Source organism: Diuraphis noxia, unplaced genomic scaffold (assembly GCF_037042655.1).
Source record: "Diuraphis noxia isolate RWA-SAM2 unplaced genomic scaffold, SU_Dnox_SAM2 contig0002, whole genome shotgun sequence".
Classification (NCBI taxonomy): Eukaryota; Metazoa; Arthropoda; class Insecta; order Hemiptera; family Aphididae; genus Diuraphis; species Diuraphis noxia.
Genome location: NW_028301712.1, coordinates 49,482,880 through 49,594,858, shown reverse-complemented (window position 1 = coordinate 49,594,858; position 111,979 = coordinate 49,482,880). Strand labels below are relative to the sequence as shown.

General features: G+C 30.2%; 3 protein-coding genes across 4 annotated transcripts; 1 reads left to right on the top strand and 2 right to left on the bottom strand.

Moving 5' to 3' along the window:
- Window positions 1-2,790: 2,790 nt before the first annotated feature.
- LOC107165369 (tyrosine-protein kinase transmembrane receptor Ror-like) lies at window positions 2,791-83,507 on the bottom strand. Of its 2 annotated transcripts, XM_015513567.2 has the most exons (16): window positions 83,111-83,507; window positions 20,362-20,464; window positions 20,247-20,290; window positions 18,017-18,379; window positions 13,479-13,548; window positions 11,402-11,501; window positions 7,957-8,193; window positions 7,740-7,896; window positions 7,424-7,663; window positions 7,196-7,350; window positions 6,977-7,133; window positions 6,592-6,912; window positions 5,075-5,210; window positions 4,493-4,625; window positions 4,177-4,426; window positions 2,791-3,464 (listed from the first exon to the last, which is right to left on the bottom strand). In XM_015513567.2, the coding sequence occupies exons 1-16, from the start codon at window positions 83,241-83,243 to the stop codon at window positions 3,442-3,444; spliced, it is 2,622 nt and encodes an 873-aa protein (XP_015369053.2). In that variant the 5' UTR covers window positions 83,244-83,507; the 3' UTR covers window positions 2,791-3,441. The 2 variants fall into 2 exon arrangements, with proteins under 2 accessions (XP_015369053.2, XP_015369052.2); XM_015513566.2 differs by having other exon boundaries at window positions 2,791-4,426.
- LOC149058606 (uncharacterized) lies at window positions 8,734-9,717 on the bottom strand. Its single transcript, XM_089220120.1, has one exon. It carries the CDS (start codon window positions 9,656-9,658, stop codon window positions 8,888-8,890), a length of 771 nt encoding a protein of 256 aa, XP_089076246.1. The 5' UTR covers window positions 9,659-9,717; the 3' UTR covers window positions 8,734-8,887.
- Window positions 83,508-103,601: 20,094 nt separating the features above from the next.
- On the top strand, window positions 103,602-107,849 carry LOC149058605 (uncharacterized). The gene is made up of 2 exons (XM_089220565.1): window positions 103,602-104,026; window positions 104,805-107,849. Exon 2 carries the CDS (start codon window positions 106,464-106,466, stop codon window positions 107,847-107,849), a length of 1,386 nt encoding a protein of 461 aa, XP_089076691.1. The 5' UTR covers window positions 103,602-104,026; window positions 104,805-106,463.
- The last annotated feature ends 4,130 nt before the right edge of the window (window positions 107,850-111,979 follow it).

Genomic DNA, 111,979 nt, shown 5'->3' with positions numbered 1-111,979 from the left:
CTGAATTAAAAAAAAAAAACTACGCTATATACATATATGTATATATATACAATTAATTATTTATTGAAGTATATTTTCAATTTATAAGTATTAATTAAAATTATCATAATTATAAACTATGTTTTTGAATGTATGTAATATCTGGTTCTTAGATTTTATAACGACAAGTTGTTGTAAAGTTATTTTTCCTCATATATTTATGATTATATATATTATTGATTGTTATTTCATATTTATCATAACATATAGTCTGATTCTTAATGTTGTAGCTCAACTTATCTTAAGTTTTAGATATTTTACCTAATTGTTATTTTATTAATGAAATTACAATCTTAAAGTTAAGTGTGTTGTTAATTTATTTGAAGGAATAACTAGTATACTTTTATCTTAGTATTAAATACTTTTTAAAAACCGTTACTTATAGTATTATTTAAACACAATTATTTAGTATTTATATCCTAACTTTTTTAATTTTGTTTTCATCCTATATATACAAGTTAATATACACAATACTTTATCATCACCTAATATAAATTGATTTACTTATTGTAAAACATCATTGTTAAATGCAAAATAATCTACATTAAGATTTAAATACCCTTATTGAACGTTTTTGATGTTGGTGACAAATTAAGATTAATTAGTTACAAATGTTTTCTTGTTATTTTAGTTGGCTGAGGCAATTGAGGCATGGGGTTATAACTCTGGTACAGTAAAGTTACAAATTTTAAAAATTTGGTTACAAATTGATACATAAAATATAAATTTAAATTCAATCGCTGATTTAGTTATGAGGGGGAAAGGAGGTGATCTCCCAGATTTTGGTTTTCTTAATTAGAATTAGCAAAAATCATATTCAATTAACACAAAATAGTTATATTAAAATTAATTTCAATTTCGTTACAATATAAATTATAGGTATTTGTCAAACAATTTTAAATTTATGAATTTATTTTCATAATTGGTAATCTAATAGTAAAAAACCAAAAATAATCATAATATTTATTGAGGCTGCTTGCATGATTACAGTACTACTCGTCTGCGTGGTCTGTACTACTACAAATTTATGAAATTAAAATAATGTATTAGGAGAGTGAAAGTAAAAGATATTACACAACACTCACTTGAGTATGCAATACCCTCATACAAAGAAGAATATTATCAATTTATCATGTTCTTCTTCTTCAGACAATGATCCATTTAGAACCAGCACTGCCATCAAAATCGCTCTCCATCCCTCTGATACGCTGTCTAACACTTTCAAGTCGATTATTGATAAATCTTTGGCACCTACGTCAATCCATTGAGTTTTGGGTCGTTTTAGGGGTGTTTTATTTTATTAACTAACACATTCTGCTCTTCGTGCATGACCAAACCATTCTAGCCGCTTTTTTCTAATAAAGAAGAGAATGTCTGGCCTATTACTTAAACTTTTAATGTTTTCATTACTTATGCTTATATTTCTGGGTTAAAAATTGATCCATTTATAGTTCGTAACACTTTCCTTTCAAACTTAATTAGTTTTCTTCTAATATCGCCTTTGGTCAAAGACCCGATTTCACACATATATGTAATTACTGTTCGGAGGTAACTATGGCAGAGTCGTATCTTTGATTCTCTGGATAATATCTTAGATCTAAGAAGTTTAATAATACTGAAATAGCACTTATTTCCTCTCATGTTATCGTGATATATACATATATATAATTATATAACTAATAAATCTTGAATTTTTCGTGTACAAAAAATAACCATAGAATACCATAGAATAGATACATGCAATTTTCACCAAATGTTTATATTTGCATTTTCTATACACCTTACAATTTAAAAATATGTTGTCTTGAGCTATTTATAAGTATAAGAACATTTCTATTTTTTTTTTTTTTTTTAATTATTGTCAATAAACAAATTTTCACTCTGTCAAAAAACATTAAATTTAAATAGAAAGTTTGTCTTAAGTTGTTTCCATGTTGCGGTGCCCTGCAGCTTTTTTCATTACATTTTTTGTGGGTATTTATCCTCATATCCGCATACAAGATGGTTTATCAGGGGGGGGATGAATAATCTACTGTATTTAAAATACAAATAACAATATTTTTTACTCCTAAAAATACATTTAATTAAGTATCGTGTTCATACCATCATCCTATCCCACTACATTTGCACATTAATTTTTATTGATTATGTTATTTTCAAAAATATTAAACAGTTGGAATTTTTTGCAATTAAATGTCTGATTATTCTGTACGTATACTGAAATTTTCAACATTTTTCAAATTATTTTAAGTTTTTATTATTTTCACAAAACCTGCTATTCACACTGCAAAAGTAATTATACTTAATTAGAGATGTGTACTGGCACATGAAATGTAGTATAACATTTGTAAATACAATCAATGAAATTACGGAGGACAAATTGTGAATAATAATTATTATTGACTTTTTTTTCTAACATATTTTACATAGCTTTTATTTTTTTGGTAAATATTTCATTATTGTGTTGTGAAAACTAACTACTGAAAATACATTTTTAAAATAAATACAGAAACTACAAATGTATAAGTTTTAAATGAAAAAATATATGTAATACACAATACAAAATAGATAACCAAATTAATTCTATAGACTTCAGCTTATTGAATCTATAAAATAAAAAAATAGTGGACCGTAATTTCTGCAAGTCTCTAGGATAATTATTCTTAATAATCTAAATACTTTTATTTGGGTAAAATGGGTATATATTATAATTATTTTGTAAAATATAAATAAAAACAAGTTTATTAGTGGTTTCTTTGAAAACATTTTCAACAGTCTTTATATTTTAAGTTATGTTTACACACTAAAACATAAGTAGACTAGAGTGTACCGTTACAATATGAGTAAAAAATAATGTACATATTATTACACAATTACGACATTCGATTTTAAGTAAACATAGTTATACATAATTTGATAGTAGAAAAATGTAACTAATCCTTAAAGAATTAAAATATTACTAAGTAAACAATATATACTTATTATTATAACTCAAATTATACAAAATAATTCAAAGGTAATAATAATTAATAAATTATATGATACATTATTTGTGTATATACAAAAAAAACACATATGTACACCTGACAAGTAATAATAATTTATTTAGTAAGTTATTAATAGAAACAATACTAACATTATAATTTTAACAAAATTAACACAACCATATTACAGTTTTAAAGAATTCAATTATAATATACTGGTGTTGTCATCTGCGATTTGAAAGTGTAACGTTTTCTATTCATATACATGAATGAATTTTAACACGGCAGATAAGAGTATAAACAAGAAAATTTAGTTTGAACAAACATTAAATGTATGGCACGAATAAAACTTGATGTGTGGAAGACGGTAATTATGAATTCTTGTGATGTTACAGAAGAATATGGTCAAATAAATGTTTTAATATTGAACACGAGCAACACCTGTAATTTAAGCGATTGCCATAGTTAATACAGTGGAATTTCGATATTTAAAAGCAAATTTATAATTCAATGTTATATTAATAATTTAAAGCAATTATCTTGTCACAATGAAATTGGTATTTGGTGTTTGAAGTTTGAACTATAGATGAATAATTTTTATTTGCGCATCCATAAGGTGTCATGAATATTGCTCATAGAATGATAAATGATTATGTTTATGTTTATGTGTTTAATTGTTAACAATCATTAAAAAAAATGACAATTACATTTTGCTTAAAGCTTAAACTTATAAATAATAATAATTTGAATTTTTACAAAATGTAAATGTTCAAATGTAAATAATTAAACAAGTTTCTTGTCTAGTATCAACCACATTTTAATTAATTCAAAATGAAATTTTTATAAGAAAAAAAGTTAACATATTATATTTTATAAAAACACTAACCAAACTTTAAACTTTATTTGAAATTAATTATTATGAATATGAAATTCTGTTGTTTAACAACTAAGATTAAGCATAAAGCAAATATTATTTAATTATTTGTACTACACATTAATTGACGAATTATGATTTTATAAAAATGCACTCAGATAGTCAATTTTATTATGCTGTAAGTATTTGATATGGTACAAAAGGCGATTTCTACATGAGAATAGACTTTAGTGACTCATATATTGACTGGCCTACAAGTGGATGACACATTTGACGAACCTGTACGATCAGATTGACTCCCAGGGCGCACCATAGAGTATGTCATGGTGGGTGCTGCTGATACAGACATGGCTGCCCATTGTCTAAGTCGAGAGTGGATTTCTGTGAAATTAGGTCGTCGTACAGGTGCCTCATGCCAACACTCCATCATTAGAGAGTACATTCTTGATGGACATTCTTGAGGGCACGGAAGTAGTTGACGCGAACGAATCATTTCAATCACTTCCTGATTGCTATATCCATAATATGGCTAAAAAATAAAATAACATAATGATTAATTATAGTAATTAGTTTTAACAAAGATGAAAAAATTTACTTGTAAACCATAGCTATAAACTTCCCATAATACAACACCAAAACTCCAAACATCAGATTCAGTTGTAAATTTACCGTACAAAATAGATTCAGGTGGCATCCATCTTACAGGTAACAACGATTTTGATTGTACTCTATAAATACAAAATTAGAAATATTTGCTTAAAATTAAATAGTATTTGAATAATTGATTAAAGTATTTATCAAATTTGAAATTTAATAGTTAGGTAAAATTGAAATTGTTAAATTCCAAAAAATACATTTCATAGAAATTTAATTTGAATTAATATTATCCTGAATAAGACAGATAAATTATTATTATTTAAAACACAGTATATATATATGTGTGTACTGTTTTTCTTATTGAAATACAATTAATCATGAAAAAGAAACCTTTATTTTTTCAATTGTACTTATTTTCAATAATAATAAGTGTAAAACATTTTATTTTGATTAAAAAATAATGTAGCTTTATGTAAGATTGATTCATTAAATATGGAATAAAATGTTAAAATACTTGAAAATAAAAAGTATGCAATGTAAAATTTTACAATGTATAATAATGAATAATAAAATATCAAACCTGTAGTAATCAGAAGAATAAATATCCCTTGAAAGACCAAAATCTGATATTTTCACTGTAAGATTTTCAGCAACCAAACAATTTCTAGCAGCTAAATCTCTATGTACGTAATGATGGCTACATAAGTATTCCATGCCTATATAAATGAAGTAAATATTAGTTAAATTCATTCCATAAAACATACTATAATCAGAGAAAACACAGAATCAGTGTATCCATATGTGACACCTTGCCATTGAGACTGGTACCACTATGGCAAGGCGGCATGCGAAAATGCTCAGAACCAATTTTTGTTGGGCCACTGATAGGGTTGCGCAAAAACGACAATGGTTTGATATATCGATATAATTTTATATATTAATAGGTCATATGAATTATTTATTCTGCCACTGATAGGGTTGTGCAAAAACGACAATGGTTTGATATATCAATATAATTTTATATATTAATAGGTCATATGAATAAATAACAAGAAAATATTTTAATATGTAATTAATAATTATAGGTACATTGAATATTATAAAATTTACAACTTGTAATGTTAAACATTTAGAAAATTAGAAATTCAGAACCAATACTTATCATCTAATGATTGTAAAAATACTAGTTTTGACAATCTTGAGCCCAATATTCTATTTCTACTTTTAGTCATAATTCATGTTACTGATCTTACTAAACAATCTTTCTGATGGTACTGATGTGGCTGATATAAAAAGATATTGTCTGGCTAGTTTATATAGATTTGGAAAAGCTTTTTTGTTATTTTCTCATTCAATAATTGGATCTTCTTTGAGTCCAATAACCGATTGATCCAAATAAGAATGTATCTCATCTCTCGCATGAGATTTAGATTTAATATATTTAGAACTATATGTAAATATGTTCAATGCTAAGTAGTAAGTAATAAATTAATAACTGACTCTTGAGTTCTTGACAACAAATGACAGGTCGACAGAGCCACATAGTAAATAATATTTAATACCTATTCTTCATAGGTAGTCTATTCGGAGTTACGACTTTACGAGTGCTTACGACTATCGATAAATATTGACATGTTGGTGTTTACTGTGGACTGTGGTGCATTCCAGTAATTTTGTTGAAAAATAATCGTTGAGTGCCCCAGTGCGAGACTTCCGGGAAATGTTAATTATATTCACAGCGAGTCGCAACTTGCAAATACATACATATATACGGATACACTGTCCCGGTGACCGACAACGGCGACAACAGAGATAATTATAAATCAATTAAAGCCTGTATCAAGGCATGTCTGAGAAATAACTTGGAAAAAATTAGTATGAAAAAATAAATGGATATATCGATATTACATATATGCATCAATATTATATCGATATATCAGTATAAAAATATCGATGCAATATTTACGATGATATCAGCCTGTAATATCGATGAAACGATAATATTGATGTTGTTTGTGCATCCCTAGCCACGGAGTGTCTCTAACTGGACTGAGTATAGTTATAACTAATAATAATTATAATAATAATAATACTAACCTGAAGCTATTTGGGTAGCAATGTACATAAAGTCAGCTTGGTTAAGTGGTGGTGCTATTGGGGAATTCGGTGAATGTGGAGATCGGGCCATAAGGAATTCATGTAAATCACCACCAACCATATATTCAAACAATAAACATGCTGGACGTGAACACATGCCCACCAAGCAAACCACATTTGGATGTCGTAATTCTCCCATTAAATCAGTTTCACGTTTAAAATCTGCTGCCGTCTTAGCGCTTGCGCCTTCTTTCAATGTCTTAATGGCTACCATAATTATGGTACCCATATCATTAGCGACTTGACCTTTGAAAACTTTTCCTATTCAAATAAATTTATATTTAATGAATTAAAAATATATATTATTTTAGATGAAAATACATACCAAAAGCGCCTTCTCCAATTTCTTGTAAAAATGTGATTTCACCCAAAGCATATTGTCTAACTTTACAATATTTATCTGATTTTTGACTTGAGGCACTCGAGCCTGGTATTAGTGATGATAATTCTAGACCATTAGTCTTACCTTTCACAATGTCTTGCTGTAAATAAATATTAAAAATATGTTATTATGTTGATGTTGTATTTTATTGTATTCAATTACTTTTTGATTTGTGTAAGGTGGTAGTCTACGGCGTATTGCTGAATTCCGCCGCTTACTTTTTCTTCGAATACAGCAAATTACCATTACCACAAGAACAATAAATAAAGAAATACTGACTGTGCTTACAATGAAAATTGGTAATTGAAGAGTTCTCACTAAACATAACATGGCAATTTTAAATGAAATTCTTTACTACACCTACTATATTTCCTTTATCAAATAACTTACTGCAATGTGGAACATCACATATCACTTTTTTCATTTGCCCTGTGTCAGGCATTTCAACAACACACCAAGGTTCATTTTCTTCAGATCCTGGATTGCGGCAGAAACGATGACCTCCTTGTAGTTCCTTATAATCAGATGTTTTTACAATTAACTGCTGACTCCAACGAACACACGACAGATTTTGAAACGATGATATTGTGCCACGATATGAAACTCCTAATCCCCAGTAACACTTTTCATCTGAAAAACAAAAATAAATTGTTATAATATGTTAATTTATAATAGTTTGCTAAGTATTTGTTTTTTTTTTTTTTACCTTCGTCAACTTCTGGTTTTTCAATACCAAGTTCAAAACAATCAGTTTTTGGTAATGAAGAACAGTTAGGTAAATTAACAAAACGTCCAAGTAAATGATGTTTTTTGGCGATTGCGTGCTCTTGACTACAAATATCGTTTTCCAATAGTTCACAGTCCTATAACAATAATTTTATAAATAATATAAAAAGCTGTTAAGTATTGAATTAGAAACAAACCTCTTGGCACACAAGCAATGGCTTAGGTATAGTCTTATCCTTTCTACACAATGGATATGCAGTATGACAAATGGAAGGAAGAGCATATTTTGCACAACCAGCGGTCATATCAGTAGATGATGTAATAACTTTAAAAGCTGAACTTAGGTTTCCTTCAATAAGGGCCTGTGAAGAATTGGCTGGTATATATACATTTTGACCTTGTAGGTATTTTGAACAATGTGATCCTTGGTACATCTAAAATTAAAATATATTTAACTATAGACCAGGTAATGAATTCAGAATTGCAAATTAAATATTTTAATTCAGATGTTATTCTTTAGATTAGAAACTACTTTAACATAAAATGTTAATAGCTTATAATTAAAACATTCAGATTAAAATGACAACTTAAACTGAAGTAGGTGTGGTCTGAGTTTATGAATTCTGACTGTTAATGATATTTAGAAACAGGTTTTATTTATATTTATAATAATTAAGAAGCACTGTGACTACAAAACAATATTTAAAGAATAGTTTTGTCGAGTATTGATTTTTATTGTGTCTATATTTTATTTTATTTAGAAATCAAAATCATGATAAAAAGGTGAATTTGGATAACCATTCAAACATCAACAAATTTTTCCAAAACTGAAATTATAATAAAATAGTCTTAATAATCTTGGATTATTTAAATTATATTTATTTCAAGGTGCTAAATGAAATAATTTTACAATCTTTCTTAACATTATATATTATTGGTTTAAATATGTATAATATATTAATATATAATATTATTACAATGGATTAGTGTATTTTACTAATAAAACTTACTTATAAAACATTATACATTATTATTATAGACTAAATAAATAAAATTTATTTATCATATAATAAAAACTAAATATAGAATTAATTTTTTTTTGACATATGAGTAAAATAAATTAATTAATTAAAGACGACGACGATGATGAATTTTTGAAGATTTATCATTGAACAGATACGAATTATCATCACATTTTCTTCTCAAATAATCATAGGTATTGAACATGTACTTAATAGCAATCATATAATCTCGAAATATTATAGAGTTTGTAAGATTCCTCTTAGCAGTGCTGGTTTCTTCTCGGATTTCATTAGGGACTTCACCTCGAGTAATATCTTTCGGTTTTTCATGACATTTAGAGTCCACATCATCACTAACCTCACATAAAAGTTGCTGCAAATCACTCTTACAAGTAGAAAAATTGCTGTAAAATTTATTTTCTAAAGAATCATTTTTACTCGCGTCATCAAGCAAAATTTCAAAGCCAACAGAAACTCGTTGTAATACTTCATAACTGCTTTGTAATTCGTTGGGAAATGAACGGGAATTCAACCATGATTGTGCCATATTATCTTCAGGTTTATCTAGAAGCCTGGAAGTTATCCAACTATTATTTTCATGTATCCATCTATTATAATGTTCATCATAATTAGTATTGAATGTTTGTTGAATGTATTGATGATTAAACGAATTAATATTATTTTGACATTGCTTAACTATAGTTAAAATACGGTCCATGTTACCAGCATCAGAATCATCATAGTCATCATCATTATTTGTGTTGTAACCACAAGGATTAATCCAAAATGGGTCGCTATCTTCTGAGTTGCATATCATAATATTAATAGTAAAAAACCAGTATAATAATAAAGCATACATTGAATTTACTTTACTCATTTTAAATAAACTACAAATTTATTTTTTAAAAATCCAAAAAATTACTATACCGAGACAGTAAAAATAAATTTATTTATAATGTAGATTTAATAATTATTGTTATTAACTATTTACAATTTGTAAAAATTAGCGACTAGAAAAAAAATTAAAACGAATGTTTTACCTTATTCAGGTGTTTATACAAACAACATAATTTAAATTAATAACAATTTACATTATGTTAATTTATAATTTTTCAGAAACTTTTAGCGCATTTCCACAAAGTTTTTACTTTAATATTTTAATTAACATGTTTGTTAAAAATATTTAATTCTTGGTTTCATTAAATAGTATAACTCATGGGTACATACTACTAGTATTTGAATATCGTGTATATGAAATAACTATTTTACTATGTACTAGTGAGATAGTAAGATAGTATGGTGTTTCACTAGTCGCTAGTAAACTAGCATCGTGTAAACTAGGCTTTATAAATACCTAAACACTTGTTATTCTTGTCTTTTGATACTTACTTTACAAAATTTTACAACTAAATTGTTTATTGTTAATCTAGGTGGATATTTAAATACAATACATTTTTTACATAATATTTAAGATTTTTCAGTTATAATAATTATCAATTTACACAATAAGAATCATATTATTAAATATATATACATGGAGTGATTTACCAAGAACATTAAACTCCTAAGTTTCATATAATGTATTTATTCAAATTAAAATGTTTGAAAATTAAATATTCTTAATTAAAGACCATATTTTCAAAATCTTGAGATTATTTTTACTACTTTATCTAGTGGCAATACAAACTCTTGTTTTTAAAATCACCTAGTTCTAAGGCAATAACAAGTTAAAAAATTAAAATAACTGATTCTACTGGTGACTGAACAGGTAAAAATCATTTTTAGCATAAAGTCTTTAAGGTGTAGCACTTTAAAGTGGCGATGAACATTGAACATAAATAATCCTTAATCATGAGTAGGGATTTCAGACGTATTAACTCAGCACCACTCAAGAATTAGCTACAGGAAAAATGAGTTTTATATGAATGTAAGTTTGTATATGATAATTGTATTACCCTGTAATACTGATTGCAAAATCGGATACAACAATTGATACTGTACTTAAATTGAATCTTACATAATATTTAACACATATAATCAACAAAAAAAAAATGAGCTATCTGAAAATCAACTAATGGAAATCAAAGAAATATAATTTTTAATTTTAATTTATTAATACTTTGAATATACAATAATAACTTGTTCTACCAAATATTTTAGATTAAAAAAAAAAAAATAGACAGTAATTTTATTTTCTATAAGTTGAAATTTTCCTATATATTTTTATTAATTTTTTGATACAATAGCCTAAGAATTTTCACTTCTCAAGTGCTTTCTTGTGACACACATACTTGTACATAAACAATTAATATGACATTATAACTAAATGTATGATATCCAACCTGACATAAAATTGTTATGCTTATGTCACTATAGAAAATGATTAATTTTAATTCTTAATTAATTTCATTATTGTACTATTTTAGCAACAAAATTATAATTTTAAAGGTTTGCATAAAAATAAATTTGATTTTGAACTTTATTGCATTCTAGTTAAAATTTTAAAGAATTCTTATAATTTGCCTTCAGTAAGTATTTTTAAAAACAAATACCAACAGTTAAGACATTAAATCAACATCAACAATAAATTAAGTATCTATACAAAATAATGATTACTTACTTGACATATTGGATGTGTTAAAACTTGACTAAGCTCTGGGATAGTTTCAAGTGGACTCTGCTGTTCACTGATTCCAAGGTGTGAGTTGATTTTGGTTTCCCTAAAAACAATTATTTTTATTTTTAATCAAACCATTAACAATTGCAAAACAATGTTTGATCAATAATATTTAGGTACTTTTTGATGTGATTTTCAGCAAAACATGCTAAAATAGTTGTTATAAGTAGGATAATTAAGTTAAACATAATATTTTCATCAGACATCATAAAATAACCAAGTAAATATTGGACTAATCTATGATTACATCCGTTAAGTAGATGTTAGACAAATGAGTAGGTAGTGAATATTTTTATAGGAACAATTTAATTTTAATCATCTTGAAATGAATATTTAATTAATATTAATTGCATAATGCATTAATAAATAATAATTATTGTTGAATAATGATTGATAATCATTAATATTTTAAATATTTAGGAAATTATTAATTCACTGATGACTAATGTAAGCTGATGGCCTGATGCCTGATAGTTGATACTAAAATGATTTGTGTAGTGTATACAATTTAACGCGCATGTGCCACTGTGCCAGTATAATACTATGGTTGATCGTACCTGTTTCATAATATTATTGGGTCACATAGGTTTTTGTAATGTCTTTGGTACGATTTTATCAGACCGAACGGCGGGAAATTCAAATTTAAAATGCTTACTGCCGTACGCATATATATAATATATTCTTCATGGTATTACCATTATTATGATTATAAAAATTTTTATCACTATTTATAAATTATAATTTATAATCAATGTTTTAAAATATTATAATTTATTGTACTAGGACCAAATTTAAAATCGATTCATTAGAGCCGTAAAAAAAGGTAATACAAATAATTGTAGGTACGATTTAGTGCAGAGGTCTTGTTCAACATTTACAATTACATCTATCAAGAATCTAAAACGATTAAACCAAGGAGTTTTGAGATAGAGTTAAGTCTACTCATGTGCACACTCGCCGACAACAGATCAACAAACCGTATACCTACGTATCAACTAGAACTATATGTACAAAAGTATAAAATAATATTCAAACTAAATATGATAATTATTTGTTATCACCGGATCCGGACCCTTGAACATGTTATCGTTCACCATCCGTAAAGTTAATCGACATGGATAAATGGATGATACTCATCAAAAACTAATCTAATAATTTTTTACAGCTAGGGAACGTGTGCTAATCGTTTTCAAAGATTTCAGCATAAACAGGTTAACCTTATATAAATACAATTTTTCGGACCCTGACTCGAGCCACTCCGGGGCTCACACACAAAACGTGAAAAGTAGAGCAAATGTGTATATGGGGTTCGGCCAAATCCTGAGCAACTAGAAAATCGTCGGGAAACTGATAGGAATTATTTTGAATCATACTTGGCGGAATGTATGATGTAGTGAGTGATCAAAGCTAAATGGTAGAAATCAATTTAATAATAATAAGTTAATTTATTTTGCTCAAGAAACCCTAAATTTGATATTTTTTAAAACACATTTCATAATTTGGTCTCATTCGTAAACTTAATTCGAATATTTATTATTGCATTATTATTATTACCTATTTATAACTTTTATAGTGTTTGATGAAAAAAAAAATTATCTGAACCTATACATAAAACATAATATAAAATTCTATTCGTTTAATAACTTATTATTATGATTAATAGGATGGTGGGGCGATATAAAAAGCTATAATACCAATCCAAAATAAACAACTAAATTGGTGTTAAGTTCATAACAAAACGTCTAACTTTATAAAATATATCATTACCACAAAAGTATATAAAATGTACCTAATAATACATATATAACAATACGTATTTATTTATGTACATATTTATTAATTATCGTTTAGCACTTCTTACATTTAAACATTATATATAAAAATTATATCAACAACTTTAAGCTCCAAACCTTTGATTCTCAATAGGTGGAGAAACATTTAAACAAAGAATGGCTCAACTGCTCAAGCCTAATCAGCTATAATATTATAAGATATCAGTTATCGTAAGATTATGGCTTACCCTTCAAGTACTACCGGATACTGGTTTGAAAATCCGAAATGAGGTATGTCTATACTGGATTCATCGTGGCCTATAAAATAAAATATCGATTAAAATAAAACTGTTTTAACTTATTAAGTATAAAAGTATAATATTAGGCATGTATTCGTTTTAATAATATATGTAAAATACGCACGTCCCGACTAAATATTAATAAATATTATCATTCAAGTTTTAAAAATGTCTCAACCAATATAATAATATATTAAGTACTTGTACATAATATAATATGCAGGGTTTATTTATATTCCATACTAAAATAATATTAACAATAAACACCACTGAGTGTGAACCTAGGTCATACCTACCTAGCGACGCCCAACTCAACTCAAAATACACATAATAATATTATATAATATTGACTTATGAAAATAGGGTGATTAATATTACATTGAAATTACCAAAATGTGTGTTTGTAGTGATCGCTTTAGTTTACACACACACACACACACACACACACACACACACACACACACACACACACACACACACACACACACACACACACACACACACACACACACACACACACACACACACACACACACACACACACACACACACACACACACACACACACACACACACACACACACACACACACACACACACACACACACACACACACACACACACACACACACACACACACACACACACACACACACACACACACACACACACACACACACACACACACACACACACACACACACACACACACACACACACACACACACACACACACACACACACACACACACACACACACACACACACACACACACACACACACACACACACACACACGCACACACACACACACACGCACGCACGCACGCACGCACACGCACATTTATTAGTTATAGATATAGTTCATTGTAGAGCAGGTTTAAGGCATACAATTAGTCCAATAAAATTGTAGAGGTAAGAGGATAACCCTACTAAATAATACAATAGTTTCGCCTTTTTTTCACTAAAATATAAACTAAATATTAAATATTTTTGTATATTGTAAGGGTTGCTATTGGTTTCAAATCTAAGCTGATGAAGTCAATGCGTCTTTGAAAAGATTCTACTTATGACCCCATATAAAAACACTAGAACTTAAAATTAATATGAAAGTTCTATATACCAGTCAAGATAATATACATTAAACATTTTACCAAATATTTACTTTTAATAGGTACTCGCAAATTTCAAGTAACAAATTATAAAATAAATATTAAAAGTTTCTGTAATTTAGTACCCACTATAACAAAATTTATTCGAAACGTGTACTAGAACATTAAAAATATATCTTCTATAAATCACTGCAATGGTTTCAAGAAAGGGCTGTTTGTCACCAACAAATCGACAAATTAAATGATTCGATTCTGTCTAGGTTTGATGATCAATCACAAATATACTATTCAGTTGATACAGTTTTAGAAAAGGAGGATTCAGTCCATTTCCCTACTGAATTTCTTAACTCTTTAATGCCTTCTGGAGTTCCACCTCATAAACTAAATTTAAAAATAGTGCGTACTTATATTATTTTAATGACAAATTTGAGCCCACCCACACTTTGCAATGGTACAAGATTACAAATAAAAAAATCGAGAAGCTTATTGCATAATCTTATAACGGACTGTGGTACTAAAAAAACTGTTTTAATATCATAAATAACAATTATACCCTCAGATTTACCTTTTCAGTTTAAACGTATTCAATTTCCAATTAAATTAGCATTTGCAACGACTATAAACAAAGCATAATAGGGGCAAACTAATTAACGTTGCTGTATTAATATACTATTTATAATAATATAGATCTTGCATTGCCGGGTCAGCTAGTAGGCATATACTATATAAATCAATACGGCAATCTCCTCTACATAATAATTAATAATACATTTTATAAGCACATACACACGTTTCACGAACACATACGTATAAATATTTTGGGAATTTATTACAGCCTATGGAGGTAAGTTGTTTATGTACACATACATAGTTACTATGCGATCTAGTTTCATCCTTAACTCAATATAATATTAGAGCGCAACACAAAGCGAGCATTTTATAAGGTGCAGTTTTGATTAATGACCGTAATCTGTTATTAGTGACAATAAAAGTTATAACATTATAATAATCGTACTAGGTCGATTTCGGTTACTGAACAAACAAAATAAATAAGTACTGAATTCTGAATACACCCCAAAAAAATGCAAGTTTTAAAATATTCCATCGACATAATAAACGAAACATGACGTATAATAAAATTAAAGCATTCATCTAGAATGTATTGTTCTGGTATCTCTATGACTATAAGGTACCTTATTGTTTTTAGGCGACTGTGGATAACAACCTACTTAAACTATATAGGTTGGTAACTAATAACTATATTAATACAATATAGCTGTACTTTGGTAGTTTGGTGATAACTTATTGATATTGAAATATCGCTATTTCCTTTTTGTTACAATATTACGTCGGAAGGTGATGAATAGGTAGGTAAAATATGATAATCTTTTACGTAAGGTACTATATTGAAGTAAATATTTCAAGAATGAGGTACTTAATAATTTTATTCGATCGTGGCGTTTGCCATTCTACTTCTACATAATAAAATAAATAGTACTTGTATTAAATTATTCAATGTTGTGTATTCATAGATGTATTTATTATTATTGAGCTTTTCAAGTCAATATATGATTACAAGTTTTCTCGATATCATATCGTTCTACTTTATTCAGGATAGGTAAGTACCTAACTTTGATATTTTGTAATGGGGAGGTAGCAGTTAAGACAACAGTTTTATTACCATCCAAAACCAACAGACACACGATTATGCTGTAATACATATTATTTGTTATAACCATAAATGAGTCAACGGAATTTACTAAGGATTAAGGTAAGTGGGTAGTTATTTATCTCAGCTGACTTTTATATACTACCAAATGTTTCGTTACAGTCCTTCATATAATTTATACTATATAGGGGGTGATTTTTTTTTCATATTTTCACAAAAGCAGCCTAAAAATATTTAATAAATACGAATGAATAAATGTTTTGAATTTAACTACATTGTATTGCATATTTACATCAAAAGTTTCCAACCAAAATGCGTCTAACTTGGATTTATATAAATACCATATAATTGAATTTTGGTTTTTAAAAATGTTGATACATTTACTGAAGTATTTACAAAATATAATAACAGATATTATGAAATTTTTTCACTATAATACTCATATTATTGCAATATATTCACAATATTAGTCTGGTCGGTAGTCTTTAATATCAATACGATACATACAATTAAAACAAAACTTGGAACTTGGAAGAAAGCAATATTTATAATACCTTATATAGAATTCCGTTAGTCAAAAACAGTTGGGGACCTATGTGATGCAACTATAACAAATTATAATGATACTATATAGGTAAACTGGGATAAACTGCAGTAAGAAATGCATTTTTATACAAAATACAATATTATATTATACTCTTTAGTTTTCGTTTTTATTCATTTTTTTTTTTTTAAAGAATGAAGTATTACAACTGTAACTCCAAATATAGTGCACAAAGGTAAATAATATATTTCGTACTTTTTCGGGTAGATACAAAACTGCATAGTTTATTATTCCGCAGTTTCGAAAACTTCTAAACTTACTACTCTTCCACAAGTTCACTCATGTGATTAATTCATATAACAACAACTTAAATGTGTTCATTAATTGTTATGGTACAATATTTATATTATACACTTGCAGCGAAACATACGCATAGTATAACTTTTAAATAACTCAAGCTCAGAAAATTGTACGTTGCATTCGCGTAAATGTACCTATATAATATATTAATTATATATAAATATATTTTTTTTTTATTCAAACCATCATAAATTACGTAGAATACAAAAACAGTACATTGTTTTACATGATTATTTATCACTCTTAAGCTATTATAATATTATATACGTATTTTAAAAATGAACTGGATGCGTTGTTGAAAAGATATAGCTTTATTATTTACTCAAGAATATATTTATTACAAACAGTGCAAATAATATTATAATGAAATATTATAAATATAATTATTAAATATCAATATGAAATGGCTACACATCATTTACATACTAATTGCAGTTATCCCATCAACTCAAACTGTATGTGTTATGACTTATGGTTGGATGTTTATATTATTTTTGTTGTATATCATCATAACTATTCATAACTTTTAATGAATTATACTGCATAATAATTGTATTACCCACTAAACTATACAGTTATGCGGGGAGGACGCTGAAGGATATAATCGGTTCTCTACGGTTATTCGATTGTTTAATTTTTATTTGAATTGTTGACATTTGCTGCAGAGTATATGTATAGTGCAATGTCTCAGATTTTTGACTTTCGATTATCCCCTCTCCCAGATTTTTGCTACCCTTTACTAGCTCATAGATTAGTAAACACGCACAGATTAAATTAAAAAATACATAATTTTCAAACTCACTGAAACGGTTGACTTTGACGATGAGTATTGCGGTAGACTGTATTTCCTCAATGCCGTTTGTGGCTTTGCACGTGAAAAATCCTTTGTCGTGTACCTCCAGCTTGTTGATCCGCAACCTAGACCCTAGTCCATTCTTATGTCTGGACTGAAAGCGTTTGACAGTCAGTCGAGGCTTGGACTTTTTATCACCATTCCCACCGTCGCCACCACCCCCGGCGCCATCTGAACCTCCGACCGGCACTTCGTTCATGTACCATTGTATCCTAAGCGGAGGCGGCTCACCTGTCACCTCGCAATTGAGCTTCACTGACTTGCCCGAGTCTCTGGTGATATTGTTCAGTTGTCGGACGAAATGCATGACGCCTATTTGGAACGTCAGATTAAAATTGAAAAATTACTAAAGACGCATTAAACAAGAATAATAACACATGGTCTATTATAAGTGTGCTAAAAAGGTCTTGAAACCAAATTAAGATTTAAAAAAAATTAACTTCCCATTATCAAACAATAGCACTTTTTATTGGTGCACTGCAAGTATGTATGTAAACATATTATAATAAAAGGAGATTTAATAAGCAATTATGATAAAATATTAATACAAAATAAAAATTCAACAATTTAAAAATATATTTAAATATGTAGACGTATAATACCGTATAATTGTAGTTTATATTTTATAGGTACTATTAATTGTATTATTATTGTTGTGTATTTATGAATAAATATACAGAAAAAAAAATGTTTTTGTATGAGAAATTGAGAAATAACTATACCTACATATCTATAAAATCTAATATTGTACATACATAATATAAGTAGGTATAAGAAATGTATACTATAATAATATTATTTTTATTATTTATTTTAATCTTGAAATATTATTAATAATTTTTGCTTCGATATCTAAAGGCTATTAGCATAATTATTTTTACATTATTCTCAAATAATAAATTGTGCCTTACAGTATTATTTATAATAAATACTGTATTTATAGCAAATAACATTAATTTAATATTATATTTAATTTTAATTTAAAAAAAATACATGTATTATTACAGTTAATATTATTATTATTGTGACTATAGAAGGTGGTATATGATTTAAAGTATATGTAAATGTAAAATTCAAATTTTATATCTTAGATTTTCAATTAAATAAAATAAATACATAATATAATATAATATTAATACGATGTTTTGTATATTCCATCGCGCGGAGTCTTACAAAAATTAATTTACAAAATGATTTTTGAGTTAATTAAATCACATGATTTTTAATTATTAGTTATAGTTTAACATTCAACTACAAAATGAAATACCTGTCCACATTGTACTAATTAAAACGTTAAAATTCGATCAGCAACATCTTTATAAACTATCCTAAGCTGGTGAAGGTTATCGTCATATACTATATAGTATAAATTATATAGGTATAGGAGAGTACATTGTATAGATCGTATCACCACCAAATACGGGTACTATTATAATATGTGCTTATGTTTAAGTAAATTTTTAACGAAGTATAATATATTATTTGAATATATTACTTAGTAACAATAAAGATAAATTTACATAATATTATACTATGTAGATATGTATATGTTATAGAGACGTATACAAATACAGAGATGATAAAAATAATTATACTCATCAGTCATCAATGATCAAGGTTGAGATGACAAAAAAAAGGTTATATTTTTATTGTTGTTCTGTATTTTGTTCTATCTTTTCTGTATACTATGTATATGTGCGTTGGGTGCTATTTATTATGCTGGCTTTCACAGTTTTAGTGATTTACACATGTATAGTTCTTCATTATAATTCGTTATACAGAATAGATACGTAAAATTGAATAATTCTATGTTGAACACATATTATATTAAAATAAATTATAAAATTGTAGAAATTAGTATATCAATTCTATTGAAATATACGATATATGGTTCAAAAGTTGTTCGGCGTATGAAATGTAAATGGTAGGTACATAATTACACATTTCATACAATATATCTACGCGTTTATCTTCATAAATGCATTTACAGATAGTGTAGTGTTTTAAAATAAGTTTTGTATATTATTTATCTAAATTATATATATTATATTATATATAAATTACATAATAGGTGCAAATTTTTTTTAGAGAAACTCACTTCAGAACAATGTTAAAGGCGAGAGAATTCAATTGAATTATTAATTTAATATTAAAATAAATTATAAATAATTAAACTTACTCGATTTGTTCCCTTTCGGCAAAAGTACATCGGAGCTGTCAGTTCTGTATAAAATCAAAATTAATTATTATTAAAATAAAGTTATTTCTTAAAAATGTAATTATCAATTCATTACTCGTAAGCAGTGGAAGAATTCGTGTCCGTGTCATAGTCGTCGTAATTGGAAATGCTACTGTATTCTTCGATGTTTGGCGCTGGTTCTCCTTCGTCCGGGAAAACTGTAAAAAAAAAAAATGTCACCGTCGTATTTAGTTGAATGTAAAAAACGTTATTTCAATATAATACATATTATTATACAATGTTAAATATATTATATTGAATGTTTATGTATTACAATGGTATATTTTACTGCAGCAAATGCAATAAAAACGTCAAGCCATAGTATAATATAAAGTCAATACAATATGTAATGTGATGATACAGTCGCGACTTTATTACAGTTGGATTTTATTTTAGGACGGAAAAAATAATATGCTCATCGGTTGATCCTCATCATGGACCAACTTGGGAATGTGAAAGAAGCTGTCGATTATATTGCACAGCGTATAGAGACGAAAATGATAATATTCTAGCCAGTCGGCTACCCAGTCAGTCACTATTATAGTCACTATAGTCAACGAAGAATTACTATACACTTTAATATTAATATGTTATACAGTATACACATAATAATGTACAAAGAAGCGAATGTATTTCGTAAATATGTTAATAATGTACCTAATTCGGCATAAATTATGATAAACGGAATTTCTAATTTCTATCAAGTTTCAATTTATAATTAACGCGCTGTATGGGTCATGCATTTTGCCAAGTTTGAAGCATTCTAAAGTTTTGCAGAAAGTGAAAAGTTCAGAAACATTTTAATTGAAATAATTTGCTTTTCGCAATGTGCAAATATAATTGCATGACGTTATCATAAATATAAAAAAACTTCACACTTATATATTTCTTGACGAGAAATATCACACTGGAATTTCGCGAGCGCGAGTCGATTTAAAAGTTTAAGTACATTGTGTTGCAGTGTATTTGCCCTGATTCAAAAAAATGCTCTTTGTGAACACAAAAGTTTGAATCATCGTGTAATAAAACTAAAATATGTTTTTTTCCAATCACTCTAGTCGATGACTGTTAATAGTTTGGTAAACTTTTGTTTTTCAAAAATGATTTATTTTAATTTAAAAATCTGTACATTTTAGATTATCATTTGAAGTAGTTATAAATATGGAAAACAATAGATACAAATGACGAATTTGAACACATGACCAATATAATATATTGGATGGAGTATATTTTTTTATGAGTATAACAAAAACAGTTATTTCAAGTAAAATTGAATTATAAACAAAAACTAACTATTTAAATTTTAAACTTAAAGGGAAAATGGCTTTGGAGTTTAAGTATAATATAATATACGGTGTATAGGTATGCATTTTGAGAACAATTCATTAAAAGCTATACAGAATAAAGAATAGATAGGTACCACTGATACCAGGTATATAGAGGGGTATATAGTTTAGTATATGTTTACAACAAATAATAATAACAAGTCAGTAAGATGCATTTTTCAAGGCGTTGGTAGGTAGGTATTATATAGGTACGAGTCCTATATTATTTGTGGGTCATATGCATTATGTTTATAAATTGTATACCATTTAAAAACGTTATATTTTGAGTTACCAAAACGATAACAAAAAAAAAACCCCAATACTACAAAAGCCAAACTACACGTCCTAGTGTGTGTATAATAACAACAACAATAATGGATGGTATAACGTATATATACAATATTATTGACTTGCCCTTAAGCAACCAGGTGCCACGGCCATCACGCACTACGAGCCATACCTATCCACTCCATCTGCAGTATTTTATTGGACATCTGTCAACGGGACAAAAGTCGAAGTATACCTATGTCTACCACGAATATTCTCCTGAAACGACAACACGCAGCGCTGTTGTATACTGAAATAATAATAATAAGATGTACTGGGTTTGACACGAAGAGTTAACAACAGTACGCGGACTCCAATACGTATGCCTACGAACAAATAAAATGTAATATACTTCTATACTTCAGATTAAATAATATTATAAACTAAGTACTTCTATTATTGTATATTTTTGTGTATATTGTATTTATATGTGTGTATGTGTGAGTGTGTTAGCCTGTTTTTAATCGGATGTGTTCCCATGAATAAAAAGAGGACAATGCGCGTTCCACGGGTCCTTGTAGATCGCACCCAAACCGTATATAGAGTAAGTACACGCGTAGAAAAAATTTTAGATGGTGGTGAGATTGTAACGATTTACTTTTGTAGTTTCGAAACAGAACGTGGAACATAAAATAGTTATAATAATAATAGTAATAATAATCATAATAATGAATAACGAGTGATGTGAATATAGTAACACGGACCTATAAACGTATAACAGATTGACAAGCTGGTCTATTATTGATAATGTAATATCATGTCCACACATACACTATTATGTCATTATAATTAATAATAATATAATATATTGTTCACTTTTACGAACGGTATACAATATTATTATATTGTATGAACGTGAGTCGTATATGATGCTATTGTCGAATGTCAAAGTGACGATGTATCATACTATTATTAATATTATATTATAAACCTATGTACAATTTTTGGTAGGTAAAAAAGGATCAGAACAATAAATTAATTAACGTTTATTGTATACCTATTTGTTAAGGTCGTACGTCTGTCAACCAATACGTATTTTATGTTGTGATTCAAGATTATAACACTCACTTCCATAATCAGAAATTTCAGGAGTCCTACTTTTTCAATTTAAAATCTAAATAAACTATTTTTTTTTATATGTATAAAAGGCTTTTGATAAAAAAAAAATTCTTTAATTGAAATGTACACCGAAAATATATCTATCTCTAAATACTACAGGATTTAATACGTGTCTGCGACTTTAGCAACTATCATGCAAGTCACCGCAACGAATCAATCAACAAAAACCTTTCCATTCTAACGTTTAACGAACTCGTTTCATCAATTTAACAGAAAAAAAAACATTCAAAGGGTTCCACTTTGCCACATAACCACGAAAATCCTCGTATCGCCGGAATCGTTACTAAATAAATCTCGGTTAATCTACCCGGACACCTCAAAATAAATTGCATTTATATCACCTTTGTAGTATTTAAATATATTTTATTCCAATTTCTCAGTGTCCATAAACTGCCTAATATGGTGGCCATGTTCTCTATTCTGTCACTTTCGTTAAATTATTAACTACTGACATAACATTTTTACATAATTGTATTGTAACAGTAGGTATATAATTTAAAGTATACATTTTAAGCATATTTTTTTTTTATTAAACAATTAACTAATTAAAAATAGGTTGTTTCATATACATTTGACGATATCACTTTCCGTTTTTTATTCATATTTATTATTTAAACAAATTATATTATTTTACAAGGGTTGCAAAAAAAAGGTCCAACGAAATGTTTTCACTGGTTTACTTTCAAGTTATTAATTCTAAAGCACTTTCTTTCATATATATAACTTTAAGGTAAAGTCACTGGACCGTAAATTATGTGACCTTTATACATGTGTAGTCCTTTATTCTGATTTAAAATTCTGCGTTTGGCAGTTTTACTCAGTGGTCTCAGTGAATGAAAATTTCAATTGTTTTCGAGTGACCTGAACAGTATTATATAATACACGATAAATACATGATAATAAGCCTGTGTAAACATTTGCTCAAAACATTATTTTTCGAAAAAAAGTATTTGTAAAAAATAATATATTATACTTAAATCTTTTATTTGTTAAAAAAAAGCTTTAATTAAAGACCCTTATACAGACAATTTTGGATATTAAATATATGTATTAAATTAATTCGTAAATAATAGATTTTTTTTTTGAAAACATAATGTGTGATGGAATAATGAATAAACATATTATAATAATATAAATGAAGACAAATGCAGTTTAATGAGTATTATTTAAATATAATAATAATTTGTCTGTTAACTATTATAACCAAAAAAAAATTTTTAAATGTTTAAACGAATAGTGGTAGTTGAAACAACAACTTGAAATAAATTCTCAAAATTATTATAAAATTACAGACAAAAGTGATAATAAGAATTATGATGTTTTTATAAATATAAAAAATTTCAACTATAATCGAAACGAAAAATATGTCACAAAACGCAATGTTAGATTAAGCTACGCGGACAAGCTTTAAAAATACGAGACATAAAACATGTTTTCCCGTGGGATTAAAATCGAACGTGCGTGCGGTTGAAAAATCAAGTGTGGTGATCGGAAAATAAGTCGATATTTTTTGTAATATAAATAAATAAGTACATCATGTATAATGTTGCCAATCGATTATATCTCGCACTCGCCGTAAGCACTAATATATGTACGTATGCAATATGTACATATATATATATATATATATACGATCATAAAAGTGTGACGCAGACGTGTAATAATACTATAGTAGCAGTGGTGCAAGCAGAGAATCGCCAATATATACTTTATGACAAGAATTTTATACAAAGAAGTAAACGAGTAAGTCGTAAATGATACAAGTGTTTCTATAAGAACAAAATTATAAAATTTTATGATATTATATCAAACACTTATTTAATTTAATTTACGTTTACAAATATTTAATTAAATGGCTATTATTAATCAGATTACTCAACCTAGTCTCTGTTTTTTTATTTTGTTTACTACTATAGTCAACTGTAATCTCAATTTTAATGTATATATATATAATAGTATAAATGGTAATATTGCGCCCGATGGCCGCGGACTGTTTTTCTTAAAAAAAAATAAAACTAACATTATTTATTAATTATATTAGTATATTTTAAACATAAAAGATAAGTAGATACTTATAATATATATATGTAACGTCGTAATACGGTTGAATATAATGATTATAATAATTTATAAATTCTATTACTGAGGGAAAGAATTTTCTACTGTAAGAACACCAGTATTTCTTTATATTAAATTAAAGAAAAACAAATAGGTACTCGTATATATATTATTACCATTTATAATATTTTAACTACAGTTACCTATACAATATTATATTTGATATAAATTATACTATATACATATTTAAAAAAAAATATAGCATAATATTACCAAAGAAATAAATCAATTGATTTCAAGATAATATTCACAAGATACTATGTTATTTTTATTCAATGTATATTATAATATTAACAATTTTATTTTTGTATATGAATACGGACAGTAACTGTGTTAACAATTTTAAATTAATTAACATATAACCTGTGTATTAATAATTATATATAAATATATATACAATATGACCAATGTTTAAAAATTTTGAATAATACTTTAAATTTTATTTTTTTATGTATTTGATCAATAATGTGTAAACAATTTAAAAATAATACCTAATTTAATACTTGAATTTTAATTGTTATATATTTAATTATTGTAATTTGACTTTTTTTCCCAAGGCTTTTTTTTCTGTGGATTATTTTTCCCGTGGCTTTTTTTCTGACTACCGTATGATAAAGTATGTATAATAAATTCAAGTAAAATTTAAAAAAAAAAACATCGTCACAATAACGCATCTTAAAACCTTATTTTATCTCTAATTTTGATTTGCAGCTCGTTGTATTTATAATGTGACAATATTTATAGTTATAACACGAGCATTCTATCATCAACTGTGAAAAGGTCTGCGGGTGTAGAGCTCGGTCACCGACGATAGGACGCCTGCCATCGACACGGACGACGATGATGTGTCATCGTCGCCGCACGCGGTGCGCAACTCACTCACTCATACCCCGCAGGGTGTGTACGCGTGTGTTTTTATATATATGTATATATGTATACGTGTATATATATGATTGACACTATCAAACGGTTGGCATCACCACATATTACGTTTTCATCCCTTTTCAGAGGAAGAAATCACCCCTCCTCCTTATACACGTGATCATCTCTCTCTCTCTCTCTCACTCACTGTCTACGTACTTATGTATACAAATATATATGTGTAAATGTGTTTAGATATATATATGTTTTAAGGTTAACTCGCCGTCTACCCAGGTCCATACCATAATAAATTTTTTGTCGGAGGATAATCCCAATAAACGAGCCCTGTAACATGTATTGTATATAGCTAGTATATATTATAATACACTGAAAACGAAATCTCTGTAAAATATTTGTCTTGGACAGATGCTTATCACACACACCTAACCTAACCTACGTGTATAATATACGAATAATGTATGCAACCCGATATATTATTATGCGCATATTATGTGTTAATATCCCCAGAAACGAGATATATCTCCTTCAGCACATCGGAGATGCTTCCCCCGAGATACCTTCAGCGTGACCGGCTATATAAGGGGATGGGTGTACATATTACGCAGGACCCGTGCCAGAGGATATACGAGAATTCTCTGCGATGTACAAAACGAAAGTGCAACAATATTGCGTTGCGCTATATTTTGCCATAGCGGTGTGCACACGACGACGTGCAGTGAATTTGTGAATTATAATGATGATAATAATATGTCTCACGCCCGTCGACTATTATAATCATGAACATATATACTGTAATATACCCATATCCAAGATACTACACCCACGGAGGTGCAATATCGTGCGATTAGATAAGAGTATAATTTATATTATTTATTATATATATATATATTGCTTCTATATACACGCAGAACGTTAACTGTCGCAAATCGGGGGTTTAACCGATTTTTAACACAATATTATACAAAATATTATTATTATGTAAACGATAATGTCTTTTTTTAAACAGGAACGCCGTTCTTGCAGTGTATTGGTATCATATTGTGCGTGTACCTATAATCTGTTTTTGGTTAGCAATTTTATTCTCAACCCTTTCGAAAAACCTTATAGGTGTTGTACATGTATGTCGTTATACTTTTATTACCATTATTATTGAAATCGACTGCGACTATAATAACATACCGAACGATTTTTGTCGACCACACAGCAGAAACGCGTATAAGTAAATATATTTGTTTATTTTATATGGTTAGATTTTCAACTTCGTTTAATCGTATTTTTTTGTATTCTTGAGCAAACATTCTTTCCCGTTAAGTTTTCCGTATGAAATTTAAACCGTGCAAAACTAAGCTGTAATTCGACAGTTTTTCAGGTACCTATGTTGTTCCATATTGCTAATCTCGAAATTGTTAGGTTTATAATATTATGCAAATGGAGAGTTGCCTCTGACAAATCAACTTAGAATTTTTTTAACTTGATGACGTTGATCCGCGTTAGATCAAAATAGAATATTGTATAGAAGTAAAATAGTATTTAACTGTTATATAATTTTTTTTTTCTCGTAAGTATTTATTTTTTTTTCTCAAAAATATACTTCATATCATAATAACTTACATGTACTGCATTTACAGGAGGGGTTACTCATGTACAAAATAACGGTTATAACGACAAATCAATTTTTATCGATAACCGTGATAATAATAATAATGCTTGTATATACAATATAATATATTATCTTTATTTTGAAGCATCATTAATAATATATAAATGATGTGTAAGGTATATTTTATACATATTATATATAAGCATACATCATATTATATATTATAATAATTGCCGATCATTGCGATGTCGTATGTACGTAGGTAGTGTCTATATAATATGTGTACACATATATTGTGACTATAACAAGCGAGTTTAACAAGGTTTCACGTTTTGTAACAACCGTGAAATTGGAGAAAAAAATGAAACGTACCTATAACGTCGACTCATCTGTTTGAGAATACTTATAAGAATACAGTGTAATTATTTTTAGTCCACAGAGGATATACAGAGCACGAAAAGTGTAGTATGAATAGTATATGATAGATACAAAATATACAAACTATTTGGTGGGGGGGGGGGGCTGTTTATTGAAAAAAAATTAATATAATATTCCTACCATATATCCGTGTATACATATAATAGGACATAGGTATATATTACCTATATATTAACGTCATACTATTAATACGTAATCTATTGGATGACCGGATGAGGTAGCAGTAGACGGGTTTATATACGTTATAGCACGTATAGGTATATGAGAAGTGCGTCCAACGAAATCGCTTAAATTGAAAATAAACATAGAGCGGAGAGATAAACCAACACTTGCAAGATTTATGGACTTGGGCTTCGCGCTGTGTATTAAATAAAAATAATAATGATGGGTACCGCCGCGGAGCTCTTAATATCAACAAATTGTGTTAGGTAGACATAATTGTTATCTCCAAAGCCGTAAATCATACATAGTATAGTATGCGTTTTAATGTTATTGCCGTTATTGGTATGTACTATTTAGTATTTAGGTATAGTTAAACGCCAGTGGGCGATACATATTATTCCGTATTCGTACCTATGTAAATATTAATTTGTATAATGAAAAAGAAAAAAGTGGATTATTGTAACACAAATATAATATTATACCTAATATAAGAGTGAAAAATTTGTAAACTACCTATTATACCCGTCGACACTGTTTAACGAGAATAATAAATAATAATATATAGTCCGTCGCCACACCCTTTCACTATAATTCTACTCGCGCTGCAACACGTGCACGTCCACTTAATAATTACACCCCAACGTCCGCACAGCAAAAATTAAGACGGTTAAAGACCTTGTTCTTGTTATATATCGATAAATAATATTATAAGGTCGTGTTGTAGTATAGTACATACATATATACGAGATGAAACCTACGTGTTCTAAATCGGGTGTATAGAATTATTATAGGCTGCGAAAAAAACTGAACAAAGGGCGGAAATGTAGTAGTTGAAATTATGATTCGTGTGACATTTTAATGTTTATCTATATATGGCTACCTATATATTATAAGATATGCCATGATTTAATTTTTATAATATGCAATAAGCTGTACGATTTTATAACGAGCTTTATACCAACAAGTAACTAGTACCTATATATATATATTTATTTCATTTTTGTATTGCACACAATATATACTAACTTTAAATGTGTTTCTAGTGTGGTGTAAAATTAATCGTATTATTATATAATTTAGCCAATTTAAGATACTTATGTGTATGGTCCTGCCAGCTATGCCCGGAACCGTCCTTAATATAGTTAGTATATACACTTATTATTAAATGAATAATTACGGAGCAACGCATTTGTCAAAACCAACATCCCGCTTGGGCCACCTGTGCTTTAAATTGAGTTACATGACGTGATCATTTAATATTTCATTCAACCCCCCCTGAACGACCAAATTTATAATGCCGTTGTAATCCGTCTACAGGGGTATTTAGCTTTTAGTCCTCTCAAATTAGGTTTTTAGTGAAATTTAAAAGCTACATAAAGTTTTTCCCCCCATATAGTTTCAGTTATATTTTTTAAATAACACTGCAAGAGTACCTATTATAATTCTTTTAAGCTCAAAATCATTTATATATATACACACATAGGTACACCAGATTAAAATATGAATATATAATATAATATGTAAGCATATACCTATGAGAATATTGAAGATCCGAAACTACTAAAATCGCTCATAATGTACCTATTATAATATAGTACCTACTACTGCTGCACGATATTCGAAAACAACCTGAAATTGGTATTTAACTGTTGTGTAGTTTAAATATTATTATTCTGTTTGGTTTAAGTTTGGAAATACATATGAGTGGTATTGTATTGTAACACGCCTATAGCTTTATTGAATGGTTTCGATGACGCACAAGCAACTTTCACCATAGTGTCGTCACCCTCCGATATAAAGTTTGTCAACTCTCAAAGAAAAACAAGACCGAATTTTTGAGGCACTCTCTGCTAAAGTATATATAATATGAAATAATACAGAGCTGCAGTGATATGTGTATACTGTTTAGGTATAAAAATATTGATTTTCTTTTTATCTCCGCCCTTAAAGTTTTGGGGATTGACAATATAATATTACACACAGCAGCCAACGCTTTGGACGAGTAAGATAAGTAATCGTTATCTTTGACACTGCAGGATTTTCGTAGCCAGACACGCGATATTTTGCCGGGCGAACGAGATGAAATGTGTACCTACCCATATCTGTCAACAACGCGAGGAAACCCACACACCGGATGTCGAGACGAATAATTAGTATAAAATTATTTATCTACTCTAAAATATGTATCGCCACGCTTTGCAAATTCGACGTGTTGAAATACGCGCGGCCCCAGTGGTTATAATTTAGAAAACACTACACACAAATACTCATAAGTCATAATACACGTCATAATAAACTATACATATTTTAATATGTACAACGTTTATATATTAAAATGAATCAAATTAATTTCAAATGTTGTTTTCGTGATTAATCATTTCGTACAACACACTTACAAACGTCGACGTTTGTATTCGAAAAATGGAATTTTATTTTTTTTATATAATAAAATCTGTTTACGATTATTCGATTACATTAACACCTCATATGTATATATATATTAGATATTATCTGCAATCGCTTATACCAATACGAATAAATAAAACGAACACAATTGAAAATATCATTCCCATAACAAATTACTGTGCGTTAGGTATATTATATATGATATATAATAATTAATAAGTGATAATAGTAATAACTGACTAAAATCGGGAACGCCTAGAACCGTCGTCGGTCACAAATATTTCCAGCTCGTACCTTTACGTCGTATTTTGGAGACTGGTAACTGGTAAGAATCTATAAGTACATATTCACCGCAGTCATATGCCAGAACAATAATAGTTACATTAAATATATTCACATACAGAGAGCGTGTTACTTTTCTGTTAAGTCGTTCAATGTACACGCGGGACTGTTCGATATTTTTTGAAGTATTTACAATGCCACACGCCTCAATTATATTTCTAGACCACTTCGGTAACGGTTAGCAATTATTTATTTTGACGGATGGCGCGCGGTAGGTAGATACACGGACATAACGAATTCTCTTTTCACCCTTCCGTGCATGCATTGTCTTCTTGTCGCCGGGTGTTTAAATTATTCATTCGGAAACATTTGAGCGACGACTGACGTCCCCGTTGACAGTTACTATCGCACGCTCCATTCAGAAAAAAGAAAATTAAACAAATAATAATTGTATAATATAAAATTATAAACCCATGGACTGTTGTAACATGCAGATCACATATTATTTCATTATATGGCTCAAAATTACTAATACGACATCATTTGCTTATTGTTTCAAGTAAAACCAATCGGATAATTTAAAGCGAAACAGAAAGAGATACATATTATTTGGCTTGAAATATTAAATGCATAAAACAATTGTATTTTCTGAGAATTTTTATCACATCAGGACCTAGGAGCAAACTACACATTATATCGCTAATTTTGTCAGTCAACGAATGTGACATTTAAACAAAATGTATCTACATGGGTACATGGTTATACACGACAAACAATTTATTGTATTTTAATCACAAAGATTATTGTTAATATAATATAATATAAAATACAAAATGTTTATGATATTATACATTATGACTTATGTTTTAATGATTTTATAGACTCACGCGTTTAGGTACACCGGGGAAACATAATTCCCGAACCTTATAATCATAGATTATAATTTATAATATATACATTATTTATACACGCCAAGAGGGTAGGCGCCGTTCTCTCGCGACACATGCCTCGATTTCCCATCGTCGACAAAATAATATGTTTTTTGTCGTAGTCGTCGCTCGGTTCCGAAATCCTCAATACGTGTTCAACGTCGATTTCCACGCCTCCCTCAAAAATTCTATTCGAACGACTAAATAATATTATTTATAATATGACGATGTGTGCACACGATGCCGACGAATGTAGCGCATGGAGTGTTGTGCGTGTGATGACTATTTGTTCAGCTGTGCACCGCCTCCGCCGTCGAGTGCTTATATTCTCGTGAAAATAGGGTAAGTGCTCGGGTGGCCGTCATCGGGACGGAGGAGAGTGGCGACGGTGGTTGAAGGGCAGGAAAAAATAGTCGGGAAGAGAGAAAAAATGAGAGAGACAAATTCAATAACGTAAATACACTTTGTGGTCTATTGTTAAAAACTGTCCAAGGAAAGGGGAAAAAATCACGATAATTGAATTAGACGTGTGCGAGGGCGTTGTCGTGTGCTCGGCACTAGAGACTGCAGATAAGCGACAGCGAGAAGAGAGAAAAAAAGGTAAAATAGTAACGTTACGCGTCGGGTTTTCTTTGTATTAACAATAATAATATCCTTTTCTCAAAATTGTTCGAAGGGTTTAAGAAGAGGGAGAAAAATAACATGTTTAGTATAATAATATGTAACATAAAATATAGTTGCTCGCACACACATACGGTCACAGTCATCGTCGTCTATAAACTATATGTTTTATTATATTATAATAATTTATACACTCGAATCTCGCTTTTACCTTTACATTCGACGGTAACACACACGCACACAGTGTATATAGTTTTTTACCAATTTAGAAACGAACACAAAACAAACGATACCGGCGGGCCAGACAGCAGTTCGGGTCACGGGCGATTTTTCATTTTTAACGATGTGTGCCCATGCGGGATACCGGCCGAATATATTTACATGCACACTGCAGCAGCGCCGCGGAGGACGTCGTCGTAATAATACGTATATTATATTATATATACGTTTACACAATATTCACATCGGGGTCCACGTAATATTATTATACACGTGTGTGTGTGTGTGTGTGTGTGTGTGTGTGTGTGTGTGTGTGTGTGTGTGTGTGTGTGTGTGTGTGTGTGTGTGTGTGTGTGTGTGTGTGTGTGTGTGTACGCGACAACACACATAATATAATATCGTAACAAAAACAACATGTACCCGTCCAGACGCACACACTCACGCACGCACGCACGCGATCGCCCGAGACTCCTCGACAGCCGTTCCTCGACGTATATGCTATTACGAAGCCCATTAATATTAACGACGTTTAAATCGGGAACACGTTTGCGGAGTGTAATTTGGGGGGGAGTGGGGCTATGGGTGGCAGTAGTACCTATACGTTTCGGTCGCGTGACGGCGGAAATAGGAAACCGCGAAAATCTCGCGGGCCGGCCCTGTGATGGTATATACGGTATACGCGGTGCATACCATGTCGCCACCGCGACCATGTCGATAAAAATGACGAAAAATTATTATGATAATATAAAAACGTCAGACGATAATACGCGTTCGAGCACGCTCGCCAACAGCGAAGATAATAATATTATCATCAAATATCTCGGCGGGGGCGGCACGCGCGACCTTTCGTGTAATTAGATTTTCGGAATATTCTCGTCGCTTCTGTTGCCACGACTGCTCGTCAATGGTCACGATGATTGCGCGCTGCAATTTCGCGTCTCATTGTGCTTGGCGAACCGGCCGAACAAATTGAATTTCCGTGTCTCCGTACTGGCGCGTCTCGGTTCCGCCACCGCCGTTGACCTACCGCTGCGAAAAACTCGGCATTTTATCACCAAAGTATAAAAATGTTAACGTTAATGACGTTAAGACCGTGATACAACAGAAAAATAGAATAAATAGATTATGTCAGCAATTTAGTCGTGGTATTATGCTGCCATACGCGATAATATTTACCCCATCATATTATGTATACGGGCGATAACTGCAAATACCGAACTACCCTGCAAACGACGAGCCGCGAGGATATGAGTGTCTGTGATACCTCCACCAACATTGTGCAGCGACATTATAGACTTGCTGCAGTCGGCAAAATTGTTCGACATTTAAAAACTTGGTATTTCAAAACCCGGTCGGTAAATTTGGAGACCATATACTATCGTGGGGAGAGGTCGTGATTTTTTAAAGTTCGTGTCTATATTAGATATAACTGCTCCGTGCCGGAAACGAACGGAACGAAAAAGATTATTTAAAAAAGAAATACAAGCCACCGCGTCTGTGCAATAATAATTATATTTAGGTGCCAATACACGATTGAGGTTTGAGGTGACCTCTGATTTTAGTAAGACGTTTAAGTACACTGCCGTCTGCAGCTGCAGTGTGGGAGTTATGCGCGAGAGTGCAAATGTGCAATACGCGTGTAATATATTATTTACCTACCTATTTAATATAATATGCCGACGGCTGCAATTATAATCGTAAACGCGTTATAATGGGCCATCGGCTCATCGCGGCGCGACGAACCCGCCCTTAAACGGGTCGTGGTCCTTATGTACGATCGACGGCAGAGTATAAAATCATATTATATGTGTAAAAAGAACCTTTAATATTATGTACGACGTCATAAGCAGTAGCGGTAGCGGCAGATTACGCGGAATCGATTTGAATTTATAATATACGGCGAGTATGAGTGTACACAGTGATGATATATACATGATATATACTATATACTATATACATATGTATATAGTGGCATACACATCTCAAGTAGGAAAGCGGATCGTATAAAAACAAACGAACGAGACCAACGCGCATTACATAATGCATATTATAATATAATAATATGTATGTATAGTCTTGTATACAGGACACAGGTACCTATATATAGTACTCGGGGGCAGGTTTTTGCGCAGGACCGGATCATCGCTGCAGTGCGTATAGGTAAAAGAGGTATACCTACCTACTACATACGTGATTAATTTCTCAATCAATTCCGTCTAATGCCTCTGCTGCGACGTAATTCGTGAAATAATATTAATTTTATACGATATCCATCTGCGAACACACTGCAACTATAATATTATGTATATATATTATTATGCGTGTGCTGTATAAGTTACGGAAACGATAAATTATAGTTGGTCGCAGACGTTATAGGTTTAGGACATGGGCCGGCAATATCTTTAATGCCAATTAGGGTCAAGAAATAAATATACAATTTTCATGGGCCGCCTTATTTTATTTTAAGCAAAAGTGTATATATTCATTTCACAAGTTTTAATTCACAGTTACCAGTCCATACTGTTTTATTTCGTGAAATTTTAAATTTTACTCGCGAGCCACATAAAGTTACGATGAGGCCCACATCCACCCAACACCCAACATACCACAGATTGTCAATCCCTGACTTAGGGCACGTTTAGGTGTTTACTGTTGTATCACACTCAGACTCAACATTTTTAATCGTATAGTACATCATAATATAGCTGCTGATATAGGTAAACATTAAAGTAAACTCGGCTATTGTATAGATAGCTAGGTGGCACCTTTAAAAGTCAACTACTACACTATTTAAATTATAAAAATGTTTACAATTATATTATAACCACGAATAATGCGCATCTTGACTCTTAAATATTTACCTGGGATACTGGTGTTTGTTTCTATTATATTTTACGTATATACATATAACTTATATTTTACAAAATATAAAAATCATCCTGGAGTATTTTATGGTATATACACACGAATAGTATACGCTCAACTGGAGTTCAATAAAACCGTTCATCGAGTACACAATATGTGCCTATACCTAATTGACGATCAAAGTTTTTGGGATATATTATTCGGCTTGTTAAACGTGCAAACAGTAAGCAATCACATTATACGAAATATTTTCGGTATAAGGGCGAATCTCGTTCGTTGTACATGTACAGGATAATTCACCGCTCACCCCTTTTTTGTTTTTTAACAATACGAGTTATGTATGTATTGAAATTCTGATTTTTGGAAGTTTTCAGTTTAGGAACACAACTTAAAGCCATCTTCTCTAGTATTTAAAATATTCATTCCAAATAAGGAGTTATTTTTTAGCGATACAAACTTGTTATTTCATATAAATATCATACTTCCTTATGTAAATTGTAAAACAAATTGTTTTTTGAAAATGTGGAATCAATTAAATCGATATTTGAAAGAGCATTTTCTATGTTAAACTTCTTTTTCTTCTACTAAACTTAATGTACCTACTAAGGATAATAGTCCTTATTTATACCTAATAGTTTTATATCATAAAATATAAAATAGATGTAATATGCTAAATAGCCTAGTAATAATTATACTCAGACAATTTTTACAAATTATAAAACTGTAATTAATGTACACTTCCTACTATAATTTTAAAATTATCACAATTGTACGTACATATCTTTTAAAACTATTATCGTGGAATATTATACTACTTGAAGCTTAATAACCCGTTCGAATTTTTATTTCAAAATAAACTAACAAAAAATTATCTCCTTAATAATTTCTCATAAAAAGTGTAGTTCAGAATTGATTCTCACTTAAAAAAATTTCAATCGTTACAAGATAACCTACTTAATAACTGCATAAGAAATCTGAGTATTAGAAAATATAGTTTTTAAGTATACCTATGCTTAAAAATTCCAAAAATCAAAATTAGAATAAATTCATTATTAAAAGAAAAATTTGGTGTGATCATGACGCTTGATTAAGTGAATCAGTAAATTACACTCTATATAATAGGTATATTAATAAGTTTATGTGTATACACTATACACATATACCGCGGCCCCTCCTCGTATAAGTACCTGCTCTTATATTATGATAAACGATCGTTCTACTCACTAATTTTAAACCGGGAAGACGTATACATATTACTATTTTCTCTGTTGTTTTTATGTAATATTAGGTTATTTCAAATAACTTACAGATATAATGAGAAAATTATACATTTTTATAGTAACAGCTATCAGTATAATATACTATTTTAAACAAACAATCATCTTTTTTTATTGGGTATTTGGTTTAATGCGATAAAATAAAACACTACCATAAAGATTATGAGATTCTGTCGTTTGGAATAGAAATAAAATAAAAAGCCAAGGTTGGTCATGGAGCGATCCAAGGATTGTCTTCCCACTCGTATTTTAACGTATAATAAACATTAAAATATATAAAATAGGAGTAGTATTAGAGTTATCAAAAGACTTTCAAGACGTTTTATTATAAAACAAATAAGCAGCAATTTTGATATTCGAATGTATGATAGACTTATTATCACTGATCGTCTGATCATTATATATACCTAATATATATAATATATAAGGTATGGAATACGCTATTTTTATTATATCATGATGAACATTTACAAAAAACTATTAATTATTATAGCAGTAATGTCACCGCACGCGATCAACGTTAAAAATGTGTTGAATTGACACATCGATGTTATAGTTATTACTTATTATAAATTATTTAATACATTTTAAGTTTATTGTATAAACTTTTATATTAAATATTAAATAACATATTTTTAAAACCAAACATATTAAGAAAAATACAAATATTTTTAAGGTCAAGATGATATAATAAACACGCAAAAAAAGTTATTTTGTATAGATAAAATTATTGAGTGAATGAACAAAATGTCAAGTTAACACATCTTTTTTAATCATAAATAATATTTAGATATCAATGTGTAATTGCATATATATATTTATTATAAATAATTTAGAAGAATTAGTACTTAATATAAAGTCTTATAAAAAGTTAAAACGATATTACATTCCAGGTTAAACATCATAATCGAAATGGTAACTAAATGAAATAAAATAATTTTAATCGGCGTACATACCTAAAGTTCTGTTATATAGTTGATTTTGTCTTACTATAATATTAATTGAGTCATTAAAATAGGTACGAGTATAATATATTATGTAGTAAATACCAATACATGTTTTATCGATTTTGGGATGTTTACATTTATAGATTGACTGTTTTGGTGCATCGTATGCATAAAATCTTTATTTTTAAATTTATATTAACATTTTTTTTAATTATAACTTATAAGAAAGTGTATTGAATAATAAAATGTAACCATCGAGTATATGGACATAAAGTTACTTTTGAATTTATTTTAACAAATCATGTAAAACTCAACGATTACCAGACGCTTAATTTCAATTTTATTTATTATTTGCATACTAAATAATAACGTGTTATGTAAAATTTACTGCATCGTTATAACATAAAAAAGAGACAAACGGCATAATAAAATTCAAATACCTTAACAAATATAACAATATAAGAGAGTTAATTTTTAATATATTATCTTAAAATTGTATTTTATAGAAACATTTTCCGAAAACTCGTTTGAAGAACTATTATTTATTGAAATAAGTATTATATCATTCTGAATAATAAAAACTTGAACATTTTTTTGCAATTTTACACCACTGAAAATATTATGTAGATACTTATAAATTTAATAAAATTTGAGTTTATGTTTCAATAACGATGCATAAACTAATACTGTTGAATATTATAAATAATTTAATATTAGGTATATACATTAACTATAAAGTATAAATACACAATAAACTAAATTTAATGTATATATATAAATTTAAATTTACAAATTGTACTTAATGGTTTCTGAAGTTTAAGTCTAAACAACCATTTGTAAATAACAATTATACACCGAAGCTAAATAATAATATTGAACTACAAAACTCCAAGTAAAGTAAATATATAGCTATATAGATTAAATTTCCTTTTTTAATAGTCCCTGCTTAAGTCATACAAATGGAGCACTTCCTTAATTTTTTTTAAAAGGATTTTATTATAAATAATGTATGTATATAGATGATATGTATTTCTATACCGGATTTAACTATAGAATAAAATTAATGGTATTGGTTCCGACCGTGGATAAAATTAATACAGAAGGGTAACAGTTCTGCGTAATTCCGGATGGCGATCACCCCAAAGTATAAAATTTTTTAGTAAGGTACATTAAAATATTTTTTCCATTAATCTTTTTTTATTCATCAACAACCTCGACATACCTAAACAGGAATACTAAATATAACAGTCTGAACCAATCAAGTTTTTTCCATATCAAAGCCATCATCTTTTTTTTTATGATACCTACTAATAATTGTACATTTTATTATTATTACAATTTTTTGGAATGGGATAAACCTCAAATGACCTCTGGTCAAAAAATCCCCGAGGGAAATCAAAATCGTATAGCATGGAAAATATACTACTTGCAGGACGTTAACGATTAGTTTAAAAAAATTAATATGTTTTCGAAGGTAATACGTTTTGCAGGAGACCTTTGGGGGTCCTAGGGCGATAAATAAATAAATAAAAAATTGTCATCTCCTCGCGTCGGTTTTTTATTTCCTCGCTCGATTTACAGGCTGTTTATTGAGTTTCTCGTTTCCATTTCCTTGGATGTTTCCGGTCTGTTGGTTTCCATTAACAACCCATCCTGTTCCCTTCGCGCCGCTCGCGGTAAAGAGGTGACAGACTTCCGCCGTGTGCAGTTTGACGGACTATGAAAGCTCGCTTCGGTACGTTTAAAATCCAAAATGAATTCGACCAACGAAGTAATATAACAACAACGAAAAAAATAATAAAAACTAGCTACCACGTTTATTACTTACCTATACATACAGTGATATAACAATATAATATAAAATAATAAATAATAATATCTAACATTATAAATTATTATAATATATTGTTTAGTGTTAAATTTAATTCCTCGTCATCTCGTACGCGTGTTGTACACTGCCACACACGGCTGACCGTCGTGAAATTATTATTTTATTTTAATATTATATACAGCCACACAGATGATACGTATAATATAATATTATCATATATATATATATATATGAGCCATACCCGGTATATATAGGTAATATATATATATTATATATACCATATGTATATTGTAATAGAGCAGCTTTTTACGTATCCCGTTGCGCGTTCACCGGCAGATTAAAATCGACGTGATTGATATACATATATATAATATTATGTTATTGTAACAAATGGACCCACTGCCGCCGGCCATTGTTCTATTATCATTATACTATATAATATTATTATTGTTGTCGTTGTTTTATCGATATCAACAAACGCCGTGATTGATAGCACACGAGTCACGACCGATTATAACCGAGAGTGCTGTGCATCTATATATCATATAATTACCTATACAAAAATATTATATTTTTTTTCATAGACGCGTGCGTGTAATATAATACGCACAAAATATATTATACATAATATGATACTCGTATTACATATATATATATTACACTACGAGAATCTTGCGAGAATTAATTATTATTCGCATCGTCGAAGCTGGTTTATTGACGTGCGTGAAGTTGGCCCCCCACTTTGTCGTATCGACCTCGAACCTTCGCCAATATTTTGGAACCAATTTGGAACTAATTGGAACCTTGTTTTCGAAATTTGGAACCTCAAATTTTAACCAGCACAGAATTTTTTCGGTTGGGGGGGCCAACTTCACGCGGCCCCCCCACTTTGTCGTATCGACCTCAAATCTTCGCCAATATTTTGGAACTAATTTGGAACTAATTGGAACCTTGTTTTCGAAATTTGGAACCTCAAATTTTAACCAGCACAGAATTTTTTCGGTTGGGGGGGCCAACTTCACGCGGCCCCCCCACTTTGTCGTATCGACCTCAAACCTGCGCCAATATTTTGGAACTAATTTGGAACTAATTGGAACCTTGTTTTCGAAATTTGGAACCTAAAATTTTTACCAGCAAACAATTTTTTCGATGGGGGGGGGCCAGCTTCACGTGCCCCCCCCCACTTTGTAGGGTTTAACTAACTGTTTAATAAACATAATAAAAAAATGCATATCTTTTGATAATTTATTTTTTTTTTAATTTCTTTATAAATGAAATATTTTAAAATGTGTTAAATTTTCTCTGACATTTAAATATATATAGAAAATAAAATATTCTATTACTGTATATATTTATTGAGAAATTAAGCGAAGAGTAACTGAAATGATGCTGCAAATAATACAGTTAGGTTACGTTAAGTAAGGTATAATAATATATTGTATAATATTACGCAGTAGGCATATGTAAAATATTTATAAGTGTGTATAACCATCATCAAAAAAACTACGTACACTTTATCGAAAAATCTAAATCTTAAAATTATAGAAGCAAACTTCACGCAGCTTCTATCGGCCAATTTCGCCCGATCGTAGAAATATTTAACATCACATTATCAACTATCGTCAATCTAAAAAAAATATTAGGTAACTTATAGTGCCCATGAATTTTCAATTCAATGTGGATAGTTTTTTTTAGTAATGTAACATTTACGTTATGAGTAACAACTTTTAATTTTATGTTTTAGTACATGAAGCAAAATAGAAGCCACGTTTTAAGATAATATTTTATAATAGCTGTAAGAGTAGACAAATGTAGATCATGGTGATCACTTGTTGGGGTCATTCTGACATTGTTGGTTAAAACAGTAATAAAGTGTTATATTTTAATTATTTTGAGTGTTCAATGGTGTACCTATACGTGCGTCGGAAGCTATCGGCATATATACCTATACAACCTCTTACTTCAACGTTTGCGTATAAAAACTACATTATAATATTATATTGTGTATATGATCGTATGTAATACAATTGTAATTGATTAGGTAGGTATACTGTAGGATTTTGATAAACAAAAAATTATACATATGGTTAATTTATATATAATAAAAAGAATAAAAATCGTAAATACAATTAAGTATAATATTCAATGTTCAATAACTACTAAACAATTTTTAATATAAAACAAATAAATTTTAATAAAAAAAAAAAAATACTCAATGTGGCTGGGCAGCGGACACAAAACTAAAATTGCATATTAAAAAATCACTGCTAAAACTAAATTATAATAAAGTAATAAGAGTTGTAGTAGGTAGTACTTATATTTTACGCATCCTGTTGTGCGATGGATGGCAGTGATGGCACACAAGTATACAACATTATAATTTGGTAAGCATCATATTTTTAATGATATCATAATATTATGTGTAATTTACTAATTTATTATTATAAATCACATTATCTATGTTATATTTATCGTGTCATATAATTTATATGCTATTTTTAGTACAACGCATTCAGTCCGCTGAACAAGCCGATATAAGAGTTATTTTTATCGATTACTTTGTAAATAGCTCAATATTCTCATAACATAGTTTTATACATATATTTTATATACCGTATTATTTTCATTAGTTAAATGGTATTTTTTTTTATTTATTTTTTTTTAGATTTGTATTGGTTGGTGGAATTGGATACAAAAATGATCATTATATAGCCTATGTTAAGAGAGCAAGCGGATGGGAAACACACAATGACTTAGTAGCTAAAATAAAACTAAATTCATCAACTATAAAAATTCACCCTCATGTATTGATGTATGTTAAGATGTAATCGTACATCATTACTATAATTATATATTATTAAAGTAATGTAGTTTAAGGTAAATACTATAATACATATTAACTTATTTTTTATATATATAAAAAGTAATTTTCTTTCTTTATTATAATTTAGTTTTAGCAGTGATTTTTTAATATGCAATTTTAATTTTGTGTCCGCTGCCCAGCCACATTGAGTATTTTTTTTTTATTAAAATTTATTTTTTTTATATTAAAAATTGTTTAGTAGTTATTGAACATTGAATATTATACTTAATTGTATTCACGATTTTTATTCTTTTTATTATATATAAATTAACCATATGTATAATTTTTTGTTTATCAAAATCCTACAGTATACCTAATCAATTACAATTGTATTACATACGATCATATACACAATATAATATTATAATGTAGTTTTTATACGCAAACGTTGAAGTAAGAGGTTGTATTTTGTATAGGTATACGCCGATTGCTTCCGACGCACGTAGGTACACCATTGAACACTCAAAATAATTAAAATATAACACTTTATTACTATAAGTGATCAAATGTAAGTTTTCATTTTTATTAGCAACATTTGTTACATTCATTTCTTCTATTAATGTCGGTATTTTATTTGGAATTACACCATAAGGATAAGTGAGTGGGTAGGCAGGTAAAATATCTATTATATGAGGTATATTATTTAACATTTTTTAAATAATACATTGTTATAATACGTATTATTACACGCATTATTCATAGTCTTCAATTCTGTGAAAAATATGACATAAAAAAATTTTGAAAACTAGTTTTCAATTAGGTTTCAAATTATTTCCAAATTATTGATTAATTCCGAATAAGTTCCAAAATATTAGCGAAGGATCAAGGTCGATACGACAGAGTGGGGGGGGGGTAGGTTAGGTTAGGGGTGAAGTTGCCCCCCCCATCGAAAAAATTGTTTACTGGTAAAAATTTTAGGTTCCAAATTTCGAAAACAAGGTTCCAATTAGTTCCAAATTAGTTCCAAAATATTGGCGAAGGTTTGAGGTCGATACGACAAAGTGGGGGGGCCGCGTGAAGTTGGCCCCCCCAACCGAAAAAATTCTGTGCTGGTTAAAATTTGAGGTTCCAAATTTCGAAAACAAGGTTCCAATTAGTTCCAAATTAGTTCCAAAATATTGGCGAAGGTTCGAGGTCGATACGACAAAGTGGGGGGGCCGCGTGAAGTTGGCCCCCCCAACCGAAAAAATTCTGTGCTGGTTAAAATTTGAGGTTCCAAATTTCGAAAACAAGGTTCCAATTAGTTCCTAATTGGTTCCAAAATATTGGCGAAGGTTTGAGGTCGATACGACAAAGTGGGGGGGCCAACTTCACGCAACTGGTTTATTGCGCATAAACTCCTGTATATAGGAGCAGGTAAACATATTATATACACGGTGTGAAAGAACCACCTTTAAAAGCGGAAGTCAGATGTTGCTAAATCGGCGGTGATGGTAGTGGTAGTTAGGGCCGACTCGCCATTTGACGATGATTGATTAAAAGCCAAGAGCTACTCCCCTACGTACAGAGTACATATATATAGAGTATTATGTATGTTTGATGCAAGACAAGGACGACCCTTTTCACTGCCGCAGCAAGGAAATACCGAGGCCCAAAACTTCTATTTTATTATTACTATATATATATATATTATATATACTATTTCATATACTACACACACACACATACACACACATATAATATATATATCATCGCTGCGCCCCCTGCAATGACGAGGGAAATAATAATAATAATAATAACATCGCAGAGTTTGTTGTTTGTGGTGGGTTGCCATGGTAACCAAAATCTTCAAAAATATTATTTTTATTCTTTAATGACGTGTATGTCGTGTTATGCATAAAATAGGAAAACTTGCACTTATATTATACACGTCCAATTAATGACCGGTGCTCAAACGATATAACGGAAAATTCAAACTCGGTGGTAATTATATTTATACACATATAATATGCACCATTGCACTGCTATATATAATACTACAAGAAGTGGCTTACATATTAATATGATATGCGCTCCTCAAAAACTAAAAATATTTTAAAGTTTCATTAGATTATTTAAACATGTTCGTATACATATTATCCCTCGTGTTTAGATGTGAAAACACTAAAACGTCGTCATATTTAGAAAATTTAAATCGATTGCTAGGTAGATAACATCGAAAATGGATGTTTTCAACCTTTTATATTATATAACATACAATTTTAAAGCTGTGGTCGACTTTTCACTTATAACTTTCTATAATATAGAATGGTCTATGTATAGATACGATTTTTTCGTGAATTGTGCGTGGCTAACTTATACCATATAATGGCACTTAAACGATTTTTTCACCAAACATTCAATTCTACATACTGTCGTGGCGCCGTATAATATAAATATTAATTAATTCAATATCCACGATAGAACGAATATAACTTATAAACCTATATAACCTATAACCTATTGTATAATTAGTATTTTCCGTGTCATTTAATACACGACATAATGTATAGGACTAAAGACAGTCCGACAGTAACGTAGAAATGTATATTTTTTGTACAGAACTAGTTTTACCTTTTATTTCAGTATAATATTTTCAGTTGTCTTTTATTCATATTTAATCAAAATTCTACCGTACAAAATGTTTATACGTGTAGGTATATGTAACATTACGTTTTTCTGAATTCGTATGTGCAATTTTCATGAGCATTTCTATCTATAGTATACGTCACCCCTCCTCCCAAGATACCACCACATGCACATTATTTTGTTTACTTGTAAAATATATGCGCCATGTCAAGATTATACACAAGTCATTTATTTATCTTTAATGTGAACTTTGTATTTTTCAGTTACAAGTGTGTTCGCGGAGTTTTAAAATTCGTGTACCTATATTTTTTTTATACATTTCTGCTATTACTCTCGACGTTTCGCGTACCTGCATATATAATAGGTAGAAACACCCCTAACTGTATACTTATACCTTATTTAATCTTTATGATATTATTATTTTACCTTAACGCGAGCATATATAATGGTAAATAATATAACGCGCGAGTCCGTCGATGGTCATTTATTCAGTGACATAAAAATTTGTACCCAGGAGTGAAATTTTCAAAAAAACTCTTTTCAGCTGCAAGGTGAACCACCCACCATCTATAGGCATGCAAGTGTCCAATAAATCTATGGAGGTTTCATCACTTCTGCACTTAGATTATTTTGCAGGTTAAATATATTAAATTTAATTACTTAGATGTTTGATTAAATCATTTTATGAAGACCAATAATGGTACAATGAATACCTATATATATATAGGCACTGTAGAACTCACGCGGATTTTACGTGCCCCTTCCCCCTTTTTATTGCTATATTATATCAACGAAATACTTTCAAGTTTTTTCTAAACGTTTTGAATTTTTAGTAGGTAATCATCATAAAGGTCTATCGTTACCGGTCACCGTACACGCATGAGCATTATGCGTTAACATAATATATTATTATTCACATTTATGTTGGCTACAATAGTACATAATCAACTGTAGATGACAGGATTATAAAATTAAAATTAGATTCAAAAGTGTGTTTTGAATTATTGAAAACATGGAACCTACTTATAATTAAAAGAAAAACATTGTGCACTTCGGGCCCCCTTAGCCACTGCACCCTCTGCCGATCCCTCTTTCAGGTTACGTCACTGTATATAATATTGTACTATTTATTATTATCATGCCGTACCGATTATTATTGTAATATATTCGTGACGATTGCATAACTATATATGTCCGATTGTAAATATTGATCTATTCGTTGCATCTAAGAAAGAATTATTCAACATGTCTTGTACAGTGTGTGGTTTTGCGAATGAAAACCGGACGGCACCGATATTTTGTCCAAGTATGGCCAGCAAGTATTCATTCGCGTTGCCACCCAACGTATATAATATAGGCATCTACAACAACTCACGGTATATACCTATTCCGCATCCAACACGCGCCTGTATACCTATATTTCGAATTTATTCGGTCGTTCAGTTCGTTGTTATACTCCTCACATTTTACATATTATACACAAAACAGTGAATTTATTCTCCCATTGTCCCATATTATATAGATTATATATTATATAAATATATAAATATATGAGCATGTAAATAATATAATACGATATATATATAATATGTAGTATATATAGAATAAATAAAGGATAACCTGTATGTATACATGTTATACTTATAATCTATAATTTATATACCAGCCCAGCAGCCGTTGTTTGTGATGTATATTGTATATACTATATATATGAATTATGGATTTCCATTTCTTTATATATATATACGTCATACTATATATATTTCTTCCTATACCCATAGCGTATATATATGTACTATATATTAGGTAATCGTAATATATATACTATACATATATAATATAGATGATCTGCGCTAGTGGAGTGTCATATTATGGATTTCGATGATAATTTCGTTTGATATTTTATAAATATTGTTCATCGCAAAGACATCAGCATTGTATCGGGAAACAATGGGTCGTACACATACTGCATATATACAAACACGTGTCATATACATATATATATATATATATATAATACGTATGTACATATTACATATTAAATATGCGTGAAACGAACTGAACGTGAATAATACGTATATCATAGATGTTGATGATGATGACGATGACGGCGACGACCGCGACTATAATAGTGAATAAAACCGGGCGATGACGATGACAATATGTGCGAACCCGTTGCTGCAGCAGCAGCAGCAGGAGATGAGATTCAAAACGGGTGTGAGCAGCAAAAATCTCCATGAATTAAATATAATATATGTATATATAATACCTACATATGGCTGCATATCAATGTACTTAGGTATTTGTATGTTATTATATATATTGTACTATACGTATAATATACAGCCGTACATGGGAAGAGTTGAAAATGCACACATAATGTATAAACGCTTTGAATTTAAGAGACATAGGTAGAAATAGGTACCTACATAATATTATTGTATACAGGTACACTTATAATAATATATATTATATATAGTATATACCATAATTGGTATAATTGCAACGTAGCAAGTGGTCGTGTTTTCCGATAACAATCTGAAATGAATTTTTTAGCAATATATAATTATTAGGTAGGTACTCGTAAACAATACACGCATCATATATGGACGGTTTAATAGAAAATTAAGAGAAGGTACAAATAAAGACGTGTTGAAAATATTACATTATATTCTTCATAATATGCTATATACATAGGTATACATAAGTACAAAACATATTATAATAATGTAACGTGGTCGGGGGAACGACCAGTTAAATATAAGATATCCAGTGAGAGTCGTAGGACTCTATAGATATAATTACCGTAGCCAGGGGTAGATATATATATATATATAACAGGATCTTAAATATATTTAAATAACTAGGATTCCGTTTCAGTTATCATTAAGTTTTATTATAGATTAAACACTTACAAATAATAATACTCACAAGCTATATAAATTATATTCTATCCAACTATCTGACTGTATCGTAGTTATACGGAGTTCGATGTTTGTTGAGTGTTGAGGTCTAAGGTACACCGTGAACTAACTTACTTCATACATGGTGTGTATTGACCATAGGTCTTACAGTTATGAGTGTGTGTTAATATTATTGTATTGGTCAGCAGTTCATCGTACATAATGTTAAGTGTGTAGACGTGTAGTACATATATATATATTTAGGTATCATGTAACATATTATAATTGTTACAATAGTATATGATGTACACATATATCTCACATGTATGTATGTATTATGTCGTGTAAAATAATGGGAGTAAATTAATCGAGCGGAGTCAGTACATAGAATAATAAACTATATATACAATTTGAAATTCAAATATTCCGTTATAAATATAAATTGAATACAACATTATGTATCTATGCGCTTTACACACACGCGAATTATACAGAATAAAATCGGTTTAGAAATATTAGATAGTCAGTGGGTAATCACCTATTTTGTACGTAAAATGTGTAGTCGTATAGATGACCACAAAATAACTAATAGTTTTACGATTCTATAATGAATATTTATTTTATCAAAAATTTCTTTAAAAAAAACACACACACAAGAGCCATTATACAAGTTGTTGACCTCAATTTTAAATTGTCTCTAAAACGCCGCCACGCACACGTAAAAAGTTATTATACCACCGCGCACGACGGTTTTGGTATAGGCTACGCGTGTTATGCGCGGGTGGGCACATATCTATATCTGGACGGAACTCGGTCCCGGATGGGAATTATAATACACGAATATTGAACTTGGAAGACGATCGCAACGCGTTATTATTATCATTATAATATTCCTGTCACGGCAACTTAATTGCGTGTCATGTCGGACGGCGGTGGCAGGACTTTGGTGGCGGATAATATTATAAAATATAAAACCTTCAGTCACAGGACGTCTCTCGTACACGAGCGCGCCACACGATAATATCGTACTTGTCATGAAATATATTATGTGAAAATGGCAGCTGCTGCCGCGTTAAACACACATATATATATATAAGTACTTATTATTTTATAAAGCGCACGCGTGTAGGACACGGCTCGTAGTAGGTACGTCATCGTCCGAAGAGGGATTTTTAATAATAATTGACAGCCGGCCAAGAGAACTGGTCCGGTTACTCGTCACGCGCGCCCGATTGGGTGTCGATCGACAGGGTGAGACCACTGGCCCGTATCTCGACGCGCGCCCATTACCACACGTTACCACTTACCACACGGGGAACGGCAACGGAGTCATTACTATCTATTATCGTTCGCATGTCGGCTAATAGACTTGTCGGATATATTTTATTATTACATAACGTCCTATAAACCACGATGGACGTGTGGATATATATATGACGTTGCAGTGTGATGGCCAGGATTTTTAAAACAATTCCACAATATTATTATCATAAGTGCGTTTAGATATAATAATAATGTATGACATGAAACTTGGTCTAATTTTTCGATCACTATATTATATTACCTTGGTTTAGGTATATCGGCTGCCTGATACGCCCGGTAGGCACGCACGTGCATTTTATCAAACAAATCGGTCATAATAAATTGTTGACGAGGGTGATTGTCCGGGGTCGTCGGTCGCGACCAAGTAGATACGTATAAAAATATAATATTATTATAATATCTCATCACGCGTCAGACGGGCCGAGAACGAAACGATATAGAACTCTGACAGTATACGCGCATTACACATATATAATAATATATAATGCTGTAATAATAATATATCGTTGATATGATGTGTTGCAGTGGAAATCGGACCGGGTATAATATATTCATTGCGATCCCCAGAGACCGACGGAATTGTTCCGAAGTGAAACTGTCAGTGAGACGACAGACGAGTCCATATCGCGGCGGTATATCGTTTACGCGGCTCCGTTACGTTATATATTATTTTTGTGGCCGAGACTCGAAAGCTCTCTCAACCACTCGGTGGTCTTAGACTACATAATGTATGTTATACAGGGTGATTCACAAAGCACTGACACGGCCAATTATGCAGTTATTTAAAATCAGATTTTAAATAACACATTTAAATAGGTACCATATTTATTATTTTCGAATGCTCGAGATTTGTTTGTCCTATTTTTTTCTTTCGAAAATAAAGATGAATCAAAATCAAAATTCGAACGAATAATGTTTGAATTAATTAACTTTGTGTTCAAAATATATATCACGATGGATCCATCATCGTCAATGATATTGGGTTTAGAACAAATGAGAGCTATTATATGGACTTAAATCGTGTTGGAAAACATAATTATTTTTTAAACAAAACCATTTTTAAGGACTACATAATACATAATATAAACATTTTAATAACTAAGAAATTACAATTTCAAATTTTAAACTAAACATAATCTCAAGTATTTTTCACTAAATGATTTGGAGTAAAAAGAGATTCTCATTTGAAAAATCTAAGTGTATCGCTATACTGTAGGTATATAGATACACTTCTTAAGTATAATACAAACAAATACAAAAAATTAAAAATATTGTCTTAAGTATTTTTAAAAATGTCATGGATCAGAATTTGAACGAATTCATTACTGAAGGAACTTGGTTTATCACCCTGTATATGAAACGTAGGATTAACCTTTTAGAATATAAATATTTGAGCGTATATATATTATTCTTTTCATCATCATATACCCGCTCGTCTCAAATTGTATAGTACCTATATGTTATAATTATCTATGTACTTAATACATAGAAGTTATTTGGGTACTTACTATTAGGCCTTTAATGCGTATTGGATATTATAATATTAAAATTGCATATTAAATAATATTATGTGATTGATAAAAAACGCTGATCTGTAAATATATAATAAACCGCTCGCTAATTGTAAACAATATATGTGTATATGTATATGATGAATGATGATGTATTATAAAGCCTTAGGGTTGAAACAACAGAGTGGTTTAAATGAAGATGACACCGCCGTCGAGTGCAATCGGACGCATACAAAGAACTCGTTGAGATATATTTTTCAAAGGCGCAGGGGAGTATGGAACGTTTCCGAGGATACGAATTTATTTTAATAATATTATTAAATTCTTATTAAATTTCAAACTGAACATTAATAGAGACGCTGTTTTAGAGTAATTATTATTTCGTCTAATGGAATCAAAATAATATGGTATAGGTAAATGATTACAGGAAATTTTGAAATAAAAATAATAACAAATTATAGGTATTTATAATTTAAAATATTAACGAAATATTTCATGCGTTTGCAATAAGTTAGCTTGTTAATGATGCATTCCACGTTATCTACACCGCTAACTCAGGGCTTGTGTTATAGCAACTGAGGTGGTCAACAAGAATTTTAACTCGAGACATCTGTAGCAAGTGCAAAATTCAGTTAATTGTACGGTTTTAAGAATCAGTACGCGATAGTATTGTATATACATATATGTACAGGTGTTATAAGACTTAATCAAATATACATAATATATTTAAAATATATTTAAAATATATTTAAAATATATTTGAAACATAATATATTTTACGTACCACGAATATACAATATATTGATTATTATTTAAACCCATTTTAATTCAAAATAATATTATCGCATCAGCTGATTAATTGTCTCATAAAATAGTTATCTACATAAATAATAAATATTATGATACAAAATTTTAGTTTTTTGATTCGTTGTATTATTTCTGCAAATCTCGCGACACGGATGACGTGGTACATGGCGCATGCTGCATTAGTCCCGCGGTAGTTACGGTGGATGCAGAAGATACTATATGTTTATTTAAATAAATATAATACCAAATGTCTCTGTTTGATGATTATGAGTATACACATTTAACATGGGTCAAGCATTGACATACATAATATGCATAATACATCAAGCACTGAAAAGTAAAGTGAATTATATTTATACATTGGGTGTAAGGCGTGTGTCTTATCTAGAATTATTGTTCTAGTCATGTGATTTTAATAATAGGTACTTACCTATAATATGGAATGACGAAAAACAACCAATTTTGAATTTACTACTCGTCCGGTGACGAATCACACGTCACCGCGACCTCCTTCTCCCGTTATAACGAATCGGTATCGATTGGAAATTGTAGAGAAGATATAGATATCGGTCGGTATTGATAAAAATAAACGAATAAAATCTGGAAGATGGTATAGCATAAAATCTATTAATATAAGTTTAATTTTTGTTAAATGTCTGTAAACACATTCAGACACACGATTATTTTCAAAAAGTATTTTGATTTCTTTTTATTATATTAATTTTAAAAATGTCGATTTATAAACACTTTAAGAATTCAATACAAGGTTCTTCGTAAGTAGTTTATACTTGAACTTTAAAATCCCTCCAAAAATATAAACATATTTTTTTATATAGGTATTCTGAGTGAAAATTTGGACGAAATAAGATATTTAAACGAGTAAAAATGTTTTAATTAAAAAAATTTTTATTGTAATTTTAAAGTATTATTCATAGGTATATGAAATTTATAACGTTTATTATCATATTATTTATACTTAAATTATACAAAATACAATGGCAATAATTTCAAATCAAAGTTTTCAAAAAAAATTAATTCAATAAACTATATATAAAAAATGGTAAAATTAATATTTTTTATCAATAATACGTAAGAGCTGACAGACTTATTCGCTTAAAATCATATATCGTATACAAAAATTTCGTAAACTACATTTCAGTGCGAATTATTCAATGACGATGTACACTCGACACCTATCACTGCATGAACAACAGAGTAGTTACCTATAATTCCCCCCTTTCTTTAATTTAAATTTAATTTAAAAATAAATAAAGATTCCACCTATAGCAGTTTTTGAAAACAAAAATGTGAGACTTTTGAACATTTTATAAAGATTGTGGAAATGCCAACGGTTTTTCAGCTTCTTCATTTTGTTGTACGTTCGTCTGTATTTTCGAGATTCCTATTTAAATTAAAAGCGTTACTCAGATCCAGAAGACATTTAAATGAATCAAGCAATAGATCAACAGTGAATATAATACCGAGTCACAACGTGAATAAAATTAAATGAAACTCTCTTGTAAGGGATATTTGAACGTTTAAGTATTCAATTTTTTAACATTATTATATTAATACTTATTGATTTATCAAAAGCATTCAACTCCAAAAACAAGATTAAATTCTGATAATGTTATAACATTAACATTTTGTTCAAGGGATTAAAGTAGACGTTTTAGGTCGACTATATTTTCAAAACGTCTGCATATGTATTTCCAGTTGACACATTTCCCATATAATATCATTAAAATGATCGCAATAGTATATATAGTAAACGCCTGACGCTACGGGGATTTCAGATAAGACAATGCGATATATAATTAACACCCAGGGGTGTCTCGTGTGTATAAACAAAAGTCCCTTTAATTAGTTGGCTCGGGGGATAAGTTGACATTTTGGAAGCAGAAACGGGCCCGGGTAATATTAATTGAAAATGTCACTGCACTGTAGTACAAAATCGACACAGGACCTGTGTACGCCGGAAGTGTGATAAATTGCATGTCGAAAAATAAACTTAATTGTTTGCCCTTCTTTCATGCTAGCGCATCTATATGCCAGAAAATAATGGTGATACCTTACACCTAACACGATATATGTTATATGTATAAGTAAAGGAAAAATAATTTTTCTGTTTGTTACATTAACTATGGAAATCACACAATATTATAAAATATGCTGTTACGTATACGTATATAATCAAGACGTGTACACTATTGAGCTGTGAATATTATTTTAATATTTATGCATTCGCATAAATATAATGGTATAATATAGTAATATACGCTTCAAAAATTTAAACGTGTAGGAAATATACCTAATAAAAATATTCAAATGAATACATATATAATACAAGGTGAATATTAAAAGTCAAAATGTATAATAATATAATTTTCTGTGATATAATATATATTATAATTGAGGAACAAAGTAAACTCAATGATCGTAAAAGCAAATAACGTTATCTCTTTTTTGGCCAATAACGACGTAGACGGAAATAAGGCATTTCACAAATTCAAATTCTGCAGCAAAAAATAGTCATAATTTTTCTCGAAATGTGGATTTCAATTTTTAACATTCTATATTATTATTATTATTACATCCAGCTCAATCAACAACCATAAAAAAATATTCCATGCATTTATTGTGAGCTTAAACGCATCGTTCTTGAAAAGGATTTGATGGAAGAAGAAAATATTTCTTTCGACTGGTACGGACCTTAAACGTCAAAACTACTCTATGTGTACAAGATAAGCGAATGATAGGAAAAAATGGATTGGAAACCCATATTCAATAAATATTGTATTTATATATATCATAAAATTTCTGTGGGCTCTATAATAATCTAGAGTGCAATGAGCATTCGTCAATAATTCTAAGATAAATTCATACATATATTTTACATTAATAATGTATATACAATATTATTCGAAAGTGTATTGGATGGTTTTTTATATGTTAATATATTCGAAATATATCATGTATATTTTTGGTCTAAGGTATTTTTCTACAGTACCTATATAACATAATATATATTATATACACGCATTATATAGTTTTATTACAAAATAATGTTATATAATAGGTACATAATACATAATACATATACCTTCCTATAATTAGTTGGCAAATATTCTCTATCCGACGTAACTTATACAATGAAACGTTACAAACAATACTAACTTTATAGTTTAAATCATTAAAAAGTATATACCAGAAAATCGTCGAGGAACAAAACCACATTATTCTTTACATTTTAATTTTGTAACTATATCAAAGACCAAAAGAAATAACTAAGTGTTTCAAAGAATGGCTCTTCAAAATTATCATGACATGAGTTTTTTTTTTTTTAAACAAAAACATATTTTATATTAAATCTGACAGACACGTCCAAACAAGAACGACTTGAAACTTGAATGAATCGGTTCAAATAATATTAATAATAATGAGGTATGACCGCTGTGGATTCTTGTAACCTTAAAACAATAATTATAATCTCACTTGAAAAATGAATGCGAAACAGACGTCGTCGTGAAGAGTCGGTGCTTGACAACTACGTAGGTAATCAATAAACGAAAGAAAACCTTTTGAAAAAATTATAAACAATTTCATGAAGACTGCACAATAATATAATATGCATCATATAACAATCAGGATATATTATCCGATCATCCGACACCTGCATGTATAATACATTTATTATTATAATAATATTATATTTCGTTCTAAGCACTAAGGCGAGGATACATGAGAATTCCGCGAGGAGTACCTATGACAAAAATTTAAATTTTGTCACGCGTCTTCTTGATTCTCGAAAAAATGATTAATCGTCAATTGTTTTTTAAAAACCAGACTTGAGCGCAAACCCGTGGTCGGTTCTCATGTCAAAAACTTAAAACTATATATTAATATTTAAAACGCACAACTTACAATATACTATGGATATTGAATAATATATAATATTATTATAGCCACACAATATGGTACCAGTTTACACGCGTGAAAATGTGCACTTATTCTTATTTTTATAAATAAAAGTCTATAGAAAAGTGTACTATTGGAATAGATTATAACAGATGGAGAGAAAGTGAGGAGAACAGTAAATATAGGTACGACAGACAAAACAGGAACCGCCGATTACTCTGTATCATTATATATATATGTATAATGAAATAGTATGTTAAGTCGAGTCAATTCCGCAAAAAAAATTTGACGGATTGAAAATCACTAACGTGTTCGTTAGTCATAATAATTTTCTAAATCAATGGACGTGACATAATCAGGATTTAATAGTTACATGAGCTTTAGAAGCCCAAGAAAACCAAAGTTCTAAATAAGCCACAGGGGTCAGAACCTCTATCATCATGAACATTACTAGATAGTTTAGTAGTCACAGCTAGGGTATCCTGTAAAATCAAAGCTGAAAATAAACCATAGGGCATAGAGTAACAGCGCCCCCCTCGTAATTAAAAGTAAAATATTACTATCGACAATCTTCTTAGACATATTTCTATATTTATTATAGCCAGATCACTGAATCCGTTTTAAGTCAAATTCGACCGAATATATGTTTTGATTCTCATCAATGTACATGATGCATTAACAATATTAATTTAATTTATTTTCAACGTTGAACCCAAGACAGTTATTTTTTTTTAATGCAAATTTTTGGATTCTAACCAGGAGGGATTAACAAGTAAAAACTGTCTACTATTATAGTATCCTATTATAGTAACGCCGATGAGTAAGTCGCATGTTTTCGTTTAGAAAACCAGACATGTGACAGGACGAGATGCGTCGAAAAAGATTCTGTAATAAACCATTCGAAACCGTATACAAAGAAATTATATAAACGATTGCCGATAACGCGAGTCCCCGATAACGTGTCAATTAGGGGCTAAGTGTCGTCGGAGGCGGCCAAACGTCATCATTAATTTTCACATGGAAAACCTCCATAATATATTACTGGTATATAAACAATATAATATTATACTATACAGAGTGTTGACGTTAACGATAACAATAAATGCACACGGGCACAATATTATTGTAGACACGTCACAATCATGACATCATATTGTGTGTATGATGGTGATGTGTGCATGCTCTCTCTACCTATACAAAGTACAAATATCAGCCAAACACGGTTCAGACGCACGCACGACCTCCGTCGAAGTTAAGGAGGCCCTCTACTCCGCTCCGTCGGGTTCGTTTTTGTTTTATATTTTTTTTTTCCTATTACTTTTTCTTACTCTCCGAGCGGTCTTCGCGTTCCATCGCCGCTTATGGTGGTGTGCTCTTGGCGCTCTTCAAAGCAGAATATTTATATTTACACATTACACACACACACACACACACAGACTCGGTCGGCGCACGATAATTTATAGGACGACGTCGTCTGTTCGGCGCGTACGCCACCCATGTGCGACTTCTCGGCAGCACACTGCCGAATAGAAAATATCATCACGACACATTCCCAGTGATTATTATCGTCGTCGTATGTATTTCTCGTATTTTTTCTCATTTTAATTAGACGTGTTTGATTTATCCCGTTGCGTGTTTATTAAGACAGTGCCAGTGGTGTATAAAGTATAATACATATATATATATATAAATCGCAATTTCTTTTTTAACTTCTCTCTCGCATAGGTCGTTCCGATTAAAATTATAACACACGTCTCATATATAGGTCTGTCATATATATTATATATAGGTGTGTGGGTACGCAAATATATTATAATATGCTTTTCTTTTCACGCCATATCCATTCGTCTTTCTCTCTCTGACAACTACACGAGGTGGTGTGGTTTGGCACACGAACACGATCGCGAGTCGTAGCTGCAGTTGCTACCTCCAATCCCGGCGTCATGAATATTCAATTTTACACCGGTTTCTTTGTCGCTTAAACGCCCGTCGTCAGCGCCAGTGTGTGTGTGTTGTACACGAGTATTTAGGACCTTGAGTTTTCGATTATTATTATTACGTCTGGGTCGCGTTTTTTAATCTACACGACAGCTATACAGGCACACATACATATTATAATATAGTACATACACAATACGACTATATAATATAATAAAGTTGGCTTATAAAGGTATAGGTAAAAAAGACTAAACAACACACGCTGCTGCAGGTTCTATTCACGTCGCGTGCGCCCATGCAGACGACTGTATAATATATTGGTCATCGCCGTCGCATCTGTTCTTCGGTTCGTTGTAATACATGTTCACTATATATTGTAATATATTATTATAATGGTGCCTTTACTTATGATCCAATTCGGGCGAGTACCGTGTGCGCATAATATAGGTACAGTGTACATGTTTAATAACAGTACTTTTATTATATTATTTATTATAATACCTACCAAGGTATAAATTATTGACTGCGTGTCATTGTGTGTTGTACCGGTGTACCCGCACGCTGCTCAGCTCCGAGGACAACGTTTCGTGTGAATAATATTAAATTGGATGTTCCTACAGTGTGTTGTACATTATCGTGGAATATATGGGATTTCTGAAGAAAGAGAAAAAGAAGATAGATATTATATAATATAATACTCGGAGTCGCGTCTATTTCAATTCCACATTTCCAAACATTGGCGGAGAATGTAGTGAATGTACCATTCGCAATTATATCATTTGTAAATATAGGTATTTATTTATATAATATATTGATTTATAATTTTGTAAACTGCTCATAAGAACACAATCAAATTATATTATGTATAATAATATATTCCAAGTATATTGAATAAGCGTGTATCATTTTCCAAAAAGCTAAGAGGTAAGTACTTTTTTTAAGATGATTACATTCTCAGCTGTCGTCTATGAACTTAATAATGTGCAAGGAGTAACACTGCACCAGAATTGGATGTTTGGTATAATAATTTCAATATATATATATATATATATATACTGCAGCTATATGTATAGGTATATTATATACCTACCTAACCTGACCTATAATAGGCATATACGAGACTTATAATGTGAAATATATGTATATTACATACAAATTTAACTGGACATTTGTTGTTTGAAATTTAATACGGTATACACTATACCTACATATAACCTAACAAGAAGAAGGTTTTAGGTTTTTAAATTTTATTTAAAAAACCACCACCGACAACATAATAAAAAAAAAATAAGGAAAAAAGTCTACAGAGGGTGATAGTAGCTAGTGGATTCGTACAATCGTGTGGTTGTAACCCAATATTTTAAAGCGTGACGATCGTAAATAAAGTAAAAAAAATCGCCGCAGCAGGTGTTTTATTTTTATTTACTCGGACAAACGTAATCGAGAAATTAATTTTTTTCCTTCGCTCTCCAGCTGAAATTTAATATGCATCTTTTCTCCCACCGCGGACAAGAGGATATATATTTTTTTAAATCTTGGTTATAAGCCCTACATAATATTAGGTATAGGTATATTATGTACGCGCGAAGATAAGGCGTTAGGTCTAGACCATAGGAAATAATCCTTACGTGAGATCGATGGCCACAGCAGCAGCAGCAACAACTATTATACTATTACAATATGCGACGACCGCAGTGGCACTCCTGTCCTGCTATGTCTATGATATACGTGTACGTGAGCACATAACAAATAATAATAATAATAATAATAATAATAATGATAATAATAATAATTGTAATGATATTAAACGACGAGATGGTTATTATAGATTTATTATGTACACAAACATCCAGATTCTTTTGAACGTATATAAATATCTTCTTTTTTATATAGGTATACAATATATAAAACGTGTTCGCCGTCTCCTCTAGTATAAATAACATTATTAAATACAATATCATATATATTTATTATATAATTAACGGTAATGTTTTTTTATACTATACACGCATTATAATATGCTGCCCAAAAGATGAAAATCGTATTATTTTATTATTATTATTTGTTGTATATTATCGACGATCCTAAAACGTCGTCTTCGGCAAACACGATTAGCGAAAATCAATTAAGAAAGACCGGAGGCGATGGCAGCGACGGACAGACTCCGATACGTAATAATATTATATTATAATAATTATTATTTTTTCGATCTTTCTTCACTAAACGATCATATATAAATAATAATCGGTATACACGGGCGATCCGGATTTTTAAACGTTCCTTAAATATTATAATGTACGCTGCAGTCTTCCGCCGCGGTGTTAGCGTATGATTATTCTACGTCAACACCACCGGCGGCAACGTGGTTGAAAAAAAAACCAAAAAGTTTCTTTTCCCGATATATTTTATTTACGCGTATAATATACAGGGTGATTCACAAAGCGTCAAATGAATTCATTAAAAGACCATTCTTTTTAAATTCTTAAAAATGGTTTTACAAAAATATAAATTGGATGTAATACATAGATGGTATAGGGTTTGGATCTAGTGTAAATTATAATGAGACCATTGTTCATATATTAATATTAATAAATAATCACTATTCATTCAAATTATACCATTTAGTCCTTATATTCTCTGAACCTATTATTACCAATAAGTTATTGGCAATAACTATACTTGTTCAAGTTATGATTCAGAATACGTTAACAATCAGGAAAAATATTCGCTATTTAATGTACAGAAGAAAATGGTGATTTTCGTCAGAAAATCATAAGTTTGTAACTCTACTAAGAGAGCGAACATGAACATAGTAGGTGAAACACCCTGTACCTATATAGGTTTCTTTTTTTCGCTTCTCTCGATCGGAGACGATGTAAGACACGTAAATATTATAATATACTTATAGTGTATAGCCGGGACGGAGGTAATAAAATACTGATTCTCGTGTATAAATTGATAGGCATACTGAAAACAGGAGCAGAAATTGTTTATGTACGCTGTCCATGTAAACAAAAAAACAAAACACTCACAACCTGTAACGGTATTGAATGCACGGCTGCTGAAACACCGGTTTTTTGTTTTTATTAAACGAAAAAAAAACAATCGTTTACGATAAAATTGTATACCTTATCGAAGTCGTGTAGAAGATAGAATTTATTAAAGAGCATTAGGTAATTCAGATCATAATATATTAAAAATTTATTGGACCATTGAAAATCAAATGACAATATTGTAATATTATAATAATAATTTTTATAGGTAATTGCATTGCTATAATTATTTTTTAATAAAAGGCAAATTAAAAAAAAAAAATAATAATAATAATAATAATTTATATTACAAAGTACAAAATGTTCACCAAACCGTTATCATTTCGGTCGATATTGCACACAGTGTTACAAAGGACATTATTCGTGACAAATACTCGCACGATTATTAAATTCATTACGCGATGTAGCGTGTTGTCGCCGATACGGAAGCGTATTATACCTACCCATATTATCTTGTCATTGTTGTTTACGTATAATTCAATCCCATTAAAACAAATACATTAACACCTGTTCGAATGCAGGCGACAAAATATTATGTTCGTACCTACATACAGCGTAAAAGAAGACGCCCTTGTTTTTAATTTTTTTTACTCCTTGTTATTATTATTTAATCAAAAGACCTCAACTCGTGTGAACATGCAAATAGAACTCTATCCGGTGGTATATATATATATATATATATATATATATATGGTGTGTGTGTGTATTTGTAGAAAAAAGAATGTTTTAATTATGAACGTAATATTTTCTTAACGATCCGGAAAGCCACTCTATATATTTATAGGTATCTTAGAGTATGCGCGCTACCCACTGCGAAGGAAACACACGGTCTTCTGTAATCATGTTTTAATCATCGACGGATTTATGGCTTCAAATGAAAAATATTATATGGCGTCCGCAAAGTACAAAACTGTTGCACGTCGATTTAAATGTATATAAATATATAATACAATAATTATAATCGTAGAATTATCTAATAATATATTTATACCTATCGTTATAGTATGCATAAGACAAGTGAGCATAACCTATAGTTATGTAATATTAATAATAACATTATAAAACTGAAGAGTTTGTGAGTTTGAACGGGCTAATTTTATAAACTATATGTATACTGTACAGTTTTCAATAAAAGTTATGTCAATATATTCCTCGGCACTTTGGGGAAGTTTTTGATTATTATTTTACTTCTCTTGGAGGGCTCGTTAATTTAGTTTGGCTCATGAAAATAAAATAGCTTTTCTGTTTATTTAAGAAATATGACACATAAAAAGTCTAAACTCTGGAAATAATATATTTTTTTAAACTAATACTTAAGAACACAATATTACAATTATAGAATGGTTTGCAACTATTATTATATTAATAATTTTTAAGTAAACATAGATACAAACAGACAAATACCAATTGGAATGATATTGAATTAAAGTAAGACTTTAAGCATATGTTGAATCTCTTGGTTGTGTTATCATCAAAAATATTAGATGTCCACGATTAAGATGTTAAAAAACATAAAATTAATCATTTAAATAAATCGTGTTCATAAAGATTTGTATTTTACGCATTAAGTTTCAATTGAATCAAAACGGAAAACGATAGTACATATTAGATCAATGTTAACAGGTGCGTATTTAGAAATTTCTTAAGGGGGGGGGGCCCACAAACAAAAAGTTCAAATTTGCGTACATGGGGCGTAGAGTTGTAAAATTTCTCATATAATAAAAATAAGTATAAAATACGGCGAATGGGGGGGGGGGCACGGGCCCCATGTGCACCTCCCTTAAATACGCCCCTGAATGTTAATAGAAGTCGAATAATATTGTATTATTATAATGTAATATAATAATTTATAACATCGTACATAATATAGATTAAATTCCAGTGCCCGATGTGTGCAATCAATCTTTTACATTTTTACGAAGTACTGCATTTTCAATTTTTCAAAACGGATCTGCAGTCGTTGTTATTATTTTCTTTGAACAGTATTATCAATATTATAATACAGGTAAAATAAAATATTTTTTCTGGCTGCAGGTTTTCAGGTCACCGTAATGTCATAATACGCAATAATGCCCGTACGGGCATTATAATATTATACACAGCATATTATAATATTTAGAGTACAAGGAACAAAATATCGTGTCGCTTGTCCTTAAATGAATAATATTATATATTATTAAACTCTTGCAGCTGGCAATCAGACACCGATCGAACAACTACAGTGCACCCCGGGACACGATTAAAAATGCAGTAAAACGCATACCACGTCGTATGTACCGCGATAATGTAACACGTATAGGGTAGGTAGCTATAATAAATACCTAGATATATATATATATATATATATATATTAAATTAAATACTGGACGTTTTTATTCGTCTTTTTTGTTGCTGTTTATGTTTCGATCCTACAACAACAGAGCCCCCGCTTTTTATACAATCATATATACGTACACGGACCGTATATATATGTGTATATATATATATATATATATATATATATATATATATATATATATGTCACGCTAGAAACATCAATTTTTTCCGGACATTCTTCTCGAAATCATTTCGCATAGAGCGGTGAAATAAAGGCACACGTCCTGCTCGTTAGTTACGCCGATTCACCGAAAACCGACCGTTGAGGCGTTGACCACACGTTACTAATTTTATCGGTCTGACCGATACTGCCATAGTGCCATGCCATCAACAACACTCAACACACTCAGCAGCAGCAATGGAGTTATGTGTGATGCTGTGACCAGTTGACACTTTATGTATAATATTAATATATCACGTAAATTCTGTCTGTTATAATTATTACTGGACGCAATGTATATACATATATACGTCATGTATAATATATATGTTTGTATATATAAATATACAAGCACAGACGTGGTGGTGACGGACATGCCGATTTTCATTTAACAGACCTGAAAATATATGGGTATATACATTATACCTATATATATTATGATATAGTGTGTGGCATAATAATTATGTCATTTATGTTCAATAATTCGACAACCATATTAATTATTTTTTTATTAATTTGTAAGAATGTAAAAATTTTTATTTTAATATACATTTAAAGAACCGAACATAAACTTTTAAATGTGCGTATACGAAAACGCGTTATTTTTAATAATAATAATAAGCTGTAACAATAAAGTGATAAATGTGTTAACACATAAATCAGGTTGTTATAGCAACCATTTATAAACAAAAATTATAAACAAAATTTCCATCGAAAATGTCAAAATCACCATTTGAGCAACCCTTTAAAATGCCAATTTTGAAAAATCCTTTCTTAATGCGCCTCTACATTGCTCAAGGAACCTCTGTACAAAATTTCAAGTCTCTAGACCCAGCAATTTGGGTTGAATCACCCAGGACAAGTCTCTTTATATATATATATGACTCGTCCGTTCTCGTCATGTATATAATATTGTCGTGATGTCCATCACGTATTGTTATTATTTATATGCGTTCTATACCACCATCATCACTATACCACCACCGCTGCCGACCATCACATACGGTCAAAATGATCTACGCTCATAAACGTACATTATATATTCATTTATACATAGATATAACCACGCCATACTGTATGCATATCATACAAGGCTAGTTGGGGGGGAGAGCGTTAATTATAAATTGTATTATACCGAATGTGCGTAATATACAGGCAGGAAAATCGAAAACGGCGCTTCACCGTCGAATAAATTTGATATTTAATATCCATATGTATATAATATTATTTATGCACCTATACTAGCGATCAAACGAAATGGTATTTATTATTATTATTATTACATCAAAACTGCATATTATACCGTCGTCGCGTGGCATTCGATTTTTATTTGACATCGTTAAACAGTTATGACGCATTATTATCATAGAATAATTTATACTATGTTTTTAATCACATTATTATACCAATATATCATACGTACTTATGCATCATTATATTGTATAGGTAAATAAAAATGCTTTCAAGTAGATTTTAATACGATTATTGAGTCAGGTTTTAATTCAATCACTTTTTATAAATCATAATACTATGCACACCACACACGTGTAAAGTATCTATATAGCTAGGTACTCGTATATGTAGGTATGTATGAACGGTTGTGTCCAATTAAAAATTTACATTTCAAATGGAAGAAATGTATACGCGGTGGTGGTACACAATATCTGGAGTTAAAAATACATAAAATACATAATACATTATATGTGTAGTGAGATAAATGTATACATGTTATATATATATATATATTAATTCAAAACGTACCTAAGTAATATTATAGTAATAGCAGCAGGTATCGGAATTTATAATATTATACATTTTATATTATAAAATATGAACAGTGATTTTTTAACAGTAAATACTCCACACTATTCTAAATAGTATTAGCATTTAATAAAATATTATTTTTACATACGCTGAACAATTATACAATAGAACATTGATAATTTGTATATTTTTTGGCCCTATAAATAAATGCATTTTAAATTTTTATATTGAAACAGAATTCGTTTTAAGAACTTCGATTATACGTAGTTTTAAGTACACCAATATTTTTCTGTGTGTTGGTTCCTCGTGGAACTTTGATCATCACATCTTTAAGAACTTATCAGTTATAACTTATAATCCATTAACTTTTCATTCAAAATTTGATTTATATACACAGAAAAAATGTTTGCTTGGGTACATATGAAATCAAAAATGTATTTTGTCATTCAAATAATGTAAAAATATACTATATAATTAGCGATAAATAATAGAAAAAAAAATAACTTGCTTTTCAGAAATTATACGTTGTAAAAATTAAAAACATAAAATTATGCAAACACATATTTTCAAAAACGTTAATATTTGTTGAGACAGCGATACTGTTTATTGTTATATATAGTTATAAGAATCGATCTTTATACCTATTAACAATATTTATTCCAATAGTGGACGCGATATTATATTACTATTATTATTATTATTTGCTGTTTAGTGTTTTATAATATTAACGAACGTAATAAACGAAAGTACTCAACGATAAAAGCTTTATAATATACTTCAAAGTGATAAAGCGCATTTTCATTCAAATAATAATTGAATTATTATCTGTGTGACATCTCACAAAGTGTTCATCAATCAGCAATGCAACCTGCAGCGTATATTATACAGGAGGGAATTATAATTATGAATTATTATTTTATTGATATTTGCAACAAAATTCGGTTTTTTATGTTGTGCAGCATAAAGTCAAAGCTATACGAGTCATTTAATTATTATTACGGCCCGGAACTTGATGCATTTGCATCTTTTTTTCTAATGCTCGTCTATATAGATATTTGTTTCATGAAGTACATATAGAAATTAATAATTTTTATTTTGCATTTTTTGAATTTTTGTATTTTCAAGGAAACGTTATGGTTTATGGTCATTTTTTTAGTATTTTTGATGCATTATATTTATTTTTACACATACAGATTCAATATTAGCTTGTCGATTATCAACGTTCATTATCTTTTTTTCGTGACAAAAAAAATAAATTTTATTAAAAATTGTATTTTTTAATGTATAATTTTATTTGGTTAAATAAATATAATTTTAATAAAAAATAACAATATAGTATAATAATTTTAATAATTTTTGTATGAAACAATTTTTATTAATACTTAGAGTAAAATGTAAATTTTTAATATCATTTTTTAACATTTTTACGTCATTTTATGCATTTTCATGTATTTTTTTTTATAAATTTTTAGATAATCAAGTTCCTGGCCCTAATTATTATGCATCTATAATATAATAATATATACACGTGTATATCATATCATATATTATATATTTCTATCTGAACATAGCATACATTGTATAAAATACAATATATATATATATTATATTATATATACCTATTATATTACTATATATATTATAAACATACACTATGACTATGTACTGCAGTATGCATACAAAACCAAACACACAATACTACACAAGAAGACTCGATAAACTTATACACCATCATACACCCGCTTTGCTATGTACATATATACAGTGTCCCGAGAGGATTTAACCATTGCGATATCACCCGAAATAATGGCGATATCGAAATTCTGGTTTTGTAATAAGACTCGCAGGGATAAGCACTACAACTATTTCATATTTTAATGTTTTGGTAAAATAGTTAAAAATGTATTTTTTTATTTAACTATTTTCAAAAAAAATTAACCATAGCAATTTTTTAGAGTTTATTTTTTTGAAAATATTGACGTTTCAAAATTTTATTTTCATTAATTTTCTGATTTTTAATTTTTTTTTAGTTTCCAGAAAAATTGTGAATTATTTAACACCGTAATGTTATCATACACGTGACCTGCCGCGCCGGGCTCATTCCCATACAGCCGGCCGAATACTTTCCGTGTTCCTAATACCAGTTATAATCATATTTTATTTCTTCAAAACTAGAAAAAATATTAAAAATCAGGAAATTAATGAAAATAAATAGTTGAAACGTCAATATTCTCGGAAAAATTAACTAAACAAGATGGCTATTTTTAATTTTTTTGGAAATAATCAAATTAAAAAAAATATTTTTTACATTATTTACAAAAACATTAGAATAAATTTATAAATGAAATAATTGTAGTACTTAACCCAGTGAATCTTATTGTAAAACCAGAATTTAGATATCTCCATTTATTTCATGAAATATCGCAATGGGTAAATCCTCTCGGGACACCCTGTATAGTAGGTATATAGACTATAGAGTATCTACTTCTATTTTAAACTACCGATAATGTTATACCGTAAAAACGTTGCGTGCATAACGATACAGTATAATATGCGCATTTACTTATATATATATAAGAATATATAGGTACCTACTATCGTGTTGAGTATATTACACCGAACTCATTTTCGACACTGCGTCTTCGGTTTTAAGTAGGTAGTTTGTTTGTAAATATCGGTAAATAAACCTATTGCATGTTACGAAATACGCTGCACGATAGTGTATATATACTATATATTATATGAATACGTTTCTATTAAATCTGTAACCATCGGTGTTTAACACAAACACAACGCGTATAGGATATAAATATGCACATACATAGTTTGTTCAGGACATCGTGGATAAACAATTGAGCTGATATATATATATATATATATATATATATATATATATATATATATATATATATATATATATATTATTTAGGTAGCTACACGTAGCAAGATTACAACTATACGGCGACTATACCCATATATGTGTGTGTGTATGTGTTACACACATAATATCTCAAAAACGATTTCGTTTTAAACATCCGAAGAACGCGATTACATACATATAACATATATATTAAATGTGTTTGTTTTAAATAGTATAGACCGATAAATATTTAGCTCCAGGTGCTTTTACACGTGAACGGGGCGTAATTCAATTTTGTCAACATACACAATACATGAGAGTATAATGTATATATATATATATATAAATATACATTGTTCGGGGCACACGTTTTGCTTGGGTTTACGCCAACCATCACACTGCATATACAGTCTTTTGTTTTACGATTGAACACACGAGCACACTCACATATCTTCCGTGACTTTTGCGTAAAATCGCCCTCGGATAAACGGGCAGAAATACGTCTCAAGCAGTACCTATCGGTGGACTGCCACTCGAGCTATTTATGTAGATCCCGCAACCTCGTGGTGTATGTAAAACACATTTTTATGTTGCTCGTAAAAAATATTAAACAGAAAAAAATGACATAAGCCAGACGTTTGTTTTAGTATATAGAAAGAGAAAAAAATAACACTATAGTATATACGGAAACGAAATCGATTCCATTACACTCACTGCACGTTGACTGCAGCAGCAGCAGCAGAGTAAATACACCACGAGTGTAAAATAAAATATAATAATAATAAAAAACCCTATAAACTGATAATTAAAAAAAAACACAGTCGTTGTTTGTATTATTTTCCCGGGAGTGGTGTGACGTGTCTAAATTTTATATTATTTACTCCCCGATACGATGATAATAACTATATCCGAACGACAAAATGCAAATGTGTGCATATATTGTCAAAGTGAAAATATACGCGTGTCTGGTTATATCATAAGCTGCTGCTGGCTTATGCCATCGTATTTCTATTTAGCCATTATATAGATAGCGATGAGTCGATTTATTTCCTAGCAACGTCCCCCGTGTCACCACATAGGTAATAGTGCCGCAAGAGTAATATAAATAATGCTAAGAGATGCTACAGAGCTAGCTAGTATATATTATTATCATCTGACTCAAGTCAATACATATAATGTTTAATATAGACAACAATAAAATGTATCAAATTATAAACGATATGACAAGATTGTACAATATAAAAAACCATACTATATAAAATATAGATATTATTAAAGTTTTGTAGAAAATAATGTATTAGCTGGATTAATGAGAAATTAATGATTTATGTTTAACTCATCTATGTCAGGTTAAAAGTTAACACTATATACAGACATACAGTATATACCTACACTATTATTTTTTTGAACTTGTTATTAAATTACTGTTTAAACACTATAGCCTATTTTATTTTTTAGTGACTCAAAACTGTATAGTGATTATACAGTATATTTATATTTATTACTTCATTGAAGATTTCTTCACTCATAAAAAAATAATTGCCATAAAAAAAGAACCAATATATTTTTTGATATAAAAACGAAATGAATCATGTATGGGTAATGAAATAAAATTGAAAAAAAATTAACTTAAATGAAAATTTAATTCATTAATTAAAAATAATTAAGGACAGATAGTATAGTTAATAATTAACGGAAACTTAAAAGTAACGAGTTATGTTAAAAAGTATGAATTCAATTAACTTTTTAACACGTTAATGAACAAACTTGAATATTACACTACAACTCAATCATATTAAAGTTAAAAATTTACGAAAACTTATTTGTAATAGGAACTCATCCCTACTAAATTATAGAGGCCGCAAATAACATTAAAATCCAAAAACTACTTTTCCTAGAGAGCACAATTTGCATAATATTATATTCAATATTCATAGTATACTTATTAAGTAATAACATTATACTATACAATATATACGCATAAGCATATTATTAAGTATATGCCCATATTATGGATACATACACTATACCTACCTATATTTTAATATATTAACCAACTGAATAATTCTCCAACGTACTTATACGACTACATAACGTTATAATATACTTGGTTGCAGTATAAAAAACTTGTCAATATTATCGATGGATGGACGGAATTTTATTATTATTTTCGGAATAATAATAATCCTAGGGGTACCTTCCTATAGATGAGAAACGACGAACAAAAAAAAAATATGATAATAATCCGATAAACCGATTCATCGAGGTGAATAAGAGTTAGCAGCGAACATGCTCAATAATCATAATAATAGTACTACACTACACCATCATCAGAGGGTTTGTATGTTGTAAACCAGCGTGCAGCAGACCGAAAACGAATGTATCTGTTTATTTGCAGCTACGACCGACGGTGCATTTCGATTATAATAATCAACAGTAGACAATTATATAATATTCGATTTTGTATTTATAATGCAATTTATAAATTGTAGTATCCAAATATGCTCTCTGCTGCGGTAGATATTATGATGTTTTCCGTGTACTTCGACGGCGAATATAATAAATAATAATTAACAATAATCATACTATAATATAACAATGTTTTACATAGGCACTGCTACAGTCTAACACGTTTTCCAACGATTTCAATAAAACGGTTATTCGTTCATTTCTTTCTTTAATTTTTATTTATTCTGCAGGCATTCATATTAATTTATTGATCAATATAGGAAGCCATTTTTTATTTTCTCTCGGGGGAAACGCGACGTTGAGGTGTCGCATATTATTTTTTAATGAGATATTATGAATATAATAGCTATTGCCAATACGCAGTCAATTACAGCGGTGTGTATTATATTGGTACACAAAAAGCCACTTAAATCGACTGGTACGCGATGTTAAAAATAAAATACTCGCTTATTAGATTTCCCTACTCCTCCCACGATCTTTTGATAATAAAATAATTGGCGATTTCTCCATTCATGTTATATTATGTTACCTTTATATACATCGCCACCGAATTTCAAAAGGAATAAAATAATTATTATTATTGTAATACGCAACATTGAGTAAGATACCTCCATAATATTAAATACTAATTTATATGTAGGCAATATAATAAATGTCGTTTGAACTTAATGACGAGTGGTTTCTTTTAGTTTACGTATTTTGCTCACTGAAATTAGACGTTGAAGCCTTATGCAAACGATGTAACGAATATAAACGGCGTGCCAAAATGAAATTCACACAACAATGATTGAAAACACTGCCGTCGCTGTGTACCTGCATAATAATATATTCTGTCAAATAAGGGTGCAGATTTTATACGATTTTTCACATAATAATAATACGCGAGTCTGTGTACATCGAAACACAGTTAGGGTGCAAGACGGCCGATTGTGTGCGATGTCGCGAGTGTATAATAATATAAGATCGCGCGGCGGCGGAGGCGACGTTTCCAGACCGGAAAAAAAACATCAAAGGAATCTGCAGCTCGCGACCGGACGAGAAACGCTGAAGGCGGTTGTGCGCAGGAAAGCCGAGGAAAATACGTAATATCGGTGCAGCCGCAGTGCTCCGTCGAGGGACGTTATAAATAAAACACTGTGCACCGATAACTTATCATATATATATATATAGTATATATATAGAGGTAAGTGTGAGGTATATGATTGGCGGCGTCGCCGAAGATTTAAAAGCAACGAGCCCAGAAGTACAGGAAATATAAAAACTTTAACCGAACTTTATCTACCACCAAACACACACGCCAACCGTCATTCAACGTTACCGCCACGGACAGACCACTCTCCTATCGACGTCTCTCACTCCCACCTCCACTACATGCATTTTTACGGAAAGTATTCGTTTTACACCAATTCACACGCGTGCGTGTGTGTGTGTGTAAGCTGCATGCAACCGAACTGAGTTTGGTTAAGCTATATATTATATGTATATAATAATAATAATATATAAGTGTATAGGAGTATAATAAAAAGGGTTTTATTGATCCGAGGGACGCGTGCAGTGCGAAAGAATGACTGTCACTTTTAGCCCTCTAGTATGTCTGAGCCTTTCACCGCTGTTTCTGTTATTATATATATAATAAGTTCGTCCGCTATACCACGTGACGGATAGCGTACGAGTTAAAATCCGGCTTATTTGCACAAAATACCGTTTTCATCCTTGTATTTTTTCACCCTGTCAGCCAACGTATAGCTTCATAATATCTTCCCTGTAGCTACTCCACCATTGTTCATTTATTTATATATATATATATATATATATATGCTTCGGATATACCTATATAATGAAAAATTATATAATATATAGACATATATTATTAGATGTACATTATATACCTATATATTTAACGACCAACTGAAAACTATACGGCAGGCGGGAATACAGCTGTATAGAAAAAATTTAAATTTTCAGTATGATTTTTCAATTTTATTAGGTATATCTTATTGTTCACATTACACTATATTATAAAAGTACGATAGATTTCTATTTAACAAATAAATTGTATAAAAAACTACTGGTATAAAAATACAATATATTTTGTATAATTTCACAACAATAATACCTATACGCGTGCTGAATTATTGTTAAACTGGATTACCGGATTGTATAAGCTCTCTTCGATAACAACTTGTTACGGGACTCTTGAGTTACTCTGGAGTGTGTATAAACGTATAACTTTATATTTATATGTATACAAAGACGAAGGGAGACCACAGCGCACAAATACGGTCTATGATGTCTGGATCGGTTTTTTAGCCTCTGATATATATTATATATAAATCCAATGGACAACTATTATAAACAGAGATATTTGATCGTGTGAAATGTTATTTTCTCCCCTGCAACCTCTTCTGCGATCGGGTCCGTAATTGCTTTTTGAAGTGCGCTACTGGAAAATCATTCGAGATCCGCGCGTTCAGAGCCTTCATCAGGCGTTTCGAGAGCTCGCTATATACTACTTCTGGTCGAGGGTTCGCGATACGAGAAGTGTGCAAATTATAATTACAGAGCGATTATCTCCTGCACCCCTCGTCAGTTGTCGCGCGTACGCAACGCGGCGAAAATCATATTGTTTAGACATACGTCGGTTGAACGATCCTTAATTAAATTTCTCGTCGAACGAGTCAATTTCGTTATAATTTTTTTTTCGGCGGAATTCGTATTAAAATTCGTTGTTGAGGGAAGTGCACGCGGTCCCTACGGTGACGGTGGTGGTAGAACGATAGAACACGTCATGCACAAGAATTGTATGGCAGAGCGGGGGTGGTGTGATGGTGGGAGGGTATTAGAGAGTGACGAGTGTTTGACAGCTGAAACGCGCGAGGGTCGATTCTATTTCTGAAATTATTCCATTCCCCCATTTTTTTTTTTTTTTGTCCCCTTCCGTGCGGACCACACGAAAACAACACAAGGAAATATGTCACGTTCGGGTGTTTGCGCCTTGCAAGGGGATGCGAATATATATATTGTAACACGTTACACGTCTCCGGTACCGTCCGCCTGCCATATATCATTGAGACCATCGGACCGATAAATCGGTCCAACGACGTTCTTGCCCGGACGTGTCACGAAAAAAACAAATCCGAAACGTGTTTTGCCTTTTTTCTGACAGCCGTAATGGCCGTGTTGAGCAATCTATGATTGCCGACGTCTCTCGTGTTGCAGCAGGGTCGAAAACCCAAACATCGTAAACGTCGTAAACAAAGTAACCTTAACAATATTTTGGTTTGAAACTAATATGTTTTTTTTTTTTTATCCAAATGTTTATTATTTTTACCAAAATATTATGAGAAACGATAGAAATATCTAGGCGCAACTATACATAGTGTATAAATGACAATAATACATAAATACATTCGTGACAATATACACCTATGACTTTTAAGGTCGTTGTTAACCGTTATTGTTGAAATAAAATAAAATAAATTATTATAAAAGAAAAACATTATAAATAATTTTAGCATGAAATATAAAACAAGTTCCTAGAATTTAAACTACAGACAGATTTACATTGTGAGTAGGTAAATTAATTCCAAATGTTCCAAATAAAAACTCTAGTAGAACCGGTTGCGTTATTTGTTAATATTTATTATTCAATATTTATTTCAATATACACGATTGTTCTACGGTTTGTGGGTAGCCGGTAGTTTATAATAAATACGTCTTTTTAATTTTTATATTATTGAGATTACTACAAAAGTACCCAAAATAATATGAGTGATTATTCGCGAACATATTACAATATTACATGTGCACACAATGTAATATAATGTGTATTTATGTATACCTACTCGGGTTTAGAGTAGAGTTTTGTATATTTTGAAGATTTTTTAATAAGAAATGACTACGTATACCTAATGTTTTAAATGTATGATACAATACTTCTCCGCATAAACTATTATTATTATATTATTACTATAATAAATTACGCGCGCTATGCCACCTTTATCTATAAGTATTATTATGATTTTAAGGACTTAAATAGTTTTTTTTATTTTGATACCTATAATTATTATAACGTAAAAAAGTATGATTTAAAGAGAAAAACATGTATGCCCAACTTTCGTCAACCGTATTCAATTCAACATAATATGCATCAACGGTTCTTTAATCCTAAAACCTATATACTCGATAGTACTACACATATGCATAAAAATGATATAAAACCTAATAACTTTTTGTTAGTTATTCTATAGAGGACAATACAATTCTATAAAAAGTAACGCAACTTTTGCGTCACTGCTCCAAGTGATGTTCAATTTGACCAAAACTTACAATATGACGCGTATGTATCTTGTACAATCTATTTTGAATACTAAACTACTGTGCGGTAGTAATCAAATGTCACCAACAGCATATATTTAAAGGATTTTTTTTTGGACAACCACATTTGAATTATTATTTACTTATATTTCGTTTTTCGTTTTTCCCTCTCAATAGCCGTTGTCAACTGTTCTATTTTTACGGTCCATTGTCCAACCGTTCGTCGCTAATTGTACCTCCACAACAAGAACCCGGGGGACGCAAGTTCTTGATTAATTCTCCTTCTACCCGACCGCAAGATTGATCGATTCCCGGTCAAACGCGACAGGGATATTGCTCTTCGCTCCGCAGCCGTCCCTCGCATTGCGTTTTGGACAAGAAAAGTCTAACGCACACCACTGCCGCCGTTTGTCCGTCAACACGATCCATCAACGTCTGGCAGTCCCCTACTCGAAAAGCTTTTCTTGGAGTTGGGGGTGCGGGAATATGATCGATAGCCCTCCCCACCGCGAATCCTCGGCCCCCGCGAAAGAGAGGATCGGCGGCCCGAGACCGTCGTCGTCGCACCCTATTCCTATACACCCGCCAGCGTCCCGTCGGAATCGATTTTATTATATACAGAGCAGCGCGAAGAAGTTACCTAAAACCCAAACCCAAGGCGAACGGCAATTACGGCCGGTAACGAGATTCGTCTGACACGCGATACACTCCACGCACTACACCGTTGCGGCCCGCGGGGAGAAAGTTCTTCACCCTGCACCATGTTACCGCCGCGGAGGGACTTATAAAAGGATTACGGGACGAATTTCATTACAGTTTATATACCGGTCATATTGGGCGCACAGAGTAATCCTTTTACTCATACACGTTATTTACTGAATATGTATGTATATATATATACACGGCGTTGTATCTGCGTACACGACCTTTGCTAGCAGTCACTGTGTGTGTGCAGTTAAGACCTGTATGTTGCAAAGGTGTCGCAGGTTAAATGCCCGCAAGGGTGGTGTATTCAATTAGAGATGTACGAGTTAATGTGAATAACCGCAAATATGGCCGGTTTATAACTGTTTTCCTAAATGTACAATACGCATTTGAATTAAAATTTAAACTATATATATGTAGTCAACTAGGACGGTTCAATAGACTATTATTTATTTATATTTTTTGAAACTAAATTAATGTAATATATAACTTGCGAGACTCGAATGATCGTTTGTAATCCTATACACTCGGACACTCGGCGATTTCGTCAAATCATCACTATATAATATTGAACGTACTACAGCTGTATACGCATTTTTTTTTTTTAAACTGTAAAAAAGTGTTTACGTCAACTATTTTTTTATATTTAATTCAAAACCAAAATGTATTTCTCAGAATAAACTTCACCCATAATAAAATAAAATAATACTCTGTTGTTATATCGGGACGATATGCACAAGATAATGTATATATAACATTATATTATATGTATATAATTTTAAAATGAATTTATTTAATTACGTTTGAATTCGTACCTATTATGTATATAAATATTCGCAGACGAGAGACGACACAAGATTGACGTCTTCGCGTGAGTGCTTGACAGTTAGTATCATATATAATTCAACAAACCCTAATAATAATATACCTATATATAATGTACCTATATGTAATTTTATTACAACTTTACTCTAATAAATTATAGATAAAAACAACAAATACTGCACGTGAATTCGGCACGTAAACGTTATAATGTATAAACTTGAATCAACAATTACCTCAAGTATATAACTGTGCATGTGTCTATATTATATAATATACACCTATGTACAATATATAAACCTAAACGAAGTAGCGATATGGATAGGTGATGCGGTGGTGCTCACGAGACGTACATATTGTAGTATTTACGAACAAGAAAAACGGTATATGGATTTTGTCGACCATATAATACACGTGTTATATACGAGATGTATAATGTAATATATATATATATATATATATATTCGTATACAGAGTTGAACAAACAACGCGCAGTAGATTATTTCTATTAAATGTGATCTACAAAGAGGTCGGGACATAATGGTGCTCTATTAAATGTTAAGTGTGCATCGAAATCCAGAAAATTAGAACAATCGACCCTTCTCCATAAAACACCTCTGTTAGAATGATTTTTATTTCACAAGACCGCGCGCCGACGTCGTAAAAACAATGAAACATATAATATTATTATATATTCGAATTTCTCCCCTTTAATCTTTTTTTTTCATACACACTAATTGTCACGACGGTTTTCTTTTTTATTATTATTTTTTTTTATGTTATATAAGTGACGAGAAATTCATTATTTAAATACACGTAGCGCACGCAAACACCCCATACGATGCTCACAGTTTTGGAAACCCCTGCATAGTCCGGATAACACGCGTGTGTTTGGTTTATGTGCCGCACAAAAAGGGGTGTATACTGTATATAATGCTATAATATAACGTTAGCGCACATACGGAGGGCTGCTGGCCGTGACGGGGCAACAAGTGCGTTTACGCCGAATTAAAACTCCATCAATCATTCTGCAGCTCAGCCAACTGAAAAACCTTGAATTGGAGGGTATAAATTGTAGCATAGTAAAAACTATATACAGAGTAAACTATATAGTTTGAAGGACTCGTTGACCATTTAGTATCGCGCGTACATACCAAAGGGTTGATAATCCCGGAGTTGACGGTCAAGCAATAATTTTTTTCAGTGGTCAGGTTGTCGAAGTGCTGTCATCGTAAATAACAGAAGTGTGTAATATATGGGGTATTGGGTACAACTATAATAGTAGCGTTTTAACACATCGATAACTATTATACTCGTATATGTCATAATATATTCAATCACATATGGTAAATTTAATAATGATAAACTATTTCGTTAATTCTTTATTTTATATTATAACAACAATAGACTTGTTTGTTTGAACGTATTATACTATTATGTAGAGCATTGTTGAAATAATATTAATATTACTGCAGTCAGCATTAAAAGTGTTTCTAAAAAAAAATTTATAAACAAATAATTGATCTTTACAGTCCATGACCATTATTGAAAATAATTAACTGGAAAAAATCTGTACTTAGTAAAAGAAAATATTTTTCAAGAGTTGGCAAAAAATTGTAATTTTTTTATGTTGACAAAATGACACAGATCATTAATCTTATTTTTCAATAAGTGGCTATATATGGTTGTTATACATTTAAAATTAAAAGTGACATCTAACGAGATTCTTCGCGATCTAAACGAGCTGATACAACAAAATTTATCAACTCAAGGTTATTTCTAGTTTTGTGACATGAAATGATTGTAATTAAGTTGTCACGTCTTCTTAAAATGTTGAAACCATTCTTAAAATATATTATTGTAAAAGTATTCAACAAAAAATCATCTAATTTAAAGACATATTATATTAAATTAATCAAACTACCTACTAATACTGTTAACTTCATTATATCAACGAATAAACTATTATACCATAATCTATACAGAAAAAATCAACAATAATTTTTTTTATTATAGAGTATGGTTTAATTTAGTTTAAACGAAAATGTTAAAGAAATCATTATAAATTATTTAAAAATCGCGACTATGAAAAAACAAACTTTCTTATTTTTCTAAATACAAATAACAGATATTAGATGCCAAATTTAAAGTAAGAAATGTATTTTTAGTTAAACAAGTTTTACACAAAATATAAAAGTTTTCTTTTAATGTAGTACCAGATATTTTACTTTGATAAAGTACAAAAAGTTTTCTCAAATACAATAGTTTTTAAAAACAGCTAGTAGTTTGTAGATAATTGACTGATTCTATATTGACGAAAAAAAAAATTAGTTTTGAAATAGTATCAAATAAATGATAACAAACAGCCGTTGAAGTAAAAATGTCATATTATATTATTGCGTAATATATTGTATATTTAAATAATCAAGTTATGATTGAAATATAATATTATTTATTCTATAGGTATTAGACATGTTTTAAATGTTTACATAAATATGTTTTAAAAAAGACTTGAAATAAAGTTGCTTGTAAAAAAAAATAATATCAAGTTATGTACCTGTATTTAATTAGTTTTGAAACTGATTTGGAATTCTAAACCACTAAACATTTATAATCGTTATAAATAATTTAATTTAAAATGAATTAATAATGTTAGTTATATAAAATTAAAAATTTATAATTAATATTTCCAATCAATTTAAAATTCTAAAAGTATAATAACAATATCCTACATTTTACTTTTATAAACAATAGGCATTTAAAACAACGTAGTATTTCTCGAAGATTTAAATGCATATTAATTAAGTAATTTTTTGTATATCGCTTGAATAAAAAAAAAAGTATTTTATAAAATATACTATACCTATGTCTATAGTTGTACTCCAAATAAAAAATAACAAAGTATAATTATAAATAAAATAAGCTCCTTGACGGTTCTATATTTTAAAGGAAAAATTGTTTACTTTGTCTTACATGTGTAGTGTGTACAGAAACCTACTGTTTTGTAACAGTTTATTAGGCAACCAATACCATACGGACTAAAGGTTTTGGAATTCATAATATTGTCTTAACGCGGCTCCCCCGCGGTGTACCAGTTAGCCGTATAATAATGTATATAGTATATACATTATACACATTACACAATATACAGCTAACGATATGTCGTAAACTATCAAATCCCCATAAAGATCCCTGTTAATGATGCCAATGACTTGACAAATCTTATTGGGTATACAAGAAGGGATCAAATATAGGGTCCCTTTTTTATTTTAAAAACAAAAAAAAGGAATGTAACCATTGTTGAATGTTTTAATGTTTCGGTAAAAATAGAGAGCTAAAATGAGTATAATGTTGTGACGTGGTTCATATTATAATTTTCTTTTATAATTTTTATGGACACTGTTTGGAGAAACCGTAAAAAATTAGAAACCACCACGTCATTATTATAATGTGCACTGCTAGTCAGAAGTCAATGTTTATAGTACGCAGGGTATAGCATTTTTTACGAATTTTTTTATGAGCCGTGAAATACTATTGTAGTGGGATTTATCATAACGTTTATAAAATAAAAATAATAAATGTTATAATATAAGGGCCGTCTGCGAGTGACAAGACCGACGTTGTTGTGTACTGGAAAAATTCATCCAGTGCCATAGACCGACGTCAAAAGCAATAATTTCCACCATCGTTTTCCGTCCTCTCGTCGCTTCCGCCGGGACGTCTTTATATCCGTAAACCAATAACGCGTAGAGCCTATAGAGTCCCAATCCAGTCAAATCCCGTTATTTTGCTGTTCTTTGGAATCACGAAATTAAATTAAATTCAACGGGCCTTAATGGACGAATAGCGCAGATTATGTGTTAGCCGCTAACAATTATTATTAAAACAAAACCTCCAATTGTACGTTCGAAAAATCTAAATAGCAAAATTAATGCGTTTATTTAGGTTCGTAATGGTTGAAATAAAAATAACATGACATTGATTATATTCATAATTATCCTCAAAATGTACATACATTTCCATTAACGGTACACTTTGATTCATAGATAATATACAAAAATAACACTGAATTTAATTAGTTCATATTATAAAAAATGTAAACGTTAAGATTAATACATAATAGGTAATACTTAAATGGTGTAAAAATATTATGTAAAGAAATAAAATATAAAATAAACACTTTACCTATAATGATCACATAAAATGTCATTTTTATTTAATAATTTTGCGTGAGTGTATATTATTTTTAGTAACACATTTTATGAAATTAGTTAATTAATGAAAAAAGATCTATTTTTTTTTTTAGTTATATCTATTAATAAATAAATAGGTGGGTATAAGGAACATTTTTAGGTAAAAACGAGTAGGTAGCAGAATCTAAAATATAATTTATTCATATCAATATAAAGTATTTAAAATGTAAAATATTATTAGGAAAAAATATTGTTATGATTATTATTATTAAGAGCAATAATTTAAAGAAAAGCTTTTAAAAAAGGGTTCATCGTCTGGTGTACTCAGTGATATTAAAATCAAAATCAAATTAGTTCATTGCTTTTACATTAAAATTAAAACATTATGCACCTTAACTTCAAACTGATATGTATGGGATGTATAAAACCGTTAAGAATTTAGTTACATACATAAAATATCCGAATATTTTTTTAATTTAATAAAATATTATCAAAATGCATAAAACACATTGGTTGACTAGGTTACAAAAAGAATAATGAAGTATTATATATATATTCATGAGGCATAACTATAAACTATAAAGATAATCCTATATAGTCACATTTCATCAGTCACTTTCATAAACAAACATTAATTACCTTTTTTTTGTTTATTTGCATTATGTCAGACGTCAGTATCGGATTTCGTCTTATAAAATTGTCATTTCTCATTATGTCCCATGTTTCTATTGCAACTTAATTTTTACAAAAGTCTTTGAATATTGTTTTTATACTTGTAACTTGTTTTTTGTATAGTTATATATATTATTTATTAATATTAATTTTTAAACGTTTTAAACTGTAATAAACATTAAAAATATTATGTTAATACTTTAGACTAAGGAAATGATGTTATTGAATTGAAACATTTTAAAAAAGGAAAACATAATTAATAATATGATATGACCATTTAAGGACTATCTTCATGCTAAAATCAGATCACTGATATTTATATTCTTGAAGTAAAATATTTGTGTCTTATTTATATAAGCATGAGTATTATTTATATTTCTAAAGGATTTTTTTCTTTTGTTGAATACGAGTGAAACTAAATTGATTTTCAGTATAATGCGTATACATATTGTTATAGCATTATATATTATACTTTTATTGGCTCTACCTTATTATTTATTACATAGACGAATAGATGACTACATTACTAAAAATAATATATTAATTTGTATTCAAAAATTGTATTTCTCATTAAAAAGACCAATTTCGGGTAAATTGTATTACATTTTTAAAAACTTTTTACTAAATAAAATAAAATAAAATGTATAATATTATATTTTTAAAATGTAATTAAATAATATATACAATGATATATTATGACAAAAGAAATTTTACGAGTTCAGAATGTACATAATAATATACGTATATAAAATTTAAAACTGGAATAAATTATGGAAATATCATAATTATATATATACCTAACAGAGTAGGTACAGTTAAAATTGCTGTTATTTTAAATATCGATATCACAAAATAGAAATGATCTCTTATTGTAATTTTCCTAGTAATCTTAAAAAAATAATACTGTAAGTACGTAAACAATAATAATAGGCTTAATAATTGTGTTAAAATTCATTAAAAATATATTGCATACACATAGGTACTGTTTTTCTTTATTTTTTGCGATTTTAATACAGTTTTACATAATAAATGTCAAATGATATTGATAATAATAATATGTAGGTAAATAATTACTATCTATATTGAAAAACGAATTTATATAAATATCTTGATTCCTTGAATCTTTGAGATACTATCATTATATCTATATCAAATATAAATTCTTGGAGGAAACATTAGATTGCTTTCATAGAAAATTCCGGGGAAAATTCTAAAACATTTTTTACATTAGGTATATTGTAAGATATTGTAATTGCAATGTTGTAATTCTGTGAAAATCTTAGCCCTTCAGCCGAGTATTAGCGGTGGCATATTGTCATATTATACAAATACCTAGATATTTAAAATTTTGATATCATCTAAGAGGACTCTACACCTGTGTTGTCTCCGTCTTACAAATGTACAACATAATAAAAATTGTTTTTCGCGTTATATGACCACTCAGTTTATAGTGATAGTGTTATATGACTCAAAATTGATATACAATATAATTGAGAACATTATTTGAGAAGTGAAGTTTTAATTTTTTTTACATCACTTTATATGAAAAAAGCTCTTTTTGTTTCAAAATCCATTATTTTCGTATTTTTTAAACAAATGTATTTGTAGTTCCAATATGGAAAAATAAAAACGATTTTTCACAGCCAAAGTTCTCCTTTTTAAGTGGTGAAAATTTCGTTTCTTAGTTACGACTGTGGCCTCCTCCGTTCTATCCCGCGCAAAACAGTAATTACTATGTTTTACATTTATGAGACGGAGAGAGCACATAACGGGTGCAGGTTTATAAGTGTAAGAAATTTTACGACACGCGTATTAAATATTATAACGAACGTCATACTTATTAAACTATTATAGGATACCTACCTATTACAAATTTCAAGACCAATCATACATCAATATTATTACGATACAAATAAAATATTCTCGAATTCGTAGTTTCCGTTTAGCATCAAACTATATACGCACACGTAATATAATTAAATTTATATTATATTATTGTAGGCACAGTACAGTATATCTTAATAACATTTCTATCGCCATTTACGTAAACTCCCGATAACCGCGACATTCGAAATCTTCTAACGCGTTTATTATTAATATGCATGATATAATATAAACTTTATAAACTAAAAATAATACTCGTTAGACCCTTTATTAAAAAGCGTTAGGTTTTTGAGTATGATAAACGTACCTAACATTATCATTGTAAAAAAATAAGGATCACAACTACTCACAGTCTTCGGCTAGATTGGTGTTTTCGTCTATGAACGTGTTGGACCCCGTAACCGGTGTCCAGAATTGGCTATCGGACGACAGGAAGACTATCGCCACCAACAGCATTACCGCTGTCCACCTGATGCGAAACATCGTCGCGCGAAAACCGATTGGAACGCACTCGCGGGTCTCGTCGTATAGGTGACAACAACAAATGTTGTTTTTATCGTAACTATTAATAACAGCTCGGCGTAGAATATTATGGCAATGCTAAGTATAGCGCGAAAATAATCGCGAGATATTCCCGATATCGCGGAATATCGAATTCTACAGTCGGTTTCGGAGGCTCAACGACCTGACGAGACGACGTCTCGCGAACCGACGCGGAACAAACAACACACGAGCGCGACCATGCCGCGCGCGATTACGACTGAGGCGGAGGCCGCGCGTTGCGTCCGATGAAGGGTTGCCCCGTCGCGTCCCCCACCTACACGGCCACTGCGCTAAACCTCTCCCCCCTCCCCGGCGCGTGGCGACTACTCGTTTTTCAATACGTATATATATATAAATTATATATAATATTGTACACCTATAATAAACACGACACGTGACACCGCACGGAAAATATACGCTCGTCCTTAGCATTTTATACTGTACAAGTTTATGGTATAAAATTATATTAATATACAGACGATATATAGGTGGTACATGATATTATGGTGGTATACGCGCCATTCGGAATAATAAATTACTATAAAAAATAATAATATTTAGTCAAAATATTATTGTAATAATATATAAATATTACTATTGTGCACGTGACTAATGTGTTTGCGGCGTTTGCGTGCTGCAGAGTCCGTTGGTTTTTGGGTTTTGATTTCGGTGAGGCGCACGTCTTTTCCCCATCATCTCTTTGGACGCCCTACCGTTTTTTGTCCGCCGTAATGTCATAAGTAAATGACGCGTATGCATTGTGAGTATTTTATAGTTACATAATATATTTTGTAAGATGTGGAGATCTAACGTTTTGATTTTTTTTCTTACCCTCCCGCGCGGGTTTATAATGTAGTAACAACATCACATGATTATTATCGTTATTATTATTCCGTTGTCATTTTTATCGCTTGTCCCGAAGATAGATTTACGAGCCGGGATGTGATTTGTGAGTTTGACCGTCCGTCGTCTGGACTCGAAAAATAAATAAATAATAATATAAATAACAAATTACACGTGTGTTCCTTATCCGTGTATGTACGATATGCGTGTGTGGTGTATATTTAAATAAACTAATAAACAACCTTAGAATTTATATTCTCCTATTCCCTAGCGCAGTTTTATACCTATATACGTTAATATTATATGTATATAATATGATAGAACGCAAGAGACAACTCAAATGACACTGCTGCACGATGTACACAACTAAAAAACACATTGCAATGAGAAGAGGGTGATGTACACATCTTGATGTTTTGTTATTCATGGTTTATAATATGATGTGTCACGTGCATTATACGTTTGTTATGAAGTGTTTGTAGTTACCGGATACTTTTTTTCCTATTTTCTTTTTTTTTATCCGTAGGTGTATTTATACCGAAACGCGTAACAAGAGTTTTTTTGAAGGGCTGTTTTAATTTTTTATTCAAATATAACTCGAGGTAGCGGGGTTTTCACGCAAACTGCATCATTACAGTATATTGTATATTACAGCATTCGATCTTCATACTTTATTAATGTTTATAATATGATATAGGACTTGTAGAACTATATCGTATTATTATGACGACATGTACTTTTGTAGAAATCTGAAACATAATTATATATAGTAAGACGCATATGTATTAAGCATAAATATAGCTAACGTGTGTTTCAACAACACCCAAAACATCCCCCTGGTTTATGGTTACGCCACTGCAGGTTATATCGCAAGTATATCATGCGATTGTACAGTATAGTATCGTAGAATCGTTTTCGACAAATAATACAATACGAACGAGCACGTGGTGTTGTAGCATTTCTTAGGAAATCGAAATCGAGATAATATTATCGGTGCGATTGCAGCAGCAGGTTATATTATGGCATTTTCCATCACTTGCCAGTTGACTATTTATTTTGTGCACGCGCAATAGTCAAAACCTCCGATGAAACAATAAAACGTTAGTTATAATACAATTACTTTAAACGAGTATAATATAATACAAACAGTAATGGGGAACGGGGATAGTAGAAATCCCATTATAGGCATCCCTCCACGCACCATGTAATTTAGTGTCCACTAAACATAATATTTTAATCCTAGTAAATTACCATACACTAAATTATAGATTCTAATTTAAGTTTGTCAACAATTTTGAAGATACAAATATATAGTTTTTATGCCTATGCTGACTTAACTTTAAAATTACTGCCATACAGGAATACCTGATAAATAAAATAACTTTTGTTTTAATAAAACCAATTTCATCGAAATTTTTGAAATATGACTCATTAATTTGAAAATTAATAACTTTTATAGTTTTATATTATTATATTTAGATTTTAACATTAAGGTATGTTAAGAAATTCTCTTAACATATTTTTGAAAAAACTTATACTTATTGAGTTAAAAATATTTTTTACGACTGAATCAACTTAATTCAACAAAAATAATGAGATTTTAAAAGAATGTAAATAAAAAACTGCATGACTAAAATAAATGTTTTTACAACCAATTTTTTCTAAAGCCCAGGCTTACAAATTAAATATTTGAATTTTTCAAAAAAATGTATATCAAATTAAACATTTTGAGTATTTTCAAAGTTGAAATCAATATTGTTATGTCATCCATGCGTACAATCATTGTTAAATGTTAACATTTTAAGATATTATAAAATATATTATAATAAAAAATGTATGGAAAACGATATATTTGAATCGATTCAATTATTCACTTTTATAATAATATAATATGTCCTAGACATTTGCATACACTTGCGTGTTCGTATATTGATTTTTATTTAAGTGTACGTCAGTTGCAGTTTTAAGTTATAATGGTTTTCTTTTTTTTACTGTAAACAGAGATAATATATAAAATATAAATATATATAATAATATTATGCTATATAGGCACCATATAATATATATGCTGATACGCTCTCAAATAATAAATATACTTGAATAGATCCCGGCTATATTTTTGATAACTTATATTTTTCGAAAACAACTACTCAATTTCCACGACTGGATACAACTAATATGATATCATATCCGTTTAAAAATTTAAATAACAAACATTGATAAATAATAAATAATTTAATAATTTAAAAATAATAATTTTTATATAACTAGATTAATCAAATCAATTATAACGTTTCGACTTAATACTCTTTTGCATGCGAGATGGTATACGCATATTTTTATCATTTGGGTTATACTCTGGATCAAGATAGGTTAGCACTCAGCCGTCTCGTAACATTATTAAGCGAACTTGCATACATACTATCATATTATACCATTTGTTTTCTCTCTCACGCAGAACATGGACAATTTATGTTACAGAAACAACCCTGAATTATTTTTAATATTAGAGTGAATTCGAATATTATTAAACTGTAAGCTGAGAGTATTACCTGTGTTCCTACTTTTTTACGATATATTAATTTTTATAGGATTTATAAACTTTTTTAAATATTGTAATAATTTACACGCTCATAACATACATATAAATTTAAATACCATAAAATAGTCAACGTATAGAGACATAGTAGATAATATTTGAACTTAAAGTTTGATAATAGGTGAATTTACTCTATAATATCAAATGTAATAACACAGGGTTGGTTCTGCTAAACTTGCTATGTGGGTCAGAGAGAGAAAACAAATAGTGCGCTGATATCCTCTGAATAACATTGCAACATTACATCAAGTGTTTTTATCAAATTTATGTATTTACAAAATCACTTAAATTAGTTGTACATAGGCTTTTCAATTTAATACATCTGATAACTGATGATACTATAGCCAGAATAATCTTACTGCTACAGCATTCTTGATTTAAAAAAAAAAATAATTAATTAATATATTAGGTAATAGGTATATATTAATATAATAATAATGAGAAATTTATTTGAAACGATTTTGTTCTGACCGGAAAATTGTTTCTATGCTAATTGGATACTTTTTAGTAAAAACGTTCAATTTCTATCGCTTATCTAAACATGACGTAGAGCAAAATGTAAATTTGCTTAAACAAAATACATTAATAAAAGTAAGCTTTAATAATAGTTATGTACCATGGTAGCCGATAGGCGTTTTATTAAAAGAAATCCGTATTCTACATAAATCTTCCATTTTATTTTATGTTTACGATGATCTGCAGTGGAAGTTCACTCAACTTTGAATTTACCAACATATTACTATAAATTATAATTTTTATTTATATTATCATTTCAAATGTATCACTAAGATAGTAAGTCCGGGCTTAGCTGTAAGCTATTAAGATATTTGATTATTAATAATTAAAATGATTGTTGTAGAAATTGATGTAAACTAAATTGTTCTGTGCAGTATAACGTTATGTAGTATGTACTTCGGAAAAGTGAAAACTGCTGTACAGCTTTTAATTGAATTATTTGCCCTGAATGAGATTGATCATTCATTAGATGTATAATTGAAAATTTATAATTTATGAAATATTTTGAATACTGCACATCGAGTAAAGTCAACATCATATTAGGTAATATGTCATTATGTTAAAAAAATATTTTTTTATTGAAATTATATAGTTATGTGAACCTTTTAAATTGCTTTTTAAATTTAAATTAATATTAATATAATATGCAATCTGAATTAAATTATTTAAAATATTGTGATTTCAAGTATTTTTATTCTTTATTAATGTCCTTCCACTCCTAACGATGCTTTATATTATATTATCGCCAATACAGGTTAGAGGTGTAGTGAGTGAGTTTTCGATTCTATATGGTCTAATTTTCAGAAAATGTGAAACCTCTGCCGTCATATTTTATAAAGGAATTTTTAATAAAAATGCAAATTTCTGCGAACGCGCACTTATCCCAATATAACATATAAATTACTAAATAACTGCGTAAAATTATAATTTCAATAAAAAAACTAAAGAAAATTATTTTAAATTATTCAATACAGTAGTTAGTCATATATAATCATATTATGTTCATAAGGATTACTTTAAAAAAACCAATTCAAATTAAACCACAATTAAGTACAAAACATTACGTAATTACTATATTAATAGTATGATATTACATATTATATTTATAATCGCATATATATATCTGTTATTAATAATAAAGGTATTTAGTTTCAGGACTGAGTAGTTGTCCCAAAACATGAATCTAAAAAAGCATTTTCTTTGATTTGGTTTTTGTGAAATTACAGTTAAAATTTCGAAATAAGTATTTTATTGACTAAAAAAGACCAATAGTTTCAATATTTTAATGTCTACATTTCCTATGTGATGTTATTTAAAAGTTAAATTTTCATTTCGACTTTTTTCATTTTTTCAGTAGGACAGTAGAAGTCAACTGATGTAGCTAGGAGTAAACGACGACCATTCTAACTTTTGATGGCACTACAGCTTATATTTACAATTATTTATTAACTAGTTTCGTATACTCATTAAAACTATACAAAAGAGTTAAATGTTAAATATTATTCTCACCAATAAAATCTATAAAGTTAAGGTTTTATATTCTATTATCCGACTATTGGTACACGAGTATCTGTATATACGATACACAGGTTTGGACTCATGATAATAATAATAAATGTAGATAATGGCATATTATGCATTTCGATTTCTGATTGTATGTAAATATGTAAAATAGAGACAGCCAAATTTTTATATCGAAAAAAAAATGAAGGACGATGTTGGCCGCAAATTGTACAAGGTTTGAAGACAAAACATAATGAAATCATTCGTCACGGGTAGCGTACATATAAAAAAAAAGAGGGTAAGTTGTAGATGTCGCTCTGCTGTACAGAAGGTTATAAGTGGGTTACTGTAACGGATGGAATTAAATTTGAATTCAATGATATTATATCATTGTATACAAAAAACGATTCTGAGCGGAAACGGGTTTATCTGTCTAGGATATATTATTGATTATTAAAAATTTTCAAATCTTACATTTAAAAAGGAAAATTGTTATAAATTTCTAGCTTAAAATAATTTGCGAATTTTCGTGATTTTTATGTATGTTGTCAAAATTAAAATTTGAATGCTTGTAAAAAAAAATTGTAACAATATATTTCTTTTATTATTCAACTGCTATTTTAAAAATTTGTTAGGAGCTTTGTATTAAATTTTCAAATCTTAGATATAAAAGGAAAATTTTTTATGAATTTCTAGCGTAAAATAATTTACGAATTTTCGTGATTTTTACGTACTTAGTCAAAATTTGAACTTTAAATGCTTATAAAAAAAATCGTGCCTATGTATTTTTAATATTTTTTAACTGCTATTGTTACAATGTGTTAGAAGTCTTGTATTAAATGTTCAAGCTTTTCTACCCAACAAATACATTTTTATCGATATTTATAGAAAAAAAACCAAAAAAGTTGAAAAATTAAAATGTCAGTAAACCGCCCAAAACAAATTTAAATAATTTGAAAATTTTATCAAATATATAAAATGCCTATATAAACATTCAGTGAAAATTTCAAGTATTCACGGTAATTTATTTTAGAGTTACACCAAAATAAGAAAATCGCTAAAAGTGAAAATCCAATGTTGTAAAAATTAAAATTTCAAATGCTCATAAAAATTTAATTTGAATTTCCGGTGGACTTTTAATTGTGATAAAGATTGACAAACTTGTAAGGAACCTTGTATTAAATTTTCAAATCTTAGATTTAGAAAGAAAATCTTTTATGAATTTCTGGCTTAAAATAATTTGTGATTTTTACGTATTTTGTCAAAATTCAAATTTTAAATGCTTATAAAAAAAATTGAGACTATGAATTTATTTTATTTTTCAACTGCTATTGCAACAATATGTTAAGAGCCTTGTATTAAATTTTCAAGCTTTTCTGCTGAACAAATAAATTTTTTATCGATATTAATTTAAAAAAAACTAATAATGATCGAAAATTTCAAATACCTATGAATAGTTCAACTTAAGTCGAAAATTTTTGAAAATTGCATGATGGATAGAATATACTTATATAGTTATATAAACATTCGGTGAAAATTTCATGTATCTATGGTCATTTGTTTTAAAATTACATCAAAAACCAAAATCGATTTTGTCGAAAAATTAGTGTGCATAAAATTTCCCGTTTTTCCCATAATTTTTAGTTCGTTTTTCTCGATTATTTAGAAAAGTATTAAGAAATTTTTTACTTTTGACCCCCAAAGTACTAACTACATTCAATTTCTGATCGAACGAGGTACTGGAGTCGAAAATCAAAGCACTTTTAATGCCCTAAAACGTGATTACAGACACAGAAAAAAAACACTCAAATCATGGTAAAATCAATACATTCCTCGCTCCGCTCAGAATCTAAAAATACTACAAATAAAACGCATATATTTATATAAACTCACACAGTTACACTTAAAGTACTTCAGAATTGTACACATATTATCATACGCCTTAATTTTACATATTTATAGTTTTAACTTCATTCAAACGAAAATTTTTCATCATATTCATAATATCTATGATTCTTTTTTTATTCAAATATTTACTTGTTCGGATAAATTGAAGTTGAATGCGGTTAAAAAACGCACAAACACGTCTAGAACAGGTAAATCAATAAATGTTGACAGTGTTGTAGTTGACTCAGTATATCTGTTTATGATGAGCTAAGAGCTTTTAATAGTTTATCCTATGTTAAAATTTCATAAAACACTTATTATCCTTCTTATTATTGTTCGGGATGATATTATATTATTATTATTATTATTATTATTGGGTTTTGTCCAAAATGAAAATTTAATAAAATGACTGAGATTATCTACAATATTTTATATTTTATAAATGCTTTGAACGTGTTGCGTAAACACAAGTAGGTGATGGATTATGTTATGATGGATATGAAAACTTTGAAGACTAAAATATAATGTAAAACATTTTAACCTGTCTGGACTAAAATTATACGAAATGTTGAAAATAACAAATTAAAGGAGCTCAAGAATTTTTAGTCTTTCCTGTAAAAATGAAATAAATAAAAAAAAGCATATTCAAATTATAAAGTTTGTGTAGTATTGACTATAATTTTTTAATTTTCTAAGACATGATACAGTATTATGTATGCTGTATGATTGTATAAATATAAAAACTCAAAACGTTGTTTTTAATTCTTAATTAATCGTAATTTTAATAATATTAAGAAATAATTTTTATCGGTAGAGTTTTGGGTATATATTTGCAATTGAATTGTTGAAAGCTTATAATATGTTACAATACGCGAATATATATGTGTATATATACAATTGAAAAATACAAATGGGATATTTTATGGCATTGTTTAATTTATATTCATGATATAAATGTATTTTTTAACTATAAAACATTTACAAAAAGTTATTTCACCTACACATCAATTATTGCATTTTTATACTAGTTTATTTCATGTCATTAGACTATACTGATTTACATATTATATTATGATGTATCAGATAATTCAGGTATTCATAATCTGAATACACTGAAAACTGATTAAATTAATCAACTAAGTAGAAACTCGTGTTACTCTACCACGTTTGTGTTGAAATAAAAGTAAACTCTGCGGCTGTTGACAGTGAATTTCCAAAGAATAAACAATATAACAAAATGAGGGGGATAATTTATAGTTTGTCAAAACACATTGGACGTGGAACGGGCAATTCTCGTTCTATTGTACACTTTTACATTCGTTGAACGAAGCGAGGAAGCTGTATTGGACTTACGGTGATAATGTTTGAATTATTTTTATTTTCGAGAAGATAAAACTGCTTTAAAAGTTTTGTGCAGTCGCCTCAATCATATAATTTTAAAGTGAACGCAAATAGAATTTTCTCCAGTTCTCAAATTATCGCCAACACATATAAGACGACATTCCTTTATATATAATATGAGATATATCGTTTTTAACAAAACATTAACAATTTTCGGAAATGTATACTGAAAATCATCCTTCGATGATGACAATTTATCACTTCTTGCTTTTAAAATTAAACGACACCATCAGAATCGGGTCTTGCTGTTCAACTCTTAATAATATATTATATATAGTTATCTCACAGTTATTAAACGTTTTTCTGCAGTATACGTCCGAAAACGATCATATTTCATAATACGAAGTAGGTACAGTATTCTTAGAAGTATAGAAGACATTAATAATAATAAAACATATTTTCTTCTCGAGAATGCCGATAATCTGCATGGCGTATTGTACGACATAGCAAATTTGGAGTAAGCAGAATCAATTTTGTATTGTTAGCTTATTAATATTGGGGAGATTAATTTATTAACCTAGCGAGTATTATCAGGCAAATCTCGTGGGTTTCTAGTGATATTTGAATTCTAAAGTGAATGATACCACTGTGTAAAATATTACAAAATGTGTTAAATATTGATTTCAAAATACTTAAACACTTGGCCACTATTCAAATGTTATAAGTGTATTTAGTTTGTTTCGTTTCATTAACTTTTAAAATGAAATATAAAATATGTATACACATTTAAATTATTATAGCAATTTCTTTATAATCTCCCTTTACAGTATTATAATGTATGCGCATTAGGTTTAATTAGCAATCATTAATGAATAAGTGGGGCTTATACTTTATACAACTAGGGTTGGTTAAATATGTGACCGGTACACAATATGTGCCACATTAAGTTTGATTAGACGGAAACTAATTTTAATAATTAAGAGTAACCCTTCCTTATCGTTTTTGTTAGATAAAACCCTCGTAATTATATAAGAATATTGCGTGAGTAGATTTTTTTATGCTACATTTTACGAGTTCATACGAAATTGTATAATAGCTGCTACTCATACAGTATAATTTCAATTATAAATATATAAGTAAAAAACTAAAAAGTATTTAACGATCACTTTTCTATTAAAAAAAAATACCAAATTTTTATTTTTATATTCTATACCACAATATCTCACAATGATAAATCATCAAATTTAATATTTTGCCATTATAATATGTTTATCAAAATATCAACGATATGTAGTTTTATTTGCTTGGATTTTGTTTTAAATTTCAAAAAACTAACGGTAATGTAGGTAATGATATTGTAATAAGCGATTTTTATATTTAAGCTCTGAGTATTTATTAACATAACAATAGGAGTATAGGACCCTTCAACCGTAGTTCCACAGTTATCAACGTGTGGTATGAGTGTTTTCATATGATGAGTATATGAAAAATATATTAACTCAAATGAGGTACACGTGCATACCACCATTCCATAATGCGGTCATCTGTGAAACGGTGCTGCCGAGCGTGGGTTTAATGAAAATGATGAAAATGTGCGTTCTAAATGTAATATTATATGCACGCTTTATGAAATAAATTGTAAGACTGTCTTGAAAGTTACATGCACATCTTATTAAAAATTATATATTAATAATAATTTTGATATAATATAGTCTCGAAATGATCGAAAGATGCTCTCTCTTAAAACACAGCAGCCACAGGCTTTCGAAGATATATCATGTGTGTTCTCACTATTAAAAATTTGATGTAATTGTAAAATATGCTTTGCAATAACAATAGATAATATTATATTATAACATACAGCAAGAGTAATACTAATAATAATTAGGTATAACATCATTATATTATCAATTTCATTTAACTAATTGTAATTATTAAATAAAACTATTACGAGTTACCCGTTTCCGCCAATATAATATTGGCCGTTTCCGCCATATCCCTTTTCAGCCAAAAACGAAAAAGGTACGATTCCCGTTTCCGCCAAAAAAAGTTTAGAAACCATTGGTTTTAATTTTTAAGCAATATTGAATACATGTTGTGGTATGTATAAAGGATAGTAATGTAACATATTAATATATTATCAGAAAACGATTCTGAGATTAACCGTAATGTCAACCTAAATATTTCTAAGGATATATTATAATTTATTATATCACTATAATGCAAGTTATATAATGATAATTCGAACCTTCTACGTATAAGGTTGAACAAATTTTTTTCCCAAAAATATCAAATATTCACCTACCTATTGAGTATTGGCTATTACATATATTATATATTAGAAAGATAACGTTATGCTACTATATTGTTATTATCTTATGAATCAATACTGTCATTTCGTAGAACGGTGTTAATAATTTTGCGGTATAGAATATGATGGATTGAAATTTAAAACTAATCTAAAATAAAATTACATAGAACAAAAATAAAAATGTACTGTGATGATCATGATTGTTCGTTGTTGTCAAAATATAATTCATCACTGATAAAGAAAAATTATGCATAATATTATGTATTTTAAATATTTTAATAGCCACTTAAGAACCACCTATCAGGAACCATAGATTACATTCTCAAGCGGTTTGACTAAGAAAAATAAGTAAAAGCTCTTGGGGACCGCTCTACTGTACAATGTACAAGGTCACTGCAAGGGGTGTGTTAAATTTGAATTCTGCAACGATATAAAATCATTGTATGCGAAATAAAATAGTAGGTAAGAGAAAACGGTACTCTATTGACCTACGCAACTAAGTATATTTTATGATATTATTGTTATTAAAGTAATTTATTTTATTATTAGTCACAGCAGTCAAGCCTGCACAAATAAATAATTAAATTATAATACAAATAATATACTAGCAATAAATGTACTTAATAAATTTAATTTGTCAATTTTTGCATTAGTACTTAATAATAATAATAATAAAATAATATACTAACTAATATATTAGTCATTGATATAGTACCTACCTATAATATACTTAAATAATAATAATAATTAATAACTTTGGCAAACATGTTTGGACTTTTACTAACACTGATTGTTTATCCTAAGATTTACCAAATCTCGTTTGTAAAAGTCCGAACTACAAAAATCATTCGGGGTTTGACCAAACGATGTTGTATATCCTAAGTTTTACCAACAGTAGTCGGCGAAACCTAGGATTTACCGGTAAATTTTAGGTTTAACCGGTATTCGTACTTTAACCGTAACATATATATATATATATATATTTAATTATTGTAATTTGGCTTTTTTTCCCTGGATTATTTTTCCCGTGGCTTTTTTTCCCTGGATTTTGTTCTTGGCTTTTTTTTCCGTGGCTTTTTTTTCTGAATACCGTTTTTTAACTATGCGGAAAAAATAAAATGAAATTTTTCAAAAACTGGATCTGTGTAAAAGTTTCTACTCTACTTTAATTTTTTTTTCTAATACCAGTGATAATTATTTGGAATTTTCTGTTTTGACCTTCATTCCTAAGTATTAACTAGATATTCTTATCATGAATACAAACACAATAAATGATTACATTTTTAATATCTAAGAAATTACTCATTAGAATTTTAAATAAGGTACATCAAAATCTTCAAACAAATCATCTAAATAATTTACTGTAAAAAAGCAGACCCCCTCTTGTTTGAAAAAACAAAAAGTTGTATCCTCACACGACACTCTTTAAGTAGTTCAAAATATTCAAGAATTTGAAACAATTATCCGAGTAGATATATTTAAAAATTCCAAAAATCAGAAATTTATCAAAGGAAATAATGAGGGTGAGCATGTTTTATGAATTACCCAGTATATTATATTTAAAAATTAAATTATTTTGAAAGTTATATAATGGCTAGAAATGCTTATATACAATTTAAATACTTTACGGTTATAACAGCAACAAAAACCAAATATATTTTGTCGAAAACTGGTGTTGAGTAAACGCTCCTGTTGTTTTTAGTTTTTCTTAATAATTTTGAAAAGTGCTATGAAGAAAAAAATAGATCAAATTTGTTACCAGAAACCTCATTCGAAATTGAAAACCTATGCATTTTTTCTTCAGACATTAAAATAAGTCACATAATTGTGAAATCGCTGCGCTCGGAATATTACATTAAATAATTTAATGATAACCTACACAAATTAACATATAGATCATCAATTCTATTATGATATAAAAAATGTCCGTTTTGATGAGTCTACTAAATCAAGGAATCGTGAATGGTGAAAAAATAAATATTTTCCGCTACAGCATGTACCTCATGTATTACTCTGCTGTGTGAATATAGATTAATCATGAAGAAAAAAATACTAAAACAATCAAAATATATATATCATTCATAAAAACTGAAATTATAATAATTTCGTATGATGGTATTTATACATACACATTTATCATACATAGGTATGTGGTATTTATCATATACATGGTAAATAAAATTAGGTACCTAGGTACTTGTTTCAGAGATTGGTTTTTCATAATGTCAAGTGTTGACTTTATTATTTTCATATGTACCCATTTGAAGCTGATAGCGTTAAACGATTCGAGTCAAGTTGTTACGGGTAAATAATTCAAAACCATATATTTAGTTTTAACCGCTTATCATAGAAACATATGAGCATACATTATTACTCTGTTTTATCTTGACAAATATGAATGCGAAAATTACTCGAACAGAAGGGAAGTTCACTAGCGCTATAGACTAATTATTCAATAACAAGTTTGCGGAAATAGTTTGTTTTAAATTGAAATCATTTCTGCTACGAGAACATGAAACTACCAAAGAAAGGTTAAGCAACCATTACTCTTATTCCTTTTTAATGTTTTCCACTTACTGTGATCATCGAATGTATCACATTTAGTATTCATATATATTCAAAATCATATTACAATCAAAAAACGACTCAAGTATTATGAAGACGTTTAAATGTTTAATAATTATGAAACTAAAGGATGTTAACATAATAACATGCTTATTGCTTAATGTACATTAGTTACATTATTTATACGTTACGCTATTCAGTTCGGTACAAACAAAACTACAAAGTCATAACTGCACGGACGATGTACATTTCTAACTTAAATATATTTTGAAAATAATTTTATATGTAAAACACTAAACAAATCCATGCTTACCCCATTATATTGTAATATAATTTAGGTATTTAAGTTTCAACCATAAATAAATTATGGTTTTATTAAAAACAATATTTGTTGTGAATAATGAAAAAAAAAATTTTACTCTTACAAGTGTAATGTTTATATCATAAGATGTTACCTGGATAATATTAATATAAGATATTATTATTTATTTCTCTTTCTGTCTCAAAAATAGATTACTAACATATCATTAGTGTACGTAGTGTTGCCTGTAATCGAATCCTTGTAAATGTTATTAAGGTCGACTGCAACTGTTAACGCAACTACAACAGCTGACGACATATTATTATACTCGTTTGGTCTGACTTCTACTACTTGCGCAATGCAACAAAATTATCATCGTACAGATCAGGGTTCTATAATATGTGTTCGCGGTTTCTCCGATATAGTAGATTATACTTATAGTTATACTACTTTGTGATTAATTTTCGAGTATACAATATTTTCAAATCAAACAATATTAATTTGTAACCCTCGTTGAAGGATATAATGCATATTATGTTTAATATTAATATATTACATTTTATATTAGGTACATGTGTATAGATGGAGAGAATTAATTGACAAATGCAGACTAGACGTCTTATTCGAAATATCATGTGGAATGTGGTTTTTTAAGTTTGTAGTTTTAAAAATTGCGAAAAAGTGTATTGTTATTCATAATTATATGTAAGAGTAACAATGACGAATCGGAAGGTCTTTGTGTCGGAATTATAAATTTAAATTTTAAATAGGTACAATTTTATACGTTTTTCTTAATAGAGTAATCCACATTAACCATGCATTCTACTCTTATTAGATTCTGTAGAAGACCAACGTTAGAACAACATTTAATATTGATTGCATTCGCTCCATTAAACCTTTGAGCATCAAGATAAGTACCTACATCTATATAATTGGACATATAAACAATCTGTGTACGTATCGAAAGTTATACTGAGTAATAAAAACAACCCCACGTGTGGGTTAAATTAAATGTACTTAAAAATTAAATACCTAGTTTCGTTCTCAATCAATTATTGAAGGTATTTTACTATCGAACGGACCACCCAGCAAAAACACAAACCATATTATAATAGCAAGTCACATATTTTTGATTATCGAACTCAAGTTTTTTAATGTGAACACCGAACAGCTGAGTTCTTATATATTATATAATTTCGGCGTTGATCGATAAAAATTAGAGGTGCAGCTGTGATCAAAACCAATTGTTGGTAAAATATTCAAAGTTGGCAATAAATTATATTATTATAGCAATGAACAGGATTAATTATTATAGCACGTGATATAATTTATTTTTAACTGTAATACACATTGATTTAAGAAAATTTAAAATTGAGACAAACATATTATCAAAATAGCAGGTACCCACAATATTAAATAATCAGTTGTCCGGATTTTAAGAAATAAGTATGAAATAACAATAAAAACGAGATATTTCAATACTAGTTTAAACTTCTTACAGTTGTTGATTAAATTAATAATTTATAATATATTAACATACGTAAGTATTGAAATAGAAATGATCAGAAGAAGATCAATAATTTATTGTTTTCATGATTAAATAATATTTTTAATTTTAAATGTATTGATTAGTTGAAAAAATGAGGTAGGTATGTACTAATATTCGATTTATTAATTAATTCCTAGTAATTTTTTTAGACAGCTAAAATGCAATTAATTTTTATACATAATATGCAGTATGCACCAACAATATACCATAATATACGAATACATTGTATAGTACGTATAACTAACCATATAACATATTTTTCTATTTCTAAATGTGTTCGCATTTATTGCTTTAATACGAGTTGAAAACATAGGTCCTTGGTCGCACATATACAATGCAATGTTCAAACGCCACAAAACATAATATATTACATACAATTACTGAGATTAAATATTATATATATAATATGTGTGTTTAATGTGAAATAAAATAATTGATCTCAGCTGGTGTCTTATTATTTAATACCAATTATATCATACATTAATTGTTATATATATTAGTGTTAGTGTACACTGTACACTAATAAAAATACATCGGAAATAATAGTTTTTTTTTCTTAAATAATTATGATATTATTGATTTGCATATCAATCGTACTTTAATTTCAATAAAAAAATATAGACGAACAAACAACAGTAGAAATACTCATACACAACATAAGACCCTGGTGTTGTCGATCGCTTTATATCTTCCTTTGTAGTTTATTTAGATCAGTGAAATATTTTTTGCACAAGGTCACCACTGAGGTACTTCCACTAAACACAATATTGCGAATTTTCTTATATAAACTTTATAATAATAATATTAATGTGCACAAATATATATAAATAAAATAATGTATTGAATTCGATTCATCTAGTAAGGTATAGTATAGTATACGAATGCCCTTGATGAATAAAGTCGATTAAAAATTCTGCACAACATTATTTATTTATTTTTAAACGCAATGTAGGATCGAATATTAAGATTCCGGGATCCTGGTACCTGCAGCGGTATACCACAGTCTTTTTATAGCCATACCGCACCGATTAAATGAATTTAATTTTGTGACCATTCTTTCATTATATTACTAATTACTACCACATACATTGTTATAGTAAAGATTGTATTTTTTCTGATTAATAAAAAAAATTGTATTTTATACTTTATCTACCTATATACCCAACTAGTATATACATGGTAATTTTTTTTACTTACTTCTTATTAATATTATTAGATCGGTATTTCTAATATGAATTTTTATTATTTTTATAACGCATATTAATGTATGACACAATTTAATATCATTATGTAATAATATTACTATACGTAGATGATAAAATATTAAAAAATAATTTGTTGTTTTCCATTCTCAGGCATTCTTCAGAGTTCCTTTTACTATTCGTAGACCTTTGAAATAACCTATATGAGACAAGCCCAAAAATAAAGACACATTGGTATCGTATTTTTCTTAAATTTGGTGTTGCAGTAATTAGATCTAAGGTGTAAAATTATATTTTTTTTTAAAACTACTAAACACATTTTTGAATACATACAACATATTATGTATTTGAGCAAAAATTAATTATTTGAATTATCAATCAGGCATTCATACTTTGAGTGCATTTTAAAATTAAATTTTGAATTTATTTGTTAGTTACTCAATGTTACCAATACAATATATTATTGTTTAAGCGAAATGTTTTTTTTTCAATCGTAATAGGTACCTACTCATTAATTTCTGTTTTAAATGAGATTCTTTTAATTTGTATTATTAGAATAACAATTAGCAGAATGGTCGGTGGGAATAGCACGTTCGTTTAACTACATATCATTATGTCGAGCTTAAAAATGTCACGTCGCACGGCTCTTCTTGGCTCCTGTGGTGACATATTTTATCGCAACTGTCTTTCAATCCCTTGATTATGTTAATGTGTTCGAAATATTCGGACGGGTTAACAAAATAATTTAAACAAAGCATTATAGTTTGCTACACTGTTTAACAGCCGCTGTGCCACACTTACGCGGCAATTGAATTAAATATGACCTTCGTTTCAGACATAATTTTCTGTGCCATTCTTATGTAGTAATACATAAAGCGTGGTTTCGATTTGCAACGCAAACATAATTTTATTAATATTATATGTACAACAACGACAACGTTAACATTTAATCGCCAAATCCTTTCAATCCAGTTGAACGCAGCTCGCTCGTTTATAACACCATTAGACTTAACTCTCCATCCGTCTGCCTGTCTGTTAGTATCTGTTTGATACTCTAATGACGATGGAAATTAATATATCGATTATGTACATTACATATTTATTAGTATTATATTATAATTAATCATATGATATCATTCTATATTATTATGTACTATACAGTATACATTTTGTTTAATAAATCATACGCCTAAGTGCTAAAAAAATTAGTATCTATTTTAAAAGAAATAACATTTCTGTCCAATGTTATTTAAACATAATGTTTGATTACAATCTAAGCTCTAGACTAATAAAGGTATTCAAACTTTTTCATCCCACGGATCTTCTGTGTGTTCTTAATATTTTGACGTTTCTCAAATATTCAAGAAAAAATTGATACAATACACGAATACAATAGGGTGATAATAATAATAAGTTTAGTAGGTAATAGAAAATAGAAATAAAACTTATTCCAACAGTTGTGTTTGTTTCGTCATTCGTTCAATAATCACATAATCACTATAATATAAATATAATAATCATAAATAATATTTAAATCAATTGTATTTCGGTTCGTCGATACGGGTCTCTTTGTCAACCCTCCCCTCACAACACGACCTCATTGATAGCGGCGACGCATAGCTTGAATACTGCTCTAAAAACTTTGATTTAAATAAATATATCTGTACTATCTATGGAGGGTCATCCTAAAATGGGTCGAATGGGGCAAATGGGACAAAGAGGGAAAATTCACAATATGGTGCAAATAGCCATAAACATTTTTAGGGTTAGGTACTTATTTAGAGCATAAGTTTATATTTTTTGTTATTCATTTGCTTAAAAAAATAATTTTGTCTGATATATTTATGTACAGTATTATTGTGGTTAAAACAGTTATAAATTATTTCTACTTCTAAAAGATTTTAAAAATGTTATCGGATACGTTTGGAAGATCATTCATTGTTTACTGACAATATGTAAAATTATTATAATATGAACAATGTGCTTACGTATTCGTATTTTCATTATGAAGGTTGCCACACAGGAGTATAATATAGTGGCAAAATTGTATTGTCTTGGTCGTGCCTCGGCGGGTGGCGGTAAATCGTGTTCGCCTAAATTTTATACCGCCACCTCTACAGCGCAACCTTAAATAATTAGTTAAGCTTTAATGTAGATAGATATCTATAAAACCTTAGCATAATAGCATCCTTTAAGAAATTACATCATATGTCATGTAGAATAGAGGAGTCAGATATGATTGCCCCCAGGACGCTAATGATAATTAGCGCGGTACTGTTCAGATGTCTAGATAACGTTTTAATTTTAGAAACCGACATAATATAATATTAGATTCTGACGATACTGTGATCATAATATTATGAGTTATAGTTTACATCCGTATTATAATCTATATTAGTCTGAAGCTGGAAACGATACGGTTATGATGCTAACCTCCACCGTGCAGATGCCGTGTATTTTGAAAAACCGAATCGAAATTGCGAATTTTTTTATTTTAAAGTATATTAACGGTAAAAGTACAGCCGATGTGTATAGGCACCAATATCAAAAGTCTCGGTTGCATAAGAAACATTTCGATATTGTTTCGCGAGGAGTACGACGCGGTGGTAATTGTGGTTGTGAGGGGGGAGGGTAGTAGCGGCAGGGGGTAGTCGTCGTCCATTGAGTCTTTCAAGATATGTCCACCCCGTGCGTCACAACAACCATTAGCACGGGCACGATCTGAAAACGACATCGGGCCCAACATAAAATCCAATTGCCTGCACGCGATCGGATGCGATCCAGCTCCGAAACCCACGACAGGTCGTCTGTACTGCAATAATATAGTTTATATATGGTATATATGAGTATAGTAGTAATAATAATAGTAGTACGTATATACAATTGCAGAGGTATATATATGCAGTCGTATTATAGTAGTATTAACTATTATATACAGTATATACATACACGTCATATATATCGAAGTATCTGCACGAGTATAAGTGTGCACATTACTATATACATATATATTACAACGTTCATACATGGACATTTTTATTGACGACGGAGAGGGTTTAGTGCCGGTGGGGAGGGGGGAGTAGGGGACGTCGTGCGGGCCGCCGTAAAAATCGCAGCCAAAGGCCGTAAACTCTGGTGCAGTTTGACGGGGAAGGGCGGTAACGTAATAAAATATATATTATACGAAAGTGCGGCACCCGGGCGTTCACGAAAAGCGTTATTGCGTTATCGTAGCCGTTTTAACCACCCGAAAAATCGACCGTCGAATAACACACAATACGCGTATAACAACTGCACAAAAGGCATAGTATTAGTTTTTTTTTTTTTCGTTAATGTATTATATTATTACAACGCTATATGACAATCATTTGATATTTGAATTACTGCTGCAGGACATATAGCCGCGACAGTCGATAGACGCAAAAATGAAATCAAAAAAATGCACGTCCCCGTGGATGATGAAAATAAAATGAGATTTTGGTTTCATTGCGTTTAGCTAAATTAGACGGGTATTATTACATGGAGACTTGAAATATTATTTTTATTTTTATTTCCTACTTCTCAGTTCTCTTGTCGAAAAAGTTGCTATTTTAGTAAATACTTGTCCCCTGCAGTATATGTCATATATATCTTTATTAGGTATAGTTATATACAGTTGTATTGTTATTTGTTACACTGTAACGATCGAAATTATATTTGTCATTTATTAATTATTATGAACCATGATGCGATAATGCTCTCCGTCCCACGGTCCCCTCTTGCCTCCGCTCATAGGTAACACCAAACAACACACACACACTGTCACGTATACCTACCTAGTACCCGTGGTTCGGATGACTGGCCGACACTGTATCGTATTATTAACACCTCATTAACGGCATAGGTAATAATAATGTAAAAATGTAAAGTTCACCGGCCAAACATATTTGATGATTATTACGCAACATTATTATGCAACGCTGTCCGGTGAACAACCCGCCCGGTCACGGCCATTTCGCATTAGTATATTTTCTTCGCTTCTACGGACCACAGCATGTCGGAGTAAAGAAGAAGAAAGTCGCCGAGTGCGTCTTCGGGACGACGCTCAACGGCCCTGAACAATGATGGTAGTATAATTTTATTAATGTTGTGAATACAACACACACACACCCACACCTTGGCCGGTGAATTTGTATTAATAAAAATTAAATAGGTTTTGACACCTTTGGTGTTCTTTGAAATTATATATTATAATATTCTGATGATCCGTATACGTGTACTATGTTTTATGTGGATATGTTATTATTGATTTATTTATACGCTGGTGACCGATATTCGGAGCCATGCTTGAAATTGACATACAGTCAAATTCCATATTTTATTCTATTATGTATTTATATTTTATATTGATCTATTGTATCTGATCGGTGACCTTCAGTGGCGGCCAAGTTTTTATGCCGTATGGCTTTTCTTGGTCATAAATTAAAATTTTATTCCTAATATACTTTAAATAATCACTCCCCATATCTATGTTTTTTTTTTAACTTTTTCCCCTTTTCCGAGTCACTTATTCATTTTATATGTAAAAAAAAAATCCCATATGCTCCGGTTTCCGAATCTCGGCTGTGGGTTGGCGACCTATGCTAGCCTCGTCAATGTGCGCTCCACGCCGAATCTGGGTATGGCCCCGTGCGAGATGTTACAGATGGCGACCTTGCCAGGATTATTTCAAGTGTATATACCATGCACTGATGACCTGTCGGTCTAATATAATATCTATTAGATATATAGTATCCCACCATGCATCGTGGTAGTGTAACAATACCGGCCATGGGAGGTGTATAAACGTATATATGCGTATGCCTAAGTGTTGCGTAGAACCAGTACTGTCTGCGTTAATTTCAGAAATGCTCCGGTGATTAAAACAGTGTCGGGCTATCCGGCTCTCCACCATGCTGGGATCGGAGGATGATAGTGTGTGTGTATTCCCGTCGTTCCGGATGTTGCCGACCCAGCTCTCGGAGGTTCCATCGACATCCCATCGACATCGCGAGGAGGTGTTCGTCTTCATTGCAGTGCAGATTTGAGCGGCAGAGCATTAGGGCTTAATTTTAAGTATATTATTTGTACGCGTCTTTGTGTGCACCTGTATATTATATGTCTCATCCTATCTATTTTGGTTCTATTGTGTAACCGCTCGTAATTGCTTCTTATCGGTCTACCGCTGTTGAACGACAGTGTTAATATTTATAATTGGGTGCGTGTCGTTCCAGTACGGCTGTGCGATCGTTCCCCGATATCTATCTTTAATTACTACAACGTTTTGCATAATCATTAATATTATCGTATCTCCTCGTCCTAATTTATGACGTTTTAATAGTTTATTTTATTTGAACATAATATCGTATATATAAAATATATTTATTAATGATTTGGCGTTATCACCGATCAGCGAGTATGTCGACTTTCTCGTTTGATATCGGTATTGTGATAAAGACTTCTCCGTCCGCCGTATTTATTTCCGCGTTTGCGTATTATTTATTTCATAACAATGATAAATCAGTGTCATCGATATTTACATACTATGTATACTGCATAAAAAAAAAAAAAAAAAAAAAAAAAAAACCGTTATATTATATTATCTATGTAACCGTGATAGGTACGGTTTGATCTCTAATCATATTCTCACGGTTGGTAGACCGAACTTTAAATATTTTATCCCCGTTAGGCCCGTGCACACATTGATGTTTAGTTATAAGTTGTCCACAAATTGTATGTCCCGTGGTGACCGGAGAGCACGTATATCGCTCGCGTTATAGGATGTCGCACGCCTGTGCTTTTCGTTGTACGTTTCGTATACGTGTTGTTAGGTCCTCGTTGCATTACGAGTAGTATATAATTTGAAGAAAGAGTATTGATACTTAATGTGGTGAACAATTATCTATATATATATTTCTCTACTTTCTCTCATGAAATTTTCGTCATGATTTTTGTAACATTCGCCACCATTTCTGCGTAGGTGAATTTTTGTAGACATGCTTTCGCATGTATGTTGTCTTGATTTTACTTTTATTCTTTTTTATTTTTATGCGAGATCTCTGATGACAGTGTATATGTTGTCAATTTATTGTGTTTATAGATAGTTTGTTTAAGTGATTTATGAGATTACCCCGGCCAAGGATGATATTTGAATATATTACCAAATTTGTTAGTGTGCTTTGAGTGTCGTCCCGACGTATCGGCGATGACATCCATCCATAATATTTCATTAGTATATTTTGTTATTGAAAGCGAAGTTTTCTATCGTATTATTCTTATTATATATATTATTATAATATCATATATATTATATTCACTACTCTATTATATCATTTGTTTTTTTTCTCTGTCTTGAATTGCGTAATATACGAATCACGTTTGGTTGTGTTCGTGTTGTGTCTAGTCAACAGTAATATATATTTCTTTTTGAAGTAGTCATTTTATTTATCTTGAATTTTGATTCACTCATTACGAATAGACACGTGTTTTCTGTATTGGCTGTGTGATTCTCGTTATTCGTCGTTGATGTACGCGGCTGGCAAGCGAGAGACTCGTCCCCCCGATCGTTTGATTGATAGTCTGTTCCCGCAAGAGAGAACCAAGATGCTGCCCGTTACGAATACTACAACATCAACCACACCATCGACTACGTCAACTTTGAGTACCACCACAAATCCTACTATGTCTGTAGTGACAACTTCTGGCCCTCAGGCAAAAGCCGTATCCGAGCAATCGAAAACAGACCAAAGTGTTCAATCGGTACTTCAGCAAATGATGGCTAAAATGAATGCTAATCATTCCCGAACGGAGACACAGTTTGAAACTCTACATCGAAAGACGGAAGAGGGAATTAATCAATGTATTCAGCGATACCAACTAACGGATACTCGTTTGGCCAAATTAGAGGATGAGAGTGTTGTCATAAAAAATCGGGCTATCCAACAAACCACTGACAAACAGGTTACCGATGGTCGTCTTAATACCTTAGAATATGAAATTATTCAAATGAGGAAGGAGGTAACTCGGTTGTCGGATCAGTACCGAGCATCGACGAACCCGGATCTGTCACAAATTCTGAAGCCCACAATCTTGTCATCTACTACTGTCCCTCTCAATTCGTCTGATAGCAATAACGTGTCTTCGATACCCCCGACGATCCCTGAAACCAGCCTCTTGAATACCTTTGATTCACAAAGATCATCTTTTTTGGGATCTCAAGAGCGGTTTCAGGACGCTGTAACTGAATTCTCCGGACAGATCAAAGTCATACATCCACAGAAGTTTATTGGTCAGGTCGATGCCTACTTCGAAAGCGTATTTGTGTCACCGGCCCAACAACTTATTTCTGTACATCGTCGTTTAGTGGGAGATGCACAAATTTGGTATGAGTCATTAATCCCATCACCCCAATCATACGTTGAGTTTCGCCGATTATTCCTCCAGCATTTTTGGTCTTCGGCAACTCAACGCAAAGCCCGAAATGAGGTGTTTCGACCGTACCAATACACTAGATCCGACGGTCTAGCTACGCATGCCATGAAATGGATTGCTGGGGCCAAATACCTCAATCCACCAATCGAGCAATCTGATCTTGTGTCCACCATTATTCAGCACTATCCCACACCGCTTGGAATGGCCATTCGAGGTCGAGGACCACGCGATACCAATGAACTGCTATCAGTTTTGATGGAGTTTGAAGAGTCTGCATCATTTTGTGATCGACGTCGTGAAGACAACCAAGTTCGACCACCATTCCAACATCAAAACAATGGTAATCAACAACCACGCTATAATGCTCCTCGTCGCGACAATTATCGTTTCCAACCACGGATGCAGGCACCGGAGAACGCCGGGCCCCGCCCCGTAGCACAAGTGGATCTGTCGGGAAATGCCGACGAGACTCGTACGTAAGTATGTCACGTCACGAAGTCTCGCATATCCATGAACATACACCGTCCACCCAGATTGTCACAGATGGAGTCTCGCCAAAATATAAACGTCCCGAGTTGTCAATTTCTATTTATAATAAACCATTCAACGCCCTACTTGATTCAGGTGCTTCTATTTCAGCCATATCTGAAGAGATCTTTGCATCTATCAAACGAAGCATCCCGGAGGGACAGCAATTATCGATTTTACCCGTTACGGGAGTGACCATATCCACCGCCGTAAAAGGTCGTAGCCGGAAAGTCACTACCCAAGTTCTTATACCATTCTCTGTTCTCGGTCATACCTCTGATTGTATTTGTCTTGTTGTTCCTCATCTAGCGACCTCTATTATCCTAGGAGATGATTGGTTGACCCAAAACAAAGTGTGTTTAGATTACTCTGAACGGGTTGTATGTCTTCCCCGCTGGTCAATTAATATACCATTTTCACATTCACATGATGAAGCCATTAACCGTTTAGATACTCTATTTACATTATCCATCTCACCACAAGATTATGCGAAATCGATACCTGAGCATTGTATAGCTAGTGTGGAAATGATTTCGCGGCAACTCCAAACGCCCACAAACCACAACGTAATCTGTAGTGTACGGGTAGACGACGATCTAGAACCTTTTGGCAATATAACTGAACACCTTTTATCGGTCCCTAATCTATCGTCTCACCAATTTGATCAAGTTGTTGATCTATTTCGTGATCATCACCACATTTTTCGCACTCGTCCCGGATTAAATTTGTTATACACCTGTCGTTTCAATGTCAGTGAGGATATTCCTTTCAAGATCCGCCCATATCCCGTACCGTTTGCCCGCCGTCCTGCAGTTGAAAAGGAATTGGCTCATATGTTAGAGTGGGGGGTCATTGAAAGATGTTCCTCGCCTTATAGTAACCCAATTATATGTGTTGGTAAAGCAGATGGTTCTGTTCGACTATGTTTAGACGCCAGACGGGTGAATAAGATCATACAACCTATGCGTGATTCATCGCCCCCTCTTGACGAACTACTCGCCCGTTTTGGAGGAAAAGCAATTTTTTCTAGTATCGATTTTACGGCCGGATATTGGCAAGTTGCTCTACACCGTGACGTTAGGAAGTATACCGCGTTCGTGTACGACGGCCGAACATACCAATTTTGTGTCGTACCGTTTGGTTTGAACATATCCAATACCGCATTCCAACAGGCCCTAGAGTCAGTTCTCTCCAATCCGGTTGAAAACCACAACGAAGAGGGATTGGGAGATCTTCATATTTACGTCGACGATGTATTGGTGTCATCAAAGACATTTGACGAACACATGCGTCGCCTCCGTCTTTTATTTGAGAAAATAGCTGTCTCAGGTATGTCTTTAAAATTTAGCAAGTGCAAATTTCTTCGTGATAAAATTAAATTTCTTGGCCATATTATCACGCCGTCAGGCATGTCAATGGACCCATCAAAACTGTCGGCGATTCATGATTTTCCAGTTCCTCGACACAAAAAAGACCTTCAGTCGTTTATAGGTTTTTGTAACTTTTATAGGAAGTTTACCGACCACCATGCTTCTTTGATCGGTCCATTAATTGCGTTACTCAAGAAGGGAGTTCCGTGGCTGATCCTGTGACGAATGAAATTCGTGGAACTTATAATGTTATTTTCCTTAGGAAGTATATCCATCCTATTACAGTTCAATCAAAACATCGTGATACCGGACTAGGTCCGAATCTGAGTTGATGATCCATGTATATACACAATTTCTCCCTTACTTTCTTTATGTAGAAGCGATCCAGACATGTCCGAAACACTTCTACAGGGGGGTTTCTGTAACGATCGAAATTATATTTGTCATTTATTAATTATTATGAACCATGATGCGATAATGCTCTCCGTCCCACGGTCCCCTCTTGCCTCCGCTCATAGGTAACACCAAACAACACACACACACTGTCACGTATACCTACCTAGTACCCGTGGTTCGGATGACTGGCCGACACTGTATCGTATTATTAACACCTCATTAACGGCATAGGTAATAATAATGTAAAAATGTAAAGTTCACCGGCCAAACATATTTGATGATTATTACGCAACATTATTATGCAACGCTGTCCGGTGAACAACCCGCCCGGTCACGGCCATTTCGCATTAGTATATTTTCTTCGCTTCTACGGACCACAGCATGTCGGAGTAAAGAAGAAGAAAGTCGCCGAGTGCGTCTTCGGGACGACGCTCAACGGCCCTGAACAATGATGGTAGTATAATTTTATTAATGTTGTGAATACAACACACACACACCCACACCTTGGCCGGTGAATTTGTATTAATAAAAATTAAATAGGTTTTGACACCTTTGGTGTTCTTTGAAATTATATATTATAATATTCTGATGATCCGTATACGTGTACTATGTTTTATGTGGATATGTTATTATTGATTTATTTATACGCTGGTGACCGATATTCGGAGCCATGCTTGAAATTGACATACAGTCAAATTCCATATTTTATTCTATTATGTATTTATATTTTATATTGATCTATTGTATCTGATCGGTGACCTTCAGTGGCGGCCAAGTTTTTATGCCGTATGGCTTTTCTTGGTCATAAATTAAAATTTTATTCCTAATATACTTTAAATAATCACTCCCCATATCTATGTTTTTTTTTTAACTTTTTCCCCTTTTCCGAGTCACTTATTCATTTTATATGTAAAAAAAAAATCCCATATGCTCCGGTTTCCGAATCTCGGCTGTGGGTTGGCGACCTATGCTAGCCTCGTCAATGTGCGCTCCACGCCGAATCTGGGTATGGCCCCGTGCGAGATGTTACAACACATATACAAACAAATCAAAATATTATTATTATCATGATCAACGTTTTACTCTGGTAATTACATTGACTGAGTCCAACAACAAAAATGCTTGCACAGTATGCACACGTCACAATAAAATTCAAAAGGAATTTTAACTTTATTTATGTTTAACTTCAAAAAATAATATACTTACTTATAAACAGAGTGTAAAAGGTCTATTTGACTAATGGTGGCGGTATGCATCATGTGGTAATATGTTAAATAATAATAAAATATATATATTTACTATTGATTACCTACCTTTTAATGATAATAAAACACTGATTTTAACAAGAAATAAATTTGAATTTTAACAAACTCTGAAAGTTGTTTAAAGATCAGTGACGAAACTAACTTAAAAGTTTTAAAGGCTAAAACTATTTTGAAATACTTATTTATAAAATATCTATCTTGAATTATAAGAAAAAAAATTAAGAAAAAATTTAAATTATTCAATTTCAGTTGTAAAAAAAATATAATTAAATATAACATATACAAATTATACAGCTATACAGCTGCAGAGCTCTATAAATCATAACAAAAACACAAAAAACTTAAAAATATTGAATAGAAAAAAAATTATAGCATTAGTAAAATTAGACCTGTTACACTCTGCAGTATACCCAATAATATAATATGTAATATACAGAAGTCTAGTGTCTAAACAATTATAATACATTTTATGATTACAAATCAATAATATTTATAACTGCAACTATAATACTTATAAAACATATCTGATAATGAAACGTTGTTTTTAAGCAAAATTATTATTAATACTGCCTGCATAAAATACAAACGTATTTCACACTAAAATATATAAAAATACATTTTTTCACTTTACCACACCTAATATCGAATTTAAAACCCGAATTGGTTTTCCGTTTTAGCGGATTCAGCCGTAGAGTCAATTTAAAGTTCAAACGAGTCGATTTAGTAGGTACCTATACGTATTTCAAATAATTTATTTATGCGCTTGTTTACTGAAATGAAAAACTTTTATAGCTGGATATAGCCTTTATCCGTGTTTTATCTACTAGAATATTGATGAATATCTGATAGGCATGAATTCGTTTTAGATTCCTTATTAGTTATTGGATACCAGCCTGCAAAATAAATTACGTTTTAAGAGTTGTGATTTAATATTTTTATGTTGACAAATTTTAATTTCAAAATTGTTTTTGTGTCGTTTTTAAAATTTAATACTATAAAGTCATATCATACTAACTTGAAACTGAAAACTAAACTATCAAATATTGTGTTT

Excerpts from the sequence above, each read along its gene's own strand:
- LOC149058606 (XM_089220120.1), bottom strand. The coding sequence starts at position 9,658 with ATGAGTAAAGTAAATTCAATGTATGCTTTATTATTATACTGGTTTTTT.
- LOC107165369 (XM_015513566.2), bottom strand. The coding sequence starts at position 83,243 with ATGTTTCGCATCAGGTGGACAGCGGTAATGCTGTTGGTGGCGATAGTC. Across the intron at positions 13,549-18,016 it reads CGTCAAAGTCAACCGTTTCA|GCCACGATGAATCCAGTATA; the intron begins GTGAGTTTGAAA and ends TTTATTTTATAG. Across the intron at positions 7,897-7,956 it reads CATTGCTTGTGTGCCAAGAG|GACTGTGAACTATTGGAAAA; the intron begins GTTTGTTTCTAA and ends TTATTGTTATAG.
- LOC149058605 (XM_089220565.1), top strand. The coding sequence starts at position 106,464 with ATGTACGCGGCTGGCAAGCGAGAGACTCGTCCCCCCGATCGTTTGATT.